The sequence below is a fragment of the Raphanus sativus genome, chromosome 1 (assembly GCF_000801105.2).
Source record: "Raphanus sativus cultivar WK10039 chromosome 1, ASM80110v3, whole genome shotgun sequence".
NCBI classification, from domain to species: domain Eukaryota; kingdom Viridiplantae; phylum Streptophyta; class Magnoliopsida; order Brassicales; family Brassicaceae; genus Raphanus; species Raphanus sativus.
The window spans coordinates 18,129,932-18,256,228 of NC_079511.1; the positions used below are offsets into that span (position 1 = coordinate 18,129,932).

At 39.6% G+C, this 126,297-nt stretch overlaps 6 protein-coding genes, 2 non-coding genes and 2 pseudogenes across 8 annotated transcripts; 4 read left to right on the plus strand and 6 right to left on the minus strand.

The window, feature by feature from the left end:
• Positions 1-23,092: 23,092 nt before the first annotated feature.
• LOC130497403 (uncharacterized) lies at positions 23,093-24,063 on the minus strand (annotated as a pseudogene).
• Positions 24,064-37,994: 13,931 nt separating this feature from the next.
• Positions 37,995-41,873, minus strand: LOC108847460 (uncharacterized). Its single transcript, XM_056990159.1, has 12 exons — positions 41,458-41,873; positions 41,290-41,396; positions 40,931-41,055; positions 40,780-40,863; positions 40,376-40,720; positions 40,154-40,303; positions 39,772-39,939; positions 39,610-39,702; positions 38,878-39,422; positions 38,726-38,810; positions 38,260-38,662; positions 37,995-38,104 (listed from the first exon to the last, which is right to left on the minus strand). The coding sequence occupies exons 1-12, from the start codon at positions 41,871-41,873 to the stop codon at positions 37,995-37,997; spliced, it is 2,631 nt and encodes an 876-aa protein (XP_056846139.1).
• Positions 41,874-49,424: 7,551 nt separating this feature from the next.
• Positions 49,425-50,351, plus strand: LOC108847470 (uncharacterized; the record flags this gene model as incomplete). Its single annotated transcript, XM_056990160.1, has 4 exons — positions 49,425-49,738; positions 49,806-49,944; positions 50,026-50,131; positions 50,213-50,351. Coding segments are annotated over exons 1-4 (672 nt in total), but the record flags the coding sequence as incomplete, so codon positions are not given.
• A 1,535-nt stretch (positions 50,352-51,886) lies between these two features.
• On the plus strand, positions 51,887-52,005 carry LOC130497908 (small nucleolar RNA snoR130). The gene has a single exon (XR_008936939.1). It is a non-coding gene; the product is annotated as a small nucleolar RNA snoR130 (small nucleolar RNA).
• A 6,913-nt stretch (positions 52,006-58,918) lies between these two features.
• On the minus strand, positions 58,919-59,026 carry LOC130497811 (small nucleolar RNA R71). Its single transcript, XR_008936799.1, has one exon. It is a non-coding gene; the product is annotated as a small nucleolar RNA R71 (small nucleolar RNA).
• A 639-nt stretch (positions 59,027-59,665) lies between these two features.
• On the plus strand, positions 59,666-65,643 carry LOC130497406 (uncharacterized; annotated as a pseudogene).
• Positions 65,644-71,667: 6,024 nt separating this feature from the next.
• LOC108812229 (uncharacterized) lies at positions 71,668-74,687 on the plus strand. Its single transcript, XM_018584429.2, has 5 exons — positions 71,668-72,444; positions 72,545-73,275; positions 73,363-73,452; positions 73,519-74,235; positions 74,330-74,687. The coding sequence occupies exons 1-5, from the start codon at positions 72,336-72,338 to the stop codon at positions 74,396-74,398; spliced, it is 1,716 nt and encodes a 571-aa protein (XP_018439931.1). The 5' UTR covers positions 71,668-72,335; the 3' UTR covers positions 74,399-74,687.
• A 4,581-nt stretch (positions 74,688-79,268) lies between these two features.
• LOC130497407 (uncharacterized) lies at positions 79,269-103,892 on the minus strand. Its single transcript, XM_056990163.1, has 6 exons — positions 102,748-103,892; positions 88,891-89,072; positions 88,731-88,781; positions 81,752-82,316; positions 81,149-81,277; positions 79,269-79,291 (listed from the first exon to the last, which is right to left on the minus strand). The coding sequence occupies exons 1-6, from the start codon at positions 103,859-103,861 to the stop codon at positions 79,269-79,271; spliced, it is 2,064 nt and encodes a 687-aa protein (XP_056846143.1). The 5' UTR covers positions 103,862-103,892.
• A 94-nt stretch (positions 103,893-103,986) lies between these two features.
• On the minus strand, positions 103,987-105,064 carry LOC130497408 (uncharacterized). The gene is made up of 2 exons (XM_056990165.1): positions 104,434-105,064; positions 103,987-104,039 (listed from the first exon to the last, which is right to left on the minus strand). The coding sequence occupies exons 1-2, from the start codon at positions 105,062-105,064 to the stop codon at positions 103,987-103,989; spliced, it is 684 nt and encodes a 227-aa protein (XP_056846145.1).
• A 5,902-nt stretch (positions 105,065-110,966) lies between these two features.
• On the minus strand, positions 110,967-121,545 carry LOC130497410 (uncharacterized protein At3g60930, chloroplastic-like). Its single transcript, XM_056990166.1, has 7 exons — positions 120,852-121,545; positions 120,658-120,772; positions 120,479-120,546; positions 120,255-120,385; positions 111,618-111,917; positions 111,204-111,539; positions 110,967-111,131 (listed from the first exon to the last, which is right to left on the minus strand). Exons 1-7 carry the CDS (start codon positions 121,543-121,545, stop codon positions 110,967-110,969), a joined length of 1,809 nt encoding a protein of 602 aa, XP_056846146.1.
• Between the last annotated feature and the right edge of the window lie 4,752 nt (positions 121,546-126,297).

Sequence of the window (126,297 nt, forward strand, 5' to 3'; positions counted from 1 at the left end):
GATGGGGATCAGCGAACGGTATCGGTCTGAGTGTCGGTCGATGGTTGAACGTGAATATCAGTCGACGGTACTGCGGTTCTGTCGATCGATGCGGAGCGTAGGTCTTTGTGGATTGAACGTTCCAAGTGTGCAGGATCTTCTGAGAATAGTAGTTGATTTTCCTTATTGCTTCTGGTACTGCTGGGCATGTACCTGAAAAGACAAGAAAAAATTTAATCAGAAAGGGGGTAAAGAAAAAGAAAAACCTAAGATTAATAAAATTAAATCTAATGGCGATCAAAGCTTCCCAGCAACGGCGCCAAATTTGATAGTGCTCAAATTACCCTATAAAGTTTACTCTCTCAAATAAGAGGTTCAGCTGTAGTACTTAGGGATCGAATCACGAGGAGCTAGGGAACCAGTTAAATCTAATCAATTAATCAATCCTAGGTGAAGTTGGTTTTAATGATGAAATGTAAATAACAATTCCTAAAATGAGCAAGGTAGTTGCTCCAACTAACAATATGATCGTTGTTTAAATGATAATAAATAGTGCTAGACTTAGGGCTTTTATTCAGGAATGGAGATTATAATATCTATAAATGCCTAACAAGTTACTTGTATGATACTATAGAACTCAGCCGCTTAACTCTCAGTGATGTCTCACTGGTTAAATAATCTAGATCTCTGGCCTCAACTGTCGTATGTTGACACAGAAAAAGAGTCGATCGATAGAGATATCGAGCGATACACCTTTTTCAGCGCCGATCGATTCACCTGTCGGGATATCGATCGACGGCTTCTAGATATGCCTAGGCGCGAGCCGATAATGAACACTAGATCTCCAAGGAGACACTAGTTCAAACAGATAATTCAAGATATCAAAGATCCTAGTGATCTATGCTCTAGTTAGCTACTCTAGAACAAGCTTAGGGTGCAATATATTTGATGAATATCACAACTGAGCAAGTATAGTTTGGGGCTAATCCCACAAACCTATTTAAACCTTAGATCTAACAAGTAGACTACTCAGACATAGCTAAGCAATTCATAATAATATATAGCTAAAAGAATTGCATATATAAGGAGTAGAAAACAAATGGAGTTTTACAAATCTCTTCAATCTCTCAAAACATATAAAACTCTAGTCTCTCTCTCACACTCTCTGCTTTGCCTCTCAAAACTTGTGCTTCTTAGACTTGTCAAAGCTTGCCGTAAAAAACACTTAGCAGGAATATTTAAGCATTTCTATTAGGTTAAAAACTCGTCAGGGGCAATCTTGTAATTTGGTGAAGTCTTGGTGAAGTAGTCGGCTAAACCATTTCGTCCTTGATATCGATCGACAACACTAGTTGTGTATCGATCGATTATAATCTTCTAGTACACGGATCTTTTCAGCTACATCGATCGACAACTCAGGATGAGTATCGATCGATTCTTATCACAATGTTGACTTCCAACTTGGTTTTGAATGGTCAACTCGGGTGTATTATCTCTTGTACTCCAAAATGCTCCAAAAACATCACTTTATCACGAAAAGCTCCTGAACCTGAAAACATACCTAACAGGCTAGAAAACACATTAGTTATATAATAAAATACTAATATACCATGGTAGAAAATGGGTGAAATCCATGGTATATCAGGGTGCCGCATTGTACGATCTTCAGTGGCATTGGTATAGTGCCAATGCAGATCTTCAGCTATCCTCTTTGATCTAAACATCCTCCTAAACCTGTCCTTGATTAGAAAATATCTAAGGACCTTTGCCGGAATCCCCACATTTATCTCATTACTGTGCTTATCCATTTCCCATCTTGAAACTTTGCATCTTGGACAGCTTTGTAGGTTCTCATACTCCTTCCTATACAATATGCAAGCATTCTTGCAAGCATGAATATTATCGTAGCCGAACCCAAAGATCTTCAGAAATTTCTTGATTGCAGCTAAACTCTTGGGAAGAACATTGTCTTCAGGTAGCAAATCCTCAAGTAAAACCAACAGCTGATCAAAGTAGTTCTCCGACACACCACTTTTAACCTTGAATTTGTAAAGTCCCATGATAGCTGAAACCTTTGTGTGCTTGAGACAATCCGAGAATAATGGCGTTTGAGCATCTCTTAGCTTTTTGTAAACTCAAGTTCCTCTAGTGCTTCATCATCTTCGTTGTCAGTTGTCGGGTTTGGACCACCTTCGTCCATGGAGAATGCTGTCTTAAACAAATCAAATGCCTCTGTTTCATATTGAAGAACACTGTCTTCTGCAGAATCTCTTTTTTCACCATGAATACTCCAACGAGAAATCTTATACTTCTTATCCATACCCCTAATCACCAAATGCTCCACAATTTTATCCAGTGACTGATGGCTCAGATTGCGGCAGTCTCTACAAGGGCATAGCATTTCAAGAAGACTTCCCAATCTTCTTGCTGACGAATTCACGAAATTAGTTGCTCCTTCTGAATACTCGTGGCTATTCCTACAAGAATCAGACAAAATAAGTTAGCTTTCTTTCAATCGGCGAGCACAAGTGAGATCGAGAGATTTTAGGTTATACCTTGGAAGCCAAATCCACGTCTTATCCATTCGCTTACTTTCAATCGGCGAATACAGGAACGACTGGTTCGATTTTAGCTCGAGAGATACATCTGCTTAGCTTTCTTTAGGGTTTGTTTAGGTCAAAGCTCGTGAGACAGAAACAGAAAGAGAGATGTTCTGTTCTGAAATTTTCCGAGTGCAAACAGAGACAGAAAAAAATGAACGGCTGTGATCAAAGATTTGGATAGCAATCGGACGGTCTATGATTAATCCGAGTGCAATCTTAGTAGTTGCTCCTTATTGGTTCAGAAAAGAACGGCTCAGATCAAAGTTACCAACACGAATCAATGGTATAGGATTAATCCGTGTGCGATTAAAAAGAATGGCTAAGATTCAAGTTGGCGAGACACATCCATCGGTGTATGGTTTGCCACGTCTGCAATCTTGGAGGTTACTCCTCATTGGCTCAGGATATTAATTTCGTTTGAAATCTTAAAATTCATATATATATATATAGGATTTTGAAGCAAAAAAAAATTAAATTAAATCTTAAAAATTAAAATATCAGTATTCTAATTTACAAAAAAAAAATCGTATACATAATTTTTTTTTATGTGAGCTTTTATAAAATTGATCAATCTAGCTCATATGTTCATAAACACTACTACATATTTGTATGTACATAGACTTTAGGGTATAGGGTTTGAACAAATGAGTGTTTATAAAATTTATAACTAACCAGTTTTATGAAATTAAGATTACAATATCCTTTTTATAATTAACAAAATTGTGAAATCAAGAACAATTAGGGTATATAGTATATGTTTGTACTTTAGGGTTTAGGGATTTCACTTTAGGGTGTAGGGTTTTAATTTTGGTCTTATCGCCTGTGGTTTTAATTTTTAAAGCTTATGGTTTAATGTAAAATTATGCACTTTAAGGTATAGGGTTTAACAAGCTAAACATTTTCACACACAACCATTAATCATAATATCACACATAATATTTGTTTTTGTCAGTTAACCATAACATAATATTACACATGATTTAACCGAGCATATAAGTACTTTAAAATTCTATCACACACTAGAAATACATAGCCGACATAACAACTTGAAAACTATTTTAGACGACAGGTTTTAGACAAACTTGATTTTATCATTTGGCCATGCCACAACCGAACCCATTGCATCAGATATGTATTCAATCTCTGAATTTGGCCTCCAGACTTTTGCATCATCGATCTTAGCCACATAAATCCACACCTTGCTTGCATTTGGACCTAGGGGTACAAAGTGGCACAACTCATTCGGATCCGTTGAAGCTACTCTTCCTTTAGCCAAGTCGAGTGTCCCATTCGTGGGTATTGTTCGAGAACCGGGAGATGCTCTCGACCTGGTTGTTGAACCAATATTTCAACTGGCATGACCCCCAGGTTATGTGGAGCGGCTGCAGGAGCTGGAGCGGGAGCCGGAGCGGGAGCCGGAGCGACAGGAACGGGGTGCGGAACGACGAGGTCGGGCACGCTGACGAGCACTCGAATCATCAGACCTAGAAAATAAAATTAATATATTAGTCAAAACATATATATAAAAAATTAAAATTCTTTTTTATCCTCAAAAAAAATTAAAAATGGTTTTATAAATACATAAAAATAATTAAAAATCGTTTTTATCTATAAAAAATATTAAAAATAGTTTTTATCTACATAAAATTAATTAAAAATCGTTTTTAGCTATATAAAAATATTAAAAATAGTTTTTATCTACATAAAATTAATGAAAAATATTTTTTATATATATAAAATATTAAAAATAGTTTTTATATACATAAAATAATTAAAAATCGTTTTTATCTATATAAAATATGAAAAATCGTTTTTATCTATATAAAATATTAAAAAAAAAAATTTATCTTCATAAAAATATTTTATCTGCATAAAAAGGTTTTTATAAACTTTTATAAATATAGAAAAAGTTGTTAGATATATAAAAAATATGAAAAACGTTTTTAAAAAATCAACAAATCCAATATATAAACCAAAAAAAAAACAACAAATCCTAAAATCTAACACCCTAATTCCTAAACTATCCATTCAATTTCGAACATGCAAATCAATCAAACCTAAAATCCTAAAATCTAACATCCTAAACTCAAAAAAATGAAAAAGATAGAGATTGAGATGATACTTACATGGTGGGATGGATTCACGGAGGTGGGGACGCCAGTGGGATGGATTCACGGAGGTGGGGATGCCGGAATCGCGGTGAGAATCGCCGGAGAAGAGAGAGAAAACGGAGAGGATTTAGAGAGAGAGGCGAAAATGGTGAAGAAGGAAGAAGGATTGGTTTTTATTTAAAGGAACCGACGGACCCGTGTCCGTCGGTATGTCGTCGGAAAAGGAATAAAATATTAAATGTGCGGTTTAATGAAATATTCACGCGGTCCACTCGAAATTTTCACGCGGTTTGTAATTTCGGGAAAATAACAAACCTACGGAATTCCGACGAACATAGATCCGTCGGAATGGGGCAGGTCGTCGGAATTCCATCGGTATATTCTGACCGAATTCCGACGACTTGGGGTTTAGGGTTTAAAAACAAGTTTCTTACTGATCAAATCCAAAACTTTGATAATAAATAGACTATTTAAAAAAGATTAACTATAATAAGGTTTTCAAATCCACTTTTTACACACAATTGTGTTTTGTAGTGTAAGTTTATATTAATATGAATGAAAATATATGAGTATTAAGATGAGATGTTATGAAAACAATGATATACATATATAATTATTTAAATAACTTGTAAAACTCGAACGGTTGATATGTAATATTATATTAAACATCTAATATGTGTTATTAAAGTAGTTTCGGTATCCAAATATAGATATATTATGATATAAAAATTTCAAATATTCAGGTCGTCGGAATTCCGTCAGAGTGTTCCGATGGAATTCCGACGGATTTAATAAAATCCGTCGGAATTCCATCGGAATATTCTGACGGAATTCCGACGAATGGCTAAACCCTGAATTAACCACGAGTCGTCGGAATTTCATCGGAATATTCCGATGGAATACCGACAGATTTTGTTAATTAAAAAAGAAAAAACTAATCATACAACTAAGAAAACATAATCCTAATCAGAATCTTCAGAATCTGTAGAATCTTCAGAATCTTCGTCAAACTCGCCAATCTCAGCTTCTGGCTCCGAGTGTACAACAGCATCAAGTCCAAACTCGTTAAAATTCTCAACGAGTTCAACCTCTGCCAAATCTTCAACTGCACTCACGTTGCTGGTAGAGTTTGGTTGTAATGGATCATTATCAGAAGGTCCGTTTACTCGTCCTCTTGGGTTGATTTGCGTCACCGTGATCCATGAATCGTCTCGGTACGTAACCCGAGGGTAACTGATGTAGCACACCTATCAAATTTTCAAGGTATTAATAATAATATATAAACCGTTAATTATATTTTTGAATATTAAATTGACATACCTGATCAGCTTGCGAAGCAAGAATGAAAGGATCATAATATTGAAGTTTCCTCCGCGAATGAATCGAAGTAACACCAAACGCATCAGTCTTCACTCCTCGATCTGGGGTGGTGTCACACTAATCACAATAGAATACTACACACCGCAATCCAACCATACCAGGATACTGGATTTCCAATATTTCTTGTATGTTGTCGTAGTAGACATCGTCACCGGAAGAAGTGGAAACACCTCCATCATAAGTTGTCCTAGAATGACCTTTTTTTGCAAAGGCATATCCTCGTGTACAATATTTTGGATATGATTTGACCACATAGTTTGGTCCCCGCACAAACTCGCATATCCAATCATCGAACACAAAACCTCTGGCCAAACCATCAGTCACCTATAAAATAAAATATATATATGAGTGAAATATTTATTATTTTATACTAAATATATATGAGTAAAATGTTAATTATTTCATATATGTTATGACTCACATAATTAAGAAGCCATGCAGCAAATCCGTTATGTCTGAGTTGTTGAAGCTCTTCTTCTGTGGCATGTCTGTAAGTCATACGCAACTTTGCCATATAAACACTATATAAAAAGATATTATTCATATGAAATAAAACTTATTGAAAATTAATATAACAATTTAAATGAAAAATATATTTTTACCTCTCATATTGTAGAACATCTTCACAGTTGGTAAGCAAATATGTTTGCAAATGAGCGTGCTCAATCTCCGTCAGTCTCCACTTTGTGGGTTTTCCACTTAGTCGTCCTATTTCGCTGAACATGCTTGGGACAGTAACATGATACGTTGATTTCTCTCCTCTGTCATCATGCCGAGCAGGTCTTCGGTTTTTTGTATGCACTTCTGATGGAAAGTAGTTTTCAGCAAAGTTTGAAGTTTCTTCATTGATCACCTGTGCAATTATAGATCCTTCCACCTTGCTTAAATTTTTGATCTTCTTCTTCAGATGATGCATATAACGCTCAAAAAGATACATCCATCGGTACTGCACATGACCACCAAGCTCCAATTCTCTTGCGAGATGAATAGCAAGATGTTCCATTACATCAAAGAATGATGGAGGAAATATCTTCTCGAGGTTGCAAAGACTAACGGGTACGTTTTCCTTCAAAGTACTAATACCCTGCTCAGTCACTACTCTGGTGCATAAATCACGGAAGAAAACACTTATCCCTGCAACTGCTTCATGAACATTACGTGGTAATAGTGCGGAAAAAGCAAACGGAAGGAGCCGCTGCATAATCACATGACAATCGTGACTCCTCAAGCCAGTAAACTTTCCTTCGCTTCTGTCAACGCAATTACCCAAATTTGATGCATAACCGTCTGGAAATTTCACTTTATCTGTAATCCAATCAAAGAACGCTTCTTTGCCAGCACCATCCAGCCGATAAATGGGAAAAGGTGCCGTACCGTTCTCATCAACGTGAAGTTCAGAACGATCACAGATATCGACTAAATCCAACCTTGACTTCAGATTATCCTTCGTTTTACCTTGGATGTTGAGGATTGTGTTCATCAGATTGTCGAAAAAGTTCTTCTCAATATGCATGACATCTAAGTTGTGACGCAATATATGACTCTCTCAATATGGCAGATCCCAGAAAATACTCTTTTTGTGCCAGTTATGTAGCTCTCCAACAGCATCGACTGGAATGTTTTCATGTCCACCTACGTCTGGCGTCTTTTGTGCACCAAAATCCCTAAACTGTGTCGCCAAATCTTTCCCACTAACTTCCGTAGGTGGATCATCAAACACCTGCTTGTTCTTCGTAAACAAAGTCTTACTCCTACGGTAGGGATGATCAGGTGGTAGAAATCTTCTGTGAAAATCAAGCCAACATGTTTTCCTTCCGTGTTTTAGTTGGAAAGCATCTGTGTTATCTTGACAATATGGACATGAAAGCCTGCCATGTGTTGTCCATCCGGATAACATACCATATGCTGGAAAGTCACTTATTGTCCACATAAGTACTGCCCGCATATGAAAGTTTTCTCTGCACGAAACATCGTATGTCTCAGCACCAACCGCCCATAGTTGTTGTAACTCATATATTAGTGGTTGAAGAAACACATCTAGTGATCTCTTAGGATGAGCTGGCCCGGGGACGAGAATGGAGAGGAACAAAAACTCTCGTCGCATGCACAAATTTGGCGGCAAGTTGTATGGTGTCACAATCACCGGCCATAGAGAATATTGTCTTCCATGCTTTCCAAATGGGCTGAAACCATCAGTGCATAATCCCAGATAAACATTTCTTCTCTGTTCAGCAAATTCTGGATATGTTGATTGGAAATTCTAATCTCACCATTTGTAGAATGCTCTGCATGCCATCTCATTGCCTTCGCCGTGCGCTCACACTGATACAACCTCTTCAATATTTCCGTCAAAGGCAAATACCACATTCTTTTGAATGGTACCGGAACTCTTCCCCTCGTTTCCTGATAACGAGGTTTCCAACAAAATTTGCATTTATCCCGATCCTTACCCGCTCCCCAGTAGATCATGCAGTTGTTGATACATACATCTATCACTTCGTACGGTAATCGAAGACCCGCAACAAGTTTCTGAACCTCGTAGTATAAACCCGGTGCAAGATTATCCTCTGGAAGAACACCTTTAACATAATCAGCTATCGCATCTACGCATTCTTCAGCCAAATTATAATCTGTCTTGATACCCATCAATCTACTTGCAGATGATAAAGGTGAATGACCATCTCTACAACCTTTATACAAAGGTTGTTTTCTTGCATCCAACATGTCAAAATATCTCCCCGATTCGAGATTTGGTTCTTCCCCTCTATAATGATCATGTACCATTTGCTCAGTACCTACACCATAATCTACATCCATTCTCGGTTCTTCTAACCAACCATAAGACTGAGGTTGTTCGCTAACAGGCTGAGGTTCGCTACTACTACCATATTCAAAACCAGTTTCCCCATGAAGATACCAAACTTTATAATTCCGTGCAAACCCTTTTCTATACAAATGTTTCCAAACTTCCCATTCTTTTATAATTCTATTGTTATTACAAGTAGAGCAGAGACATCTTACCATACCAGTATTTGCATCCGGGTGCTGTTGAACAAGCTTCATGAATTCTCCAATACCTCGAACGTATTCTTCTGTAAGCAAATTGGTGTTGGGATCCAAATGAGGTCTATCCATTCACGAACGAAAATAATCTCCAGAAGACATGATTTTTTCGAATTTCTTATGATAAGAGAGAATGAAGAGAGAATGAGGAGTGAATGAGATGAATGAGGAGAGGTTGCATTTATAGGAAAATGCTTACGGCAATCCGACGCCATTCCGACGTAATTCCGACAAAATATAAAAAATCCGTCAGAATTCCGTCGGTTTTTTTTAAATGTCTAACAGCTATAAACGGGCATATTCTTTCTCGCCAACGGTCGAGAGCTTCCGTCGGAACGGCGTCGGTATTTTCCGACGGAATTCCGACGACCATAACGGGTATAATTTTTGTCGGGCTTTCGTCGGAATTATTGTCGGAATATACCGACGACCGCCCTTCGTCGGAAGTTTGTCGGACTTTTCCGACGAAATACCGATGAACCCGTGTTTTTGGGTTTCGTCGGTATGTCGTTGGAATGTGGTCGGAATGGTCCGACGACTTCGCTTTCCGTCGGAGTGGTCTTCAGAATTTCCCTGTTTTTCTTGTAGTGATATGAAACATATGATTCCAGTCTCATCACCTTTAGAGTTTATATAATCAGTTCAGAAAAAATATAATATTTTCTAAATGCATGATATGATCAAAATTAAATCCTCCCTTTCACCACTAGAATTTATTTATGGAAAGAAAAATATTTTCTTAAAATAATATCATTTTGACCATATTTTTAGCAACTATCAAACTTTCAAAAATATGATCTCTAAATCAACAAAAGATTTTTTTTCAGAATCTTATCTACAAATTCAAAAAAGTCGAAAAACTTCTGCATATCTTAATAAAAGTTAATAACCTAATGCAATTAAAGACTAAAAAGAATTTCATTCTATGACTATCTTGCTTAAATATACCTTAAATTTTCAAAATAAAAAATCTATACTATTAAAGCAAAATACCTAATAGGTTTTTGCCCTTAGTTATTTGCATTATTTACAATGACATGCCATTATCCTTTTATATATGGAAATTAGTATTAAGTACCAATCGAATATTGCAATTTACCATAAATGAGTATATATATTGATACCATCAAAACAATACCCTTTTTTAAATCTCCATAATTTTTTGTTAAGTATCACAAATGTGCCGTTGGGATATTTATACAAAATAATTCTTTTTCAAAGCTATTCGAGATATTCATTAAGCATGTTTAAGGATTTACTGCCCGTTTAAAAATCGGTAATCATTAAACCCATTTCTTCGTACTTTATGATATTATTTTACAACAATATAATTTCTGTTTATAAGTTATCTACGTGACATAGTTAAAAAGTACACAACCTTAAAGTATAATAGAGTTTGCATATAATACTCTTAGACTATACAACTATTAACTGTTACTTTTAAAAAATTAATATATTTGACATCCTCTATATAGAGATGAAAACCTTTTTTTTTGCTGAAAACCTTATATATACACACATAAGAAAGTATCAATTAATTCATATTTTAACTCTATATATTTGACACCCGATATATAAATTATTTTCTCTATATACAAACACAATAAGATATTGATTTGTGCAAACATGATATATTGCAAAAAAAATAAACCTGTATAGAATTGTTAACCTAGGTAATATCATAATAAATATACAAAATATTGTTTAAACATTATATGTAATTATATTACAAAAATTAGAATCCCCTTTTTTTAAAAACAATATATTACAAAATTCTTAAACTAAATTAATTTCAAATTTTTTAAAAATTATATTATAATCATTAAACTAAATTAATAGGTCAAAATCATTCAAATTAAATATTAAATATGAAATATTTTAAAGTATTAGTTGTTCAAAAACAAAATCAAATATTAAATAGTTTAAAATATTAATTACATTAAATATATTTTAAAAACAAATACAATTACTAGAATTGTTTAAATAATTATGTTAAAATATAATTAAACACACGATAATACTATTAACAATTATTTTGACCCACACACACAATGAAATGAAACCAAAACATCCCAGTCTAAACGACACACCCGATAATTCATATACAATAGGTTTATATTAAATAAAAGTAACTGGAGACTGTATAATCATTCTAATCAATTTTTTAAAAATAATATTTCCCGCGCTTTTAAAGCGCGGGTCAAAATCTAGTTAACATTAAATTTAATATATTCACAGAAATAAGATATGAGTCAGAAATAAACATTTATTTAAAGCATATTTTCGTGGTTCCTTTATAGAAGGTATAATTAGTTTAATATCCTCTTTTTAAATGCTATGATAGATTTGTTTAGATTTTTGTAAAAAATAATTAATAATGTAATATAGCAATGGCATGCTATTGTAATTAACTTAAAAATTCAATGGAAAAAATCTATTAGGTATTTTACTTTAATAGTATAGATTTACAAATCATTGCCACCGCCTTATATTTAGGCTAATCTTTTCATTAAATTCAGTATTTATGATTTATTTAAAAAACAAACATGCCTAGCATCTTCAACGAACCGGATCTATTCAACTAATTGGCCCTTACGTAAGGCCCACTGTCTCTTTAAACAATTGCATTGTACTTCTTTTACAAATACTAGGGTCGGCCCGGGCTAAGCCCGGGATTTTGCTCGGGAACATATGACAAAGATCTTTATAGTACTGGTTAATAATTTCTTTTTAAGAATGTAAATAATATTTCAAGCAATGAAGTATAAAGGTTACAAAGAGTGGTTAACAAAATGTAAAACCTCAAGAATTGGTTCCATGGCAAAAATAAGAAGTAAAAGACATGGAAACAAATTCTACTAAATATAATTTCCATTAAATAAGACAATAAATACTTCATCTGTTCAGATTGGTAGCAAACATGAATAAAAGGAACCGATACAAACTTGATGCATTTGAATGAGAGATCGAGTCAATACATGTATTAAAGGAGAAACCCGATGACAAAAAGGGACCACGACCAACAATGCAAGCAAGAAGCTGATTCAGCATGTCACCTGAGCAAAGATCATCCTCTAAAGTAATATAGAGGTCTGCTCGAGAACCGCCCTCGAGTCTGAGCTGGGACATTCATCCGAGTCCAAGATCTAGTTTAGACTGGATAACAGTAACTACCGATGCTTAATAACACTCAAGCTCCACAACCGCGCTTACCCTCAAACTTGGCTAAATGAAAGGGGTAGTATAAGACAAAGAGCTTTGTAGTACTGGTCAATGGCACATTGATTTTAATGTTAGATCTCAAACTTTTCAGACATTCTAAATTTTAAAAATATTAAATTTAAGATAAATTATTGACCATTTATGAGTTTAGAAATAAAAATTGGCGAATGAATTAAACATATTGTTCAACTGCTAGTTAACTTATTGTAAGAACAATATTATTGTATAGACCCAAGTCAATATTCAGAGACGAATAATATAATAGAACCTAAGAGACCAGCAAATAATTTAATTGATAAAGGATTTTATGACGCCGTGGGGTTTTCTATTTTGTTATATTATTTTAGTTTTTTCTATCATTGTATTTTGTTTCTTTCAGCAAGATTTTAAAATATATTTTTTAAAATATTGTATTACAAATTATTTGATTAAGACATCTGTGGAGGTCTAACCTTTTTATACTACCAGATTTTAGTAGTTTAATGGAATGTTAAGTTTTGTAGATATTGGCTACTAAATTTGGGTTTGTTTTACAACTATTAAGGTTGTTCTTCATTCAATGGTGTACGTTTCCGCAAGAGTTCTTTTTTATTTTGCATTTTATGTTTTTCTTTCGGGTAATGCTTGAAATCTACGACACCTCTCCTTCCTCTTAAGATTTTTCGTTACTTGGTAGTTAATACTTGGTAGAACTGAATGTCTTACAAAAAGTTTAAAGCGGCTAAGGGAAAAATCTCTTTCCCAAGTAAATGTTAGTACTTATCATGGAAAAAGTGCATATTTCAGACTGAACTTTCCGTGTCGTGCGCATTCCATCACGAACTCTACTACAGTGCGGATTTCATCATGAACTCATTAAAAATTTAAAATTCCTATACAAACTTTCAAAATCGTGCATAAATCAATGTTGACTATAACGGTGTTAGTCAACCGTCTTAATTTGGTGACTGGATTGCTGACATGTCGATTTTGATGAAATGACGTCGTTTTAAGAAATTCTGTAAAATTAAAAAACTTATGTTTTCCAGGGTTCGAACCATGGTCTGTAATTTAAACAAAAGATTCTTAACCGCAGCACCACATCATATTCCTTGTACATAATTACAAACATTTTAATATCTACGTAAACAACTCACACGGATATTAGAAAGAAAAAAAGAACCAAGCAAGGTTCGAACTCGGGCAATGGTACATAACTCATTAATTCTTAAACCACTGGACTATCACGACATACTGCAATGCGATCCAAACAGAACTAAATATTAACAGTCTATCGTCTCTTATTCCTTTAATAAATCTAATTCTGTCCCGACAAATTTCATCTTTCTCCTTCTCCAAAATTGTTTTCGAAGTTAAATGGGGATTAGGGTTTTCAGAACGAATCAAAGCTAAATTTCTGAGAAACAACCTTACCTTACAAGCTGAAGTCTCTGAGAAACAAGAATGAGGTACATTAGTTTATTTAAGGTTTAGTTGAATCCGATTAAAAATAAAAAAACTGGTGTTTTTGAGTCTGTTTATGTATGTTACGTTTAGTTTGCTAAATTTCAATGTTTCTATATATGGAGAAGCTTTATAATTTCGATTTTATGTTTAGAAATTTTTGATTTATTATTAGCTGTTAAACACAGTTTTTTTGAAATTAACAGAATTTTTCGAAACGATGTATATATTAAAATGTTTGTAATTACGTACAAGGAATATAATGTGGTGCTGTGGTTAAAAGTCTTTTGTTTAAGTTACAGACCATGGTTCGAACCTTATGAAACACAGGTTTTTAATTTTACAGAATTTCTTAAAACGACGTCGTTTCATCAAAATCGACATGTCAGCAATCTAGTCACCAAATTAAGACGGTTGACTAACACCGTTATAGTCAACATTGATTTATGCACGATTTTGAAAGTTCGTATAGGAATTTCAAATTTTTAATGAGTTCATGATGAAATCCGCACTATATTAGAGTTCGTGATAGAATGCGCACAATAAAGAAAGAGAACAGCAACAGAAAGATCCTTTGCAGAATCCTAGATTATACTGCCAAACCTCAGATTCGTTGGCCTCCTTTGTGATTCATCTCCTACTGAGATCTTGATGAAGACCTTGCACAGAAGTGTGACAGTGTCTGATTGTTCCTAAAAACCAAGCTCAATGCAGACACTTATCATTCAAACATCAAGCTCCAATTTCAATTTCCCTTCATCATAAGGACCACTGAAAAAATAAATCACATAAGGTCATAGCTTTATATGATTTATTTTTATCAACACAGAAGAAGATGCTATTGACCAAGTATAACCAAAAACTAAGCAACTAAATGCTAAAATCATTAAAACACCTAAGAGAAATATGTTGCTAGTAGAATCCATTGGTCAAATCAGGTTGTATTAAAAAAGAATTTCCTTCCAGTATTAAAACAACTGAACTACATTCCATAGGCAAACTCTTTTCCATTCGAAAGAAAAGAAATCCTCTGTTTTTATGATTAACAAAAGAAAAGTTGGCATCTCTCTTAATTGTTGATACAGAGTTATAGACATCGACAGCAACAAAATCTATCATCTTCCACCAAAAGAAACAGCGATGCACATTCTTATACAGAATCTCACATAAAATGGGAAAAGCAAACGAAATAGGAAAAAGAAGCAAACCTTCAAAGTCTGAGGTTTGAGAATAGACAAACGGCTTGAACACAACTCTACGAAGACAGCCTACAATCATCAGCCACTTGCTTTAGACCAAAACATAGACACAAAGATATAAAAATTCAGTTCTCTGTGAACATATAAAAGAAAGAACAACCTCTGGTTTCAATATGCTGATTACTGCTTGAACTTCTCTACATGATTCCTATAACAAACAAAATAAAATAGAAACAATATTACAGCATTGTCCCATGATGAATGATTCAATGCTAATGAAGAAAAAAAAACAAAGAGCTAAGCTGAGATCAAGTACTAAACCCATTCAAAATCTTTTTTTTTTACTTCAGCAACTTGCAAGAAGTTAGGGGTTCCTTACTTGATTCCTAAAACCCTTACAGAAACTCTTCTTATTACACAACCAAAAACACTGTCCGAAACATTTACATCTGAAAAATACATTTTTTAATAGATTTCTTAAAAATTTGACATGCAATTCACCAAAGACAGATCCTTTCCGCAAAAAAAGAAAAAAAAAAGAGAATAATACCTTTGAAGCATGAGCAGTCCCGATCAAACACACATCGCAATATCCGCCAAGATCTGCTTTCTCCTGTGGACTTGCACGTCAATATCACAACCCTTTCGCCAATTCCTCTGGGAGCTCCGCTTTCGTCGTCTCCGATGAACCCTTGCCGCCATCCGCCATCTGCCGTCGTCTCCGATGAACCCTCGTCACTCATTCACTCGCCGCCATGAATGAGTTAGAATCGAAGAGAAGATGAGTTGGAAAGAGGAAATCGCACACCTATTTATACTGTGACACCACCGTCCTAAGATCGAATAAGAGAATTGAAGGTCACGTAGTGGATGAGTGACTGAGGGGATTCAATACAGAATTTTTACTCAGAGCGTTACGGTGTCGAAATCTGAATCGTCATCGGAGATGAGAGTTGCGCGACATCGGTTTCGTCTAAAGCATATTAGGGTGACATAGACGATGATGTTATCTAGGGCCGAAATCGTTTACAACACAACACCAAGGCCCATAAACATATCAGATTGAGAAACCCATCACGCAGCACCTTTAATGAAACGGTGCGTATCGACGTGTCAACTCTACAGTTCGCGACTTTCCAGTCTGTTGATGACGTGGAGGGCTGTGAGAGATGGAACATTTATATATATATATATATATATACTGGGGGAGGCCCGCCCTTCGGGCGGGGTGCTCGGGTCGAACAAACTTTCGAAAGGTTTCCGGGTGGATGGGTGGTAGGAATAGAAAAAGTGATTGTTGTAGCAATTATCAGTAGCATAGTGGATTCCGAAAGAAGATCACTGGTTCATAAAACTGTAATGTGCAATACAAAAGAGAATAATATGTATCGCAGATCAAAAAGTCAAACAATTTATGCACAATTGAACCTTGGCTCACACTCGAGCAAGTGATGCTATAAAATATTAATTTTCGATAATCGAGACTTGGATTTCTGTAGACGTCGCTAGAGTCTTGGAATTTATACATGTTATTGTATCTAAATATTAAATAAACTATTCTTTATGGAATTTTTTTTCAATATTAAAACTATATGCTTATATATATTACCTATGTTTGCTTATAGTTATGTATTAATAGAGTATCTAACTAACTTTTGTAATTTTCTGTATATATTATGTATTTAATTTTAATAGTGATTATGAATCAGTATACAACTTTGGCTTTCCACAAGATAGTTTGTTTCACCTAGTGCTCTGTTTTCTCAGCAAAAAATGCTCTGTTTCCAGTAGCTAAGGCTGTAAAAAATACTTTTTCTGAATAAATTTATAATGTCCCGACCCGCCCACGGCTAATGGGCCACCCACCTCCGCTCTCTCGGCCCGTGGGCCCCATCCCATCCGGCGGTCGATCCGTTAATTTTCCAAGGCTCTAGAGTCTTGTCTACTGACCTTGCAATCACCACATGACCTTTCTCCGTGCTTTGGTCTCACTTACACGGTATCGCAAATCACTTCCCGATAGGTCACCCATCTTTTCACTACTCCAGCCCAAGCACGCTTAACTCTGGAGTTCTAAACAAATGTATGACGGAAAAGTTAAGTCGACTTTGGTGACATATGTAGCCAAATCAATTCTCTTAAGCCTTTTCACATATCACAACTCGGGATGTTACAATTCACCCCCTCTCAAAGAACGCAACGTCCTCGTTGCGCCCCACGACAGGTCCCAAGACGCCTCTCAGGTTAGAACTGAGACGGCTAAACCAGCTCTGATACCATTTATAACGCCCCGACCCGCCCACGGCTAATGGGCCACCCACGTCCGCTCTCTCGGCCCGTGGACCCCATCCCATCCGGCGGTCGATCCGTTAATTTTCCAAGGCTCTAGAGTCTTGTCTACTGACCATGCAATCACCACATGACCTTTCCCCGTGCTTTGGCCTCACTTACACGGTATCGCAAATCACTTCCCGATAGGTCACCCATCCTTTTACTACTCCAGCCCAAGCACGCTTAACTCTAGAGTTCTAAACTGATGTGTGACGGAAAAGGTAAGTCGACTTTGGTGACATAGGTAGCCAAATCAATTTTGTTAAGCCTTTCCACATATCACAACTTGGGATGTTACAAAATTTTACATATTATTCAAAAAAAAAATAGAGTTTGATGGTGACGTGTCTGTGCTTGTCATCCATGTTCAGTTTGTCCCTGGTTCTAGTCAGAGGAGTTATGCCTTGCTCCCTGTTTCAAGATGGTTTTCATTTAGGGTTTATTGGAGACACAACAATACCTAGATGTATGATGGGCTGTCATTGATTTGAATAGGTATGGATTCATCATTTGGAGTTGGACTTTGAGTCATGCTGTGTTCTTCTCAGGCCACTATTGTGGATAAAATCAGAACTTGCAGTACTCAAGGTTTTAACTCATGGATTTTCATTAATCCCTCAAGTTCAGATTAATGCTTTGGTCTTTATCCTCCTTCCCAGACTCACCCTCAAGGCTTAGTCTCTCATCTGAGCTTCTACTTGCATATCTATTGGCTCAGTTTTTATTGCGATCAGAAGTAGAGGTGGCGGTCCTGTAAGTTGATTGGATCTTGGAGTATTGATCCTCCTTCTACTGATGGCTAAGCAGACACTCATTATTTCTTCTTTTCCCTGCTGGGTTTAGTAATTGTGGCATCTACTGATGTTGTTAGTTTAATTTCCTTTCAAGATTTCTTTTGTATGAACTCCTTGTGGCCATGTCTTAGTACTGGTTTTATTGGAATCGAATGATTCTTTGACAAAAAAAAAAAAAAGAATGAGTTATTTGTTAAGGAAATATGATATAGTTTGAGGATCTCTTTGTAATTAGTTTATACTTGTATTTACCCTATCTATACCTCTGTATAAATACTCTCTCTATACCTAATAATACGTTTAAGTCTTGTACTCTATATGGTATCAGAGCTTGATATCTAAAGCCACCATGTCTAGCTCACTGGCTTCTGTTAACGAGACTATCATCGTCTCCCCTAACCCAACTCTTCTGAACATCAACATGACCAATGTCACCAAGCTCACCAACTCCAACTTTCTCATGTGGAGTAGACAAGTCCATGCCCTCCTTGATGGGTACGATTTGGTGAGCTTCATTGATGGATCTGCTCCTGTTCCACCGCCTACTATCACCGCTGCAGATGGATCGCTGGAAACAAACCCTTCCTACACGCTGTGGAAGCGCCAAGACCGATTGATTTACAGTTCACTACTTGGCGCAATCACCATGACTCTACAGCCTATACTTTCGACTGCAACAACGGCATCCGAGATATGGAAGATCCTTAACGCGACGTACGCAAAGCCTAGCAGAGGACATGTGCAACAGATACGTCACCAGCTACGCTCGTGGACGAAAGGCACGAAGCCTATTGATGAGTATTTCCAGGGGCTCACAACCCGCTTTGACGAACTCGCTTTGCTTGGCAAAGCTCTTGATTCTGAAGATCAGATCGAGCATATACTGAATGGCCTCCCATAAGACTACAAGACGGTAGCTGATCAAATCGAAGGTCGTGAAACTCCTCCTTCCTTGACTGAGATCCATGAGAAGCTTCTCAATCAAGAGGCTAAACTTCAAGTCGCCTCTGCTGCTGTCTCCCTTGTACCTGTGTCTGCAAACTTCACAAACTACAAGAACTCTCCAACGACTGGTCGCAACAACAGCAACAACTATCGTCGTGGAAGTTACCGTGGTGGTGGTCATTCTCACCAGCACCAGCCGTCCAACCCACACTCACAGTCGTCTTCGTCTCGTGGATATCAGGGGAAGTGTCAAATTTGCAGTGTTTTTGGACACAGTGCGCGTCATTGTCCACAACTCTCTGGTGGAAACTCGAATTACACAGCACCACCACACTCGAATGTATGGCAGCCGCGTGCCAACGTCTCTCAGGCGTCTCTCTACAACCCCAACGCATGGCTCCTTGATAGTGGAGCAACTCATCACCTTACTTCTGATCTCACCAACCTCGCTATACATCAGCCGTATAATGGTGGAGAAGAAGTAGCCATCGCAGATGGTTCAGGTTTACGTATCACTCATACTGGTTCTTCTTCACTCTTAACACCTGTTAGATCACTCAAACTGCAAGATATACTATGTGTGCCCAATGTTAACAAGAACTTGATTTCAGTATATCGATTGTGCAATGCTAATCAAGTCTCGGTGGAATTCTTTCCTTCTTGTTTTCAGGTGAAGGATCTCTCAACGGGAATCCGGTTGCTCCAAGGACATGCGAAGGGTGACTTGTACGAATGGCCTCTATCCTGTCCCAAACCAGCCGTATCCCATGTCTCCTACCCCGATACCAAAACTACTCTTTTTCAGTGGCACCATAGACTTGGCCATCCTTCTTCTTCTACTCTTAAAACGATTGTTTCTAGTTTTTCTTTGCCATGTTTCAATAAAACTTCGAGTGTTTCTCCTTGCAATGATTGCCTACTTAATAAAACCCAAAAGCTTCCTTTTCATCAGAGTACCATTGTTTCAACTCATCCTCTTGAATATGTCTTCTCTGATGTTTGGCAATCACCTATTACCTCCACTCAAAACTTTAAATACTATCTTGTTCTAGTGGATCATTTCACTCGATATACATGGCTTTTTCCTCTTACAGCTAAATCCCAAGTCAAAGAAATCTTTCTCAAATTCAAACCCTTAGCCGAAACCAAGTTCCACACCAAACTTCGCAACCTGTATACAGACAATGGTGGTGAGTTTATTGCTCTTCGTCATTTTCTTGCTACTCATGGTGTCACACATCTAACCACTCCACCCCATACCCCTGAGCACAATGGCTTGTCTGAAAGAAAGCACAGACATGTCGTTGAAACTGGCTTATCTCTCCTGTCCTCTGCCCAAATGCCTTTAACCTATTGGCCTTTAGCCTTCGCTACAGCAGTGTACCTTATAAACCGATTACCCACACCAGTTTTGTCTAACCTATCTCCCTACCAAAAGCTCTTTGATATCCAACCAAATTACCACAAACTTCGCACCTTTGGCTGTTTATGCTTTCCTTGGTTACGACCGTATGCGCCAAATAAGCTAGAACACAGATCATCACCTTGTGTTTTTGTTGGTTACTCCTTAACTCAGAGTGCATATCAGTGTCTTGATCCAGTTTCAGGTCGTATCTATGTCTCTCGGCATGTTCGTTTTAACGAGACAGAGTTTCCCTATCCCAAGCTAACCGCACCGAAGCCCTCACCTATACCTGAACCAAACCCAGCTGCACCTTCTCCACCTTTTACCACGATACCCTTGCCAAGGTCATTTGTACAATCTCCAACGGTGTCTGAAAACAATCTGCTCCCTGCGAGTGATTCTTCACCATCGGCATCACAACAGCAGTCTCCGAGCTCCACAACTCCGGCACCGACTCCGGTTCAGTCCTCTCCGTCTACTACATCTACTTCACAAGACGATGCAGAGCTTGAACAGGTTCCCATCGCGTCGCCTGCTGCTTCGACAACGTTACCAGTTGCTCAGCCTATCCCTCAGCCTGTCGCTCAGCCTGTTGCTCAGCCTGTTCCTCCGCCTGTTGCTCCGCCTGCTGCTCAGCCTGTTCCGCCGACAGATTCCATGACGACGCGTTCGCGGAATAATATTGTCAAACCAGTGGTCAGGTACAATTTAACTGCTTCTATCCAATGTGATCCTCACTGGATTCCTTCTACTTGGCAGCAGGCAATCAAACATGAACACTGGCGCAAGGCAATGAGCTCTGAGTTTAACTCAACCACCGAAAACCATACTTGGGATCTCACTGCTGCAACAGAGGCAATGAACATTGTGGGTTGTCGCTGGGTCTTCACGATCAAGTATAAGCCTGATGGTAGTATTGATAAATACAAAGCTCGCATTGTGGCTAAAGGGTTTCATCAACAGCAAGGAGTGGACTATATCGATACTTTTAGCCCAGTGATCAAAGCGACAACCATTCGTATTGTTTTGGGATTAGCTGTGACCAATGATTGGCCTGTTCGGCAGATTGATGTCAACACGGCATTTCTTCAAGGACACTTAAACGAAGAGGTCTTCATGGCTCAACCTCCAGGCTTCACTGATCCTACTCGTCCTACACATGTATGTCGGCTGCGGAAAGCCATCTACGGCTTGAAACAAGCTCCACGGGCCTGGTACTCTGAGCTAAGATCATTTCTCATTTCTTCTGGTTTTAAAAATTCCCTCTCCGACACCTCACTTTTCATACTGAAAGTTCAAGGGAAATTTATATATGTCTTGGTCTACGTAGACGACATACTTGTTACTGGAACTGACTCACATCTTGTTCAGCGTGTTATCACTCGCCTAGCGAACAGATTTTCTATCAAGGATATGGGGGATCTTAGCTACTTTCTCGGCATTGAGACGAAACGTACTTCACAAGGAATGCATTTGATGCAAAAGAAGTATATAACCGATCTCCTAGCTAAGGCGAATATGCTGCATGCTAAGCCAGTGGCAACACCTCTTCCTACGCATCCAAAGCTTACTCTGAACTCTGGCCAACCGCTGACTGATCCTCATGAGTACAGACAACTAGTTGGTAGTCTGCAGTATTTGGCACTAACGAGACCAGACATCTCCTATGCAGTGAATCGTCTCTCTCAGTTCATGCACAAGCCGACCTCAGATCATTGGCAAGCTCTCAAGCGAGTCCTACGTTATCTCTCTGGAACCTTGACTCATGGGATTTTCTTGCGCAGAGATAACTCCACCAATCTCCATGCGTTCTCTGACGCAGATTGGGCCGGTGATTCCGACGATTATGTCTCCACCAATGCATACATCGTCTACATTGGATCTCATCCTGTATCCTGGACTTCGAAAAAGCAGCAAGGTGTTGCACGCTCTTCTACGGAGGCAGAGTATCGAGCTGTGGCGAATACAGCTTCTGAATTACGATGGGTCTACTCTCTTCTGACGGAACTTGGCATCAAGGTCTCTGCAATTCCTACGGTCTACTGTGACAATATAGGCGCCACATATCTCTGCGCTAACCCGGTTTTTCACTCGAGGATGAAGCATATCGCTATTGATTATCACTTTGTTCGTGGACAGATTCAAAAGGGTGTCTTACGTGTCTCTCACGTCTCAACGAAAGACCAACTAGCAGATGGACTCACAAAACCGTTAGCTCGAGCACCCTTTCAAACTATACGAGGCAAGATTGGTGTTGCTTCAGCATCACCATCTTGAGGGGGCATGTTAAGGAAATATGATATAGTTTGAGGATCTCTTTGTAATTAGTTTATACTTGTATTTACCCTATCTATACCTCTGTATAAATACTCTCTCTAAACCTAATAATACGTTTAAGTCTTGTACTCTATATTATTTATGTTACCGAATGGAACCAACGAACACTATTAATCAAATAAAGTATACACAACGGCAAATGCTTTTTTTGGTTACAAATAGATTGCAAATAAACTTGGTTCTATTTTTATATCATTTAAGACAGACTAATGCTTGTGTTACAAAAAAAAAGTAAGACTAATGCTTTTTTTTGTTCAAATAGATAATAAAAGAAACTTCATGTATAAATTCATGTTCTTATTGATCTCAATCTTATCTCAGAGTTTAGTAAATTGTATGTTCTCAGCACCAAATCTTCAGGAAAAGAACTGGAATTTTTTTTGATACAGAGAATCATGGAACTAAAATATGGAGCAAGTGATTGCACACAATGTTTGTCAAGTTACTGTTTCTCTTTCAATAATAACCGGTGAAGGTGAACCCTCTGCCGGTGATTTCTCCTGTGCAGTACCCGTCAAAGCATTCAAGACCAAACAATGCAGCGATTCCAGCATCTTCTACCTTCAGATCGCTTCTGTTCTTCCATAAGAACTTTGCGTAGTCTAGAAAGTTTCATAGCGTTTGGGATTGCTGTAAAAATAAGAAGTTGAAAGAGTATCAGATACTGAGTAAAGAAGCCACACATAAAAGCTAATGCCCACTGCCCAACACTCTTCAAATTTTGTTTTTCTCACATAAACTTCGATCCCAGTACTCTTCAATTCATAGTGAAATAAAGCTAGTGATGGATGGAACAGATTCTCTCTATATGAACCAAGCACCAAGACTAAGAAATGCAGCAGGAGCTAAAACCATCATCAAAGAAGATGCAATATACTGAGAACTATAAATGTTACTATTCTGGACACAACCCAAGTTTCTCCATGTCTGCAGAAGCAGCATTCATGCCTATCTTACATCTCAATCAAGGAAATGAAAAGGATGGGGTTTTTGAGAAAGATATCTCTCACTACCTAGAATTGGTCGTATGACCGTGAAAACATTGATAGACATATAAGGAGAAGAGAGGTAAGGAAGGGACCTAGCATGACGGGTGTAAAGAAGTTGCTTAGACAACTCTTGGCACTTCTCTACAGTGGCAGGCTCCTGGATAAAGTGTTTGTTCTTCTCAAGCAACTGCCTGTAGCACAAATTTCCATGCTTTCCCACAAAATCTGAAGCTTCACATACGTTAGCATACTTACCCAAAAATTAATTACTTCGTTAAGCTATCTTTTTTTATTATACATGTTATTTAGTTCATCTTTTACATTTGTGTCAAAATAGAAATGTTAACCAAAATAAACCAAATTTACACATCAACTCATTTTCCTAAGCGAATCTCTTTCTTACAAAACAACTATGATGGAGCTCTCTATTCTTCATCCAGAATGCAAACTACACAAAAGGAAAAACAAATATCTCCGGTGGAAGCATTTAAGTTTACTTTAATGCAATTTAATGTATGCAAATTGATTTTTTTACCTGCACTCGCGTCTCTTGCTCTCTCTTGAGTCTTCCATAATTCTTCAGGAAATGACAACGTACAAAAAAGAAGTTGTTCCAGTGGAGGCAAGAGGCTTTTGGTGGGATTCTTGAGGGATAATGTCTGGTTCTGAAAGATCAAAGATGATGCTTTGATATGCCCTCGCATGTCTTTCCATTTTCTTTTTGGCCTTACTTCTTCCTTGGCTCAACCAGATTGGTTTTCCTGATGTATAAGAAAGCTGTTAAGGTCACAGATCATTCTGCTCTAGACTCAAAAAGTATTTGAAAAATCCAACTACAACACCTTTCCCATTGGTATCCTCGTTTCAGGGGAATATATCGTGTCACACTTGGGGCTGAATCTGTAAAAAAACAGTCAATGGAGCACATTTGATCTAAATCTGGATAGAAATGTGTAGGAGTAGCGAGGATGAGCCTTACCTCTTTGTAGGTGGGATCTATCTTTGCAACCTGAGTCTCCATAGCGAAAGTAATCTCAAGATACATGTCTCGAGTTTTGCCTATCAAACCATTAGCTAGACTGAACCGCTTGTCGGACTCACCTAACTACAGAGAAACGACACCGATGAATCAAAAAAACGTTACACAATATATATGAAAGAAGTAAAACTAAATGGTGGAAGAACATCAAGCTGACTTCAAACAGAAAGAAGGAGAGATGGCCGTTTCACAGAAACTAAGTTTTCTAAGTTGTTTTCAAGGATTGAGAGGATGATTTGCAAGGGAAGAAGGCTTACCTTTTATAGGTGTTGATACACTGCCTACCAGAAGAAAAATTTGCATTGAATGTCAGATCGTGATTGATGTGGGTCAATGGAGTTAAGAAGGTGATCAAACCGATGAATCTGTAATCAGAATGTTTTGATTGATTATGCGGAAGACAAATCGACGCATTGAAGAAACACGAAGAGATCCTTAAAGTCGATTTTAATCTCTTGACAATCTGGGAACTCCATTGTTGGTGTCAGAGAAGGATATGAACTTCGTTGTCGTTGTCGGAGGAGATTGAATCCTATATTTTGTGAGAAGACGATGAAGACGATAAGAGTTTTTCCATATCAGGTTTGACAACTTGAGTAAAATAAAAGTCAAACAAAAGAAGCCCACAAATATTATAGATAACTTGTTAATGAAACGCAGAGTTGAGCGAATAGGACACGTGTTGTTATCTTGTTAATTGAATTTCCTAGCTGGAATCATAAGTGGATGAATGAGGAGAGATTAAACTCTTCTTTATATAAATAGATAGATAGATATATATTTTTAATATATCTATAATTTCTGCTGTACTTTGATAATGTTTTCCATGAACACCAATACTTCAACGTTCATCAGTTTTTGTACCACAAACGATTTCATCATCAAACATTATACACAAGCTTCAAACTGAAAAAAATTCAAATCAGCTAAATTTTCGAATCAACTATACCAGTGTCAAAACAATTTTAGTTTTTACCGCATAGGATACAAAGAAATCTAAAACAAATTTAGTTTCAAAAAGAAAAAAAATCTAAAACAATTTTTTAAAAAGAAGATAATTTGTTTTTAGATACAAAATATCACGACAATCTCATATTTTGAATTATATGATAAAAAGTATTAACGACAAATTTACATAAAATCTAAACAATAATTTTAAAATCAAGTGGTTTGGAAATATTTCCATGATCCACGAAGTTAGGTAAATTTTTGGTATCTTATCGGTTATCATACAGAGTATATTATTCGAATCTTCACCTTAATTATCCAAATTTTGTGGCAAAAACATAAACCTAAACTAAATATTATTATTATAAATATACAAATACCAACGTCAATTATATACTATTCACAGAATAAAACGACTTTGCTCATTAATAAACAAATCGATGGTTTTCTTTAAAGGTAACTAGACCTTGACCCGTCCGACCGGGCGGGTATTTATTTTCTATTTTAAAATTTTGTGTTTATATTAAATGATGAATTTGTAATATTTGCACATAAATTCCGATTGAAAATTAATTTTTGCAGTTATAATAAAACTTAAAATTAAAAGCTTAATAAAATATTTTGATACATAATTTAAATTTCTTAATAAAAATAATATAGAGGTGGGTCATATTTTTTTCCAATTTCAAAATCTTAGCATCCCAATAAAATAAATTTATAAATACATAAAATATATAAACCATATTTGGAACAATATTTCTATCAAAATAAATTTGTTAAAGAAAAATAATTTAGCGATGTTGTTGTTTATTTCTAGAGTTTGACCCGTGACCGTATAAATATTTGCTTTCATTTTAAATTTTTATTTGTACTAATGGTATAATATATATATATATATTTAAATTAAAATGTATTACATAATTATTAATAAAACATTTTAAAACATAACAATTTTATTTATTATTATATTTTGTGATTTTGATCGTCTATTATATCACAGTGTATCATATAAACAAATCCAACATTTATAACTTATTATATTTATATTATGAAACCATTATACTAATAATATATGAATAAATTATTTTATATTTTATTTATATATTATATAAATTGATTATGATGTGTGATTTTTATTTTATTATTTATACCAATAAATATTAAAAATATTTAACATGTTAAAACGAAGTATATTGGGAAATCTATTTTCGTAAATATTTGATTAAGAAAATCTATTATTTAAATTAAGAAAATACATTAAATGCTTAAATCTATTATTTAAATTAAGAAAAGATAAGCATACGTAAATATATGTTCAATAAAGACAAGTATACTTAAATAGAGGAAAAGACAACCATACTTAAATATAGGTTCAATAAAGACAACTATAATTAAGGAAAATGCATTTACAAATCAGAAAAAACAACTATAATTAAGAAAAATTAATTTATTACTTCAGCGGCATTCCAATGTAAATAACTTCAAAAACTTAGGGGCATTTTCAAAGTGTACTTCTATTTTAATAGTATAGATACATTTCTCAAAAATGATAAGTCCCTCAGAAACTTGATGGCGAATAGATGAGTGTTCTGAGTTTATATCAAGGTATTCTTATATACCATTCGTGGTTCTTTTCCTCCAAGTCAAGACTGTCGCAGACTCAGTGTTATATCTCTTAGGTAAATAAGCATGCCATGCTCTAACTCCTATGATATATCTCTCAAGGTACAAATATACACACTACACACTCTGTATAATCCATGTGTCGATTATATGATTTTAGTTTGGGTTTAATCCATAATAAAATTGTTTGATTGCAAACTTGTATGTTTAATCTCTTGAGTAGGTTGGGAACACAAAATCTGGGGAGAGCGTGAAGGTTTTACTCTTGATGTGAAATAGTGTTCCTTTACTTACAATACCTTGTGCCAGGTTGAAACAAAAAGCATATTTTCATTATGTACATATAGGTTCTTTAGCTGTAGTAATGATTAATTTTCTGGGTTTTTTCACATCATTATAAATTTACATCTGGGTTTACTTTGAAGTTAGGAAAGCATATTTGGACTAGGAGGATGTACGACAACTTGGTTATTATAAAGGTAATGGAAAATTGAGATTTAGATATGGTATATTTGTGCCATTATCTTTTCTGAATAATATTTGTATTATATTAAATGTATATAATCGCAGATTCTTACAAATATTACATCAAGTTACAATGGGACCCATGGTACAGTTTTATTTATAAACAGTCAATATAGTGTCGTGATATAATATAACATATTCAAATGATGTATTTTGATAAATAAAAAATTCGAAATCATTATGATGCATAAGAAATATATCTTATTATATAGGATATATTATGTAGATTATTTGGCAAGTGATATTGACTGTTTATAGATTTAGTTTTTCTTTTTGAGTCTAATTAAATAAATTAAAATTAAAAACTATCGACCAATCAATTTATAAATTTTTTTAAAGATTTTATCAATGATTGAGATAAGAAAAAAAATTTAAGTAACTTTTAATTAATATATAATAGGATAGTAGGATTAAATTTTAAAATAGATTTTATAAATTAATTTATAAGCTTTTATAGATAACTTACACATTCTTATAAGAATTTAAATATATAATAAGCCAAAATAAATAATTTTATAAATGTATTTATAATTTTTATAAACCATATAATATGAAATTTATAAGATGTTAATAGTTATTACAATAATTTATACAAAATATAATGATTTAAATAACAATATAAATTTATTATATTGAGTTATATAAATTGTGTATCGTATATTATTAGATGTATTTTATATAATAAAAAAATGATTAACATTATTAATTTTTCTATAATTTTAATAAATAATTAGTTACCAAAATTATTATTTGTAATATTGTGTAGATTATTTGACAAATGATATTAATTGGCTATAGATTTACATTTTCTTTTTAGTTCTAATTAAAATAAATAAAAATTAAAAATAATTGACCAATCAAATTATAATTATTTTATAAGAATTCATCTATAATCGACATGTAAACAAAAATCAATAGAATGACTTATCAGTTCATATATATATATATATCTTATCATTCATGTTGGAAATGCAGTAATTGCGAATCTTACCAAAGTCGCAACAATTTATGAAAAAGTATAATTGTATAATTCTTAAAATTTAGAATAGTCGTCCGATTGTTGAGGTCAAATGTATCAATAACTTTTTATTTTTACTTCTAACCAAATAGTTCCAAAATAATTCCAAAATAATTTTTATTACTTTGATCGTAGAAAGTTAAAAATATTTAACAACTTTGAGAATATCTCTTCATAATTTTTATTACTAAATACTTTCAGTATTAATAACTGAAATATACTTAAAAATATTTTATTTTAAAAATTTATCATAATTAAGTTTTATGAAAAAATCAACCAAAAACTCTAGGTGGATCAGTCCGGTCTAACCGTCTTAACCATATTTTAATCTTAACTGGAACACTATGTATCACAGATTCTGAGTCGTAAATTCGGAAGCACATGCATGTATGGGAATACCCTTTAGTGTATCATATATTGATTTACTATTTAGGAAAACATATTTAATGCCTCTCACAAACAATTTTTTTTTTGAAATGGCTTTCAAATTAAAGAACAAAAAGAAATGAAAATGTTTACAAGCCCAAATGGCCTTAGTTAAGAACAAACCCACTAGTTGAAACTCATATTTTAGAAAGAGTTATTCTTGGATTCACCCCCTATGGTGAATCTTTAGGTTCACCAACCAATAGAAACTTGTTATCTTAAATTGAGTATCTTTTAAAAACGGAAACAAAATAATTATCAAATTACATTATATTTTTAAAATAAATGTAAAATAAATAAAAATAGTAATTAACAAAAAGGGGAATTTGCTGTATATTTATAAGGGCCAAGAAACTCAAGAATCTAACCATTCTACAGTACAGGCCCATTGAAGAGACATGTTTGGGCGAAACTTGGCGAAACAACCCCTCCAAGCGCGTACGCGTGAGCAACAAACGTGAGAAAAAAACATGTGCTCAATTGGTTGTACCAAACCTATCGATAGTATAGTCTGTCAAATCAATATCCTAACCACACACTAATTATATTCAAAATCGCAAATTCCCGCTCTTAACAACTGTGTCGCTTTTATTAAACCGAGACCCATTTAATAGCTACTTATCTATACTGTTTCACTTCGAAAATAGTAAAGAGAAAGGAAAGATGTCTGAAGATGACGATTCCTCAAGAGTTAAAGCACTACGAGACAACGATCAGGTATGGAGTAGTGACTTTAAAGCTATTTATTACCGTTCATTGTTGTTGTTGGATGGATATGTGATAGGTTAGGTTAAGTATTTAAGTTCTTAATGATAGGTCCTTCATATCCGACTTAGCGTTGTGTTGTTTGTTAAAAAATAGAAGTGATAGAGAAACTGTAAAAACAGATAAGTTGGGAGTTACAAAGAAAATCTATAATCGTTATACTAGACTATACAGGCCAAATCAATAGAATAGCAAACTGATGAACATGTATCATATGCCTTTTCCTTGCAGCTGACTGAGCAGGACGACTGTACGGTGATAACGGGAACATGGGTCCGTGAGGAAGACGGAAAATGGATTTTCGATACCCTGATAGAGGATAAAATAAATACCATTACCGTGAACCCTCTAATGGAATACGAAGACTTGGTGAAACTGGTGAAGGAAACCCTGAACATCCGCGCAAAGAACGTAACACTCAAGCTCTCATACCAATATCCTTCATGGATGGAGATAGACGATGGGGATGGTTCAACACCACAGTTCATATCTGACGATCATGAGGTAGAGGTTTTTGTCCAAATGAGGCGCAAAATCGAGGAAGTTAACTTGTGTGTTACAATCTCAGAGGTGATCGATGGTATCCCAACAAACCATCGAAGACCCCACTATGCGAATGTAACAGATCAAACCCTACTGAAAAACAAAGATGATGAGGACAGTGAATCCGATGAAGGGTTTGAGGAAGACTGGCTCGAGTTTGCGATATCCGAAACACCTCTGACATGTCCTCCCATCCAGAATGACGTGGGTGGAAGTTTCGGTGTGCAGCCTAATCAGACTATTCCATACAACAGAAATGGAATAGTAATACGCGACCCACTGATACGGCTTGCGAGTCCTCCACACGAAGCTAGTTATCGAGGGAAAGGAAAAGGTATTGCTACAGAACCTGACAAATGGAAAGCTGCTGATAAACTCCTTCAACCACAAATGTCAACAAACAAAGGTGTATTCGGGGGAAATGGTGAGAGCAGTCGTACTGTGCGTCGTCGCTTGTTTGAGGATCCCCTCGCGCCACCCCAGGGAGATATCGAAATGGAGGAACCTTGCCAAGCAGAACCTGAGCCAATAGCACAACCTCTTCTTACAACCACTCTGGTTGCAGCTCAACCAAGTAGCCTATACACGTGGACACGATTCCAAGACTCTTTGCATGACCTGCTTAATGACGAAAGCTCTGAGCCGGTGCTCTTTGGACGTGATGCCCCACCGGTTATAGAAAGCACCGACGAGATTGGTAAGATATTTGAAAGACTATACTAAACGTAAATATGGTATAGAATGTAAACTGGCGTTCAATATTTGATCACCTGTAGGGTTGGTTGAAGCTTTAGAAGCTGTCCCATATGAAGGGGATAATCTGTTTGTGGGACAGGTGTTCAAATCAAAGAATGACTGCAAAATTAAGATTGCAATTCATGCCATTAACCGGAAGTTCCACTTCAAGACAAAGCGCTTAACCCCCGCCTTTACGGTTCTAATTTGCGTCGCCATAGACTGTCCTTGGAGAGTGTACGCTGCACGGATCGATGGAACAGGGAATTATCAGATAAGGCAAGCAACTTTGAGGCACTGCTGCTCGGTTGATGCGAGGAGGAACTACCACAAGTTGGCAACAACACAAGTGATTGGGGAGCTCATACAATCCCGATTCATCGGAATCAAGCGAGGACCAACACCAGAAACCATAAGAAAGATTATGCTGGACGACTACAACGTCAATGTTTCATACTGGAAATCTTGGAGGACGCGTGAAATTACTATGGAAAGTGTGTTAGGATCGATGGCCGGAAGCTACGCACTGATGCCTGCATACATGGGCCTGCTATTAACCACAAATCCTGGCTCCCTCTGCGTCATAGAAAAGACAGAGTGTGACGATGGAGGTGTGCTTTTTAAGTATGCCTTCATAGCATTTGGGGTATCCATCAAAGGCTACCGCTACATGAGAAAAGTAATTATCATTGATGGAACAAGTCTGAAAGGGAAGTAAGGAGGATGTTTAATGTCCGCTTGCGCACAAGACGGAAATTATCAAATCTTTCCTCTTGCTTACGCGGTGGTGGATAGTGAGAACGATAAATCCTGGGAATGGTTCATGATGCAGCTTAGAACCTTTGTTGCCAATTCAGACGAGTTGGTTTTCATATCTGACCGCCACGGTAGCATCTACTCTGCAATAACCAAGGTGAGCAATATAAATCAGGTTGACTGTCTATGTTAATACTATATATAGTATAGTCTAAATATTAGTGAAATTGTTATGTAGGTGTTCCCCTCTGCATCACATGCGGCCTGCACAGTTCACTTGTGGAGGAACATCAAGGCCCGTTTTAAATCTAAAAGACTAGCCTCTCTTATGTCGGCTGCAGCAAGATCGTATACTGTAGAAGGATTCAATAAGAAGTTTCTTGATATTCAACGTGCCAGCCCAGGGTGTGCAGTGTACTTGGTTGACATAGGTATGCAGTACCTCTTATATATTATACATGATCGCGTAGTTGTGTATACTAATTGAATAGTTACTGATTTTTTGCGGGTAAGATGTTGTTGTTGTGTACTATACTATAAATATTAATACGATAGTATAGTAACAAAGACTCTTCATTCCTGTGTCCAGGTTTCACTCATTGGACACGCGCTCATTTTCAAGGAGAAATGTTCAATATAATGGACTCAAATATTGCAGAATCATGGAATTCAGTGTTGAAAGAAGCCAGAGAGTACCCCCTCATCTCCATGTGTGAGTACATACGTACTACTATCATGAGTTGGTTTGCACTTCGCCGTGCAAAAGCTATGGAGCATAAGGGGGCACTAACGCTGATGGTGCAACACCAAGTGGAAGTCAACTTTGAGGCATCGACAGCGTTGGATGTATGTGGTATTAGCGAAACCGAGTTTCAAGTGAAGGCACAAACTGGAGAGTGTTTCTTGGTCAACCTCTTAGCTGGAACATGTTCATGCAATGCATATGAGCAGTTACGAATTCCATGTCGCCATGCAGTGGCTGCAGCTGGAAGAGCCAACATCCCAACCGAGTCATTGGTTGCAGCTGCGTACTTTTCGGACACGTGGCATAGCGCGTATGAGGCAAAGATTTACCCAATACCATCTGTGGGGGGAAAAGAAGTAGGAGGAGAGTATCACGGCGATCTCCTACCGCCTGCGGTGAAGAGACCACCGGGGAGGCCACGAAAGGTGCACATTCTGTCGCGAGGTGAAGACAAGATATTATTTTCCATATTAAAACCTCACTATACTTTTTCACATAACCATATAGTATAGTTTCATTACACTCAAATGCCATGATTGACTGAGATTATTATGTCCATATTATGAGATACAAATACATAGTCTCGGTAGCCTTTCAATATTTAATCTTTGCTTTAGCTTTAAGGATTGTGGTGTGTGTTGTGTAGGCTTAGGTTCTATGTATGGCTTTATGTTCGCAAAGCAACTGACTATACTATAATATTCTGATAAACAGTATGAATATTATTTGTCACAACCTCCACATTTTCAATTGTTGAACAGCAAGCAGGACGTAACGGTTGCAGGAGATGCACACGATGCAGGAAAAAAGGCCATAACAGAGCCTCCTGCCGTGGTGCGATATAAAAAAAAGTTTATTATAAGGGGGGGCTTGTGGAAGGGGGGCAGGACTGAAGTTTTTGTTGCCTTGGCGAAATAAGGTTTCCACGCATCTGCGAAGATGGGGTGATGTTTCGGAAGCAACTATGGTGTTTTCAAGCTTCTAAAATACTAGTGTATACCAAACCTGTTTGCAGCATACACAAGTATTTTAGAGCATTCCATAAGTTGGTAGTTTAAGCATCTGTTAATAGGTTGTCGGTGCTGTTTGTATATATGGTCGCCACAATGTAACATTCCACTTTTGTGTAAGATAAACGAAAAGCCCTTATTCCCGTTAATCTTTTGCCTTTATCCAAACGCAAGACATAGATGCGGAAAGACTAAACTATCTTTCATATAGTATGGTAAAAAATATGAGTCCGAGTAGGGAGATAAAAACGGCACAAGTATCAAATAAAAAAGTTAATACAACACATTATATGATTTGTCATATAGTATGCCTTTATAACAGAGGAAGACAAGTGTGATGTAGCAAATTAAAAACCCATACCACTCGGCGTACTATACTACACTTACCATATAGTATAGTGTAAGATAAACAAACAAACAAAAAGCCATATGCACTAAACACAAATAGTATACTCTAAACCCATATAGTTAACCCTAAACCCAAATCCTATACCCTAAACCCAAACCGTATACTATAAACCCAATCTGTAAACCAAAATACCAAACTCTATAAACATATAATACATTAGGCTATACTATAAAAGTACTATAGTATAGTCACAGCCAAACAAACAAGGATGAAAACATATGCACTAAACCCAAAAACTAAACCCTAACCCATATAGTAAACCCCAAACCCAATACCAAACCGTAAACCATATAGTAAAGCCTAAACCTAAATACTAAACTTTAAACCCTTACCGCATACTATAAACCCTATCTCTAAAGAAACACAATAACCATACCATACTTTGCGCTATACTACACGCTTTATATAGTATGGACGCAGTCCCAGTTACGAAACCCTAAACCCAAATACTAAACCCAAACCGTATACCAAATTGCGAACTCTAAATCTAAATCCTGAATTCTAAACCCATACTACTCCTCGTACTATACTACACTTTCCATATAGTATAGTGTAAGATAAACAAACAAATAAAAAGCCATATGCACTAAACACAAATACTAGACCCTAACCCCATATAGTTAATCATAAACCCAAATCCGTAACCCAAATCCTAAACCCTAAACCCAAACCGTATACTATAAACACAATCTCTAAACTAAAATACCAAACTCTATAAACATATAATACTTTAGGCTATACTATAAACAACATATAGTATAGTCAAAGACAAACAACCAAGCATGAAAAATGTGCACTAAACCCAAATACTAAACCCTAAACCCATATATTAAACCCCAAACCCAATACTAAACCCTAAACCATATAGTAATCCCTAAATCAAAATAATAAACCCTAAACCCTAACCGCATAAATAAACCCTATCTCTAAAGAAACACAATAACCATACCATACTTTACGCTATACTACACGCATTATATAGTATGGACGCAGAAAAGGAAACAAACATAAAGCCATATGACCTAAACCCAAACCGTAGTCCCAAATACTACTTAGCGCTATACTACATGCAGTATATAGGATGGACCCATACAAGGAAACAAACATAATGCCTAATGATCTAAACCCAAATCGTAGTTCCAAATACTAAACCCTAAACTCAAATACTAAACCCTAAACCCTAACCCTAAACTCAAACCCAAACCCAAACCATATACCGAAATACGAACTCTAAATCTAAATCCCGAATTCTAAACCCATACCACTCCTCGTACTATACTACGCTATACATATAGTATAGTGTAAGATAAACAAACAAACAAAAAGCCGTATGCACTACACACAAAAACTATACCCAAAACCCATATAGTTAACCGTAAACCCCAATCCTAAACCCTAAACCCAAACCGTATACTATAAACTCAATCTTTAAACCAAAATACCAAACTCTATAAACATACCATATGTTATGCTATACTATAAACATCCTATAGTATAGTCAAAGACAAACAAAGAAGCATGAAAACTTATGCACTAAACCCAAATACTAACCCTAAACCCATATAGTAAACCCCTAACCCAATACTAAACCCTAAAGCATATAGTAAAGCCTAAACCCAAATACTAAACCCTAAACCCAAATAGTAAACCCTAAACCCAAACAGCATACTATAAACCCTATCTCTAAAGAAACCCTATACTACATGCAGTATATAGTATGGACCCAGACAAGGAAACAAACATAAAGCCTAATGATCTAAACCCAATTCGTAGTCCCAAATACCGAACCCTAAACCGAAATACTAAACCCTAAACCCTAACCCTGAACCCAAACCCAAACCCAAACCGTATACCGAAATACGAACTCTAAATCTAAAACCTCAATTCTAAACCCATACCACTCCTCGTACTATACTACGCTATACATATAGTATAGGGTAAGATAAACAAACAAACAAAAAGCCGTATGCACTAAACACAAATACTATACCCTAAACCCATATAGTTAACCCTAAACCCAAATCCTAAACACAAATCCTAAACCCTAAACCCAAACCGTATACTATAAACCCAATCTCTAAACCAAAACACCAAACTCTATAAACATACAATACTTTATGCTATACTGTAAACATCCTATAGTATAGTCAAAGAAAAACAAACAAGCATGAAAACATATGCACTATACCCAAATACTAAACCCTAAACCCCAAACCCAATACTAAACCGTAAAGCATATAGTAAAGCCTAAACCCAAATACTAAACCCTAAACCCAAATAGTCAACCCTAAACCCAAACCGCATACTATAAACCCTATCTGTAAAGAAACACAATAACGTTACCACACTTTGCGCTATACTACATTCAGTATATAGTATGGACTCAGACAAGGAAACAAACATAAAACCATATGACCTAAACCCAATCCGTAGTCCCAAATACTACGTTGCGCTATACTACATGCGGTATATAGTATGGACGCAGACAAGGAAACAAACATAAAGCCTAATGATCTAAACCCAAATCGTAGTCCCAAATACTAAAACCTAAACCCAAATACTAAACCCTTAACCCTAACCATGAACCCAATCCAAAACCCAAACCGTATACCGAAATCCAAACTCTAAATCTAATTCCAGAAATATAAACCCATACCACTCGGCGTACTATACTACACTTTACATATAGTACCACGTCATATAAACAAACAAACAAAAAGGCATATGCACTAACCACAAATACTATACCCTAAACCCATATAGTTAACCTTAAACCCTAAACCCTAAACCCTAAACTCCTACACCCTAAACCCAAACCGAATATATAAACCCAATATGTAAACCAAAATCCCAAACTCTATAACCATACCTTACTTTAATATATACTATTACCATCGTATAGTATAGTCCGAAACTAACAAACAAGCATAAAGCCAAATGCACTAAACCCATATAGTTAACCCTTAACCAATATGGTAAACCGTAAACCCAAATCGTAAACCCTAAACCCAAACCGTATACTATATACCCAATCTCTTAACCAAAATCTCATGGCTAAACCGAAATCCCAATGTCTAAACCCATATCATAATATGTTCGATACTACAAATAGGATATAGTATAGTGGAATTGATAAAAGTTCAGTGATAGAGGAACAACAACATATATATAGGATATCGCCTAATTGGAATTTGGGTATGCGAAATTCACAGAAATATCCTATGTCATGTGTAGGATGAACATTTATTAGAAATGCGGATTGAAATCTGGAAACTTAGAATAATGGCATGCCCATACTATATTATATATTATATGGCATAGTCTGAGGAACGGCGAACTTAGAAGGGGAGAAAACATTTGCATGCAAAATAGTTTACCAGATATATAACTGCAATAGTAATTAATCAGAACGGATGCACGAAAGTTAATAACACAAACCACATAAGAAAACCAAAATACCGTTAATGACAATGTAATAAACATAGCAACAATGTAGAGTGTTTGGAGAAAGTAGGTTTAAAAAAAACTGACAAAGAGGGAGGTCCAAATAAACAGGCACACAGACAATTAAATTAGAAGTAGTTATTTGGATGGGGAAACCGGAAAGTCAACCAAATATTTGGGGTTGAATGTCCCAAAAGCTTCAACTGCTTAGGTCTGAGCTGCAAGTGCAAGAGCCTCCGCGTTAAGATGTGCTGCCTGAGAGATGTTATTGCTGGCATGCAGTTCCATAAGTAGAATCGATGCAATACAAGAGAATTCTGCAAAATATTTAAAATCCGTCAACACGAGCAACCAATCTAAAGGAATCAGAAATACAAACTATTCTATATATGCGGGGAAAATAGTATGGATAGTAGCGTAGCTCTTTGTTCACACAACAATGAGAGATCAAGACGCCTTATGGGCATTGCACCTTCGGCCGATGCTTTCCCGCTGTTAAGCCCTATAAGTAGGGGTAGAAGGACGACAATCGGATTCAAGAGGGCTACGATCTTGTCGTCACTAAGACATGACGGGTTACAATCTAAAACATGAATGCTCCAGTTGGCTATATCAACGACAACACCAATCCAATGCCACCTGTCCGCTTGAAATGGGAAGTATAATACTTGGACTTTAGCATCCCACGTCATATTAGGGAACCCTGGATTTGCGAATATATTGGAGAAGCTGAAATTGCCTATGTCCTTGACACGACAGAATTGCTGGTATTCAAGACGAAGGGATTCCACAAAAGATGCTGGCAAAAAATCATAAGTTGTAATCCCCGCAACACGGAGGCGCCTTCGAATAAATGTTACCACCATGTCTGCGGCCTGTAGAATTTAAAACATAAGGGGCGAATTGAGACGGTGAAAATATATAGTTACAGAGATTACCTTTGGTGTTTGCATCTGTGTTGAATCAAAAAAGGACTGGAAAACCGTATTGTCAACTGTAACACCTTCCCTTATATCGTACTCCCTACAAGGAAAACATAATAAATATTAGTGGTTTGAGGTTTGTACGAATAAGGATGATGTTATGATACCTTGCTGTCTGCATAACGGTGCGAAAACCGGATACACGGAATGCATTAGGGCGCACACATGGTGCAAATCGCCCAACAAAAGGGCCAACATTTGTTTCTGCCACAAAAGACCCCGATGGTTTTGCAGGGGACGTCGCAATAGTTGAAGGGTCCTCAGGAATAGCTGGCATTTTGGTTTCTGGAACAAGAGATCCCGATGGGTTTGCTAGTGACGTCGCAGCCGGTGAAGGCTCCTCAGGAATAGTTGGCATTTTGGTTTCTTTTCCAGATTGTTTTGGTGTGGTGGTAGCAGCAGAGGAAGCCTCCTCCTTCATTGTTGGAACTTTGTTCGAAACTTTTTTTGCATGGGATCCACCTTTTTTACCCTTCTGTTTCTTGACAGGAAGTGGAGGAGGCGTATATTGGGAGTTCGGGCATCGAGCCCTTTTGCTTGACCGCCTCTGCCTTTCACCGTCAATAATGTTTTCGCTACCAAATTCGCCTGTTGTTGGTTGGTCTGTCACATCGGAGTTGAGTTGTTGTTCTGAGGACACACCCTGGGATGCCTGCGAAAATGTAAATTCACATTGTTAGTTATCCCCTAACAATGCACAAGTTGAAAGAAAGAACAGCTTAGTTTCAGGTATATACAGTCCATACTATTATTCCATACGAGTACAGTATGGAATTAAAATATATTAATCTTATATTGTCTCCACCAATCCCAGATGTTTCAGGCGCATCAGAAGCGACCTGCAAAGCTGGATCGGAAACAAGAACATCACTTTCCATATCTACTGTCCCACCCTCGCTATGTCCTTCTCTATCAGGGGCTTCTGAATCAGTCTGCAAATGACAAAAAATTGGTAAGTTCCATACTATTATTGGCCCCAAAATAGTATGGAACAAACTTACCTCTTCGCTTGGAATCTCAGAAGATTGAGGCACACGTATAGGAAGCTGAGCAACAGCGATCTGCAAAGCTGGATCGGAAACTACATGATCGCTTTCCACATTTGAGGACTTATCTGATCCAATGGCACCCTCGGCATTTCCTTCATTCTCAGTGGCTTCAGAAACAGCCTGAAAATGACAAAACAGTAGAAAGTTCGGTAAGATCTTCAAATAAGTCTTCACTGTCAATAAGTTACTATACTATACTATTTTAGTGTATAGTATTCTAGTTTGTAATAGTGACTAAATAATGTGGTTTCGCAATAATCGACGTTACTATGGAAACAAAACCCGAGACAAGCTACTTGAGACTCTACAAACAGGATAAATACACCGCACTTACTGCTAGCTCCGCAATTATATCCTCAATACAAGCAGTATCGCGTTCAGTCGGACTGGACATCCTTTCAGGTGATGCATCCTCTGGAGATTCGACAGGAAAAGCCGGTGATAAACTACCAGGTGATAAACGACCACTCTCGCCAGGCCTTGTCTGCACAGGTAATTTAGGGTGAGAAACAACAATTCCATACCATATTTATTATATAGTATAAAAGCGACGAACCATCGTCTCGGGGACGGCATAAGGGACCGTAGGATGTGTAGAAACAGGGCGGACGTCATCTGCTCGAACTTGCGTACGCACTGAAGAGCCTAAAAGGACATCCTTTAAGGACTGAATTTCGCCACATATGCCTTCTTTTAAGCTTGTTACAATGGGTAAAGCGCGGGCATGTAGTTCGGTTGCAACCAAACGTGCGAGCGTAGATACATCAAACACTCCTGGAAGCCCCTCTGTATTGGCGTTTTCAGGCTGGTCGGCCTCAGCATTCCCACCAGGCTGCCCTACTGTTTCTGAACTCGACGCTCCCAATCCTCCAACCCCTTTCGATTGCTTTGCATCAGAAGCCTTAACACCTCCCGCCAGGTATTGATTTCAAACGGGAACGTATCTTGAATCAATGAGACCATGTGATTGACTCGTAGATCGTCCTTCTCAGCTGTCAATGGTGGGATGTCAGACCCTTCGCATAGTATGGAACGAACCGGAGCCTGCATGTACACGACAAATAAGCACCTCAACATAAACGGAGAAAATTAAATAGTGTGCAACACATACCTGACCGGTTAGTTCAAGGGTTTGCACAGTCACAATATTGATTTTCACAGACCGCGCACATACTCCATCAACAATGTCTTCAATCGGAAGATCATCAGAAACCAAATCTTCCCCTAAACGTGGATCTGCAATTATTTGTGGGCAACTGCACACGGTGACTAGAACCATAGCATGGGCGAACCCTTGTATGGCAAGGGTGTCTTGTGCCAATTGTCATGCCGACCTTATCTTTCCGCTTGAAACCGTTAACAAAAACGACTCCCTTCCCCAGGGATATTCTAGAAACATTCCAATATCACCAACCATCTCTACTACCTCAGGTCTTAGCTGGGTTGAACCACTAGTTGGGCACAAAATACCTTCTACAAGAAGGAGAAGAGATAAACGCAATCGGGTTTCCTCGTCTTTATACTTATCTTTTTGTGCCAATTTGGAGATGATCCAATCCGGAGTGATAGTCTCCTCACTGCCAAACAACGTTTTCCACATGACTCCATTCCCACCAACTTGCTTTGCCTTCGCTTTACCCTTTTTTCCCTTTAACCATTTCCTGTCCACCAAGAGAAGATGTTGGAGGCAACCCACAATTGAGTCCTGTCACTAAAGCAAATTCTCCAATACCATATCGTATAGGCTTCCCTGCAAACAACCACCACAGCTCATACAGCTTCCTCGTAACCAACTGCCGGGACAATAACTTGTGAGCAAACATCACTGAAAATGTATGCCCTCCCATCAACATTAGCTGGCGAAACTGCGACTCAGCCAACAACTCCTGTTGAGCATCCGTTAGTGCTCCTTTTACAACTTCAATCCACCGCAAATTGAAGTAGTTGTTTATTCTTTTCCGCCCCGAGGGTTCATACCCCGTCTGAAACAAGCGCTCTGGCAAACCAAACTCTTCTATATTGTAAATGCAAATAAATAATGTTAGGTGTTGCATATTACAAACAGAGATCAAAAGTCTACACTATTAAGTTGCATCAAATAGAACAGAAACAGAAATCGCTAACCCTAAATTGTGATCGCCAGTCTAGACTATATATATCCATCAAATAGTAAGGAAAGAATAAATCGTAGTAATCCTTGGCACAACAATAGTTACAATACTTTTCGTCCCATACTATACATTTACTTATTATAGTATAGTCAGTTTCTCTTCAAAGACTACTAATTCAGTTATGGTAACGAAGCCAACCCAACAGAAAACACAACAGTACAAGGTAAAGCAAACATCAAATAATAATATGCATCCTACACTATGTATTTGCATCATATAGTATGGAAATGACATTCGTCAGACGCAATGGCGTTTCCATAAACCAACGCTAGCAAAACTATACTATATTGCAACATATTATAGTATAGTAAGTTTATCTGTTTCCATATAAACCAAACTCTTCCATACTGTAAATGCAAATAAATAATTTTAGGTGTTGCATATTACAAACAGAGATCAAAAGTCTACACTATTAAGTTGCATCACATAGAACAGAAACAGAAATCGCTAACCCTAAATTGTGATCGACAGTCTAGACTATATATATCCATCAAATAGTAAGGAAAGAATAAATCGTAGTAATCCTTGGCACAACAATAGTTAGAATACTTTTCGTCCCATACTATACATTTACTTATTATAGTATAGTTAGTTTCTCTTCAAAGACTACTAATTCAGTTATGGAAACGAGGCCAACCCAACAGACAACACAACAGTACAAGGTAAAGCAAACATCAAATAATAATATGCATCCTACACTATGTATTTGCATCATATAGTATGGAAATAACATTCGTCAGATGCAATGGTGTTTCCATAAACCAACGCTAGCAAAACTATACTATGTAGCAACATATTATAGTATAGTAAGTTTATCTGTTTCCATATGTCTCAGTCGCTTATGGAAACCATAGCAAACCAACACACACGAGAACCCTAAATGCTGAATCAAAGAACACAGACAACGAAAAGAAAAACAACCCAAACACACACACACAATTACCCTAAATACTATTCAGAGAACACAGACAATTTCGGTACTCACCTCCACTGCCGCTGATTTTCCCGTCCTCCTCAAATCGCTACAATGCCGACGAAAAATTACTCGTTAGTTTCGGAAACAGTTACTTCTGAACCATCCTCGCAATTAGATTTAAACAGTAGATTAAATTGCACAAGTTAATCGAGTGATTGTACCTTGATTTATTCGCTCCTCCACTCTCTAATCGACCGAACCACCGTCAATCACCACCGCTGCCGTAACCCTTAATTCCACTTCCCGTAACCTTTTTCCGGCAAACGCAGAGAAACTTTCTTTAGTTTTTTTTTGGTCCCGTGTAATGGTTTTGAATATAAAACCGTTCAGTTTCCAAGTCAACCACTTTCGAGAAAATACTAGGCTGTGGGACCAACAAATTCTCACGCGCAGGCCGGGCTAGATATGGAATAATACAGAATGTTATAGTCTGTATCGTAACCATTGCTATGTTATGGTTATAAAGTTTTTTTGTTCGTTTGTTATAGTTATGGGCTGCAATTTCCCTTAACAAAAAACGAATTTTTGAAAAATAATTTTAAATCCGCCCGCAAAAAACTATACCCTAAACCCTAATCCTAACCCCTAAACCCTTGGATAACCCCTGAACCCTTAGATAAATCATAAATTCTAATTCATAAATATCAAACTCTAAATCATAAAAACACTGAATTTTTAATTCTAAATCTTAAACCTTTAGATAAATTCTAAACCTAAAAATTTATATATAGTTTTTTAAATACATTTATACAATTACTATTACTTTTATTTATTTTTACTTTTTTTTTAATTTTAAAACATAATATAACTTGACAATTATTTTGTTTCCTTTTTCAAAAGATACTCAATCTAAAATAACTAATTCCTATTGGTTGGTGAATCTAAAGGTTCACCCTAGGGGGTGAACCCAAGAAAAAGTCTTTTAGAAACCCCATTAGTAATAACCCATAGATTTAGCCCAAACCCATAAAACTGATTAAGAGAAAGGAACACAGTTGAGAGAGCGACGGAGGATGCGATGGAGAAGAGGAAGAGACCATCGATCATGCATGCGTGAACCATAGCTGCGACATCGAAGAAGATAACCTGGGATTGGAAGTTCTGAATCCCTGGATCATGTTTCTAATCTGGCGATCAATCGAGGAGAAGAGGGAGTCAATCGACCTGAAAGAGTTTGTGTGCAGTCTTGAGTTACGTTCATTCCACAGCCAGTAGATGTTTGATTGCCAAGCCAGGAGAGTGAGCAGTCCACTTGGCCTTCCTGTTTTGTGGTTCGGTAGTCCTTGCATCTGCAGGAGAGTTTGGTTCCAGTTCCTAAGCGGTAGTATAGCGCCTGTCACTCTTTCCTATTCTTAAATTTCTAAGTTTTTGTAAAATATTGTTAAATGTTAACAAATCAAATATCTTATATAAAAATAGTGATAAAAATTCATCAAATAAATTATTATAAATAGTGTACGTAAAAAAGTTCAAAAACAGTCGTAAAAGATTTTTCTTAAAAGAATTAAAAACTGGGTTTTGTTGGTTACCAATTCGAACTGGTTCACCGGTATTTATACGAGTATTATGAATTTCTCAAACTCCACTTTTGGTAGTGAACCAACCCAGATAGTTGTCCGGGTCCCGTTTTGATTGATTGGTCCGGTTTTAGGACACTTATTAACTCTATATTTCGGTTTTCATATCTAAAACACCAATTTCAATTCAGTATTACTAAAACTAATGTAAAACAAGTTAGTTAAATATGGGTAACTCTATTTTGATTTTCATATAATCATATAATCAAAAATAAATAAGTAAAATACATCATCTTTAAAAAATAAATATAAGTTATATAATACATAAGCAAAATACATAAAATATGTACACTTTGTAAAAATTATTAACAAGATGATTATCCCGCGTTTTAAAAGCGCGGGTCAAAATCTAGTGTCGTATTAAATTTCGTATTCTCATTAACAACCTTTTAACTTAAAATTTAATTTTTATTTTTGTTTTCTTTAGGATATGTGTTTGATTTTTACAATTTTTACAATAACTTTGAAGAACTCTGCCAACATAAAAAAGGAACAAATATAAAGAATCGACGATCACAATAAAAATAATAATAATAATCATGAAAAAAGCAAAATAAAAAAGAGATGCAGATTTGTTTTCTAATATATATACCTTTTGTAGTTTATCTTTTTCTTATTCACATTAACCTTTTAGCCAGGTCAATTATTTAAAAAAAAGTTATATATGAATTTAAACTTAAATAACTCGGATTGTCTATATATATTAACATGAACAGCCACATCAATGTATGAAATACATATGCAAGCATTGCCCCTATTACAAACAAATCAATATAATCACCACCAAATTCATCCAAACCATTGCAGACATTAGCTTACTCATTTTCGATAACATATTTGTTGCATAATCTTTAATTCAGTTTTGTAACTAAACAATTAATGCAATCATCTACCATTACATCTATTTTAGTAAAGATTTTTAACGTTAAAACCCCTCAATTAAGTTTGTTTTGGGTAAAAACCCCCAAACTAAGTATTTAATGAATAAATCCCCAAATTAACTTTATTTAATAAATTAAACTCTTTCCGGTCATAATTACCAGTACTACCGATAAATTTTTAGTCTAGGGGTTTCTACATTAAAAAAAACATAAGTGAGGGGTTTTACCACTAGAAATAAAAAAATTCAAAATATAATAACATTATCCAAAAATTAATAACTTTAATATTTCAAAATTAGTTTTTAAAACAATTCTGTAAAATATATGAGTCTAGTTTTTTTTTAAATCAACATTATATATGTATAAATTAAAAATGTTAAAAACCAGAAAATATAATAAAAATTATCTTAAGATTTACCAGTAATAAAATTATCTAAAAGTTAAAAATGTAAAACACAAGAAATAGATAAATCTTTAGATAATTTTTGTTATGTTTTATGGGTTTTTACATTTTTAATTTATACATATATAATGTTGATTTAAAAATCCCTACTCATATATTTTACAGAAAGTTTTTAAAAATGCTAATTTTGGAATATTAAAGTTATTAATTTTTAGATAATGTTATTATATTTTGAATTTTTTATTTCTAGTGGTAAAACCCCTCACTTATGTTTTTTAATGTAGAAACCCCTAGATTAAAAATTTACCGGTAGTACTGGTAATTATAACCGTAAAGGATTTAATTCATTAAATAAAGTTAATTTGGGGGTTTATTCATTAAATACTTAGTTTAGGGGGTTTTTATCCATAACAAACTTAACTGAGGGATTTTAACGTTAAAAATCCTTTTAGTAACGTTTTTAAACTTAAAAGACAACAAAACGACATCTGTTCTAATAAGGTTGACCTCCCCATCTTCTCTGCATCATCTTATTCATTCCTCTTCCTCTTCACATTAAACGCTCATCCATGGCAGCACTTCAAACTTTCAGATTCAACAGTCGCCATTCGCTTAACTAAGCTTACAAAGTTCGTTCAAGGAGTCTGTGAATCAAATACTGATCACTGAGCTGTTTAGGTTCCCTAATTATTTTGATAAAAATAAGGTTCTGTAATTGAACTCATGGGACTGACAAATACAAAAAAAAAAACTTTTTTGGTTAGTGTTCTCATTACATACGAGAAATACAAAAGTATTTTTTATAACAAAACCGAAGATGACTTAACGTCTATCTACATAGTAGCCAAATGTTTGTATAACAATGCTATTCATCTATATAGTATTTTTTCTTGAAAAAGTCTATATAGTAAATGTTTGTATAATATGTTATTTTTATGTAAAAGAGAATCCGGATCGAGCAACCAATATTGGATAAATTTTTGATAACAAAATAAGCGTTAACAAATGCTATAATCGTACTTAGGCATCAATTCATGGAATTAGAATAACAGAGTTTAATTTTATTTGACAAATCCCTTTATTATTAATCAATAAGCAATTACATAGAATAACCTTAAATGAGTAAACTATTCACAGTGTTGCCATTTTGATTACGTTTTGAACTCTCATGCATTTTCAGCTTTCTATTAGAACTATCTTTAAAATACTAGATTAATTACTTTGTCTTGTCATTGGTACTACTATAGAATATTTTATTTCATTACATATTATAAAATATGGCTGTACATGGCGTGTGCTATGCGAGACGTTTTTGGAGTCTGATTAATTATATGCTACACTTAAATGTATTTTTGATACATATATTATAATAATACTGATCTGCTATTATTCATGTTAACCTGTATAAATCCAAGATTACATTGATCGACCCAGTTTTAATATTATGTTACATACATATAGTATTACAAAAGTGATACATTCAGCATAAACTGTTATAGTTTAATTTATGTATTATATTTCACATACTTATACATTGAAATATATTTTCTTTTTGAGTTCCACTGTAGAGCATCAACTCGATATGGTTCGATAACCTGTTGGGTTATGTTTTTTTTTTGCAACGTGATACATACTGCATATATATCATCTATATTAAAAGAGAAGTCACAAGTTCTTTTCATGTGTGATTTTTTAAATGGATCTTCCTTAGAAAATTATATTTCATTTATTTCCAATTAACATTATGGTATCATTAAAATATCACATCTCAAATAATTGACATATATAACAATGTTACCTATAAAATTGTCTTATTTTCTAATTATAAAAATCCGTTGACAAAATAATCTAACAAAATCTTATCAAATTTTTAAATATTTTATAAACGAATTGATTAATTTCGTGATTTGTAGTCTAATATTATTATAAATAATGTTAGTTAATGATTTTATTATAAAATAAAAATAAAATTTGTATACTATTTTCTTAGAAATTCTAATTTCTAATAGTAAATTTAGTTTTAAAAATCGGCGGGTCAAAGCTGAATATAAATATAATAAAATATGATATTTAATATGTTGTTTAATGCATATATTAATTTGTTCTAATATAACTGAAAACAAACATCCGCGCGGTTGCGCGGATCAAGATCTAGTAAATTGTTATAATACAATTTATGTGTAATACTGAACATTCTTATTCTTATCTTATACATTGAGCAATATATTTTGTATAAGAGTTGTTGTGTGATTGCTCGATCCAATTTTTAAAATCATATATGTATGAATTTTTTTTCTTCCAAATATAATTATGTCTATACGTAGATTTGCATTCCAGCCGTTATTATTTATGACGGACACTGTTATGTAATTAAAAAAAAATTGACTAACATAGTGTGGTAATCAAATTTCAAAATAGTGTGACATGGATGTTTCTTGGTACTGCCCTTCTAATGTAAATCATGTCACTATGATTGAATTCCACAATATTATTAATACCTACGATATACTTGATTGTTTCCTAAATTCTTCTGTTTCTATATATGATTGATATAAAAATTACAATCTAGTTATTGCAAAATTGATAGAGATTTGAAAGAGTTTGCGTGTCTATAGCCCTAATTTTCTGCGAATTTGCCACATTTGGTATACTCTTATTTTGCAATAATATAACATACAAGTTTTCTCCAAATTGTTTTTATAACATACAACTTTCCTTTTAGTTGGTTCATAATTAATGTGAGAGCACCTTACGTTTGATATATATATATATACACCCTACATCCCAACCGGAAAAATTATTCTGCTCTAAGTGTTTTATTTTTTCAATAGTTTCAAATGATTGGGCTTGATTTTGTGTTTGATTTGAAGCATTTCAAATCGATGTAGAAGGTAAGGGTGAAGATTGCCTCTTTGGAAACAGTATTTCGGTTCAATTGGAGAGACGATAAAGATGGTGTTGGTTGATTAGTGATTCCATATTTTGAAAATACATGCTTTTTTTACAATTCCTTATTACAATCTCTATCGTTTAGTTGTCTAAATAAGAAGTCGATGTTCTAATTAGGATTCAGCAGAATTTACAAAAACAAGAAAATTAAAACGAAAACATGGAAACTCATCTAAATCCAGATAATCGAACATCTGACAGTGAACACTGACCTGGGTATTGTGAATTTCATATAATCTAAGTTTGGTTAAGATCAATGTTTGAACCATAATCTCCTTTCGTTTGTTTTTTCTTCTGTAATGTTTTTAATAAAATTTTTCGTGGTGAAGGAGAACAAGAGGGTTTCCAATATTAATATATTACAATCAGTTTTTATGAAGACCTACATTTTCAGAGTTTGGACCTTTAAAAATATCCGTCGTGACACCGGCATGCATTGTCTGTAATTGATTAATTACATTAGGGTTCAATTAAATAAGTATGATATGGTCTTTTATGTTACATTGGGTTTATACAGTTTAGATTATCGTTAATTCGTATATAACATATGAAAGACTTTATTTTTTGCACCGCTAAATTTTGTATGTAATATTTCAGTATCTAATACAATAAAGTTGAGAAATCTGCCCTTTCAAGCCATCCACGTCTCTTTTTAGGATGGGGCGTTTGATGACATGTGTCAACTCGATAGGGCACGGTGTTTCTCACGCGTTTTGTTTTCCTGCGAGTGTCCGTGTTTGTTGTGCTGTTTCATCTCTCGCCTCTCTCATCTCTCTCCCATCGCCTCTCTCATCTCTCTCCCACCGCGTCTCCTCCTCTCACCACCACCCATCTCCTCCTCGACTCACCACCACCGTGTCTCCCCCTCGTCTCACCACCACCGCGTCTCCTCTTCGACTCACCACCACCGCGTCTCCCCCTTGTCTCATCACCACCACCACAGTCGACCTCTCTCTGTCATCGTATATGTGTTTCTCCTTCTCTCTATTGCTCTATTATGAATCTGATTTTGTTTTGTTTTTGATAAAGATAGGTGGAGGAGATAAGGTTCATGGCGGCTGGAGTAGAAAAGGTTCATGGCGGCTGAAGGATGCAAGTCTCGTGGCGGCTGGAGGAAGCAAAGTTCATGGCTGTTGGAAGAGGGTCAAGCTCGACGGCTCCTCCTTGGGTAATGTACTTTTATATTGGTATTTTGTCGAACATCTGGTGTGCATTGTAGATTTACATTTGATTTTCTTCTTCTTGGCAGATGTGGCGGTTATGAATTCAGCTACTTTGAAGGATCCAAAGATTTTGATCAAGGAGAAAGTTAATGAGATGGAGCAAGCAAACATGGGTCACCGCCACATTTCTTGGTAAAGCTTTCACTTTTTTATCTTGTCGGAAAAGAGAAGAAGGCTTTGTTATTACAAGAGTTTTGTTTTGGGGATGTGCAGGAAGCATGTATGGTCAAACTTCTGTGTCTTTCGTGTAATAACGAGAAGTTGCTTGACGACGATGCTGTTCTTTAGGATGTCGGAGTCCGGAACAAGTCTCAGGTTCATCCATGTCTTTTCAATAAGTGTTAATCTGGCTTTGTTGTTGTACTATGTTCAAAGTAATTGTTCACTCCACATGTGTTCCATATGTGACGAAGAAGGGTCCGGGAAGACACTCGAAGAGGAAGAAGCATCATCTCTTTTGTTCACTCCACAAGATTTGTTAGATAGTAGCGGTAGGTTGTCGACTAAACATAGTTATGTCGCTCAACACTTGATTGATGTCGAGATGTTCATCAACGAACAGGTAATGATTCTATTTACTATTCCTATTTCCATATTGAAGAATCAAAAAACATGACTAATTGCATTTACATAGGGCACTGTGATTACATAGCTTCATATCCCCTTATCGTGTAGCACAATACGAAAGGTGTTCTGCTTTTGAAGCCAAATATAAAAAGTTGTATCAGCTTATTATACGAAGATATTTAGTAGTGATAACTGAGTTTCCTGTAGGATTTTTTTTTCACCGCATTGTGTGCCTCTCTCTCTCTCTCTCTCTCTCTCTCTCTCTCTGTCATTGGTTCTACAGTATCGAGCTCTGTTTCAAGCTTTCACACTGTTTTCCTTTTGTTTTCTCTTTCCTAAGGTTTGTTTTTTGATTGGAGGGGCAAGAGGTTCTGATCATGGCGTCGATGATGTCGTGGTCGGATCAGGGGCCTACAACAGAGGCGGAAGGAGGAAGAGAGAGCTCGGAGGTGTATTGTTTCTTGAATTTTTTACATGCATAGATGGATAGGTTGTTATGAAGCTCACCTTTGAAACCTCAATTTTTCTTTTTCTCCACATCCGACCAACATTTCTCTCCCCATGCGACAAAGCTCTGATATATTTTCTTTGTTGTCCTTAAACGTTTTTGTCGTGGAAATTTTGCCGCATCAGTTTATCTACGTAAGCTATAAGCTTTGAAGGTTTCATTGTGTATTTTTTTGTATATCCGGACATACTTGGTATTAGATTGGATTAACCCTTACTTATATACTTGGCAGGAGCATATGATGATGAAGAGGCTGCTTCTAGAGCTTACCACCTTTGCTACCTTTAAATACTGGGCCCTGGGACACTTATAAACTTTCCAGTGGGTATGCTATGGTAGTGTATGCTTTAAATAATCAAGGTTTAAGCTCTTCAGGCATAAGTGGCAGAAGGATGGTTATAGATGTTATGGGCCATCCTTTGCATTTTTCATTGTTTTATATACATTTATGCACTTACATATTTTTCTTTATTTGTCGATGATCTCTTAGCATGTTGAAGGTTCCTTTGCGGTCAAGGTTGTAATGTAATTTGGGATCATGATCATAAACTGATTTTCATCTGTAGGTTCTCCTAGCTGGTTCTATCATTCGCTTCTACAGGTTTCTACAAAAAAATTGGCTTTTAATACTTACATGTGCTAGGATCTGATGGTCTGGCTCATAACACTGTTTTAGCTTAGTTCTCCCTGGTTCTCTCTTTATAAAAACTGAGCAGTGATTCTGACAGTGTTGAATTCTTCTTAGCTATTCAAACTCTGATTTGTTTTTTTTAGAAGTTAGTTCTGATATGTTTTTGAAACTATGTTAAGATCCCCAGTGATGAAAGTTTTAGTAATCTGTAACAGTGAGAAACTGGGGCTCCTTCTTGGGTTACTTACCATGGATGTTGGAGGAACCATTGCTGTAGATTCTTGGCATCTTCTGAGGGTTTCTTCACTGGTTCTTTTTTAACCTTTTCTTTGTGATTCTGGACTAGACTTCCGTCTTCTCCATTTTATTATTATTATAGCTACTTTGATCACTCTGTAATTATTATAGTTACTTTGATAACTCTGTAATGATGGCCCTAAGAGCAGTGTCGTCAACCATGGTGTGTGTGATGCTAATAGTGTTGTGGAAGGTGGAGGAGGTGAGGCCACAAGCGAGGTTGCACCACAGAAGGAAGTTGTGTCCTTTGGAAAAAGGCACTGACTGACTAATAATTACAGGTCTGTTGCATTTGGAGTGTTGGTCACAACTAAGGAACCAAGAGCTTGAACTCAAGTGTCAGATAGATTAATTATCTTCATGACTTTTTGATGTAAATAAAGCATCTTCTCTGCTCTGAGTTGAGTATTATTTCTATGTTTGATCATTGATGTGCCTGAAATTTAACAACTTCGAGTAAGTGTTTATTGCTGGTCTTATCATTAGGTATTATTCCGTTGAATAATCTTCAAAGGTCAATTTTTGAAATGCGGGGTACTTCAATTTCTTTTTTCAAATGACAATGTAATCACAATTGTACTGCTGCCAGCAAAAAATGTTCAAACAAAATAAGACGGTAAACTCTTCCAGAAATAGTTTGCAAGTAAACACTTGACCTTTACTAAAGTAAACTCATTGATGGCCCCCACCAGATTAACAAATTGCTTTTTCTTAGAAAAAGATCACAACTCACACATTTTCCACACCGATACTCACATGATCGACTGTTAGTTAAGTAATTAACAAACCCCAGCTTCTGTCATACAAGAACCTTAACACACTCAACAAACCACAAAGAAAACACCAGTTGCTTCCAACCCAGTCTATCCATTTCAAAGCAACTCACCAACTTGTACTCAATAATCTCAATAACCGACAAATATAAATACAATAACGCCATTCTCGAGCTGATCAAGTTCTACAACAATCCAACATTAGATAAAAAATGAATAACTACTGATAAAGGGCCCGAAGCTTATTTTATTTCTTAACTTGGTTTTCTCTCTTAACTAGCTTCGTGGTTGTACTTTTACTAGCTGACGTTGAATAAAGTAAATGTTATTCATCGAGTCTTCATGTTGCTCTTGACTGCCTGATCCGTGATTGACTGCTCTCTCTTCCAGCGAGGTCACCGACTTCTCCATCCTTGCTTGAGGTCATACTTTTCATTTCCGTTTTTCTTGACTTGTGTGTAATAAGTCGCCTACAACAATGTGAAAATTTCAAAAATGGTATAAATATTAACATTTTACCAAAAAAGTAAATGTTATTCACAACAATCCAACATTAAAAACACACTAGGAAATTACAACAATGGAATCTATCATACTCTCTTACTTGGGGTCATACATTTCATTTCCGTTGCATTAATCAATGGCTTCATACAAACATAAAATGTCCATATGAAGGGAAATGCATCTATGATTTAACGTTATTACCATTTATAAGGGGTTTCTTATGTTCAAATTTTCAGTTTCATTTACATAATGCTTTCGACTTTCATACTAATTTTCAAAAAAATATATAAATGTTTTTTTCCTTCTCAAACATCAACTTTAGTTTATGTATAAATTTCAATTAAATTAACTTTGTTATGGCTAATGATTTTTTATTCTAATTTTATTAAAGCAATCAGTTACAACTATTTATAATATTCCACTTTGAACTAATCAACTTCAAAACAAAATAAGACACTATTGTCGTTAACCACTATCAAATGGATCGAAAAAATATTATTCTTTTTCAACATATTTTCATCTTCCTATTTTAAAAAATATTTTCTTTACTAAGATCGTAACATAAATTATAAATTTATTTAAGAATAAAATATACGAACCCGGCGCGTAGCGCCGGAATACCACTAGTATCAATATAAAGATGGTTAATTTTTTTTTAACTCTCACTTCGCGCTAGGCGCGGATCAGATCCTGGTTATAAAAGTATAAAAGAAACAATTATATGTCAGTATGTCACTGGTGAAACTTTGAAAACCGATATTATACATGTCAATACTACAAGTAAATGTTTATTTACATAATTTAAGCAAAAATGGCATGACACACGTGTATCACCATAAGTAAATAATAAAAAAAAAAATCATAATTCGAGCCAAAATAAAAATTATAAAAATTTTAATAAATACCAATGTTGGATTATACAACTTAGGCATTAAAAATTAATAGTTGTAAAGTTCGCATTAATGCAATAAATCCACACCACCATTGTACATAAAAGCAATGTGATATATGGGGTTTTTCACATCATTGTATATATGTTTTCATTTGTTTCAAGTCAATAATCCGTGTAAGCTAGTCTTTTTAACCTTTTACATGTCTGGAGTTGGTAGAAAAGTGATGTAGTCCTGATATCAACTGATGATATTCTCATATCAACTGTCAACATTGAGGATGTGGTCATTAAACCAGAAGCTGAAGCAATATCTAAAACCGTAGCTGTACCAGAAGCCAATCAGATGGTCAACCCAACACCTTACCAAACCAGCCAAGGCACTAACCAGGACATATGTGCACTAAAAATGCCATATCTTATAACCCAGGAGGGTTTTAATCACGAGGCCAATTTTATTGGATTCTACACTCAAGAAGGAGTCCCACTCAATTGGAATCGGGCCATAATATTCATGGAGAAAGACGTTATGAATTTTACAAGTCATAGGTTTTCTAGCCCGTCCATCTGCGAGTACCAGGCTTTAGAAGAAGATTCAAGCCCAGCCATGAAGCAGTATTCATCAGAAACAATCATGGGCTTCAAGAGAGATTTCCCAGCTTTGCAGAAAGCCCGGAATCAAGAGAATTGGTCAAGGAAATTAGGAGATATGATCAATTTCTCAAAACCGGTCAAACCAGCTCTCGACTTGCCTTATTTGAAACATTTCACATTCAAGGCACCTCATATATTTCTATTGCTTGATGAGCTCGTGGTAGAGATTCTCCAAGTGATTAATTTGGTTCCAAAACAGCTCACTTACCTCCCCAAACTGTCCAGATACAAGGAACCTCCACAAATCTCCTTATTTGGCCAAGATCAAGCAATAATGGTCATACCAATCAAACCTTTGATGGAGTTATGATTTATTCTGATTATTATATTCTTTTATGGTGATTTATTTGTATTTGATCAGCCTTGGTCGAGCTTATAAAAGCTCTTGCATTTGCTTCTTTGTATTCAGACTTGAAATATTGAATTAAAATGAAACCTTTGTTTCCCTTTGAAGTTTTCTCTTGTAAAACTTTGTTTCTCTTGTCTTGTTGAGACCAGTACCTCCAAGAGCTTGAGTGTTTGAGTTGTATCAAAGGTCTTACGCAGCCTTTGTGGTGATATCAACTGATGATATTCTCATATCAACTGTCAACATTGAGGATGTGGTCATTAAACCAGAAGCTGAAGCAATATCTAAAACTGTAGCTGTACCAGAAGCCAATCAGATGGTCAACCCAACACCTTACCAGACCAGCCAAGGCGCTAACCAGGACATATGTGCACTAAAAATGTCATATCTTATAACCCAGGAGGGTTTTAATCACGAGGCCAATTTTATTGGATTCTACACTCAAGAAGGAGTCCAACTCAATTGGAATCGGGCCATAATATTCATGGAGAAAGACGTTATGAATTTTACAAGTCATAGGTTTTCTAGCCCGTTCATCTGCGAGTACCAGGATTTAGAAGAAGATTCAAGCCCAGCCATGAAGCAGTATTCATCAGAAACAATCATGGGCTTCAAGAGGGATTTCTCAGCTTTGCAGAAAGCCCGGAATCAAGAGAATTGGTCAAGGAGACTAGGAGATATGATCAATTTCCCAAAACCGGTCAAACCAGCTCTCGACTTGCCTTATTTGGAACATTTCACATTTAAGGCACCTCATATTTTTCTATTGCTTGATGAGCTCGTGGTAGAGATTCTCCAAGTGATTAATTTGGTTCCAAAACAGCTCACTTACCTCCCCAAGCTGTCGAGATACAAGGAACCTCCACACATCTCCTTATTTGGCCAAGATCAAGCAATAATGGTCATACCAATCAAACCTTTGATTGAGTTATGATTTATTGTGATTATTATTTTCTTTTATGGTGATTTATTTGTAATTGACCAGCCTTGGTCGAGCTTATAAAAGCTCTTGCATTTGCTTCTTTGTATTCAGACTTGAAATATTGAATAAAATGAAACCTTTGTTTTCCTTTGAAGTTTTCTCTTGTAAAACTTTGTTTCTCTTGTCTTGTTGAGACCAGTACCTCCAAGAGCTTGAGTATTTGAGTTGTATCAAAAGTCTTATGCAGCCTTTGTGGTGCTCTTCGACCCATCATCATCTTGATATCTATCCCTCAGCTTAAGATCTGTTTATTCAGAAGTTTTGTGAGCCTTTGACAGCTTAGGCTTGTATCATTTTTGGTATCAGAGCTAAAAACTCCTATCATTTATCGTTCTGTTTTTGTTTTCTTCTTTTTCATTCTATTCTCAAAAAAAAAATTGGGAAATAAATCTTTTTCATCTTTACTTCTTTTCTGTTTTTGTTTTTCTAAGTTTCTTTCAAAAAAAAAAAACCAAAAGAAGAAATGGCGAGCCATCTTTGGAATCTTTTAAAGTTAGAAGATTATTATTTTACTGGAGGATCAGATCCTGATGAGTACTTTGAATAGGAGCACAAGATGAATGAGTTCTTCATCCTTTGTGACCGTCCAGATTTTGAGAAGGTGTTCATTGCAGCTGATCAACTCATCAACCACGCTCAAGATTGGTGGAGCCAATATACTTCTGGACATTTGCGACAACCAACTTGGGATGAGATGAAGAATCTCTTGAGGAAGGAATACATCCCACCTGATCGGTATCATGAAATCCGGAGGCAGTTTCGTACGCTTTGCCAAGATGATAAAACAGTCATGGAGTATCACAGTCAGTTCAAGTATCTCCGCACTCGGCTCAATCCAGGAGTAAGTAATGAGGATGTCGTGGATCAGTTTGTTAATGGACTGAGAGATGAGATACATGTTTACCTACGAAGATACACATGCTGTGATTTAGAAGAGCTATTTCAACGAGCAGTCCAAATTGAGCTTGCCACCAAAGAGCCTGAGCCGCCTGATCCACCAGATGAGTCTCCACCACCAAAAGTGCCCACTGAAAAGGAGGAGCCACAAGAAGCGGTCCAACAACATTCAAGTGACCTCACCATGTCGCATGAACAAGTTTTGAGGACAAAACTTTTTGAAGAAAGAGAGAATGATATAGTCCTGATATCAACTGATGATATTCTCATATCAACTGTCAACATTGAGGATGTGGTCATTAAACCAGAAGCTGAAGCAATATCTAAAACCGTAGCTGTACCAGAAGCCAATCAGATGGTCAACCCAACACCTTACCAAACCAGCCAAGGCGCTAACCAGGAAGATCATCTGAACCCTATTGTTTTCTACTCTGTTCTTACGCAATTTTATTCAGGATTTATGTCTTTGATTCTCTGCATCATGATCGAGTAGTAGCCTTGCTCGCCTAGGGTTTTTAGGGTGTTGAGACATGAGCTAAACATAGGTAAGCGATTTCATAACTGTTCTTCATTCATACTGTTCTTACTGCTTTCATTAATCTGATCACTTGATGTTAGATCCCTAGTTCATCACCTAGTTAACCGCTTAGGATATAACTTGACATGTATTGAATGAGCTTAGTATCCCTAATCAGCGAAAATATATATTAGGGTAGTAAGTGAACTGATCAGACTTGTTCTGTATGGCTTGCAATCGATTCTCATCCCAACGAGAGTTAGGTGGTGAGATCGATCTGCAAAGAGATCACTGCCACGACAGTGGAGTGTTCCAGCTGAGTGATCCGAGTTCTAGAAAGCACTTCATCGCGCTTGAATAATTGTTTGGCTCCAATTCAACACCCAATGAAATACCCTAGGCTAGCTCTTGTTTAATTGAATCAATCTCGTGTTTTTACTTGTTTACTATTGTCACTTTTAAAACCAATTCATTATCTTCTTCTTACCTTGATTTCGGAACTCATAGAACTAGAGTGTAGACTGGTCCTCTGGATTTGAATCTCAAGTACTACAATTGCAACTGTTAACTTGGCAGTAGTAAGGATTCATTTTCAGTGTATCAAGTTTTGGCGCCGTTGCGACGGAACCAGATTTTTTACCTCTAATTTTCGGTTTCATATCTGGTCTAAGATATCTAACTCGCTTTTATTTCTTTGTTTCAGCTGATGATCCAGGTGCATGACCAGTAGGCATACTCGGAGCAACGCACAAGGACCACTGCATCAGCTTACCAACGAAGAATTAGTGAGATTGGAACGACAGAACCGTCAACAGCCGAGATCTACGAACACCAACATGGGTGACCACGGGGATGATCTTACTGCTGCGTTTGCACTCATGCAACAGCAGATGCAGCAGATGCAGCAAACGATCCAAGCGCAGCAAGCTGCTGCCGAGCAAGCTGCTCTGAATGCTGCAAATCAGCAGAACCAACCCGAGGAGGTTGTTCGGATCGGCCAGAGAAATCTACTGCGTAATCTACCTGTTACACAATCTGCCATCAACCCTCCACCGTGCACTAGGCAAGACTTTGAGATCAAGCCAGCCTTGATAAGTCTGGTGCAAAGGAAGATCTTTAATGGACTTCCTGGTGAGATACCGATGGACCACATTGTGCACTTTGAGAAGATGTATGGTTTCACTAAAGCAAATGGAGTACCACGCGATTTCATCAAGTGTACTATGTTCCCTTTCTCGCTTGATGGGAAGGCTTCTCGCTGGCTAGATTCCCTACCTACTGGATCGCTCACCACTTGGGAACAAGTCCGATCTGCTTTCTTGAGTCACTTCTACACAAAATCGAAGACAGCAGCTTTGAGACAGAAGATCACGACCTTCAAGCAGCTAGCAGATGGGCCGTTCTGCGATGCATGGGAACGATTCAATGTCTACCAAAGAGAGTGCCCACATCACGGGTTTGAGGAAGACTACCTGCTGGGAGTGTTCTACGATAGAGTAGGCTGGGAATACAAGAACGCCTTGAACTAAGCCAGTAATGGAGATTTCATGACCCAGTCCACTCAAGGTGCCTTTGCATTGATTGAGAAGATGGCCTCAAGCTCAGCTGATAATAACCGCGAGACTGATCGCACTCAGAAGGTGAATAGCGTTGATAACAGCAAAATTGATGAGCTCTCTGCCAAGGTTGATCAGCTGATTAAGAGCAATCAGAACCAGGTCTTCATAATGGAAGAATCCCCTCAGGATAAAGCAACCGCGGAAGGCACATCAGAGGCAGATCAGTCGGCTGAGGATCAGCATGAAGTGAGCTATGTGAATGGGCAAGGATGGCAGTTCAAGAACTATCACCCAAACCATAACGTGAGGAACAATCCCCACCTGTTCAACGCCCCTAAACCAGACGGTAACCAAGACAATGCTCAAGGCAATCAGGGTCAGAACAGTGGATACCAAAGGCCCTATGGGAATCAGGGAAGAACCTTTGTCCTCAGCCCATCTCAGAATGCCCAGTTACACAGCCAGAAACAGCCGGTTAATCAGCAGGCTGCACAACCGCTCAGACTGCTCCGCATGATGATATGAAGAGCCTCGCGAATATGATGAGCCAACTACTCCAAGGTCAGCAGATCCAGAGAAAAGCACTGAACCAGGTCACAAACGACATCAACACCAGGATGAATCAATGTTCAATGACCTGAGTGCCAAGTATGACAATGTCTCAAGCCATATGAGACAAATGGATATTCAGATTGCTTAGACTGCTGAGAGTGTGAAGAGACAGCAAGGAACTCTCCCTCGAAAAACAGATAAGAACCCCAAGGAGTGCAATACAGTAGGTCTAAGGAGTGGAAAGCAACTGCCTGATCTGGACCCTAGGAGATTCACATCGGCTGAGAAAGGGAAGCAGAAGGAGTCGAATCAACCGCCTGAAGCTGTACCTACAGATGAGGAAAAGGCAGAACAACCTATTGAGATTGTTCCGACTGATGTAGAGCGACCCGCTGGGGTTGTTCCACCGGCTGCAGCACCTTCCCCTGCTCGTCAGTATGTACCGAAAGTGCCCTACCCTGTTCCGGCTAAGGTTACACGCAAGGATACGGAGGAGATGAAGTGCAGGAAGATGCTGGAAGATCTAACTGTCAAACTCCCTCTGATGAGTGCGATCCAGATGATACCATCCATGCGTAGCTTTGTGAAGGGACTGATCTCTGGGAAGATATCTGATGACAGCGAGTTCATGATTGTCTCTAAGGAGTGCAGTGCAATGCTCCAGAACAAAAGGATCAAGAAGCTGGGTGATCCGGGAAAATTTGTCCTCTCGGTTCAGATTGGGAGAACAGTCTTCTCATGCTCACTGGTCGATCTAGGATCAAGCATAAACCTCATGCCTTATTATGTGGCTAAGCGCCTTGGATACACAGACTTCAAGCCTACCAGGATGTCTCTAGTGTTTACTGATCGATCTGTGAAGTCTCCAGTTGGAATCCTTGAAGATCTTCAAGTTCTGGTTGGGAACACACTTGTCCCTGCCGATTTCATTGTTCAGGAAATCGAGGAGGAGTCAAAGGATCCCCTGATCCTGGGCAGACCATTCCTATGCACTGTTGGAGCTATCATTGATGTCCGACGAGAAATATTGATCTCCATCTTGGAGATATTGTGATGAAGTTTGAGATGAATCAGATGCTCAAGAAACCGATGTTAGATGGACAAACCTTTACTGTCCAAGAAGAGGGTGATCCGTTGAGCCGCATGAGGGAATGATTGAAGAGATTCTCACTGATGATCCTCTTGAACTCGCCTTAGTCAGAGCTGAAGCCGAGCAGAGCTTAGAGAGTGTTGATGCTGATGCCTATGCCAAGATCCTGGATTCAGCCAGGAGTATTGAGAGGATGGTGGCGAATCTAAGTCTGGGGGAGAACAGCGAGTCCAGTAAATCAGCTGGAACAACCGCGCCTCAAAACCCGTCTGTTCCGCGAGCTCAGACCAATGACTCATGGAGCGAGCTGAAAGCTCCAAAGGTAGAGCTCAAATCCCTTTCCAAGGGACTCAAGTATGCATTTCTTGGACCAAACTCAACATATCATGTCATTATGAATGCTGGCCTGAACAATGCCGAGACTGCTCTGCTTTTGTGTGAACTGAGAAAATATCATAAGACATTAGGTTACTCTCTAGCTGACATACCTGACATTTCACCTGATATGTGCATGCATATAATACACCTAGAAGATGAATCTATGACTTATGTAGAACATCAGAGGAGGTTAAACCCAAATCTAAAAGATGTTGTAAAGAAAGAGATAATGAAACTTCTAGAAGCTGGTGTTGTTAAGCTAGATGGGCTTCGAACTTAAAACCAATTGGTGATAAGAGGAGTGACCCATCTATCTTATATATTGCTAAGGATCCCTTCCAATACCCGATGTGGGACAATTTGTGTCTAATACGCCCCCTCGAGATGATGGCTCTCTGAGCGTCAATCTCGGAATGCTCGGGCAAAGATCGATAGGCCAACTTTGGGCCAGATCGATGTAGATCAAGTTGGACTGTATGGATCGGGCTCTGATACCATGTTAAGCTAGATGGACTTCAAACTTAAAACCAATTGGTGATAAGAGAAGTGACCCATCTATCTTATATATTGCTAAGGATCCCTTCCAATACCCGATGTGGGACACTTTGTGTCTAATATGTGTGATCTATGCGATTTCTGATAGTAATTGAGTTAGTCATGTTCTTGTAGTACCTAAGAAGAGTGGGATCACTGTGATAACAAATGAAAAGAATGAATTGATCCCTACTAGAACAGTTACTGGTCATCGCATGTGCATTGATTTTCGTAAACTGAATGCTGCGACTCGCAAGGATCCCTTCCCACTTCCTTTTATTGATCAGATGCTTGAGAGATTGGCTAACCACCCTTACTATTGCTTTTTAGATGGTTATTCAGGTTTCTTTCAGATTCCCATCCACCCAGACGATCAGGAGAAGACGACGTTTACATGCCCATATGGAACATATGCATACAGGAGGATCCCCTTCGGCTTGTGCAATGCTCCAGTGACCTTCCAACGCTGCATGATGTCGATTTTTACTGATCTGATAGAGGACATAATGGAAGTTTCCATGGACGATTTCAGCGTCTTTGGAAGCTCCTTTCATGTATGTTTGTCAAATTTGTGCAGGGTGCTGAAGCGATGCGAGGAGAAGCATCTGGTGCTGAACTGGGAGAAATGCCACTTCATGGTCAGAGATGGAATTGTTCTAGAACACAAGATATCAGAGAAATGCATTGAGGTGTACAAGGCAAAGATCAAGGTCATGATGAGTCTGCAGCCACCAAATTCAGTGAAGGGAATCAGGAGTTTCTTAGGACACGCTGGTTTCTATAGGAGGTTCATCCAGGACTTCTCTAAGATCGCGAGACCACTCACACGATTGCTCTGCAAGGAAGCTCAATTCGCCTTTGACAGTGACTACCTTGCCGCATTCCACACAATTAAGGGAGCCCTAGTCAGTGCACCGATTGTTCAACCTCCAGACTGGGATCTTCCTTTTGAGATCATGACAGACGCGAGTGATTATACAGTTGGAGCAGTCTTTGGACAGCGTAAAGACAAGAAGCTGCACGTGATATACTATGCGAGCAGAACTTTGGATGAAGCTCAGTGCCGATACACAACCACAGATAAGGAGCTCTTTGCAATCATGTTCGCTTTTGAGAAGTTCAGGTCCTATCTAGTTGGATCAAAGGTGATCGTGCACACAGATCACGCGGCTCTTAAGTACCTACTCACAAAGAAGGATGCTCAGCTGCGGCTCTTAAGATGGATTCTCTTGCTCCAAGAATTTTATCTAGAGATAAGAGACAAGAAGAGAGTTGATAATGGGGTAGCAGATCATCTCTCTAGGATGAAAATGTCAGATGAGACAGTTCTTGACGAGGAACAGCCGATGGAATACATTAATGCGATTGGTCTGTGCAACATGGAACCGTCGTCACCTGTTAGCAAGGACTGTTCCCGCGTAGACGAAGCATTCGCTGCAGTGATCCAGAAGCAGTACCCGAATCTTCCTTGGTTTGCTGAGATTGCCAACTTCTTGGTAGCTATTGGTAGGTGAGAAGGAACCTTTGAGGTTCACTGGGAATGAAAAGAGGAAATTTCTAAGGGAAGCAAATGCACTACTTCTGTGATGAGCCGTATCTGTATCGGCAAGACAATGATGGGATCTTCAGAAGGTGTGTTCCGGAAACTGATATTCCAGGGATCCTTCATCACTGTCACGGTTCCTCCTATGCTGGTCACTTTGCCACCTTCAAGACAGTTTCCAAGATACTCCAAGCCGGTTTCTGGTGGCCCACTATGTTCAGGGATGCTCACGCTTTCATATCACGGTGCAATTCATGCCAAAGGATGGGGAGTATCAGCAAGAGAAACGAGATGCCTTAGAACTACATCTTGGAAGTAGAAGTGTTCGACTGCTGGGGGATCGATTTCATGGGACCATTCCTAGTCTCTCACAAGAATGAGTACATCCTGGTTGCTGTGGATTATGTCTCCAAGTGGGTAGAAGCGATTGCTAGTCCAACCAATGATGCACGAGTTGTAACCAAGATGTTTACCTCCATCATCTTCCCAAGATTTGGAGTACCTAGAGTGGTCATAAGCGATGGTGGAACTCACTTCATCAATAAGTTGTTCCAAGGATTGTTGAGCAAGAATGGCGTGAAACACAAGGTTGCAACCGCCTATCATCCCCAAACAAGTGGTCAAATAGAGGTTTCTAACATAGAGATCAAAAACATCCTGCAGAAGACAGTCAACACCACCCGTAAGGACTGGTCCCTTAAGCTTGACGATGCTCTCTAGGCGTACATAAATGCCTACAAGACCCCATTAGGGACCACTCCCTATCACCTGGTTTATGGCAAGGTGTGCCACCTACCTGTTGATTTAGAGTACAAGGCGGCTTGGGCTATCAAACTACTCAACTTCGACATCAAACCCGCCAAAGAGAGGCGAACTATTCAGATCCACGAGTTAGAAGAGATCAGGCATCTGGCCTATGAGAGCTCTAAGATTTACACGGAAAAGAGCAAGGCATCCCATGACAAACGGATCATCAGCAAAAGCTTTTCTCCGAATGATCAGGTCTTACTCTTCAATTCCAGGGTTAAGCTGTTCTCTGGAAAGCTTAAATCCAGATGGTATGGACCTTTCACCATCAAGGAGGTTCGCCCCTGTGGAGCTGTTGTGTTGCTGGACAAGAGAGGTGGAGAATTTGTTGTCAATGGTCAGCGTCTCAAGCCATATCTTGCTGACACAACAATCGCTGAAGGTGTAGAGATACCCTTAAACGACCCCCTTCAGGCCTAATCGGCTCATTGAAGTCAAACTAGTGACAAAAAACAAGCGCTTGGTGGGAGGCAACCCACTGGTGAGTGTAAATATTGCTGGTTTTGTTTTTATCATTTTTAGGAACTAACTTGCAGGTTGAAAAAAAAATCAAGAAAATTCGAGACCTTCTCAGAAGAACACTCCAGCGGTTGTTCCGCCGATTGTTCCCAGCTAAGTTCTCGACCCAAAAAAATTAAAAAAAAAATAAAAAAAAAATAAAAAAAGGGGAAGGGGAAGCGGTTTGGTTGGCCTATTTAAGGCCCACTCACTCCACTCCCCCATTTCATCTCTCTCGCCGTAAACCACCCCCTTTAGAACCCTAAAATCGTGAACTCACCTCTCCATCTCTTCCATCGATTTTGGTTCTAACTTCTTGGGTTCTCTAGAGATTGGTTTGTTTTGCAGGAATCACCTCTCCAATCAAGGACTCTCCCCCTTTTGCGCATGCAAATCGCGAATTGGGAGTGACTTCTTGGATCCTCTTTTTCCCTTTATGCTTTGCGATTTGGTCCTAGATTGTGGCTTTTGATTTTATATTTGCTACTAGAATTGAACTGGTGATTGATTTCGAATGGGATAGGAACCGATTTGTTGATTGTGATTCTTGATGCTTGTGATTTGTGTTGTCAAGATTGAGGCTTGTGTAGGTTGTCTAGAAATCGATGGACTTGAGTAAAATTGAAAGATTGGTTTGTTCCATCGTCTCTAGAACAACCGATGAACTGTGCTGATTTTGGGATATTGTTTTTGTTTTGCAGATGCCTCCACGCATGAGACACCCAAAAGCGATCAAGAGCACACCTCCTCCAGCCGCAAGAGCTCCGCCTGGTTACCCATGGCCATACAAGAATGAGGGTGAGCCGATCAACATCAATGACCCACTGCTCCTTGACTACAATGTTGAGGGATGGGACAAGGAATCAGCGGCGAGATTCAACCGGCTCCTTTTAGCAGAGATCTTGCTCACACGGTTCGCTTACCAGGAGACCCTAGCCGATCTAGGCCTTGACACCGAAGTGTTTCACACGCTGCAGGCTATAGGTCTTGCTCCTCTCTGTTTCCAAGCCCAGGTTCTCTACCCAGATTTGGTCAGACAAGTGCTCGCGACATGCTTGATCAGCGATCTCTCTCAACGATCTGAACGAGCTACTCGAGATTGCAGACACACTTAAAGGGGTTTCAGTGGAGAAAAAGTTCAAGCCGGCAGACATCTTTTGGGATCTCATTGCAGCCGGAAAGTTCACCTCTCGCAAGGCCTACCAGTCGCAGATCCGGAACCCCACTATCCGGATCATCGCCAAGATCGTGTCAAACATCCTGTTCGCGAAGGAGTACACCTCCAAGATCACGAATGAAGAGCTCCAGGTTCTCTACACAGGGCTTGAGGACGAGATGCGCAGAGAAAACATAATACCGATCCAGGAAGTCAAGAACAACCCAGGGTTCCATCTCATCTCCATGTTCGCTGAGCGCAGAGACACCCTGATTCGTACAAATGACAAGAAGGATCGTTGCGGTAGTCTGCTTACTCTCTTGTTCCAGCGCTTCAACATCAACCTCAGCTCCTACACGGTTGTTGTAGAGCATGAGTATATTGATACACCTTACCTGATCGCGTGCCACATCTTGCGCCGCGAGAACACCTACAAGTTCCAAGACAAAGAAGGGAACCCTCTATACTGCAAGCTCCCTATGCCTGGGTTCACAGACTTCTTATGTCTAGAGAACATTGTGTTCTTGCTCGATGAAGAGCACCTCTGCGAGGATCCACGTGCGCCAGTTCCGAATGATGATAAGATGATATGGAGGATGTGGAGCATGTGACTCCATCGGCTGATGGTGAGTACGACCTGGAGGACTTCACCAATGTGACTGATGATCACGCCTACATACGCTGGATGGTTGATTCCCAGAAGAAGAACAACAGCTTCATGAAGAGGATACTCAGGGTGATCACAGGCGGCTGCATTGGAGGCCAATAGGAGCGCACACCGCAGAGCACGAGGCGCCCAGGCAAGGAACAAGCCAAAACATCCACTGGAGGAGAGAGACTTCCGAGGAACAGGAGGACGGCTGGTCACTCCGGTAGCGGCAATTCAGACTGAGTCCGGAAGGACTATTTCTATCCCTTTGTCTTATCCATCTGAACTATTTACTTTTCATGTTATTTGCTTCTGTTTGGTGTGTTTCAGCTTCCTCTGATTTATTTTCACAACCAGGGATGGTGTGAACTAAGTCTGGGGGAGCGATTATACTATATTCCCTTGTGTGTTTTTCGAGTCAGTCCTTGTGTCATTTTAATGTTTTTATCGTGTCAGTTTTTAGGATCGAGTCAGTCAAAACTATTGTGGGTATCAGGACCTTATTTTGTGATGCTCTTTTAACCACCTCGTGCTTTAACCTTCTTATTCAGTGACCTAAGCAGTGATGAAAGACCCATACATGGACCTGGAACACCCTGACTTATCTCATTTGACACTCCAGAAGTTCTATACCGATCAGGTTACACTAGGCAGACTTAACTCCACTTTATCTAAACCTAATCTGGACTTTAATTCTTCTTGTCATGGGCACTAGATCAAGGGAGAATGAGAACTACACTTAGGACTTCTTATCCGATTTTATCCTTCTTGCTGTTCCTGAGTGGCTAGCTCATCTTTAGCTAGTTCCTACCTTGAACCCTGACCTTTTGTTTCACCCTCATGCAATTGCTTTTCTAGTACTTTATGTGCAGATATGTGCAAAAAGGTCGGAGAGGAAAGGATCGATGCAGTTCTTACTCATCAATGCTCACACAGTGAAGGCGGAACAATCTGTGCAGACAAGAGAACAATCAATGAGAGCCTGTTCCGATACCAGAGAGAAAAATGAAGGAAGGAGGTGGCTAGAACGAACCAGGATGAATCACCAGTGGCATCATGTACATTACTTGTTACCTCCTTCCTCGTCACCCCAGCATCTTGTATTTCAGTATATATATATATATATATATATATATAAAAAGAAAAGAAAAGAAAAAGAAAAAGTTTTTTGTTTTTGTTTACTGGTGACGAGAAGGGGAAGAATCCATTTTGCATTCCGCTTTTGGTAACCCCTAAACACTCTTGAACTCCACCATAAAAGTTAGCCTGTTCTATACCTAGCCCGTTCTCACTGAGTAGAGCCTGTGACAAGAAGCTCACGCTGATCTTAATTGAACATAAGGAGTTTTGTCTCGAAAGTGTTGCCTTTTCAGGTTGAGATGGAAACTCCTATTTCGGGAATTAAAGCCTTGTTACCCTAATCTCTATTCTACTCACTGGCGCCTCCATATAGAAACGCCACCTATCATTTTATTATTTTCTTACGCTAGTTTTTACAAGAGTAAACTGAATTTGCGATCTGCAACTTGTAAGAGAGAAGAATCCATCCTCTCATAGAGAAGATAATCTGAACCCTATTGTTTTCCATTCTGTTCTTATGCAATTTTATTCAGGATTTATGTCTTTGATTCTCTGCATCATGATCGAGTAGTAGCCTTGCTCGCCTAGGGTTTTTAGGGTGTTGAGACAATGAGCTAAACAGAGATAAGCGATTTCATAATTGTTCTTCATTCATACTGTTCTTACTGCTTTTATTAATCTGATCACTTGATGTTAGATCCCTAGTTCATCACCTAGTTAACCGCTTAGGTGATAACTTGACATGTATTGAATGAGCTTAGTATCCCTAATCAGTGAAAGTAGATATTAGGGTAGTAAGTGAACTGATCGGACCTGTTCTTTAAGGCTTGCAATCGATTCTCATCCCAACGACAGTTAGGTGGTGAGATCGATCTACAAAGCGATCACTGCCACGACAGTGGAGTGTTCCAGCTGAGTGGTCCGAGTTCTAGAAAGCACTTCACCGCGCTTGAATAATTTTTTGGTTCCAATTAAACACCCAATGAAATACCCTAGGCTAGCTCTTTTTTAATTGAATCAATCTCGTGTTTTTACTTGTTTACTATTGTCACTTTTAAAACCAATTCATTATCTTCTTCTTAGCTTGATTTCGGAACTCATAGAACTAGAGTGTAGATTGGTCCTCTGGATTTGAATCTCAAGTACTACAATTGCAACTGTTAACTTGGCAATATCAAAAATTCATTTTTAGTGTATCACAATGCAATATCCCACAATCCTTTTTTTTGTTAAAGGGTTTAATATCCCACAATCTTTACAGCACAAATTTGTAAATAGACCAATCGCAAAAGACTTATGTAGAAATTGGTTAGAAGCAAAGATGAACAAAATCACGTAAAAAATTTAAAACTATATGTGAAAGTACCAAATTCCGCGCGTAGCGTGGTCTTCCCCTAGTACTATATAAGCAAAAAAATATTCTCAAAATTAACATTACATTAATTCTAAAACTATTTATTTTCGTTTTTAAACGTTGTATATTTCTCATTTGTTTGGCATATAAAATTATCCGAGATACATGGAAATTTGGAAAAGATAAAAAATTATTTACCATAAAATATTTTTTTTTTGAAAAATAAATGTATTAATATAACTAAATATATTAAACAAAAATAATATAAAAATGGTATATGTAGTAAAAATGATCATATTTATATACATATCATTTTGGTTAATTTAACATATGACCACACAAGAACAATCAACAAATATACAAAAAATTGTAATATATATATATATATAAATAACAAGTAAACCATAAATGTTATCTATTAAACAAAAAATACATGTGCGGATGCAGAGATCAAAATTCTAGTTAAAATTATAACTAGTACTTACTATAATCTAGCTAGCCAACGAATTTATCAATTAAAGATAAATTTCTATTATTGTGATTGCTTTATATTGTAATTTTGATAATTTTGGTCCATGAAAAACTATATAAAATATATTTGTGCGGACGAGAGGGTATATTTTAAATCTTATTGAAATGATTGACAATTCAAAACTAAAATAAAATTACTCAATATAAACTATAAAATTATTTTATTTAATAAATTTAAATTATAAAATATATACTACACATTTATATAAAATCAATATTTATTTATAAATATGTAAAAAAACACACATGATGTATAAACTAGAACGCCTCAATATCACTAAAATAGTAGTTTTACTCTTTTTAATTATTCAGGTAAATATAATAATATACAGTTAGCAATATTGTCTTTCGGATACTCATTCAAGTATATATCGTTTTTTGAGGTATTAGATTTTTTGAGTTTTCAAATTAGGCTCCATTCCAGTACTATAATTTTTTTTGGTGACTTTTGAGTGAGATTCTCCTGGTCTGAGTGGATTCAATTTTGATGTATTGGAACTTAAAAATATCCAAATAACTAATCTATCTAAAATTTCAAATATTTGACCAAAAATAACCATATTACCTGATTCAGTTCAAATATTTTGTATCCAAACTAAAAATAACCTAAAAATTACCAAATAACCAAAAGTAATCATATTATCCATTTTGATTTTGATTCGGATTCGATTATGATGTATAAGAACCTAAAATATTCAAATAGCCAATATACATTTAGTTATATAATGACACATCTAAAATATATGATTCTAATTATGAAAAAAAAATATTGATTTTGAAAAAATAAAATCAAAACCCGCACGGGTGTATGGGTCAAGCAAGCTCTAGTATTATATTAAAATACATTACACTAATATATTTTCAAAATAAATATTTATTATTCCAGTGTATTATAAAATTTAAACAAAAGATTTAAATACAGTATTGCAGCATATATTATATTATATTTATTTTATTTTACTATTTATTCATATTTACCTTATTTATTGGATATTAATTTAATATAAAGTAATACTTATTTAATAAGTGAATAGTATTTAGTGTTGTAAGTCATGTTAGACTACTGTAGCTTTCCACTCAAGCTGTGTAATTTTAGTGTTGGTAAGAGAGATTTTAGGGTAAAAACTAGTCATGCAACTTCGGTTTTCCGAAACCGAACCGAATCGAACCGTCGATTTTTGGTTAACCGAAATTTTAAAAATAAATTTTGAAACTAACCGAATTAAATTTCGGTTTGGTTTGGTTATCGATTTGCTAATGCTAATGCTCTACCCATCAAAGCCTAAGTGGATATATCTTACTTTCCTACTAGACAAAGTAAGAAAATAAGTAAGAAACCCTTTCTCCCAAAAAAAAAGAAAGAAAGAAAATAAGTAAGAGAAAAAGCTTTCCTCTTTACATTTTTTTTTTGAAAAAAACATTCCTTTTTAATCTAAGCTTAATCTTATTATTTTTTTACAAAGTGGATATTTGGGCTTTGGTCCTTTCTTTTAGGTAAGATAGTTATGTCTAATATAACAACTGTTTCATCTTGATAGTGATCATTTTGTTTAGACACAATCGTTTCTTTTGTGATCAGCTACCCATATGTTTGGAACACGTTCTGCTCAAACGAATCGATTCTTCGAAAAATATATATGTCTGTCTGTATTTTAATCAATATGAGAAAATAAAACTTGTAGTTGTGTTAGTGAATCTGCGTGATCATTTCTGCTTCAAGGAAATGTAAGACACAATCGTTTTGCCTTTGAAAATTGTCATTTTCATCTAGATATGGTCATTTTCGTCCTATGTAAACTTGGCAATTCCATCTAGGAATAGTCCAATCGTCCTCCTTTAAACAGCCAATTTCATCTAGGTAATTTAATTTAGGCATGGACGGATCATTCTCCTATCAACAACAAAATTTTGTTTATGCATGGTTTTAATACTTGATTGATTTTGCCTAGGTGATTTCGAATAAAAGATTGTCTATCAGTTTTGATCCCAATATTTTCGCACCTAAACGAATTTGAAGAAGAGTTTCATTTCATTTATAAAAATTCATAGAAGAGTTGTACAATTCATAGAAGAGTTGTACATAAAGAATTTGAAGAAGAATTTGAAGATAAATGTTGTGCTTAAAATCATCAAACTTTTTCACTGAAATTTTGTCCGAGGAGATAACGGTTCTGAATCTTCCCTCTCCTCGTTAGTTTGCATCATCGTACTTGATTTCGGCACTGAGGTCGGTATAACCACGAAAGAAAAAGAAAAAAAAGTGAAAAATACCAAAAGAAGAAAGTTATGGGCCGGGCCGCTCATAAGAAGCTACGAACCGAATATTTTAACAAATGAAATCAAAATCAGAAATAACGAAAATAAAAGTTAGATTTTTAAGGGAGAGGAAAAGAGGGCTGTTGTTTCTTCATACGTTTCGTTCCTCCAATGCTAATTCGCACAGAACACACAAATTACCAAAAATTTCCTTCATCGCGAACAAAAACCCTAATTGCCTCCTTCTGATTCCATAAATTTCCATCTCTCTCTTTCGCTCGCTCGCTCTTCCTTGTATCACGTTTCCAGTATCTCTACCTCGTGTGGGTAGAAATCCATTGGTTTCGATTGCATCTCCCTGTTTCCTGCGATTAAACGAACAATCTCCTTTCCGAATTAGGGTTTTGGTGTCCTCTCTCTCTCGCCCTCTCTACATCCTTGTTGTATCGGGTTAGGGATAATTTTGGCTGATTTTTTTTATTTTATTTTTAGATTGTCCTGATAATTAGAGAGGCATATGCGTAGGTGCTAGGGTTTCTATCACTTGGAAGGCATTGAACCGGCTTAAAGGTGGTTGCGATGAGAGTGTTGTTCTAATAGATTGATACTGAGTTTAAGAAGCCGAGAGGGATTTGGATTCATAGTTGGATGCTAGGATAGGTGGAAGAAAAAAAATTAAAAGATATTGTTATTTGTGTGGTTGGTTGGTTGGTTGGTTGGGTGAAGAAGGTTTAGTGTGTATCTGTCTGTCTTTTTTATCTGATGAGGTACGGCTTTCATAATGGACAAAGGTGAACCCTCTTTAGTTCCGGAATGGTTGAGAAGTTCAGGGCATGCTTCTGGTGGTGGGAGTTCAAACCACCTCCTTATATCATCTTCTTCTCACTCAGGTATTCTCCACTCCTATACCATCTGATTTGTTTGTTTGTTTGTTTTGTCGGAATAAGGTGTGATTAAAACTCTTTTTTTTTTCTTTCCTTGTGTGATTAGATTCTGCATCTTTACCACATAATAGTCGGAATAAGAACTCTAGGAGCAAAAGCGATGTTGATTCAGTTCATTCTCCTTTTCTGGATCGATCTTCTTCTACTAATTCGAGGAGGGGCTCTAGTAATGGGTCTTCTAAGCATCCCTATAGTAGTTTCAACTTCAATAGGAGTCAACGGGATAAGGATCGCAGCAGGGACAAGGATAGGGTAAGCTATGTGGATCCATGGGACCTTGACACTTCTATCCCTCTCAGAAATATCTTAACTGGTAGGGATCAGGACCAATTGCGACGATCACATTCAATGGTAACAAGGAAACAGGCCGACCACTTGTCTCGAGGTCTTTCAGTGGGCTTGAAAAATGGTGGTGGTAGTAGTAGTAGTTACAACGGGAATGGTATACTTCACGGACCTAGCTTTTTGAGGACTGGTTTTGATAAGGATTTTCCTTCGCTTGGAACTGAAGAGAAACATGGCGGGCAAGACCTTGTACGGGTCTCTTCTCCTGGTCTAGGCTCAGCTGTTCAGAGCTTGCCAGTTGGTAACTCTGCTTTGATTGGTGGGGAAGGTTGGACATCGGCTCTGGCAGAGGTTCCCAATGTCATCGAGAAGGCTTGTGCTGCGCCGTTAACTTCTCCGAAAGCCAATGTTGTTTGCATAGGATCTTCAACTGGTCTTAACATGGCTGAAGCATTGGCGCAGGCTCCAGCAAGAACTCTTACCCCTCCACAAGTATGATTTCTGTCATCGTCGTTTGTGTTTATCCTACACTTGCCTTTCTGCTTGTCTCTAAGTAAAGATAATAACCATTGTTTTCAGGGGTCTGGGAAGACGCAAAGATTTGAGGACTTGGCAATCAAGCAGTCGAGACAGTTGATTCCGGTTGTGCCGTCAGCACCAAAGAGCTCGGTAAGTGTTCATCATTACTATTCTATCATTCATTTCAATCAATATCTAAATTATTCAATTTGACAGATTCTTAACTCTTCTGATAAATCCAAGACAAAGCAAATGGTTCGAGCTGGTGAAACATGTCTTGCTCCCTCAAGAAACTCCCAACAGCACCCCTCTGTCCTGCTTGGAAATGTTCAGTCTAATCCTACTGGTCAAATTAAATCAGAGAAGAAGCTGTTGATTCTCAAACCTGCTAGGGAAACTGGTGTCGCTGCTGTTAAAGAATCTGGAAGTCCTAGTAGTAATCCAAACAGCAGACCCAACTCTAGCCAGCTAATGAATACTGCTCAAACACCACAATCTACTACTGTGAGAAGTACAAACAACAGCCCAAGGGAGCACAAGGGAATTACTTCCTTCACCATGACATCTGGACAAACCGTTGAAAAGAAACCTTACTTCGCTCAAACTCAGAGCAGGCATGCATTTTTCAGTGCTCTGAAGCAGAAAACTATATCAACAAACATCTCTACCGATCCTGTTAACCCTTCAACTACTTGCGTCTCTTCTTCCGTGGAGGAAAAAGTCAACTCGGCAAAGGAGCTTGTAGCTAGTGACTCGTCGAGTTCGCAGGTTACACGTGGTCTTGAAGTCACTCAAAGGAATACTATTGGTTTTGAGGCAGCAGACACTCCAGATGAGGAAGAAGCCGAGTTTCTCAGATCGCTTGGCTGGGATGAAAACAATGGCGAAGTAGAAGCTCTTACAGAGGAGGAGATAAAAGCTTTTAATGAACAGGTAAAAAACATAACTACACTCCTTTGACATTGTCTCGTTATCTTTTAAGATTAAAAAGAGTAACAATGGTTGTATCCTTGCTTTGTTCAAACAGTACAATAAGCTCAGGCCGTCACTTCCGCAGAAACTGTCCATCATACAAGAGCAAGAGAGTGTAACCTAGGACCTTCGAAACCAACCTTAAAAACTGAAGAAATTACTGGTTTTTTACTCCATGGAACATAGTTTCTAATTTCTTTCTTTTTTTCTTGAAAAAAACTGGCTACTACTTTTGGCAATAGAAGGGAGAAAAGCAGAAGGGGTTTTTGGGTTTTGTTTGATGGTTCTTAAAGATTGTGCTAAGAAGCTTATCATGAGGGCCACGAGGCTTGAGTGTGCGATAAAAGTGTCCTTCCCTCTTCAGACTTTGTAGATCTTTGGTCTGGAAAAAATGTCTCAGCTCTCGCACATAATTTGCACGCCATCTTATTTGATTTCAAATCTTATTTGAATTCAAATGTTTGACGAGGGTCGGAGAAGACTATTTAGATACTCTAAAGGAATCTTTTAAAATAGGACTTTTTTTTTTTTGTGCGAACTTTTAAAATAGGACTATCAAATACAAATCACGGAAAATCTTTTAGCTCATTTAAAGTTCTTGCCAAGCTCACACAAAGGTTCAAATTGAGGATGCATCGCACCATCAGGACACCAATATGGTGTGGTATGTTGATGCGGCTACAAAATCAGTAGTTGAGCCAGAGCTGTACGCACAATTCAATCATCTAAAGCGCCAGTTCAGTGAAAATGTCACATTCTACAAATCAATATAGATTTTACCATCAATCCAATTTTTATGGATTCTGTATTCAACAAGCTGTTTTGTCCAAGTGGAATCAATCTCAAAACTATCCAGAGAAAAATATGAATTTTACAAGTCAAAGGTTTTCCAATCTGTCCATAAAGCTCATTTAAAAAGCTGTCTGACCCAAACAAAATTATAGATTTCAAGATGAATTATTTTCCAAAACTGGCTCAACTATTGAGGAGAAATGGCCACCGAAATATGAAATTATGGCCTATTTTCTAAAACTGATCAAACTAGTTCTACACTTACCTAAATTGGAAGATTCAGGTTTGCCATCAAACCAAATTCAGGTCTGGCAACCATGTGACTTTATCCAATTTCTAGATATCCTCTATAATGTCCTAAGGAGCACCAAACCACACTGGATCAGGTGGATCCTAGAAGAAATTATCCAACCAACCAGGAACCGATTATGAAGAGATTAGACAATCTTTCAGTTTAATCCTTTCCAAACCAATCAATTCCGACCAGAAGAAATTCTTCCTAAACCAAGACTTGCAGAAGATAAATTCAACCATCAGGAAGTCATGCCATCAACTTGCAGTGGACCAGCAAGCATAGAAATAAAAAGAATTACATTTTCTCACACTTGCCTTATTTGGAGCTTTGGTCATTAAAACTCCACCAACTCCTTTCCAGTCAGTTAATGAATGTCATCAGCACATATCAAGAAACCAGAAAAATCCCAAACAAGCTCTCTTATCCCTTAAAACTGTCCAGGTCCAAGATGGATCATATTCTTTATTTAGAGCCAAAATCCTACAAAAAGCTTTAACATCTTAGATCAATCGTCCTGCCATGAAAGTCGATTGTGTTTCTGATATAAGTATTGGATGACAGCACTTTAACCTTTGACACAATACCTTGGAAATGATCTTATATCCTACACTGCATAGACTTATCAGTCGCAGTTCCATCATTTTGGTAGGTCTCTTTGTTTATGGAATGAAATATATATATTTGTAATGTTCAACCTTGCATCCAATTTTCCTTTTCTCAAAAAGTATTCACTAGATCAAGAATTTTTTTTATGATAGGCCATGTGTGCTGAAAGAAAAGTGTGTCATGTCATCTGGACCGGTTGTTTTCTCTGGTTGCATCATGAATAATTCTTCTTTACTTCATCCTCTGATAAGTAATGCTTGGTGGAATCACATTTAGTTTTTTTTTTCAAACTTTCAGGGTAATATGAAACTAAATAAATCTTTAAAATATTCTACTGCTACTTTTTCAATTCTTTTATCCTCTGTTATCCACGGTCCACCATCATCATGTAACTCACAATTCGATTCTTAGCTTGACGTTGTTTTGTTAAAACATGATAAACATTAGTGTTAAGATCTCATGACGTGTACTACATGTTCTGACCCTTCTTATCCCACTATTCTTCCTCATCTCTAAACACATCTTGTAGCTTCTTTATGATATCAATAATATCCTCTTGAATTCTATTGTCATTTGTTTGGACTTCCTCCAATGTCCTTTGTAATGCATTAATCCTCCCTTTTCCGTAAAAGTGATTGTTTTTTCTCCATTTGGCAATTTCATGATAATAGTTACTAAATTTGGTGACAAAATCCGCACTATTTCCTTCTCCTGATTTGGTAACAAAATCTGCATTATTTCCTTCTCCGTTAAAACATGTAAATTTTTTAAACTAAGTAATATTTATATACGTACAAAAGATAAATTTATTAGCATAAGTTAGACTTTTATATCTATAACTATATACTAGTTTTTTATTTATTTTGAAACTTGTAAAAATATATTATCTAAAAATTATTATATACAAGATATAGTATATAAATAACCTTTAATTTATGTATTATTTACAAAATATGTTTTTAGAAATTTTGAAATTTTAATATTTCATTAAAGATTTTGACGAAAACACAATTTTGATTTTAAATTTAATGTTTATTTTAATTATAATAAAATCTGTTTATTAAAATATAAAAAATGTTACAAAAAATTCAAATTGTTTTTTATAGAATAGTAAATTAATGTGGTAAAAAGATTATTGCAAACTCAAATATCGATTTCAAATTTTCAATTTTTTCTCAAATAAATACAAAATTTTGAAAATAAATATTCTATACTCAAAATGATAATATTACAAATTATACAAATATGCTAAAGTATATTTTTAAAAAATGCAAGAATAAAAAAATTAGTTTGTAAAAACAAAAATAATATTATATTTTGAAATCTTAATTTAATAACAAAGAAACAGAAAACTTAATACCATAACATCCAAAATATTATATCTCGATAAAAAAATTCTAAAGGATTCACATAGATGCTACAAGTATAAAATTTACTAAAATAATAGAGTTATGTTATTTAAGCAGAATAATGTATTCACGCAAAATATTAAAATGATAGATGTTAAAATATGTATTTATAAACAAAATATGAAAACCTTATGAGGATTGAGGAGGAGATGGAAATCATGGAGCTGAGTATAACCAAACTCCAAGCCTTTGTTTGGAAAGTAAAAGCATCAAAGAAGATATGCTGTCTTATGTGGCAACTGATAACATGACAAGTTGCTGTTACAAAAAAATTAATACGGCGGAATATGAGATGCGATAATTACTGTCCAAGATGTGGAGAGCCTGAAGAGACTGTTACTCATGCCATATTTGAATGTCCTCCAGCCTTGCAAGTATGGTCCTTAGCATCGACACCATCTGCCCCTGATATTTTTCCTCGGCCTCGTATCTAAGCCAATATGGATTATCTATTCTAGAGGAAGAATGAAATTGCTGGACCAGAGATTGACAGAGACTCATATCCTTGGATAATTTGGTACATCTGGAAGGCCAGAAATGTAAATTATTTAGAGGAATAGACAGAGATCCTCTGGAGTTGGTTAGGTATGCAAAAAGCGAATGCCATGCTTGGTTTAATGCAAATGAGATGATACCAAATACCCAACAGCAGGCGCAGAATGAAGAAGCCCAAGTCATATGCTTGGTATAGATATGTATGGTGGATGGGTCATGGACTTCCATGGACCAGTTTAGCGGGTTTGGAAAGATAGACGAGGACTAATTCAGGTTGTCTACATACTCGACTAAAAGGAGGAACCCTTCAGTGGGCATCATAAAGAGCTCTAAAGGGGTGTGAGAGGACCAGAAAATAATGAGTCAAGCCTGCAGAAAAGAAAGTCAAACCGCGAAGGCAAGTGATACACTAAAAATGAATCCTTGCTACTGCCAAGTTAACAGTTGCAATTGCAGTATTTGAGATTCAAATCTAGAGGACCAGTCTACACTCTAGTTCTATGAGTTTCGAGATCAAGCTAAGAAGAAGATTTGACTTTGGTTTTAAAATGACGTAGAGAACAAGTAAAAAGCTCAATCAATGAATTCAGGTTAAAAGGAGTTAATCTAGGATGAATGTGAGTGATCTCAATCACGACCGAGCAGCTATTCAGGCTAGATCAACACACTGTCGTGTAGTTGTTCCTTTCACCGATCAGACCCAGCTCCTAAGATGTCGCTTGGTCTGAGATCTAATGGTGAACCTTAATGGTTAACTCCGATTTGTTCACAATGCACCTTAACATCTACTTACGTATGGCTAAGGATGCAATGCTCATTCATACAAGATCTAGCAACCTATTAAACTTTTGATGCACATATTTACCTAGGATCAAACGCTAGATGATCAGTTTAGCGCAGGCATGAAACAATGAATGAATGAAGATCTACTAAATGATAACCTATCTATGCTCAGTCACGAATGCACTCTATCACCCTAGATCAACAGTCGACTACTCAATCATGATGCAGTGAAGAACAACAGATGAAACTGAAATACCCATGATCAGATTAAGAAGAATAAAACTAGGGTTCAGGTTGTTCTTCATATGGAAGAGGTGAGCCGTCGCCCTTACAAAAAGCTTGAATCCAAAAGTATGAAAACTTGTCTTGCAAAAACTAGTGTAAGAAATAAAATAGGATGGACGGCGTTTTTATATGGAGGCGCCAATAGGTAGAAAAGAGATTAGGGAAACAGGGCTTTAATTCCCGAAGTAGGAGTTTCCATATTTGTCGGGAACAAGGTCGGGATCACTCCTTCTGCTTGTTCCGCTTGAGAACAGTCTCGGGACTGTTCTACTTGAGTGTTCTCCGCAGGATTGCTCCAAAAAGACATCTTCTATTCATGCACCTTCTCTTCAGTCTTCTACCAACTCCAGACCTGTAAAAGATCAAAAAGGACTAGACTGACACGAGTTAGTGACTTGAAACAAATGAAAACATATATACAATGATGTGAAAAACACCATATATCAATTCCCCTAGACTTAGATCCTTGTTTGTCCTCGAACAAGGCAAGTACCAAGAACAGGGAGAAATGTTTGAAAGCGTGGGAATTCGCTTATTCTCAGCAACCATACTGTTACCACAAATCTCTGAACCATACAAGCTGTAGATTAGGACCACACACACTTACTGAGAACCCCTTGATCGCTGTTCAAAGATCAGCTCCTTACTCTACATCTCAACCTGAAAAGGCAACACTTTCGAGACAAAACTCCTTATGTTCAATTAAGATCAGCGTGAGCTTCTTGTCACAGGCTTTACTCAGGGAGAACGGGCTAGGTATAGAACATACTAACTTTTATGGTGGAGTTAAAGAGTGTTTAGGGGTTACCAAGAGCGGATGCAAGATATCGCACAAAATGGTCGTGAGAGGACGGCTCCATTGAGGTCCACAGTCCTTACTCATCTCTGCTAGTCGGACTGCTCTCCGATAGATCGATCATAGGACTGCTCTGCGCAATTCAACTTCCCTTCAGAACACTTCACTGAAACCACCATTACTTTCTCAACTTCCTCAGTGGCATGCATCATGGATTCTTCCCCTTGTCGTCACCAATAAACAAAAGCAAAAACAAAAACTTTCTTTTTCTTTTCTCTTTTTTTTTTTATATATACTGAATACAAGATGATGGGGTGACGAGGAAGGAGGTAACAAGTGATGTACATGATGCCACTGGTGATTCATCCTGGTTCGTTCTAGCCACTTCCTTCTTTCGTTGTTCTCTGGTATCAGAACATGCTCTCATTGATTGTTCTCTTGTCTGAACTGATTGTTCCGCCTTCACTGTGTGAGCATTGATGAGTAAGAACTGCGTCGATCCTTTCCTCTCCGACCTATCTGCACATAAAGTACTAGAAAAGCAATTGCATGAGGGTGGAACAAAAGGTTAGGAGTCAAGGTGGGAACTAGCTAAAGATGAGCTAGCCACTCAGGAACATCAAGAGGGAAAAAATCGGATAGGAAGTCCTGAGTGTAGTTCTCATTCTCCCCTGATCTAGTGCCCATGAAAAGAAGAATTAAAGTCCAGATTAGGTTCAGATAAAGTGGAGTTAAGTCTGCCCAGTGTAACCTGAACGGTATAGAACTTCTGGAGTGTCAAATGAGATAAGTCAGGGTGTTCCAGGTCCATGTGTGGGTCTTTCATCACTGTTAAGGTCACTGAATAAGAAGGTTAAATCACGAGGTGGTTAAAAGAACATCACAAAATAAGGTCCTGATTCCCACAATAGTTTTGACTGACTCGATCCTAAAAACTGACTCGATAAAAACATTAAATGACACAAGGACTGACTCGAAAAGAACACAAGCGAATATAGTACAATCGCTCCCCCAGACTAAGTTCACACCATCCCTGGTTGTGAAAATAAATCAGAGGAAGCTGAAACACACCAAACAGAAGCAAATAACATGAAAAATAAATAGTTCAGATGGATAAGACAAGGGGATATAAATAGTTCTTTCGGACTCAGTCTGAATCGCCGCTACCGGAGTGACCAGCTGTCCTCCTGTTCCTCGGAAGTCTCTCTCCTCCAGTGGATGTGCCGGCTTGTTCCTTGCCTGGACGCCTCGTTCTCTGCGGTGTGTGCTCCTCTTGGCCTCCAATGCAGCCGCCTGTGATCGCCCTGAGTATCCTCTTCAAGAGGCTGTTGTTCTTCTTCTGGGAATCCACCATCCAGCGTCTGTAGGCGTGATCATCAGTGACATCAGTGAAGTTCTCAAGGTCGTACTCACCATCAGCAGGTGGAGTCACATGCTCCACATCGTCCATATCATCATCATCATTCGCTGGTGGCGCACGGGGATCATTGCAGAGGTGCTCCACATCAGGTAGGAACATAATGTTCTCCAGACATAATAAGTCTGTGAACCCATGCATAGGGAGCTAGCAGTACAGAGGGTTCCCTTCTTTGTCTTGGAACTTGTAGGTGTTCTCGTCGCGCAAGATGTGGCATGCGATCAGGTAACGAGTATCAATGTACTCGATCTCAGAGACAACCGTGTAGGAGCTGAGGTTGATGTTGAAGCGCTGGAACAAGGGTGTGAGCAGACTGCCGCAACGATCTTTCTTATCATATGTTCTGACCAACGCGTCTCTGCGCTCAGCGAACATGGATATGGGATGGAACCCTGGGTTGGTCTTGACTTCCTAGATCGGTACCACCTTGTCTCTCTGCACCTCGTCCTCAAGCCCTGTGTAGAGAACCTGAAGCTCTCCATTAGTGATCTTGGAGGTGTACTCCTTCACGAACAGGATGTTTGACACGAGCTTGGCGATAATCCGCAGAGTGGGATTCCGGATCTGCGACTGGTAGGCCTTGCGAGAAGTGAACTTGCCGGCTGCAATGAGATTCCAAAAGGTGTCTGCCGGCTTGAACTTCTTTTCCACTGAAACCCCTCTAGGCGTGTTTGCAATCTCGAGTAGCTCATTCAGATCGTTGAGAGAGATGGAGCAGAACTTGCCGTCGGCCATGAAAGAGAAGGAGCAGTTCTCATAAGTTGGCACAGTGGGGTTTTGGTAAGTTACCTGGCATGTCGCGAGCACTTGCCTAACCAAATCCGGGTAGATAACCTGAGCTTGGAAACAGAGAGGAGCAAGGCCCATTGCGTCGAGCGTGTCAAAGAGTTCAGTTTCTAGGCCGAGAGTGGCTAAGGTTTCCTGGTGCGGGAATCGCGTGGGCAAGATCTCTGCTGCGAGAAGCCGGTTGTACCTTGCCGCTGAATCCTTGTCCCATCCCTCAACATCGTAGTCAGGAATCATTGGGTCATTGACGTTAATCGCTTCACCCTCATCCTTGTTTGGCCATGGGTAACCAGACGGAGCTTTTTGCGCATGGAGGTGTGGTCTTAATCGCTTTTGGGTGTCTCGTGCGTGGAGGCATCTTGGCTGGATTGGTTGTTCCTGCAAAATCAAACTGATCTCAAGGGGACCCAAGAAGTTAGAACCAAAAATCAGCAAGATTAAATCAAGAGAAGAGGTTTCCGATTTAGGGTTCTTGAGAGGGGGGGGTTGGTTTTACGGAGAGAGAGAGAGAGAGAGAGAGAGAGAGAGAGAGAGAGAGAGAGAGAGAGAGAGAGAGAGAGAGAGAGAGAGAGAGAGAGAGAGAGAGAGAGAGAGAGAGAGAGAGAGAGAGAGAGAGAGAGAGAGAGAGAGAGAGAGAGAGAGAGAGAGAGAGAGAGAGAGAGAGAGAGAGAAAGAGAGAGAGAGAGAGAGAGAGAGAGAGAGAGAGAGAGAGAGAGAGAGAGAGAGAGAGAGAGAGAGAGAGAGAGATAGTGGGGGAGTGGAGTGAGTGGGCCTTAAATAGGCCAACCTAACCGCTTCCCCTTCCTTTTTTTTTATAATTTTTTTTTTTTTGGTAAGTATTCCCGCCTATTACGCGGGTGACCCGGGTTCGATCCTCGGCAACGGCGCAAAAACTTGATACACTAAAAATGAATCCTTGCTACTGCCAAGTTAACAGTTGCAATTGTAGTATTTGAGATTCAAATCCAGAGGACCAGTCTACACTCTAGTTCTATGAGTTTCGAGATCAAGCTAAGAAGAAAATTTGACTTTGGTTTTAAAATGACGTAGAGAACAAGTAAAAAACTCAAGCAATGAATTCAGGTTAAAAGGAGTTAATCTAGGATGAATGCGAGTGATCTCAATCACGACCGAGCAGCTATTCAGGTTTAATGCAGTTCCATCTAGAACTCGGAGAACAGGCTAGATCAACACACTGTCGTGTAGTTGTTCCTTTCACCGATCAGACCCAGCTCCTAAGATGTCGCTTGGTCTGAGATCTAATGGTGAACCTTAATGGTTAACTCCGATTTGTTCACAATGCACCTTAACATCTACTTTCGTGTGGCTAAGGATGCAATGCTCATTCATACAAGATCTAGCAATCTATTACACTTTTGATGCACAGATTTACCTAGGATAAAATGCTAGATGATCAGTTTAGCGCAGGCATGAAACCATGAATAAATGAAGATCTACTAAATGATAACCTAACTATGCTCAGTCGCGAATGCACTCTATCACCCTAGATCAACAGTCGACTACTCAATCATGATGGAGTGAAGAACAACAGATGAAACTGAAATACTCATGATCAGATTAAGAAGAATAAAACTAGGTTTCAGGTTGTTCTTCGTATGGAAGAGGTGAGCCGTCGCCCTTACAAAAAGCTTGAATCCAAAAGTATGAAAACTTGTCTTGCAAAAACTAGTGTAAGAAATAAAATAGGATAGACAGCATTTTTATATGGAGGCGCCAATAGGTAGAAAAGAGATTATGGCAACAGGGCTTTAATTCCCGAAGTAGGAGTTTCCATATTTGTCGGGAACAACCTCGGGATCACTCCGTCTGCTTGTTCCGCTTGAGAACAGTCTCGGGACTGTTCTACTTGAGTGTTCTCCACAGGATTGCTCCAAAAAGACATCTTCTCTTCATGCACCTTCTCTTCACTCTTCTACCAACTCCAGACCTGTAAAAGATCAAAAAGGACTAGACTGACACGAGTTAGTGACTTGAAACAAATGAAAACATATATACAATGATGTGAAAATCACCATATATCAGGAAGTATCCTCGCCCCCAGCTTATCGCTGAGGAGTTTTGCAGGAGTCTGGTCCAATTCTCGCTGCACTCATTTTCAGGTTATTCAGTTGTCTTTCTTGGTAGCTCGCAAGGAGCAAAGCCTGCTTGACCAACGGGAGAAGCCAATTTAGCTTGTTCCCCTCCTCCCTTCCCAACCTTCCCAGCCCATTCTGCATCACTCTCCCCGGCGTTCTTGACCTCGCAAGGTTTTTGAAATGACCGAAACGGGAAGTGACAAGAAATTGTAATTCGATTGAAAACTCTCTCAACTCATACAGCTGATGGGAATGTGGAATTTAAGTCGGCGAGAGTCTGCCTTACACTCAAAGGTAGAAGCATTGCGGTGGGCGATGAAAAGTATGCTATTACACTCCTCATGTCAGTTTTGGAACAGATTGTAAGGATCTACTGGCCATGATAAGGGAGCCTAAAGCTTGGCCTAGCTTTGTGATGTGCCCTGAATCAGCAGCAGAAATAAATCAAGAAAGTTTGGCTTTTGGTCTTGAGTTTTAAACGAGATGGGCTTGATGATTTATGAAAAATATGTTTATAAACATATTTCAGCCCAAAGAAAGAAGGGCCCAATAAGAAAATACAAGCCATGGCCAAATAATATATCAGTCTGACGGTAATTCAGAGATCTTCAAGCTGGCAGAAGCACGAGATCAACCGAAGAGTTATTCACTCCAAATCGTCCAACTTTGGTCAAGTCATCATTTCTTGGTCAATTCAAAGTCTTTGGTCAAGTCTTCATTGTTTTCATAAATTGCTAAATTCTATGTTGACTAGCCTTTTGTATTCCAACCTTTTGTACTTCTTGCCTATTATATAAAGGCCATTTGATCAATGAAATAAAATAAGCTTTGAGAGATTATTTTTGGAACCTTGAGAGGGTATCTCACTTTTCTTGTTCTTGGTGTGGTTAGCTCCAAGTAACTCTCTCTTTCTCGTTGGACCGGTGCGTCACATCCGGCAACAGATCGAGTTTGCTTCCTTGTCGGACATGTGAGTCATATCAGGCGACAATCAAGCACTTCTGGTAGTATCATTGGGTCATTCCGCAACCCTTTGTGTCACCGTTCAATCCATCAGTTCTCTTCGGAGTTCACCTCTGGTAGTATCATTGGGCCTTCCGCAACCCTTTGTGTCATCATTCATCCCATCAGTTCTCCCTTTTGGCGAGTTCATATCCCTAAGTCCGTTTGAGTGGTCCTGTCCAATCTCAGAACGTATCAAGTGGTATCAGAGCCACTCAACCGGTACTATCTGTTCATTTTTCTCATCTTTCCATCTTCTTCATCCATCTTTTACATTTCTTCTTCTTTTCTTAAAAAAAAAAAAAAAAGAGTTCTACGAAAAGCCAAGAGATCATTCTACTGTTGCTAAAGAAAGACAGATTTGAGGGCAAATCTTTTTAAAGAAGGAGGGAATGATGTGCCCTGAATCAGCAGCAGAAATAAATCAAGAAAGTTTGGCTTTTGGTCTTGAGTTTTAAACGAGATGGGCTTGATGATTTATGAAAAATATGTTTATAAACATATTTCAGCCCAAAGAAAGAAGGGCCCAATAAGAAAATACAAGCCATGGCCAAATAATATATCAGTCTGACGGTAATTCAGAGATCTTCAAGCTGGCAGAAGCACGAGATCAACCGAAGAGTTATTCACTCCAAATCGTCCAACTTTGGTCAAGTCATCATTTCTTGGTCAATTCAAAGTCTTTGGTCAAGTCTTCATTGTTTTCATAAATTGCTAAATTCTATGTTGACTAGCCTTTTGTATTCCAACCTTTTGTACTTCTTGCCTATTATATAAAGGCCATTTGATCAATGAAATAAAATAAGCTTTGAGAGATTATTTTTGGAACCTTGAGAGGGTATCTCACTTTTCTTGTTCTTGGTGTGGTTAGCTCCAAGTAACTCTCTCTTTCTCGTTGGACCGGTGCGTCACATCCGGCAACAGATCGAGTTTGCTTCCTTGTCGGACATGTGAGTCATATCAGGCGACAATCAAGCACTTCTGGTAGTATCATTGGGTCATTCCGCAACCCTTTGTGTCACCGTTCAATCCATCAGTTCTCTTCGGAGTTCACCTCTGGTAGTATCATTGGGCCTTCCGCAACCCTTTGTGTCATCATTCATCCCATCAGTTCTCCCTTTTGGCGAGTTCATATCCCTAAGTCCGTTTGAGTGATCCTGTCCAATCTCAGGACGTATCACTTTGCATCTGAACTGGAGACAATAAAGACGCTGCAACTCTTCTTCCGGAATTCAAGATCATACACATTCCAAGAGCACAAAATGAAATTTCTGATTCGCTTGCTAAGTCTACTAGGTCTTTTCGTATGAAACTTTGTTATATTGGTTGTTCTATTCCGGTCTAATTACCCAGACCACTTCAAGTCTTTGAGTAATAGAAAAGCCATTTGATGTCAAAAAAACAAAATATGAAAGTATAAATTATCCTAACAATTATCCCTTCGATAGTATATTTAAATAAATTTTAAAATGAATTTTGTGAAACTAAAGATTTAAGAAAAAACATATTTTAAAGAAAATTCTCTATTTGATTATTTCAGAGTATGAATTTATTACACCGAATTCAAAATTTAAAACATTAATAATAAAGTAAAATGTACAAAATCAATCTCTCTATATTAATAATTTAATAAAACAAAAAGATCAAAGAGTTATTATATAATATATAAAACAAATATAATATTAAAAATATCCTCACAGATGTATGTTCAAACTCTTGTTAATTAATTGATTTTCAATGCTGAAGTGAACGTTCTTATAGATCTCTGAATCATTATTGGTCAGTAAAAAAACTAATTGAAATAGAAAACGGAAAAACTACATATAAAAGTGGATATACATAAAAAAAATTTGTCAAAAGAGAACAAATAAATAAGAGTAATTGGCTCGGTTGCACCCAATCGCACATATAATTTGCCAAATGCCCTGACTTTTGTATCACTTTTTCGTGGACGATTCTACCCCTGCCAGGTCTGTAAACCTACGACGCCTAGTGTCTGCTTTGTGTGGGGGAACGAGACATGCGCTTCCTTTCGTCTATTGGACAATAGAACGATTCGTCACTTTTCACGCTCCATCACAGAAGAGCGCATACTATCTCTGGTGTTTTTCAATTAGTTCATCAAAGAATTGCATTTATCTCACCCCTAACCTATACATCTCTTTCATATTCTATATTCATCACTTCACTGTCATCTCTTTCTTCATCTTCAATCTTTCATAAATCTCAGAAAAATCCTAAATTTTCAGATTTTATTTCATACTCTCAGATGGAAGTTTCTCAGCTACCACCACGAATGTTCGCCGCCGACGAAGAGCCTCTGGATGAGCGCGTTAAGTCTTATCACAAGCTAAAGAAAATCGCGGCGCTTATCTAGGCACTCGAACCCGACGAATTGGAGTTTCTGCGAAATTCGACATTGGGAAAGATTCTTGTACCTGTCGAAAGTCTTGGATTTGAAGTTTCTGATATATACACACACGTTTAGCAGTGCAACTTCGTTGTTAGCAACTAACTAGCAAGATATCAGTTTTCCTTGTTTGTAGGCGCCAAGTAACTTCTTTGTTAGCCGTTAACAATCATACAATGATATCTATACAAACTTTGAAGAGGGCGAGACCCTGATGAAGAGCTGCTGTCAGATGTTGAAAATGTGGCAACAAACGATAAACCATCTCAGGCGACCAAGTACTGTTTCATTCCTGGTCACGCTAAGATCATTGATACTGAGTCCCAGGTAACAGAACTTTGGTAAATGATGAATTAGTAGTCAAGTTTTGATTTAGTCGCTAGCATTTCTTAGAGCAAATAATTAAATATTTCTGAGTTTCGCTATATCGAAAGCTTAGCGGTTACTTGCATAATTATCCACTAAACATGTTTTCAGTTGACTTTGTCGCCGTTAATGCGGCCTGTAAATTATTTTTTCCACTCTAATTGGATAGTTGAATTCTCACTCGATTAACCTCTGTTTTAATTATTCAAATTTGTTATCAAGTAAATTGAATTTTTTTTTTTTTTTTTTTTTTTGTAAATTGAAATTTTAGTTGCTATGCGCATTATTAGTGGCAATGAAATCCGTTAACTTTAGTGTACAATATAGTTCTCTATTAGACTTGTTTCCATTTAGTTATCTGCTAATTTAATTAATTGCATGCTAACCGATAATAAAAATGTTACAAGTTAAATATTTTGATAGACCGCTACTAGTGCTAATATATTATAATGTCTCTGTCTGAACTTCACACATGTCCTTTCTTCTATGTTTGTAGGTGCATGTCAGGTCTATTCTTGATGATCTGTACGAAGAATTGTCTGCTGGACTGCATATAATCTAATCTAAATAAATAAGTTGCATAACCAAATAACATTAATCCTCTTTCCTTCTTCACACACAGCTCGTTTAGCCTCTGTTTTATTCAAATTTGTTATGAAGTAAATTGAAATTTTAGTTGCTAATCGTATTATTAGTGGCATCGAAGTCTGTTAACTTTAGAGTACAAATATAGTTTTCTATTCCTTGTTTCCATTTAGTTTGTCTGCTATTCTAATTAATTGCATGCAAACTTCAGAATTACCGATAATAAAAATGTTATCGGTTAAATGTTTTGGTAGACTGCTACTAGTGCTAATACATTATAGTGTCTCAATCGGAACTTCACACATGTCCATTCTTCCTTGATTGTAAATGCACATTATGTCTATTCTTGATGATCCGACGAAGAACGGTATGCTTGACGACCTTCTGCATATAACCCAAATAAATCAGTTACAGCCCCAAATAACGTTAACATATAAAGACATAATTAACCGCTAACTATTAAGTTATCAAAGTGTGGATTCTAACCAAGTACCTGACAACTGTCACCATCATTGTTATCTGATTCTGGGTCAGCATTGCCTAAGCTTGCAGCCCCAAACTCCAAACCTATCTGCAAATTCCAGAATTGAACTCCATGGATGTCTGGTCTAGTCACTTTGTTCTTTCCTTTATCATTTGAATCTCCAAGCCTCCCGACAACCCCACCCGTAGCTGCTAATAACAAATATAACACATAAAGGTTCATGTATCAGTTAAAGAGGAAGTTATCAAATACAAGCTGAAGATGATAATAATTGTTAATAATACTTAACCTATTGCTAATGTCAGATTTTCCCGCTCCGGTGTTTCATTATGAATCTATGATAGCCTATTATCATCAGAACCATCATCAGGTTTTCCCCTCCGGTGTTTGCTATATACCTAGAATCTCACGATCAGAACCATCGTCGTTTGGTAGGATATCAGTCATTCCAAATTGATGGGTGCCTCAATCTGAACCCAAAACCAAGTTCAGAAAGTGCTTTCTATGATTGACAGTGTCTGGCATCTTACCCTTCCTCTTAGCAGATAATGTCTTCCCTACACAGTCAACTTCTGAAATATGCGCTAACAAAATAGTTGATAGACACAATTCGTGTTAGCAACATACACAATTCTCTTACGTTGCTGTAAAAGATATTGTACACTATCAAACGATTTGCTATCCTTTAATCCTTCAATCACAACTTTCGTTTTAGATTTACCTTTCACACAAATTTCTCTATCTGCTAAGCTTTATATCCTACACTAAAAACCCTAGTATCAAATCTAGTTTTCCATTAGATATCATAGATCCACTTTTTCTTTAAAATAAATAATAGATCCACTTTTTTCTTCAAAATAAATCATAGATCCACTTACCGAAACCATCAACATCAGGGCTGTACAAATCTACTCTTTATCCACCGGATTCTTCAATGAAGCATCCCCTATGGTCAGACTGCGCCGAATCTTCTTCTGCATATCGTCTCTGACACAAGTCTGGTTTCGTCGATCGTGTTATCAAAAAGCAGGGGTATTTTCGTCTGATCTGTGTTAAAAAGATACTACTTTATGGGTTATTCAAAGCGATGGGTATTTCACCAATTTGGGCCTCTGCTGGGTATATTACACACATTGTCCCATAAATAATTGGACACGATGATTTTGCCCTAGGATGAACCACAATCACGCGTTTCCAGCCTCCTTCCTTTGTCATTTATATATAAACTAGTATTGATCCTGTATTTCGTAGGGTATATTTTCGCTTGAAAATAAGACCAAGTTTCAGTTATATGTAACTAAAATTGCAGGTATAAAATAACTCTGATTTATCACAAGTAAACGTGTATACGTTAACAAACCATTGATACACTTATCACTGATTAACCACGACACATAAAATTAAATTATATTAGTTTTAAAAAATTCTTTGATTTTAGTTAGTGTAGTGGATACAAATATTAGTCTAAAAATTTCTGTTTTACTTCATGTTTTGCCTTATAGTGAATACTATCAACAAAGTTTACTCGAAAAAAAATCATGTAAATGTCCACAAAAATTGCGGGTTACCTATAAATTGTACGTTGGAAGAGTTTATGAACTCTCTTGGAAGCTTCTCTCTCAACGACAAACACTTCTTGAAATTAGAAATCAAATAGTTAAAACAAAAAAATTAGTGTCAAACAAAACTAATGCTAAAAAAATGAAAAGATTCTCCTTATTGAACTCATTGGTTTAACACATCAGTCCTTCCTTGTAAATTTGAATCAGAAAGAGACAAAATCTATATCTCCAAGAGATTAACATATGCTTGATTGCTTTTTATTATTGCCTCGTTGAGTCTCCATTATGAAAAATCTTGAAAATTCCGATAAGAAATGAAGCGTTTATGCAGGTGCTTCTCAGAAAGAAGCAGCTATGACATCTTAACTTGAATCTGTTTCTGAATTTGGTGCCCAAAGATGGGAAAGAGATATATAAGAGAATGGATTTAGGCATTAAAATCAAAGGATTTAATTTCTAATTAATATTTGATCAGTTGAGAGTTCCGCTGCCATTTGTCTATCAAATTCTTGAAATATATACAAATAGGGAAAAATGTTTGTAGAGGAAGGAAGAAGATCGTGAATGAGATGATTAGTATTAAAATGATAGATATTAAAATATGTTTTTATAAATAAAATATGAAAATATAAATTACCATATAAAAAATCTTTTCTTTCTTTTTTGACACTGAAAAATCATTCATTATCGTACCCTGAAAAGAAAACATCTTGGCGGATAAGCTTGCACATGGTGCAAATGGTTCTCCTTCAGATATGTTTTATGTCGATTCTATCCCACCGGTTTTGTTTTCTGAACCGGTTGGACCAGCTTAGTAGTTTAGATATTGTTGTAAAAAAAATCACAGAAAATACAAGGGTGATCAGTTTGAGACACACAACCGGCAGTACAACGAAATGACTCCAGAAACATTTCCAGCGAAAACCAAAAGTTTTCCCAGAGACAAAGCCCTACTTAAAACAAACAAGCGGATTAGAAACCGATACAAAGGCACACAGGTTACATCGAAGCTGGACAAACTGAATTCTAAGCAACGGACCATTGAGAACCTTTGATAGAAAGTCACCAAAATTTAAGATGACTGACCCCTCCTATAATTAATAGCACATGCTGATTACAGCATAGAGCTTCAACAACGGAAATCACGGCTGAAGGCGACATCGACAAGAAGTGACAAGGAACACCAAGAAGAAGCCACATATGAGAGAAATATATCGATGGAACCTCAGGGTAGGAGACAAGGAGCGAGTCGATCCAAATTAATCCAGAAAGATCTAATCACAAGAATGAGACTGGAAAAGGATCAAACCCAGAACGGATCCAAAGGAACAACAAGGCCAAGATGACGCTAGAATCCAGCCGGAGAAAGACCGAGATGAAGATCGTGACTTGTATGCAAAATCTGACATTCGATCAGTAAAGAAAGTGGGAGGTGGAGTAAATGGACAAGTCACAACGATGATCGATAAGATCTGTCACCACCAGATGCAGTTTAAGAAGAAACCCATAAGAATCAGACTGAAAGTCGATCTGGAAAAGAGATTTCAAAGAACTACTACTCACAATCAACTGAAAACACTGCTATGATTGAAATATGCAAAACAATAAACATAACAGTGAGAAAGATATCAGCTCGGTGCTGAGGAAGCCATCGGAAAACGGAGAAACCAAGAAGAAGGCCAAGAGTAAGGGAGAAGGAGGAGATAATTGAGAGAGAGGACTCTAAACGAGATCCACTCTTATTGTAATTTATCGTGACAATTATCTTTTCTATAGTATTATTAATAAATTTTAAAATGAATTTATGCAAACTGTAGAAATTTATTTTTAAAAACACATTTTAAAGAAAATTCTCTATTTAATTAATTCAGATTATAAATTTATTATATCAAATTTATTAATGTAAGACAATTAATAATAAAGTAAAATGTATAAAACTAATCACTATATTAATAATTTTTTTTAAAAACGTCTTATATTACTGAAATCATATAGAGTTTACGTAGTCATGATGTAGGAAATGATCTAGCCAAAAAGGCACATACACATTAAACACAAAGCTATTTGTTAATAAAACATCATGTTTCGCCATGCTACTGCTACTTTGTTGCCTTCTCGACCAATCCATTGAAATTTAACTTCCTCAAATTGTTGTGCCCACCAACATATCTCACGAATCCAATTATGCCTCCAAACTGAAGATTCTTGTTGTTGAGAGTTTCCATAGCTTTCTTATCATCCCCCTCCAATATAACTTTACAATATCCAAGACTCCAAGTAATGCCATAAGAATACTTTGAAGTTCACTTTCTAGAACATTTTGGACTTTCTTACCAACTGTTTGTACTGCACCTTTGTAGGTTCCTGTCTCATCTCTCAAAACCCAGCCTGCTTGACTAAGTGTATCTGAATTATGAAAAGATCCATCAGTGTTACATTTGATCCAATCTTTCGGTGGTCTTTTCCAGACTGTATGAGTAATTGATAATCTCTGGCTTATAGTAGATTGATCATCATCTCTGGTCGCACCACATAAATGCCATTCCCGTGCATTGCGTAGTCTAAATTCAGTCTCCATGATATATTTTGTTTTTGAAAGATTAGAAGATTCCTACTCTTCCATAAGCGCCATAGAATCCAGAAAGGTAGATCGTGATGATGCGTATCGAAGAACATATTTGTAAGCATGCTTCAATCTTTTCTTCGAATGGTTGTTAATGACTGAATTTGATATACCTGATCCTCGCCACATACACTGTGCATAAGGACATCCAAAGAAAAGACGCTCCTCTGTTTCTTCAGCCATAAAACACCTTTTACATTGTGTATCACGAGAAATGGGTCTCCGTTCCAGATTGTTTCCCGTTGCTGATGATCTTGATATCATTCTTCAGAGGAAATGCTTCAATTTAGAAGGGAATTGGGTTTTCCATACTCTGTTTTTCAATTCAGGATTACCATAAGTAGGTTGTATAGGAACTAAATTTGGAAAATGAGTACCAAGCCAATAACCCGATTTAACAGTGTAGATGCCATCTTCATTATAGTGCCATCCCATAAGATCTTGATGAGCCTTTGAACTTACTTTTGTAGCCAAAATTCTGTGCTCGGAAACACCCAGTGCTGACCACACTGAGTACACATCTTCGGGTATAACAGACTCTCTCAGCTTGTGTTCATTCCAAGAATTCCTATCTGCCATCAAGAAATCTTGAACCTTTACATCTCTTAATATTTCAGCTCTGGGCATTGGTAGCCGAGGAGGATGAACGGGCAACTACTGATCCGTCCACATATTAACATGAGAACCATCTCCCATTATATATCTCTTCTCTCTGGTTATAAGCTCCTTTCCATGAAGAATAGATTTTCAAGCATAAGAAGCTTTATTTTTAAGTGTAGCAGTTAAGATATCATCATCTGGAAAGTATCTTGCTCGTAAGACTGATACACTAAAAATGAATCCTTGCTATTGCCAAGTTAACAGTTGCAATTGTAGTATTTGAGATTCAAATCCAGGGGACCAGCCTACACTCTAGTTCTATGAGTTCTGAAATCAAGCTAAGAAGAAGATATGATTTTGGTTTTAAAAGAGACAATAGTTAACAAGTAAAAACAGAAGATTGATTCAATTTAACAAGGAGCTAGCCTAGGGTATTTCATTGGATGTTGAATTGGAGCCAAACAATTATTCAAGCGCGATGAAGTGCTTTCTAGAACTCGGATCACTCAACTGGAACACTCCACTGTCGTGGCAGTGATCGCTTTGCAGATCGATCTCACCACCTAACTGTAGTTGGGATGAGAATCGATTGCAAGCTTTAGAGAACAGGACCGATCAGTTCACTTACCACCCTAATATCTACTTTCGCTGATTAGGGATACTAAGCTCATTCAATACATGTCAAGTTATCTCCTAAGCGGTTAACTAGGCGATGAACTTAGGATCTAACATCAAGTGATCAGATTAACGAAAACAGTAAGAACAGTATGAATGAAGAACAGTTATAAATCGCTTATCTATGTTTAGCTCATGTCTCAACACCCTAAAAACCCTAGGAGAGCAAGAAGACTACTCGATCATGATGCAAGGAATCAAAGGCATAAATCCTGAATAAAATTGCATAAGAACAGAGTAGAAAACAATAGGGTTCAAATGATCTTCTCTATGAGAGGATGGATTCTTCTCCCTTACAAGTTGCAGATCGCAAATCACAGTGTTCTCTTGTAAAAACTAGCGTTAGAAAATAAAATAGGATAGATGGCGTTTTTATATGGAGGCGCCAGTAAGTAGAAAAGAGATTAGGGCAATAGGGCTTAAATTCCCAAAATAGGAGTTTCCATATTCGTCGGGAACAACCTCGGGATCACTCCGTCTGCTTGTTCCGCTTGAGAACAGTCTCGGGACTGTTATGCTTGAGTGTTCTCCGCAGGATTGCTCCAAAAAGACATCTTATCTTCATGCACCTTCTCTTCACTCTTCTACCAACTCCAGACCTGTAAAAGATCAAAAAGGACTAGACTGACACGAGTTAGTGACTTGAAACAAATGAAAACATATATACAATGATGTGAAAAACACCATATATCAATTCCCCCAGACTTAGATCCTTGTTTGTCCTCGAACAAGGCAAGTACCAAGAACATGGAGAAAGGTTTGAAAGCATGGGAACTCGCTTATTCTCAGCAACCATACTCTTACCACAAATCTCTGAACCATACAAGCTGTAGATTAGGACCACACACACTTACTGAGAACCCCCTGATCGCTGTTCGAAGATCGGCTCCTTACTCTACATCTCAACCTGAAAAGGCAACACTTTCGAGACAAAACTCCTTATGTTCAATTAAGATCAGAATGAGCTTCTTGTCACAGTCTCTACTCAGGGAGAACGGGCTAGGTATAGAACAGACTAACTTTTATGGTAGAGTTCAAGAGTGTTTAGGGGTTACCAAGAGCGGATGCAGGATATCGCACAAAATGATCGTGAGAGGATGGCTCCATTGAGGTCCACAGTCTTTACTCATCTCTGCTAGTCGGACTGCTCTCCGACAGATCGGTCATAGGACTACTCTGCGCGATTTAACTTCCCTTCAGAACACTTCACTGAAACCACCATTATTTTCTCAACTTCCTCAGTGGCATGCATCATGAATTCTTCCCCTTCTCGTCACCAGTAAACAAAAGCAAAAACAGAAACTTTATTTTTCTTTTCTTTTCTTTTCTTTTTCTCTATTTTTTTTATTTTTTTATTTTTTTTTATTTTTTTATTTTTATATATACTGAAGTACAAGATGATGATTGTTGGGCCCGAATATGGCCCGATAGCTAACAGCGAATAACAAGAAATGATAACGGGCCGCGACAGGCCCATCGTGAATTCAATCTTTAAAGGCAGCTAAGCTGGAGCCGGAGGCTGTGAGCTAAAGATATTCATTAAAGAGGTCACGGAAAAGAGGCAGCTCGTAGACGTGAAAGTAGGCGCAGGACCCGGTCAAAGGGGAGCTGTTGCAAATCCCTCAAATCACGGAGGAGATCTCGGGAACCAGTTGGTGACGATCAAATGGAGCCTGAGGCTATTTAAAGAGGAAGTCAATCAAGAAAAGGACATTCACTCAACCCTGATTCCAGACGATACTCTGAAAACATTCTTATTTTTGTAACATTCTCATTGTCTTTGTAATCATCGAAGATCATCTTTTGTAATCAATCTTTTATCAAAATCATCAATACAAATTGAAGTTCATTCAACAAGTTATTACGGGATTCAGCCCGCGTTATCTTTCCCTAACCTTTTCCTAAACTTTAACCTGACCTAAAAATCAGGAGGTGAGTTTAATCCCTCACAATTGGCGCCGTCTGTGGGGAAGAAACAATCGAATCCCTTACCCTAACTTAAGGATGAATCCTACCGATCAGACAACAAATCCTTCTGATTCTAACCTCCCGATTCAGAGCGATGGCTCACCGAACGATGGAGGCTCTAGTCTCGTAATTCCGGAGCTCCGACGTGGCGATCACCGATCTGGGCAACAGCCCCCGGCTAGCTCTCGAACGAGCCAGACTGCCACTAGAGTTATTAACCCGAGATCATCAGGTGGATCCGCCTCCGGGCTTCCAGTCACCGAGAATCCTCAGCAGCAAACCACTCCGAATCAAACGGAGGCTCAGCTCTCTGAGATTCGCCAGATGATGATGCAATTAGTAGACAAAGCTCAGGAAAATGAGCGTACGATGCATTAGCTAGCTGTTCGGCAGCAACGATTCGAAGAGATAACTAGATCTCTAAACGCAACAACCCAACCACCGCAACGTCAAACTCTGGGGGTCACTTTCCGAGATCGATTGACCGATCCCACGTTCCCCCGAGGACGTTTAGACTTTTCTCCTGACAGCACTGTTCCGGAAGGAAGGGGATCTGCTTTCTAGACACCTCACACTGGGACAGCTCCCGCGTTTAACCCACCCATCACCAATGCTAGACACCCAGTCAGATTGCTGACCGGAGCACTCGCTTGCCTCCTCCGCCGCCTGTTTTTAGATCCGGAGCAAGAATATCCTTCCCATCCGGGGGCAGAACATCAGCTTCGGTTTATCAAACCAGAAGCTCAACCCCGAACGGACAGATATCAAAGGACATACACCGATAACCCAAGAGCCGGTGAGCAACTTAGCCCACCAGCTGCATGGGAAGATGAGCCAACACGATTCCGCCAGGAACCTGCTTGTCAGATACCTAATAATGACCCAAATGTCCTTCCCCTAGAGGGACCTGACGCCATTCGCAGGTATATGGAACGAACTCACGCAGCTCTCCAAAATTTGAATGCTCAAGTTCATAAAGCAACGAGCTCAGCTCCCGAAATCGAGAGCTTGATTGAAGAAACCCGTGGGACTCTGTTCACTGACAGAATTGCCAGCTCTTACATAAGAGATACCCAAAAAATTAGAATTCCCGAGTATGATGGGACATCTGAACCAAAGGCCTATTTGAGAGCCTTCCGATTAGCTATCGTGAAAGCCCATTTTACGCAAGAAGAATGTGAAGCAGGTTACTGCAGGACATTCGCCGAAAACCTGGTTGGAACAGCCCTTGAGTGGTTTTCTGGTCTCGAACCAGCCTCGATAGACAGTTTCGATCAGTTGACTAATGCCTTCATGAAGCAGTACTCGACCCATATCCTGAAGCAAGCCTCTGAGGCCGACCTCTGGAAGGTCAGACAAGGAATGGGGGACTCGCTACGAGTCTACATCGAGAAGTTCAGAGCAGTAAGAACTAAGCTCTCGAATCCCAACGACCAAGTCGCCATCGAGGCCCTTAGAAGAGGTCTGTGGTATAAATCGGATTTCTGGTCGGAGCTAACACTCAATACTCCTCCAACTATCGATGATGCTCTTCACAAAGCCACTAGATATATTACTTTGGAGGAAGAGACAGCTGCACTGGATAAACTCCACAAGAAACCACAGAATCACTCGAAAAGTGAATCTTCAGAGGCAAAGGGACCTCATAAAAAGGGGAACCTCCGAAACAATCAGACACAGGGGGAACATTCCTATGCAATCGAGGAGGATAAGGAAGAAAAACCTGTCGCCGCAGCAAACAAAACTCCCTGGTCAAAAGGCTTTGGTAAGAACAAACATTGTTCCTATCACGATCGAGAAGGGCACTCAACTGAAGAATGTTGGGACCTCCAACGACAGCTGGCAGCTAAATTCGCAGCCGGAGAAATAAAGGACGTGGACCTCAAAAGGCCACCGCCCTATCAGAAAAGAGGTCCCAGAGATACCTCTCCAAAATGCGAAAGGTCACCGGAGAAGGAGACAGATTCGCCACCTCCAGCTCCCAAGAAGAGAGTCGATATGATTCTTGGAAAATTCCCCCAAGGAAAAAGCCTACAAATCGAGGCTCTCTTGAGCAAACCGCCACCTCAATCGAGTCCCGACTCGAGGGTGCACTGTATCCTTGGAGGATCAGATATATGTCAAGACTCCGTCAATTCCATTAAGAATCACGTACGGAAGGCTGTGTCTAACACTGGACCTAAGCCTCCCAACCCCGAGTCTAATACTAAGATTTCTTTCTGGGAGAGCGAGACCTCAAACCTTGACAGACCTCACGATGATGCTCTGATCGTCACCCTGAACATTGCAGGATACGAGGTGCCTAAACTTATGATAGACACAAGAAGCTCTGTTGACCTTATTTTCTACAACACCCTGAAAGGAATGGGAAGGTCTTAAAAATTGGCCAAAAAGCTAATCTCGTAGGCTTTTCCGGAGAAAAAGCTACCTCATTGGGAACTATCAAGCTCCCAATCATAGCTGGCAGAATAATGAAAATGACCAACTTAGTAGTCATCGACAGACCTTCCCTGTTCCATCCGATCCTAGGAAGACCCTGGATTCACAAGATGAAAGCAGTAGCCTCGACTTATCATCAATGCGTGAAATTCCCAACACCTGAAGGGATAACTACCGTACATGGTAGCCAGAAGATCTCCAGGATCTGTTACCTGGGAGGATTCGAAATCCTTAAAAAGTCCCCCTAATAGCAATTACAGATCCAGGAGGGTCGTGAAATGCAACAAAATATTCGAGGTCCCCCTAGGAACCTCACCGAAAAAGTTTGCATCGACGACTCAAATCCTGAAAGACAGGTGAGCATCGGATCTGAGCTACCTCTTGAGACAAAAAAGGAGCTCATTGAGTTCCTAAAAAGCAATGTCAAAACCTATGCATGGACCACCAATGACATGAAAGGAATAGATCCGAACGTCACCACCCATAAACTGAGAGTAGACCCCACTTTCAAACCGATCAAACAAAAGCGTCGCAAGCTGGGCCTCGAAAAGGCTCAAGCTGTTAACAACGAAGTTGACCAACTTACGAAAGCTGGGTCCATTCGAGAGGTACACTACCCTGACCGGTTAGCTAACCCGATAGTTGTAAAAAAGAACAACGGGAAATGGAGAATCTGTGTGGACTTCACCGACCTAAACAAGGCTTGTCCTAAAGACAGATTCCCGTTACCTCACATCAACCGCCTGGTTGAAGCAACAGCTGGCCATCGACTCTTATCCTTCATGGATGCCTTCTCAGGATATGATATAAGACTCGGGGGGAAGCCTGTGAAAGGTGGTGGAGATGGATCCTCAAGCTGGCTTTCACGCACTCTCTTGAGAACAAAGGATGGTTGAAGGTGATGGCACTTGACTAGATGGATCAAGTGGTGTGGGATCTAACAAGCTGGCTATAACGCACTCTCTTGTTGGACCGGTTAATGAGATTGATGATGGAATGAGGAACACCACAAGGATGATGGGAGATCCTTGATACAGTTCGAACTCTTACTGCTTGAATCACACAAGGAGGAAGAGAGTTGGCGGCTTGCTTAGGGGGCAAACTGACTCATATATTGATTAGGTAAAAAGTTGTGTCTTACAAAGCTGCGTGTGGGACTTTATTAATAGTCCATCAGCTGTGACCTAAACGGTCGACTCAAAGAAAGCAAAGACTCAAAACAACAGGACTTGTGAAGCAAAGGAAACAAAACAGCAAAACAACTAACTATGCCCCGTTTAAACTATAAAAGGAAAGTGCATAAAAATAAAAGACAAAGAGACCTAAACTAGTCTTGGTCTCGAACCTTGGATGCTGCTGAGATGGGAGAGTTCTAGGAACCACTAGACTGACCCATCTTACCTGCACAAATCGTAAATAATGAAAACACTTCCCTTGGTTCATGGTTGAACTCCCTTGATGTGTTCTTGAAGTTGAGCACGCTTGGATCATTCTTGAAAGGTATCTTGTCTTGCTCTTCTTCTTCAAGTTCTTCCTCACTCTTCTCTTCATTATCTTCAGCTTCTATCTTGTTGGTTTCTTGAAGGAGGGGTTCTTCTTCAACTTCAGTTCCTGCCAAGTAAACATTTGAATCAGCTCCATTCATATAAGCTGGCTTACCTTGAGTGATATTGAGTTGCGCAAAGGCATTGCTCAAGTCATCACTTGTCGTGTTGATATGTCCTCTCTTGGGTGGATCAGCTAGAATCTTAGGTGGTGGCTCAGCTAAGCTATCTAAGATAGCTTGGACCGCAAGTGCAAAGCCTTGGTTAAGTCTTCTTTGCTTGGATCGGGTCATGGGTCCTTCAGATGCCTTGGGAATGGTTATGGTGTCCTGGTTGTGGTCGATGACCTCATCATTCCCTCCCCCTTCAGAAGGTTTTGACCTCAAAACTGAATCATCTGCAAGATAAGGGGTTAAATCCGCAACATTAAAAGTATGAGAGATGTTAAACTCATCAGGCAATTCCAAAAGATAAGCATTGTCATTGATCTTTTCTAGCACACGGAATGGACCATCTCCCCTTGGAGCTAGCTTAGAACTCCTTTTCTGTGGGAACCTCTCCTGCCTCATGTGGATCCACACCCACTCTCCTGGTTCAAAGTTCATGGGTTTGCGCCTCTTATCAGCATTCCTCTTGTACTCCTCAGTTTTCTTGATGACATTTTCCTTAGCTTGCTGGTGTATCTTCTTGATTGCTTCTCCTCTCTTTAAACCATCCTGATTAATTTGCTCAACTTGTGGTATTGGCTTAAGATCCAAAGGGGTTAGTGGATTAAATCCATAAACAACTTCAAAAGGAGACATCTTAGTAGCAGAATGTGTAGCATGGTTATAAGCAAATTCAATCAATGGAAGGCAATCTAACCAAGTACTTAAGTTGCGACCAAGAGTGACTCTAAGTAAAGTGGATAGGGTCCGGTTTACCACTTCAGTTTGTCCATCCGTTTGAGGATGACAAGTTGTGGAGAAGAGTAACTTGGTTCCTAGCTTCTTCCACAAGGTTCTCCAGAAATGACCCAAGAACTTGGTATCTCTATCAGATACAATGGTCCTTGGTATCCCATGTAAGCGCACCACTTCTTTAAAGAACAAGTCTGCGGTTTGAGATGCATCATTAGACTTGTCACAGGGTATGAAGTGAGCCATCTTTGAGAACCGGTCCACCACCACAAAGATTGAATCCTTGTGTCTTATCTTGGGCAAACCTAAAACAAAATCCATAGAAATATCCTCCCAAGGAGCATTAGGAATTGGTAAAGGTAAGTATAAACCGTGAGGATGTGACCTGGACTTGGCTTTGTGGCAAGGAACACATCTTGCACAATGCCTCTCAACGTCTCTCTTGAGATGTGGCCAAAAGAAGTGATCAGTAACGATAGCCAAGGTCTTGTCTACTCCAAAATGACCCATAAGACCTCCACCGTGTGCTTCTTGAAGTATAAGGTCTCTCATGGAACTTTGGGGAATGCACAGCCTCTTATCCCTAAATAGAAACCCTTCATGCAAGTGATAGGATTGGAAAGCTCCTTTCCCACATGATTGGAAGGCTTCTTTCAGCTCCGGATCATCTTTGTATAGCTCCTTGATGTGCTCAAACCCTAGTACCTTGGCATCCAGGGTAGTGATCAAAGCATGTCTTCTTGATAAGGCATCAGCTACCACATTTTCCTTCCCCTTCTTGTACTTGATTACATATGGAAAGGTCTCAATAAACTCCAACCACTTAGCATGTCTTCTCTTAAGTGAAGTCTGGCCTCTTAAGTGCTTGAGGGTTTCATGATCAGTATGGATAATGAACTCCTTGGACCTTAAGTAGTGTTGCCAAGTTTCCAAAGCTCTAACCAATGCATATAACTCCTTGTCATACGTAGGGTAGTTGAGGGTTGCTCCACTTAGCTTCTCACTGAAAAAGGCTACTGGTTTCTTCCTTTGATGTAGCACGGCTCCTATACCCACTCCTGAGGCATCACACTCTACTTCAAACATCTCGTCAAAGTCAGGTAGAGCTAGCACTGGTGCGTGAGTTAGCTTGTACTTCAAGGCATTGAAAGCAGCTTCTTGTAGCTCTCCCCATGAGAAAGCAACATTCTTCTTGATCACAGCAGTCAATGGAGCAGCTATGGTACTGAAATCTCTAACAAAGCGCCTGTAGAAACTAGCCAAACCATGGAAGCTCCTAACATGTGCAATGGATGTTGGAAGAGGCCACTCTTGTATGGCCTTGATCTTCTCCTCATCCACCTGTAATCCCTGTCTACTCACTACAAAGCCTAAGAAAACAAGCTGATCAGTACAAAAGGTGCACTTCTTTAGGTTGGCATATAAACCTTCCTTCCGAAGTGTAAGCAACACAAGTTCTAGATGTTTTAGATGTTCATCTAAGCTCTTAGAGTAAATAAGTATATCATCAAAATAGACAACCACAAATTTACTTATGAATGATCTAAGAACCTGGTTCATGAGCCTCATGAAAGTGCTTGGTGCATTGGTTAGTCCAAAGGGCATAACCAACCACTCATATAGACCTTGCTTGGTCTTGAAGGCAGTCTTCCACTCATCTCCTTCACGCATCCTTACTTGATGGTAACCACTTCTCAAATCTATCTTGGAAAAGATAGTTGCTCCACTAAGCTCATCAAGCATGTCATCTAGGCGTGGGATTGGGTGTCGGTATTTGATGGTGATGTTGTTGATGGCACGGCAATCTACACACATCCTCCATGATCCATCCTTCTTGGGAACTAGAAGAACTGGTACTGCACATGGGCTTAGACTCTCTCGGATGTACCCTTTGTTCATCAAGTCTTGAACTTGTTTTTCTAGCTCCTTGGTCTCCTCCGGATTCATTCTGTATGCTGGTTTGTTTGGCAAAGCTGAGCCTGGCACGAGATCAATCTGGTGCTCAATCCCTCTGATTGGAGGTAATCCAGCTGGGATCTCTTCAGGGAACAAGTCTTGAAACTTGTCTAGCACGGCTTGAGCTGGTTTAGGAACTTGTTGAGCTTCTGAGCTTCCTGTACTTAAACATTCCTTTAAAACCATTAGTAGTACAGTGCCTTGAGCACTCAAGGTCTTTAAGACAGCACCAGGAGAAATCATAAGGTTAGTTTTACTTACCTGGTCTTCCTTGTTCATCTTAGTTTGTAACTCATGCACCTCAGATGGACTCAAAGGGGCTAAGTTGTACTTACGGTCCTTGAACTTGAAAGAGTAGTAGTTGGTGCGTCCATTGTGAAAGGTGGCTCTATCAAATTGCCAAGGTCTCCCCAGCAGTATGTGTCCGGCTTGCATTGGTACCACATCACAAACTACTTCATCTTGGTACTTACCAATACTAAAAGATATCTTTGCTTGCTCAGTGACCTTCAGCTCAGTCTTGTTGTCTAACCATTGCAACCTATAGGGCCGAGGGTGCTTGGTTGTCTCAAGACCTAACCTGTCCACCATATACTTGCTAGCCACGTTAGTACAAGATCCTCCATCTATAACCAAGTTACATACCTTAGCCTTGATGGTGCAGCGAGTGTGGAAGAGGTTCTCTCTTTGAGCTTTCTCTTCAGGATTGGTCATTGTACTTAGTACTCTCCGAGTGACCAACAACTCTCCAGTGTCCGGATACTCTACTTCTTCTCCAGAGTCCATTGCTTCCATTTCAGCTTCATCTTGAGACTCATAGTCTCCATTGGTGGTGATAGTCATGACTCGTTGGTTTGGGCACTCCCTAGCCATGTGACCTCGTCCCTGACATCTAAAACAAGTAACATCTCTAGCTCTTTGATTGTTAGTACTTTTGTTTTGATCTTGTCTAGGACCCTTGTTTGAATCATCACCCTTACTCTTGAACCGAGAATCAATCTCTACAGCTTTACCTTTGTCATTCGGTTTGTTGACATTAGAAGTCCAAGGTTGTGAGTTTCTAGACCTACTAGTAGCGGTCTTACGCTTGATTTGCTTCTCAACCTGCACAGCTAAGTGCATTAGTTCATGTAAACCACTATATTGAGCTCTTTCTACCTTCCTGGAGATACGCTCTTGAAGTCCATCAATGAATTGAGCCATCAAAGCTTCCTCAGATTCTTCTAACTCCAGTGAGTTCATCAGCTTCTCAAACTCTTCAAAGTATTCTTCTACTGACCTATTACCTTGAGACAACTTGCGAAAACGTTTTTGTAAGTCTCTATGATAGTAATCAGGAACATATCTTAACCTTAGGAGATACTTCATGTCAGCCCAAGTTGTGACAGCTCCAAAGCGGTTCCTCCTCCTCTCAGCTACAGTTCTGTCCCACCAGGCAAGTGCATTCTCGGTGAGTTGAGCAGCTGCTAAGGCAACCTTCTTGTGCTCTCCGTAGCCATAGCACTCAAAGATGTACTCTAAGCGCTTCTCCCAATCCATGTAAGCTTCTGGATCAGACTTTCCTGTAAAAATAGGGGGAACAATTTTAATGTCTTTATTGTGCTCCCTATGATTAGCTTCCCTAGCACGGTTGTGTCTAAGTGGATCCTGTCTCCTAGGATTGCGGTTCTGGAGAGGGTCATCATCATCTAAGCTCGGCATGCTTTCATCATCTCCTTGCTCTCCATCTTCATCTTCATGGATGGGGTTTTGGTTGCGGATTGGAACTCTCCTTTGAGGTTGCTCCAACCGGTTCAAGCGAGTGTTGATCTGCTGGCCAAGCTCCCCTACAACAGCCCTCAACTCTTCTCTCATGGCAGCCATGATCTGCTCCATGGTTGGAGGGTTAGCCCCGTTGTTGGCGTTCTCATCTCCCATGTTTTGGTTTGGTTCCTTGCTAGTCACTCAACAAAAACAACAAAATATCAAAGCACCAACGGTAACTAGAATTTAAATATGAAACTTTGAAACAAACGAAATATAAAAGGGAGATCTTTTGGGGTTTTGAAAGTTTTTAAATGAAAAGGAAAGACAATACTCGATAAATCTAGGAAAGGAAACTAAATCAACTAGGAAAACTTGCGTGATCAACAATAAGGAAAGAACAAGATATTTTTGGGTTTTCGAAATTTTTATGAATCAAAAGGGCGAATGCAACAAAAACAAGTAAACTTTTTATGGGTTTTGGTTTATGAAACTAAAAGAAAAAATCGAAGAACAAGAAACAAAGATAAGGGTAAGAACAACCAAAGGATGGATCCTTTGGCTCTGATACCAAAATGATATAAGACTCGGGGGGAAGCCTGTGAAAGGTGGTGGAGATGGATCCTCAAGCTGGCTTTCACGCACTCTCTTGAGAACAAAGGATGGTTGAAGGTGATGGCACTTGACTAGATGGATCAAGTGGTGTGGGATCTAACAAGCTGGCTATAACGCACTCTCTTGTTGGACCGGTTAATGAGATTGATGATGGAATGAGGAACACCACAAGGATGATGGGAGATCCTTGATACAGTTCGAACTCTTACTGCTTGAATCACACAAGGAGGAAGAGAGTTGGCGGCTTGCTTAGGGGGCAAACTGACTCATATATTGATTAGGTAAAAAGTTGTGTCTTACAAAGCTGCGTGTGGGACTTTATTAATAGTCCATCAGCTGTGACCTAAACGGTCGACTCAAAGAAAGCAAAGACTCAAAACAACAGGACTTGTGAAGCAAAGGAAACAAAACAGCAAAACAACTAACTATGCCCCGTTTAAACTATAAAAGGAAAGTGCATAAAAATAAAAGACAAAGAGACCTAAACTAGTCTTGGTCTCGAACCTTGGATGCTGCTGAGATGGGAGAGTTCTAGGAACCACTAGACTGACCCATCTTACCTGCACAAATCGTAAATAATGAAAACACTTCCCTTGGTTCATGGTTGAACTCCCTTGATGTGTTCTTGAAGTTGAGCACGCTTGGATCATTCTTGAAAGGTATCTTGTCTTGCTCTTCTTCTTCAAGTTCTTCCTCACTCTTCTCTTCATTATCTTCAGCTTCTATCTTGTTGGTTTCTTGAAGGAGGGGTTCTTCTTCAACTTCAGTTCCTGCCAAGTAAACATTTGAATCAGCTCCATTCATATAAGCTGGCTTACCTTGAGTGATATTGAGTTGCGCAAAGGCATTGCTCAAGTCATCACTTGTCGTGTTGATATGTCCTCTCTTGGGTGGATCAGCTAGAATCTTAGGTGGTGGCTCAGCTAAGCTATCTAAGATAGCTTGGACCGCAAGTGCAAAGCCTTGGTTAAGTCTTCTTTGCTTGGATCGGGTCATGGGTCCTTCAGATGCCTTGGGAATGGTTATGGTGTCCTGGTTGTGGTCGATGACCTCATCAGGATACAACCAAATCATGATGGATCTTGAGGATCAAGAAAAAACTGCATTCATAACCGAACGAGGAACCTATTGTTACAAGGTTATGCCATTCGGATTAAAGAACGCAGGAGCTACCTATCAGAGGCTAGTAAATAAGATGTTTGCTGGACAACTCGGAAAAACCATGGAGGTCTATATCGACGATATGCTAGTCAAATCCTCAGCTGGAGAAGACCATATCTCCCACTTAAGGGAATGCTTCGATATCCTTAACAAGTATGATATGAAGCTCAATCCCACTAAATGTACCTTCGGGGTACCCTCAGGCGAGTTCCTAGGCTACCTCGTAACTGAAAGAGGTATTGAAGCCAACCCGCAGCAGATAGCGACCTTCCTGGAAATGCCGTCACCTAAGACAACCAGAGAGGTACAAAGATTGACTGGACGAATCGCAGCATTAAATCGATTCATATCCAGGTCAACCGATAAGTGCCTCCCATTCTATAAACTTCTAAAAAATAATAAGAAGTTCTTATGGGATGAGAAATGTGAGGAGGCCTTCAAGCAATTGAAAGCTTACCTCTCCGAACCTCCGATCCTGTCCAAACCTGTAGTAGGAGAGCCACTGTATCTGTACCTTGCCGTATCAATTGCTGCAGTTAGCGGCGTGCTGGTACGAGAGGAACAAAACGAACAAAGACCTGTCTATTACACTAGCAAGAGTCTGATAGACGCCGAAACTAGGTACCCTACAATGGAAAAATTAGCGCGACCGGTCGTAACAGCCGCCAGGAAATTACGACCTTACTTCCAATCGCACTCGATCATCGTAATGACTTCGCAACCATTACGAATGATATTGCACAGCCCCAGCTAGTCAGGGCGATTGGCTAAATGGGCCATAGAGCTCAGTGAATACGACATCGAATACAGACCTCAAGCAGCAGCAAAGGCTCAGGTCCTAGCCGATTTTATCATTGAGCTAGCATCCGAGCATTTAGACTCGGCAATGGAATCTCCAAAGTGGAGCCTGTATGTAGACGGAGCCTCATCAAAACAAGGCTCTGGTGTCGGGCTAAGGCTGACTTCCTCAGCTGGAGAAACCATCGAGCAGTCCTACAGGCTCGGATTCAGCGCCTCAAACAACGAGGATGAATATGAAGCACTAATCGCAGGGCTAAAACTCGCCCTAAGCCTCGGAATCCGAGAGCTAAACGCTTATAGTGATTTACAGCTAGTAGCTAGCCAGTTTCACGGAGAATACGAAACGAGGGACGAAAGAATGGGGGCATATCTCGAAGTCGTCTAGAACCTCACTAGGCAGTTCAACAAGTTCGAGCTAACAAGGATCCCACGAGGAGAGAACTCCTCAGCAGATGCGTTGGCTGCTTTAGCCTCAACATCAGACCCCCTCGTAAAACAGATCATACCCGTAGAAGGAATCGAAAAACCAAGCATCGACATAGCTACTAAAGCTGAGATAGACAGCAAGCCAAAAGAGCAAACCGAAGGTACCTACCCTGAAACGGTAGCTACCCAAGTTTTCACAACATTCTGGTTCCCAAAATTTAAAATACGTAGCCTTAAAAAGCATTCCTCCGGGAACACGATCCAAAACACGGTGAACAACGACAAAAATGAAGGTATTCCTCAGAATTCAGACTCCCAGGAGCTAAATCCTATGAATATCTCCGGGGGCACCATCCAGACCTCGGACCCAATCGTCTGCAGAGTCAAAACTAGAAGTCGCTCAGCTCTCAAAAATTCATCTGGGGGCACCATCCAAACCTCGGAGAATAACGAGAAAAATGGAGATATTCCTCAGATTTCAGACACCTTGGAGCCTAATCCTACGAATATCTCCGGGGGCAACACGACACCAGGTCCCGAACAGGAACCTCCCTCATCTCTTCATAACAAAGTTGTAGGAAGAGAGGACTGGAGAACACCAATCATGCAATATATCCTGGAGGGAAAGACTCCACCCAATAAATGGGAGGCTCGAAAACTCAAAGCATTGAGCGCAAGATACTGCATAATCAATCCTGCCCTCCATAAACGAAGCGTTTCCGGACCTTACCTAAAATGTGTTCATGGCCTCGTTGCTATGAAACTCATGAAGGAAATGCACGACGGTTCCTGTGGAAACCACTCCGGTGGCAGAGCTCTAGCTATCTGAATCAAAAGACAAGGCTATTTCTGGCCTACCATTATTGCAGACGGTGAGGTCTACTCTTCCTCATGTGATAAATGCCAGAGGCATGCACCGATTATACACCAACCTGCGGAGAAGCTATCCAACATATCCGCCCCTTACCCATTTATGAGGTGGTCAATGGATATCGTAGGACCACTAGTAGCGTCAGGAAGTGGAAAGAAGAAGCTACGCTTCCTCTTAGTCCTAACAGACTACTTCACGAAATGGATAGAGGCTGAAGCTTTCCAACTGGTAACCAGATTCGAGGTCGAACGATTTGTGTGGAAAGATATCGTGTGTAGAGACGGCGTCCCATACGAAATCGTGACTTACAATGGAGGAAAATTCATATCCCACGACTTCAAAATATTTTGTGACAAATGGAATATCCGCCTGATCTTCTCAACACCTCGACGCCCTCAAGGAAACGGCCAGGCGGAGGCTGCTAATAAATCAGTATTAGCAAACCTCAAGAAACGCCTCGGAACCCAGAAGAAACTCTGGTCAGAAAAGTTACCTGAAGTACTTTGGGCATGTCGAACCACCCCACGAAAGGCGACAGAGGAAACCCCTTTCTCCTTAGCTTACGGGATGGAAGCTGTCGTCCCAGCCCAAACCATTGCTGGTAGCCTCCACCGGGAACTCTCTACGTCCGATCCTGCAGCTAATGACCAGCTCCTGACAGACAGCCTCGATCTAATCGAGGAAAGACGGGACCGAGCTCTGATTCGCATTCAAAACTATCAGCAAGCAACGACACGGCAGTACAACTCCAAAGTCAGGCCCCGACAGTTCGCTGTAGGTGACCTAGTACTTAGGAAAGTTTTCGAAGGAACAAAGGAATCAGATGCTGGGAAGTTAGGAACCAACTGGGAGGGTCCCTGTCGGATCATCCATGTGGTACGACCTGGCGTTTACAAGCTCCAAAAGGTACGAACCGGGGTACCTGAAATCAGATCGTAGAACGCCATGAATCTTAAGAGATACTATCATTAGGTACCTAAATTTCTTGAACTACGTTAGGCTTGATCCCTTGAATGGGTACGTAGGCAACTCCGTCATGAGTGCAGCCCCAACCTCATTTCAACACTCTGTCCACCACGACCAAAGGGGGCATATGTCTCATTGAAATCACATAGCCCAAGCAGCAATTGTACGATTATTATGATACTGTGTATCCCATTGTCAATAAAACAATTATCTTCGATACCTCGATTCTTTAAAAATTCCGGTCCCTAAAAACCGGGACCTAAGGTCTTAAAATCCTTCAGATCAACTCAGGTCTCCAAGCCCCTGGACCTAAGGTCTTAAAACCCTTAATACTCTCGAAGGTCTTAAAATCCTTCAAACGAAATCAGAATTGATAAACTTAAACCTAAGGTCTTAAAATCCTTAGAAACCACCAAGGTCTTAAAATCCTTCCAAAAAAATCAGGTCTCCACGGGTCTGAACCTAAGGTCTTGAAATCCTTAACAAAATACAAAGGTCTTAAAATCCTTATCAAATCTCAAAAGGTCTTAAAATCCTAAGCAAGTTTCAAAGGGTCTTAAATCCCACAAACAAGTTCAGGTTCCCATGAACCACTCTCAAAAGAGAGCCCAAACCGAACTCAGGTTCCTAAAAACCTTGAGCTAACCTCGATATTTTAAGAATTCCTCTTAAGGAACCAAAGACAATTCAAGTCTTCCAGACTTATCATAAAACCCGAGATCTAATTCTGAGAATTCACTAAACTAAATTCGTCCAAAAAAATGACTAAGTTAAATCAAAAGACTTGGAACGAAAATAAAAACCAAGTTCAGATAAAAAGGGTTTAAAAGCCTCCCCAGGCTACCAAAGGTTCCGAAGACCCTAAAACAAGTCAAGGTTTAAAAGCCTCCTCAGGCTGTAGATCTGATACATAAATAAAATAAAAGCCCACTGGACAGAAATCCTGAAAGCAAACGAAAGAGCCTCAGCTCTTAAACCTCCTTATCACCTGAGCTCTTCTCAGTTCCCTTGTCAACTGGATCATCTTCCTTGTCAGGAACTTCTTCCTCCATTTCCTTATCGTCGCCTCCCGGGGTGGCTTCGACTGGGGCTGAGTAAGAACCCACCAATCCCAAGTTAGAACCGAACTCTCCAGAAAAGGAGAGATTAAACATATTAACCTCAAAAGTACCTGAGCTCTCAGAAAGTTGAGGAAGAGGGAGCTTGCTGATCGACAAGTCCGAGACGAGCCTTTTCCTACGCAGCAACTGCCTCCGGCATCATAGCCACCAAGCGAGTATACTCGTCTTCAGCACTCTTGATCTCGTTGTCCAGCATGTCTTTCAGGAGCTCAGTATTAGCTTGAAGCTCTTGAGCATAAACCAGAAGATCGACCTCATCCTTCTTCTTGGAGAACTTCTCCTTGACAGAAACCAGGACCTTGTTATAAGCGTCAGCTACCTCCCTCTTTCCTCTCCGGACGGCTAGCCTGACCTCAGCTTCCTTGTTCTTCTGGTTGTCTTGGGATGAAGAAATCAGCTCTTTGACCTGGTACTCGGCTATCTTCCGAGCAGCATCCAACTCCCCAATCTTCCTGCTCTTCACCTGGATGTCAATCGCTTGACTCTCGATCGTCCCTTGCTGAATGTCAGCCTTGGAGCCAAGTCTCTTGACCTCGGATTGAAGTTCAGAGACCTGAACCCGAGCCTGATCAAGTTCCATCTTAGTTGCTCTGACTAGCTCAGTAACCTGAGCCAGCTCACCAGCGTTGGGGGCATTGTGCACAGTTTCCTCAAACTTGAACTGAGCCCTGTTGATAGCTCCAGCCAGCTACAACAAATGAAAACAAAGACTTAATAAACATCTTCCGAAGAAGATTAAGCTAAAAGTCCAAAATGAAAACCATACCTGACCCATGCAATGGGCAATATCAACGTACTCCTCTTTGTTTGAGAGGTTGGTGATCGAGGGGAGAGCGCACCCGGTTCTCTTCATATGCCTCATCAGTGTAGCTAAACCCCATGAGTCATCCAAGACTGATCTAGGCTTCAAGTGAGTAAAGTTCCAGCCGACGGTCCCTCCTCTAGAGGAAGAGGAAGGGGACCTGGAAGGTCTGTCAACCTGGTCGGTCCTGGACCTCTTGCTCCTCGTAGGCTCGAACTCGTGAGTATCCTTCACTATTTGAGGATCAGCTTCCACCTTTGGGACCTTGTTGGGTCAAAATCGGTCAAGACGAAATCGATGTCCGAAAATCTCGGAAAAACATGAAAAATGTTAGAGCAACCTCGAGAGACTAATTATTAATCGAGAGACCTCGGAAAAAATTAAGTTCAAGATTAATCGTCTCGAAATCAACTGCTAGAAACATTTTCTACACAAGGAAAAAACCTACGGAAAACTAAAAACGCAAAAAATACGCACACGCCAAAGGAACCGAGCAGCCAACTCCGGACGTGGCCGTGGCCGCCGGGTGGCTAGCCCCGTGCTGGCCGTGGCCGCCGGCGGCTAGCGCCCGTGCTGGCCGTGGCCGGCGACGGCTAGCCCCAAGCTGGCCGTGGCCGCCGGCGGCTAGCACCCGTGCTGGCCGTGGCCGCTGGGCGGCTAGCCCCGTGCTGGCCGTGGCCGCCGGCGGCTAGCGCCCGTGCTGGCCGTGGCCGCCGGGCGGCTAGCCCTGTGCTGGCCGTGGCCGCCGGCGGCTAGCGCCCGTGCTACGATTTTCTAAAAAGATAGATACGACGGTTTACGATTATCTTTGCATAACAAGATAAATGTTAAACTTCCGAAAAGATAAATGTCAACTTTCCGAAAAGATAAATGTCAACTTTCCCGATAAACGCAAAAGCCGACGAAAATGGAAAAAGTCCAGCCTGCGGCGGACTCGGCCCATCAAGAATAGACCGTCATATGGGAGTATATAAGCAAAGCTAGGAGCAGAGGAAGGGGGATCCGAAATCAGAAGAAAGAAACCACCCCAGAGCAACTTAGAACTTAGGCGCTTATTTCTTTTTTTAGCGAGCTGCGACTCAACTAGGTTAGATCTAGGTTTCGAGACTAGCAACGATCGACAGCTCTTGTGCCCGAGATCTCGTCCTGTTGTCCAACGCTCTCCGCAGATTCGGAAATAAGATTCTTTCTTTTTTGCTCTCTTTATTTTACGCGTTTATTCCCAAACTAGACTCGTATTAACTTTGTCGTGCGTGGCCAGCAGATAGCCGGGATCCTCGGGGAAAACTAGGTCAACTTAGTTTTCCTACGTTTTAACTTAACTAAAATCAACAGTGCGAATTTCGGTTCCCACAGTTTGGCGCTAGAAGGAGGGGGATTCACGGATTTATCTTTCTCGCAACTACGCACGCCCAGTTAAGCATGTCTGCTGACGCGGAAAAAGACAAGCAAACAAACGACGGGCCAGCCGTCGATGTCAACGCTGAGAAGACTCTGACAGAAACGTATCGACGGTCACTGCCGAGGCAAAACCGCGATGCTGGACCAGGTGAAAGAACTGTTCGCCACCGCCCAGAAACGGTCGGAAGAACAAGAGAAACTAATGGCTTCACTCGTTAAACAGGTCAATACCTTAACAGCGAAAAGCAAACTCGCGCGCGCGGATCCACCAAGGTGAGGCGTGTCAGGAGGCTCGACTTCGGAACCTCCGGAGACCAAGAAAAAGATGCCCCGAGGAAATCCCCGGAACTCGTCCCTGACGATACCACTCCGACGGGGCAGAAGAAAACGACGGGCAACCTTCCACCTCCCGAAAGGACAACGAAGGAGACGACGTCGAAAGAATCAATCTGGATATCAGCGATCAATCGGATCCGTCCGACGAAGACGCCGACCTCCACCGCAGAAGGACTCGAAGTCAATCAGCTCGACTGGCGGCAGCCTTCGAAAAACCCATGACAGAAGAGGAAGAAGACCTCTACTGGTCAGAGCAAGAAAGGTTGGCTGAGGACCAGACTCGGGCTTATCGCAGCCAACGTAGACAAAGGAGCGCGAACGGCGCCAACGAAATCCACGATTTGCGCGAGTACATCGCCAAAACTGCAGCCGAGGTGAAAGCGGTAAAATCGCAGATTCACCACGTGACCAGCACTGCGCCCGAGATCGACCTGCTCCTCGAGGAATCGAGAAAAACTCCATTCACCTCTCGAATCACGGACGCACGAGTCTCAGATCCTGGGAAAATAAAGCTTCCCACCTACGATGGAACCACAGATCCAAAGGCACATCTGCAGTCTTTCCAGATTGCGATGGCAAGGTCTAAACTTCTGGAGCGGGAAAAGGACATCGGCTGCTGTCTCTTATTCGTCGAGAACCTCAGAGCGCTGCGCTCGAGTGGTTCTCACACTTGAAAAGAAACTCCATCGGAAGTTTCCGTCAGCTTGCTTCGGCTTTCCTGAAGCAATTTTCCATGTTCATGGACAGGGAAACTTCCGACGTAGACCTTTGGAGTCTAATTCAAAAGGAAGACGAACCGCTCCGCGACTACATAAGGAGGTTCAAACTCGTGATGTCCAGGGTAACAGGCCTCAGCGACAGAGTCGCCATCGACGCCCTGAGGAAAAACCTCTGGTACAAATCGAAATTCCGAAAGTGGATTTCTCTGGAATGGCCACGCACCATCCAGGACACTCTCCACAAGGCAACGGATTTCATCATCATGGAAGAAGAGATGAAAATCCTAGCGCAAAAGCATGGACCGCCAAAAGCATCTGGCAAGAAGAAAACCTCTCGTAACGACAAGTACGTCCATCACGAAGGGGAAGACGTCCAAGGTGAGCATAACTACGCCGTCAATTCCGAACAAGGAAGGACCGCCGGAAACACCTGGACGCGGAACTCGTACAAGGACAATTCCAGCTGCGAGTTCCATCAGACGAGAGGTCACTCCACCGCCAACTGCAAAGTCTTCGCGCGCTAGACTCATTATGAAGCTGCTTGACGGCAAACTAGCAACGGTCAAGAGCATGAAAGACCTGATCCTAGATTCCGACCGTCCGCCAAAGACGACGAAGCCAACCCCGAGAGAAACGCTCCTGGAACTCAATCTGGCGAAAAACGCGAACGGAGACAAGACGGCGAAGGAAACAACAACAACCGCCAAAGGATCAACATGGTAATCGGAGGATCGCATTTTTACCAGGACTCCGTTTCGTCAATCAAAGCCTACGGACGGAAGGCCGAGACAAGCGCCGGATGGTGTCCAGAGGACGACGTTCCCAATCATGCAATCACCTTCGAGGAACAGGATACGACCGGACTCGATAAACCCACTACGATCCTCTGGTCATCGACTTGGTGATTCAAGATCTCGAAGTCGGCCGTATCCCCATCGACACAGGGAGCACGGTCAATATCATGTTCCGCGACACTCTGCAGAGGATGAAGATACCCCTCGGAGAAGTCATCCCCGAACCAAGACCACTGACTGGATTCTCGGGCGTCACATCCATGACCCTCGGAAAAATCAGACTCCCGGTCATGTTTAAAGAAGTCACAAAGATCGTCGAATTCGCGGTAGTGGATAACCCCGGCTATCTATAACGCCATAATGGGAACTCCTTGGATAAACGCCATGAAGGCAGTCCATCCACTTACCACCTTGGCGTCAAGTTTCCAACACCAACTGGAACGGCGGTAATCTGGGGAAGCCAAAAGCAGTCGCGACTCTGCTTCCTAGCCGAACGTAAACTTCGCAGCAATCGGAACGCCCCAGTAGCTAACCCGAAGCGAACCAAGAAGAATCTGAGTATCTCCGAGAACTCAGCAAAAAACAACTCGGATTTGTCCGAACAGGCCACGACTCAGGACGGCGGGAAAATCCTCGAGTCCATCGCCGAGAAAACGGATGACCTAACTTCCAACGCGACCGCCAACTCAGCCGAAACAGTCAAGGCCTCGGAAATCGTGGAGTAGTAGCAACCGCGACAGGAACAGAACTACGAGATGGCTTGATCCTCGCAAGAGGTACGTAGGCAGCTCGTCGCAACCCGACGAGTTCAGCTATCCCCCTCACCAAAAAGGGGGGGGAGATGGGAACAAACATCCTTGTACTCCCGCAAAAATACTTTTCACATGTACTCTACCTTACAAAGTTTTTTAATTCAAATGCTTACTCAAACGCATAAACATTACGGAAAACGAAAATCATATCTTTAAGGAACGCGAGACGTCGTTAGTTCCCACAAAGTCTTGATTCTCCATTTTCCTCGAAACAGTCCATCCGCGACTCTAAAAACTCTACCAAACAGTCTATCCGCGACTCTAAAATTCATTTCCGTCGATTGGCCCCGACGGAAAAACATTGAAACGTTTCACCCAATCAAATTCGTAGTCTGGCTTCTAATGGAGTCCTCTTGCATCCGACAAGGATATCATAGCTCGCTATACAAAAAATCCAAATTTTTGGTTAGCTCTTCGTAAAGGAAGTAGCTCGACTCGTATCCAAACGAATCACATAAGCCGATAAGCACTTCGCAGATTCTAAAACGGTACGAGTCAGGTCGAAATCGCAAACAGGCAAAACGAGAGCCGATTTGTCATCGCACAGCTTCAGTCCGAAAGTAGACCTAGGTCTTGCCCTAAACCCAGCCTTGCTGGTATCTAAGACATCTCATAGGCATAAGTATCCAGAATACGAGATCCCAAAATTTGCCTCTTATCGCTTATAAACCTAACGTTCGCTACAAAGTAACTTACGGATCTAGCGACAAAAAAAAGAGATTGAATCCGAAGTGACTACGCGTATTCAAACCCTCTACACTTGATGAAAGTATAAATCAAAACGCGTAATTTATAAAAAGCATTTATAACAGGGAATCGAAAGCTACCAATGGCCGATCCCGGAAAACACAAAGTCATGCGACCTCCTAAGGGTCGCAACACATACAAACGGTCACACTTGGCCTATCACAAATTATAGTCGAATGCATAACAGTCGATTAGAGATATTCCGAACGAGGAGTCGGGCTGGTCGACCTCTTCACCCTCGTCGCCTGCGTTCAAACCCTCGCCTACATCCGCTGTATCCTCCGAGACTTGAATAGGATTCCACAACTCTCGAATTCTCCTTCGATCGGAGGAACAAAAGATTCAGCGTTAGCACAAATTCTCATCGAGCCGTCCATCGTGGCAAGCTCGCCGGAAAGAGAGAAGTCCTCACGCTGCATCTTGTGAAGAGTACCGACCGAACCACGACACTCGCGAAAATCGCCTACAAAGTCCTGAGCCTCTTTATACGCTCCGAACTCGGCAGAAAAATTTTGGCCCTTCGGTTCAGCTCGGCCGCAGCTCTTCTCCGTCCGCTCCTTTCCGCGCGAACGAGGGCTCGAGCCTGGATCTTGGCTTGCCGGCATTTCTGCTCCTCCACCTCCAACCGATACTTAGCAAATTCCCTTTCCGTTTCCTCCGCTTTGAAACGGGCCAGCCGGGCAGTACGGAAACTCCCATCGATCGATGCATTCCACACTCTCACGGCCTGCAAAGAAGCCGAGGTCAAAAAAAAGAAAAAAGAAAAGGGGGTTTACTCGAGTTTCAAAACAAACCTCGTTGACCAAGCGAGCACCCTCCGCAGTCACCTTGTCCCTCTCCTCGTTGTCCAAAGACTCGTCACGGGAAAAGCCGGAGGGAGTTTATCAAAGAAGTCACCCGGGGGAGGAACATCCTGATTCCCTGAGGTAAAGCCAGGATCGTATCTCGGCGTCGCGCCATCTCCGACGAGGTCTCGAAAGCGATCCCTTTGTCCTTACGAGGTCTCCGCCTCTGTCTTCAAGGGGCAAAAACGTAGGATCCATCATTGACACAGGGCCGCGTACCGCCTCGCGATCGGTGAAGCGCGACTGCCCCTCGAATCCGGTCGAGAGTGAAAGAGTTCCAGGAACAAGGCCTTGACCTAAAAATATCCCTCTTGATCGAAAGATCGGAAGGAACATGCGCGAGACACCTGTTCTCTAAAAAAAAAAAATAAAAAAAAAATAAACACACGTTGAGTACTCGCCTTTCGGATTCTAAGAAAGGAGATACGACAATCTTACCTCGCTGGTACAACCAGTCCGTTGGGAATAGGTGGAGAAAGCCTTCCTCGACAGACTCTCCATCTATCCTCACAAAAAGAAACGATCAACATGATCCTTGGCATGCGAGGTAACTCATGGATTACCGAAAAATTGGTCCTCTCCTTCATGGAGTATACCCCATTGATGCTTGTTGCCTTGGAGTTCCATAACCCTTCAAAATCGGCAGGGCTAAGGTCCATCCCTAACTCGTAACTCAGAATCACAACGCCGAGCCAGCTCTTCAAAGCTGACACGTTCAGCTGGCTGATTGCGATTCCGAAACGGTCGAGGGCCTGAACAATGACCCCAGGGATTGGGAACCACAGTCGGCATTGCGTCAAGAACGCCTCGTAGCATGTAAAATACCCTTCCGGAGGATGCTCCGAACTCTCATTCCCACGGGGAATGCGAAACACGACTCCCTTCGGAACCTCATAAAACTCTCGAAGAATTTCGAGATATTCAGGGGATACTTCGCTCGGCGAGTCAACTTCCTTGCGCATCCTCAGAGGTCGCCGGGGAATCGGGATCACGGGAAGGGGAGCATCAGAACCAAAGACAGCGTCGCAGTACGCGTTCCTGTTGATCTCTGAAACCTCGGGCTTCGGAACTTCTTCCTCAGCATGAAAACTATCTGAAGACGAGTGAGACTGCCTCCTCGAGGATTTTGATTTTGAAGTCATTCTTTTCTTAAAAATAGAGAGAGAATTTGCAAGAGAGAGATTAACTTGAGATTCTTGGGTGAAGTAAGAATGGTAAAAGATTCACAAATCTTTATAGGCAAAGATTTTACTATTCACCTCGACCTTCGACACGATTTTGTCTCCATACTTTCCTCACGAACCATACCGCAAGCTAGGACCTACGAATCCTACGGCTCATAGCTAGCTGGGGGGCTAACTGTTGGGGTCAAAATCGGTCAAGACGAAATCGATGTCCGAAAATCTCGGAAAAACATGAAAAATGTTAGAGCAACCTCGAGAGACTAATTGTTAATCGAGAAACCTCGGAAAAAATTAAGTTCAAGATTAATCGTCTCGAAATCAACTGCTAGAAACATTTTCTACACAAGGAAAAAACCTACGGAAAACTAAAAACGCAAAAAACACGCACACGCCAAAGGAACCGAGCAGCCAACTCCGGACGTGGCCGTGGCCGCCGGGCGGCTAGCCCCGTGCTGGCCGTGGCCGCCGGTGGCTAGCGCCCGTGCTGGCCGTGGCCGCCGGGCGGCTAGCCCCGTGCTGGCCGTGGCCGCCGGCGGCTAGCTCCCGTGCTGGCCGTAGCCACCGGGCGGCTAGCCCCGTGCTGGCCTTTGCCGCCGGCGGCTAGCGCCCGTGATGGCCGTGGCCGCCGGGCGGCTAGCCCCGTGCTGGCCGTGGCCGCCGGCGGCTAGCGCCCGTGCTGGCCGTGGCCGCCGGGCGGCTAGCCCCGTGCTAGCCGTGTCCGCCGGCGGCTAGCGCCCGTGCTGGCCGTGGCCGCCGGGCGGCTAGCCCCGTGCTGGCCGTGGCCGCCGGCGGCTAGCGCCCGTGCTGGCCGTGGTCGCCGGGCGGCTAGCCCCGTGCTGGCTCGGGACATCGGACGGCTAGTCTTCGTGCATAAGACCTAGGCCTCCGGGTCGCCAGAAATCCGTGTTTTGCGACTTTCCGAGATCCCGCAAACAAAACTCCTTTTCCTGCTCCAAGATTCCAAAGAACCCGTAAGACGTGAACGGACAGGAAGACTTCGTATAAAACGGTGATGGTTATCTTAAAACGCCATGTGCCTCAGCAATGGATCGAAGATCTTCCGAAAGACTCGACATCCAAGTAGGAGCATTCTTTTAAAGAAAATCGTAGAAAACAGCGGAAGAACGGAAGACGGCCCGAAAGGGACCAAACCCGATCGAACAGTCCGTCTACGATTTTCTAAAAAGATAGATACGACGGTTTACGATTATCTTCGCATAACAAGATAAATGTTAAACTTCCGAAAAGATAAATGTCAACTTTCCGAAAAGATAAATGTCAACTTTCCCAATAAACGCGAAAGCCGACGAAAATGGAAAAAGTCCAGCCTGCGGCGGACTCGGCCCATCAAGAATAGACCGTCATATGGGAGTATATAAGCAAAGCTAGGAGCAGAGGAAGGGGGATCCGAAATCAGAAGAAAGAAACCACCCCAGAGCAACTTAGAACTTAGGCGCTTATTTCCTTTTTTAGCGAGCTGCGACTCAACTAGGTTAGATCTAGGTTTCGAGACTAGCGACGATCGACAGCTCTTGTGCCCGAGATCTCGTCATGTTGTCCAACGCTCTCCGCAGATTCGGAAATAAGATTCTTTCTTTTTGCTCTCTTTATTTTACTAATTTATTCCCAAACTAGACTCGTATTAACTTTGTCGTGCGTGGCCCAGCAGATAGCCGGGATCCTCGGGGAAAACTAGGTCAACTTAGTTTTCATACGTTTTAACTTAACTAAAATCGACAGTGCGAATTTCGGTTCCCACAGACCTCAGGGTGAGGGACAACTTCTTGAACCTTGGGCTCGGAGCGACTGGCATCTTTGGCAGGAGCAGAGCCTCCATCGTCAAGGACATCCTTCACCGTGCGGAGGAAGGACCCTCCTTGATTCTTGTCGCTTCCTCAAGAGGAGATGGCAGCTTTAGTCGATCTACCCCTGGAACGGAACGAGGGCTGGATAGGCATCTTGTGCGACTGAGTCCTTTCTGAGATACTGGCTCCCGACGAGACTGAGAATATCGATTCACCTTCAGAAACTGAACCATAAGGAGAATCTTCAGTCCTAAAAGATAAATTCGAATATTGAAAAATAGAAATCAATAAAGGAAGGTTACCTTCTAAACCGGCAACCGTAACCGAATCAGGAAAGGAAGCCTTGTATCATTCAGGGAACCTAGCTGATCCGACTCTCGTGGTAGTATAAGCTATCCAGGTATTGGGGCTGTGCTGCAGCTTCCTATGGAGAGCTCTGGTAAGTTTACCGGACAACTTGACAGGGTCCTTAATCTCTGCAAGAAGAATCAAAGACGGTTAGCGCATAACGATAAGCAAAAAATAAATATGCAAACACATCCCTAAAATCCTAACCAGAAATGTCAGACCAAGAGGCCCTGAGGTCTCGGCCTACAGGGACCGTCGAAGGGTCAATCTTGACGTAAAAATACTTCTTCCGCCAGTCATCATCACTGGCCGTAAACTTGAAGATGCCAAGCCCTGGACGACAAGGGAGGTAGTAGGTACCGCTTCCGCCATCCTTGGTAGTGCTCTCCTTTATCAGGAAGAGACTCATTAGCTTAGTCAGCCCCACGATGACTCCTTCTTCCTTAGCCCTAGTGATGAATCCGTTTATCACTCGGATGACCGAGGGACAAAGTTGGGAAATGGCCAGTTGATAATGGTCTAGGAGATCTAGCAAGAGGGTGGGGAGAGGGAACCTAAGATGACACTTAGAGATATACTTCTCGTGAACACAGAACCAACCCTCCGGAACAGTTTTGGGGGTTTCATCTTCGGTACAAGCTCTAGCTAGGTCACTCTTGCCGTGAGCTTGAACAATAAGGTTGACAACGTCTTGACTCTTCAAGAGCGAGGGAAAGTGAGGTCCAGAGGAGGCGCTCTTGCCACCTTTCTTCTTCATCCTCTTGACTCTCGCTCCGATTGAGTCTTTAGCTTTCTTCTTCTTGGCGTCCTTCATCTTTTTGCCGGCTTCCTGCTTAACGTTCATAATGTGAACACCGGAAGCAGAGATTTGAACCTCGCCGGAACCTTCCTTTTGAGTCATGGTAGTAAAGGAAAAGGAGAAAAAGGAAGCAAAAAGAGGGGAATCGAACTAAGTCGAGCAAGAATGAAATCTCTAAAAGAGGTTGAGTGTGAAGAACTAGTTCGATCAAGAAGCAGATAAAAAAAAACAACAAAAGAAAACGCAGTAAAATAAAGGAAAGGAGAGAAGTTACCTTGGAAACCGTCGGGAGGCGTGGAGAAAGTGGAGAGACATGCAGTTAGTACTCGCAGCTTTATATCCCATCACGTCTCGAAAATCGGAAACCACATTTCAAACTCTATTTAATCTAAACCGTCGATCTAATCGAAGAAAAACTACAGCCGTCCGATTAGGCAGGAATATATATGGTTGAGATAGCCAGTAATCATTATCTCAACAAGAAGATCTAGGCTGGACGGCTAGGTTTAGCTCCCGAGAATAACGAAGTCTAATCTCGAAAGCTGGGGGCAACTGTTGGGCCCGAATATGGCCCGATAGCTAACAGCGAATAACAAGAAATGATAACAGGCCGCGACAGGCCCATCACGAATTCAATCTTTAAAGGCAGCTAAGCTGGAGCCGGAGGCTGTGAGCTAAAGATGTTCATTAAAGAGGTCACGGAAAAGAGGCAGCTCGTAGACGTGAAAGTAGGCGCAGGACCCGGTCAAAGGGGAGCTGTTGCAAATCTCTCAAATCACGGAGGAGATCTCGGGAACCAGTTGGTGACGATCAAATGGAGCCTGAGGCTATTTAAAGAGGAAGTCAATCATGAAAAGGACATTCACTCAGCCCTGATTCCAGACGATACTCTGAAAACATTCTTATTTTTGTAACATTCTCATTGTCTTTGTAATCATCGAATATCATCTTTTGTAATCACTCTTTTATCAAAATCATCAATACAAATTGAAGTTCATTCAACAAGTTATTACATGATTCAGCCCGTGTTATCTTTCCCTAACCTTTTCCTAAACTTTAACCTGACCTAAAAATCAGGAGGTGAGTTTAATCCCTCACAATGATGGGGTGACGAGGAAGGAGGTAACAAGTGATGTACATAATGCCACTGGTGATTCATCCTGGTTCGTTCTAGCCACTTCCTTCTTTCGTTGTTCTTTCTGGTATCAGAACAGGCTCTCATCGATTGTTCTCTTGTCTGCACTGATTGTTCCGCCTTTACTATATGAGCATTGATGAGTAAGAACTGCATCGATCCTTTCCTCTCTGACCTTTTTGCACATATCTGCACATAAAGTACTAGAAAAGCAATTGCATGAGGGTGGAACAAAAGGTTAGGAGTCAAGGTGGGAACTAGCTAAAGATGAGCTAGCCACTCAAGAACAACAAGAGGGATAAAATCGGATAAGAAGTCCTGAGTGTAGTTCTCATTCTCCCCTGATCTAGTGCCCATGACAAAAAGGATTAAAGTCCAGATTAGGTTCAGATAAAGTGGAGTTAAGTTTGCTCTGTGTAACCTGATCGGTATAAAACTTCTGGAGTGTCAAATGAGATAAGTCAGGGTGTTCCATGTCCATGTGTGGTCTTTCATCACTGCTAAGGTCACTGAATAAGAAATTTAAAGCACGAGGTGGTTAAAAGAGCATCACAAAATAAGGTCACGATTCCCACAATAGTTTTGAATGACTCGATCCTAAAGCTGACTCGATAAAGACATTAAAATGACACAAGGACTGACTCGAAAAGCACACAAGCGAATATAGTACAATCGCTCCCCCAGACTTAGTTCACACCATCCCTAGTTGTGAAAATAAATCAGAGGAAGCTAAAACACACCAAACAGAAGCAAATAACATGAAAAATAAATAGTTCAGATGGATAAGACAAAGGGATAGAAATAGTCCTTTCGGACTCAGTCTGAATCGCCGCTACCAGAGTGACCAGCTGTCCTCCTGTTCCTCGGAAGTCTCTCTCCTCCAGTGGATGTTCCGGCTTGTTCCTTTCCTGGGTGCCGCGTGCTCTGCGGTGTGTGCTCCTCTTGGCCTCCAATGCAGCCGCCTGTGATCGCCCTGAGTATCCTCTTCATGAGGCTGTTGTTCTTCTTCTGGGAATCCACCATCCAGCGTCTGTAGGCATGATCATCAGTCACGTCTGTGAAGTCCTCCAGGTTGTACTCACCATCATCCGGTGGAGTCACAATCTCCACATCATCCATATCATCATCATCATTCGGAACTGGCGCACGTGGATCCTCGCAGAGGTGCTCTGCATCGGGCAAGAACACTATGTTCTCCAGACATAAGGAGTCTGTGAACCCAGGCATAGGGAGCTTGCAGTACAGAGGGTTCCCTTCCTTGTCTTGGAACTTGTAGGTGTTCTCGTCGCCGAAGATGTGGCATGCAATCAGGTAAGGAGTATCAATGTACTCGATCTCAGAGACAACCGTGTAGGAGCTGAGGTTGATCTTGAAGCGCTGGAACAAGGGAGTGATCAGACTGCCGCAACGATCTTTCTTGTCATTTGTGCGGACCAAGGCGTCTCTGCGCTCAGCGAGCATGGAGATGAGATGGACCTTGGTTTGGTCTTGACTTCCTGAATCGGTACCACCTTGTCTCTGCGCACCTCGTCCTCAAGTCCTGTGTAGAGGACCTGAAGCTCTCCATTCGTGATCTTGGAAGTGTACTCCTTCGCGAACAGGATGTTTGACACGATATTGGCGATGATCCGGATAGTGGGGTTCCGGATCTGCGACTGGTAGGCCTTGCGAGAGGTGAACTTGCCGGCTGCAATGAGATCCAAAAAGATGTCTGCCGGCTTGAACTTCTTCTCCACTGAAACCCCTCTAGGTGTGTCTGCAATCTCGAGTAATTCATTCAGATCGTTGAGAGAGATGGAGCAGAACTTGCCGTCAGCCATGAAAGAAAAGGAGCAGTTCTCGTAAGTTGGCGCAGTGAGGTTCTGGTAAGTGATCTGGCATGTTGCGAGCACTTGCCTAACCAAATCTGGGTAGAGAACCTGAGCTTGGAAACAGAGAGGAGCAAGGCCCATTGCGTCGAGCGTGTCAAACAGTTTAGTTTCCAGGCCAAGAATGGCTAAGGTCTCCTGGTGTGCAAATCGCGTGGGTAAGATCTCTGCTGCGAGAAGTCGGTTGTACCTTGCCGCTGAATCCTTGTCCCATCCCTCAACATCGTAGTAAGGAATCATTGGGTCATTGACGTTGATCGCTTCACCCTCATCCTTGTTTGGCCATGGGTAACCAGGCGAGCTCTCGCGCATGGAGGTGTGCTCTTGATCGCTTTTGGATGTCTCGTGCGTGGAGGCATTTGCAAAACATAATCAATTTCCCAATATCAGCACAGTTCGATGGTTGTTATAGAAACGATGGAACATTCCAATCTCTCAATAACATTTAAATCCATAAGTTTCTAAACAACCCAAAAGCATCCAACCCTAGTGAATCACTACAACTCAATCGCATAAGAGGGCAAGGTATCAAATCCAACAATCGGCTCTTATCCTATTTAATCTAGCACAATTTTGATCCTAGCAACAAGATTGAAACCGATAAGTACAATCTAGGGTCAAAAACATCAAGCAAAAGGGATAAGAGAAACCGAATAGACACCCCACAATCGCGATTTGCATGCGCGATGGGGGATGAGTTCTTGAGCGGTTACTGTGAGGGACTAAACTCACCTCCTGATTTTAGGTCAGGTTAAGATTAAAATGGGAAGATATCGTGGGCTGAATCCTGTAAGAACTTTATAGGATGAAAGAATGATTTTATTGATTCTTGATAAGAATTGTTTACAAGGAATGTTTTTGAGATTACAAAGAGATAATAGTGTTTAAGAGCTAATATGTATGAATCGTAGAGAATGAATAAAGGTTGAATAGATCCTCCTTTCTTGATTTGCTTTCTCTTTAAATAGCCTCAGGTCCCGCTTGATCGTAGCCAACTGGTTCCCGAGATCTTCTCTGTTTATTGAGGAATCCGCAACAGCTTCCCTTTGACCGGGCCCTGCGCTCCTTCTGTTATGATGTGAGCTTCCTCTTCACCGTGACCTCTTCGAAGATTGCCCTTAGCTTCCAGCCTCCGGCTCCATAATGAACCTTAGCTCAGGTCTCTGATACGCGTTGGGCTTTGTCTCGGCCCAATACTTGCTTTGGTTCTATTGTCAGCTAGCGGGCCATATTTGGGCCCAACAGTTGCCCCCAGCTTTCGAGATAAGACTTCTTACTCGGGAGCTTAACCTAGCCGCTGAACCTCAATCTTTTCTGTTGAGATAATGATTACTAGCTATATTCAATGAAGATATTATTCGCTTGAATTGACGGTTTAGATTTCTTTTGATGAAATCAACGGCTCGGATGAAAGTGGTTTTTTCAAATATTTACTCCGATTCTCGAGACTTGACAAGATATAAAGTAGCTAGCATTAACTGCCGCTGTCCATATTCTCGACGCCTCCACTCGGTTTTCAAGGTAACATCTCCTCCACTCCTTTATTTTACTGCGTTTGCTTTTGGAGATAACTAAAAAGCTTTCCTTTGTTTAGTTTCTGAAGGTCCTTTCGTGGTAGATCTTTCGACTGGAGCTAGTACTTCCGAAACCGAAAAGACTCAAGCTCCCAAGATGAGGCCTTCTTTCCGTTCCAGGAGCAAACCTGCTGCAGCTTCCAGTGCTTCGCGAGGCAGCGACAAGACCCAAGGAGGAGCCTTCCTTAGCTCGCTGAAGGAGGTCCTTGACGATGGGTCCTTTGTTCCTGTTAGGGATGTTAACCCAGTTGAAACCAGAGCTCAAGATGTTGTTCCT

What these genes read in the sequence shown, in the direction of transcription:
- LOC108847460 (XM_056990159.1), bottom strand. Translation starts at nt 41,873, where the DNA reads ATGCAACACCTAACATTATTTATTTGCATTTACAATATAGAAGAGTTT. An exon ending in ACCGTTATGCAGACAGCAAG is followed by an intron (nt 38,811 to 38,877) that starts GTATCATAACAT and finishes TTTTCCTTGTAG; the next exon opens with GGAGTACGATATAAGGGAAG. An exon ending in CACAGATGCAAACACCAAAG is followed by an intron (nt 38,663 to 38,725) that starts GTAATCTCTGTA and finishes TAAATTCTACAG; the next exon opens with GCCGCAGACATGGTGGTAAC.
- LOC108812229 (XM_018584429.2), top strand. Translation starts at nt 72,336, where the DNA reads ATGGACAAAGGTGAACCCTCTTTAGTTCCGGAATGGTTGAGAAGTTCA. An exon ending in ATCATCTTCTTCTCACTCAG is followed by an intron (nt 72,445 to 72,544) that starts GTATTCTCCACT and finishes TTGTGTGATTAG; the next exon opens with ATTCTGCATCTTTACCACAT. An exon ending in TAAAAGCTTTTAATGAACAG is followed by an intron (nt 74,236 to 74,329) that starts GTAAAAAACATA and finishes TTGTTCAAACAG; the next exon opens with TACAATAAGCTCAGGCCGTC.
- LOC130497407 (XM_056990163.1), bottom strand. Translation starts at nt 103,861, where the DNA reads ATGACCAATCCTGAAGAGAAAGCTCAAAGAGAGAACCTCTTCCACACT. An exon ending in CACTTTCATGAGGCTCATGA is followed by an intron (nt 89,073 to 102,747) that starts ACCAGGTTCTTA and finishes ATTTGTTATTAG; the next exon opens with CAGCTACGGGTGGGGTTGTC. An exon ending in TCATCAAGAATAGACATAAT is followed by an intron (nt 82,317 to 88,730) that starts GTGCATTTACAA and finishes TTGATTTTGCAG; the next exon opens with GAACAACCAATCCAGCCAAG.
- LOC130497408 (XM_056990165.1), bottom strand. Translation starts at nt 105,064, where the DNA reads ATGGGAGATGAGAACGCCAACAACGGGGCTAACCCTCCAACCATGGAG. An exon ending in TTTTCGCAAGTTGTCTCAAG is followed by an intron (nt 104,040 to 104,433) that starts GTAATAGGTCAG and finishes TACTTGTTTTAG; the next exon opens with ATGTCAGGGACGAGGTCACA.
- LOC130497410 (XM_056990166.1), bottom strand. Translation starts at nt 121,545, where the DNA reads ATGACTCAAAAGGAAGGTTCCGGCGAGGTTCAAATCTCTGCTTCCGGT. An exon ending in CTCTTGGTCTGACATTTCTG is followed by an intron (nt 120,773 to 120,851) that starts GTTAGGATTTTA and finishes TTCTTCTTGCAG; the next exon opens with AGATTAAGGACCCTGTCAAG. An exon ending in TTGCCCATTGCATGGGTCAG is followed by an intron (nt 111,540 to 111,617) that starts GTATGGTTTTCA and finishes CATTTGTTGTAG; the next exon opens with CTGGCTGGAGCTATCAACAG.